At 42.8% G+C, this 116314-nt stretch overlaps 1 protein-coding gene across 5 annotated transcripts; it reads right to left on the bottom strand.

Moving 5' to 3' along the window:
- Positions 1 to 6986: 6986 nt before the first annotated feature.
- Positions 6987 to 107178, bottom strand: CCDC93 (coiled-coil domain containing 93). 5 transcript variants are annotated; one of them, XM_055262421.2, is made up of 24 exons: positions 106951 to 107178; positions 101525 to 101638; positions 99703 to 99797; positions 93778 to 93889; positions 89264 to 89362; positions 88451 to 88507; positions 78697 to 78797; positions 69888 to 69924; positions 67053 to 67145; positions 66715 to 66765; positions 65786 to 65872; positions 49949 to 50065; positions 44026 to 44088; positions 40936 to 41009; positions 39725 to 39806; positions 38440 to 38511; positions 37151 to 37207; positions 35679 to 35741; positions 32693 to 32801; positions 30522 to 30604; positions 28348 to 28385; positions 26921 to 27005; positions 22455 to 22568; positions 6987 to 11829 (listed from the first exon to the last, which is right to left on the bottom strand). In XM_055262421.2, exons 1-24 carry the CDS (start codon positions 106990 to 106992, stop codon positions 11776 to 11778), a joined length of 1899 nt encoding a protein of 632 aa, XP_055118396.1. In that variant the 5' UTR covers positions 106993 to 107178; the 3' UTR covers positions 6987 to 11775. The 5 variants fall into 5 exon arrangements, with proteins under 5 accessions (XP_055118396.1, XP_055118397.1, XP_055118398.1 ...); XM_055262422.2 differs by having other exon boundaries at positions 49949 to 50062; positions 106951 to 107157; XM_055262423.2 differs by having other exon boundaries at positions 66715 to 66762; positions 106951 to 107146.
- Between the last annotated feature and the right edge of the window lie 9136 nt (positions 107179 to 116314).

The following is a 116314-nucleotide window of genomic DNA, read 5'->3' as shown; positions in this document are numbered from 1 at the left end:
TGCTGTATATGTGCCACATTTTCTTAATCCAGTCTATCACTGATGGACATTTGGGTCGGTTCCAAGTCTTTGCTATTGTGAATAGTGCGGCAATAAACATGTGTGCATGTGTCTTTATAGTAGTATGATTTATAATCCTTTGGGTATATACCCAGTAATGGGATGGCTGGGTCAAATGGTATTTCTAGTTCTAGATCCTTGAGGAATTGCCACTCTGTCTTCCACAATGGTTGAACTAGTTTACAGTCCCACCAACAGTGTAAAAGTGTTCCTATTTGTCCACATCCTCTCCAGCACCTGTTGTTTCCTGACTTTTTAATGATCACCATTCTAACTGGTGTGAGATGGTATCTCACTGTGGTTTTGATTTGCATTTCTCTGATGGCCAGTGATGATGAGCATTTTTTCATGTGTCTGTTGGCTGCATAAATGTCTTGAGAAGTGTCTGTTCATATCCTTTGCCCACTTTTAATGGGTTTGTTTTTTTCTTGTAAATTTGTTTGAGTTCATTGTAGATTCTGGATATTAGCCCTTTGTCAGATGAGTAGATTGCAAAATTTTTCTCCCATTCTCTAAGTTGCCTGTTCACTCTGATGGTAGTTTCTTTTGCTGTGCAGAAGCTCTTTAGTTTAATGATATCCCTTTTGTCAATTTTGGCTTTTGTTTCCATTGCTTTTGTTGTTTTAGACATGAAGTCCTTGTCCATGCCTATGTCCTGAATGGTATTGCCTAGGTTTTCTTCTATGGTTTTTATGGTTTTAGGTCTAACATTTAAGTCTTCAGTCCATCTTGAGTTAATTTTTTTTTTTTTTTTGAGATGGAGTCTCACTCTGTTGCCCTGGCTGGAGTGCAGTGGTGCGATCTCGGCTCACTGCAAGCTCCACCTTCCAGGTTCACGCCATTCTCCTGCCTCAGCCTTCTGAGCAGCTGGGACTACAGGCACCTGCCACCATGCCTGGCTAATTTTTTGTATTTTTAGTAGAGACAGGGTTTCACCGTGTTAGCCAGGATGGTCTCTATCTCCTGACTTTGTGATCCGCCTGCCTTGGCCTCCCAAAGTGCTGGGATTACAGGCTCGAGCCACTGTGCCCAGCCCCGAATTAATGGTTTTCCCAGAACCATTTATTAAATAGGGACTCCTTTCCCCATTTCTTGTTTTTGTCAGGTTTGTCAAAGATCAGATGGTTGTAGATGTGTGGTATTATTTCTGAGGGCTCTCTTCTGTTCCATTGGTCTATATCTCTGTTTTGGTACCAGTACCATGCTGTTTTGTTTACTGTAGACTTGTAGTATAGCTTGAAGTCAGGTAGCATGATGCCTCCAGCTTTGTTCTTTTGGCTTAGGATTGACTTGGCGATGCGGGCTCTTTTTTGGTTCCATATGAACTTTAAAGTAGTTTTTTCCAATTCTGTGAAGAAAGTCATTGGTAGCTTGATGGGGATGGCACTGAATCTGTAAATTACCTTGGGCAGTATGGCCATTTTCACGATATTGATTCTTCCTATCCATGAGCATGGAATGTTCTTCCATTTGTTTGTATCCTCTTTTATTTCATTGAGCAGTGGTTTGTAGTTCTCCTTGAGAAGGTCCTTCACATCCGTTGTAAGTTGGATTCCTATGTATTTTATTCTCTTTGAAGCAATTGTGAATGGGAGTTCACTCATGATTTGGCTCTCTGTCTGTGATTGGTGTATAAGAATGCTTGTGATTTTTGCACATTGATTTTGTATCCTGAGACTTTACTGAAGTTGCTTGTCAGCTTAAGGAGATTTTGGGTAGAGACAATGGGGTTTTCTAAATATACAATCATGTCATCTGCAAACGGGACAATTCGACTTCCTCTTTTCCTAATTGAATACCCTTTATTTCTTTCTCCTGCCTGATTGCCCTGGCCAGAACTTCCAACACTATGTTGAATAGGAGTGGTGAGAGAGGGCATCCCCGTCTTGTGCCAGTTTTCAAAGGGAATGCTTCCAGTTTTTGCCCATTCAGTATGATATTGGCTGTGGGTTTGTCATAAGTAGCGCTTATTATTTTGAGATACGTCCCATCAATACCTAATTTATTGAGAGTTTTTAGCATGAAGGGCTGACGAATTTTGTCAAAGGCCTTTTCTTCATCTGTTGAGATAATCATGTGGTTTTTGTCTTTGGTTCTGTTTATATGCTGGATTACGTTAATTGATTTGCATATGTTGAACCAGCCTTGCATCCCAGGGATGAAGCCCACTTGATCATGGTGGATAAGCATATTGATGTGCTGCTAGATTCAGTTTGCCAGTATTTTACTGAGGATTTTTACATCGATGTTCATCAGGGATATTTGTCGAAAATTCTCTGCCAGGCTTTGGTATCAGGATGATGCTGGCCTCATAAAATGAGTTAGGGAGGATTCCTCTTTTTCTATCAATTGGAATAGTTCTTATAAAACTCATCAGTGCATTTCATAAAAGGATGTAGTTAATCATCCTATTACATTCTTTGTGAAGGCATGTTTTCTTTTCATGATAATGAGGATTATTAATTGACTGTGTTTACATTTTCATTTTGATGAAGAAGCACAGAACCAAATTGTTGGCTTAACTCTGGAATTTATATAAAACCCAGTAGCCTGCTTATTTGTGTATGTTTCCAGCCAGTCCATAATTCCAATTTTAGATTTCCCTATCCTAGTGTTTTATGTTCAGTTTATAGTTTACTGTTATTCTGCTTGTTTCCTACAAGCCACTTCAAATCTCGTGAATTAAGGCAGGGAAGAAAGTAATAAGCAGGTGACTGACAACCTGGAGGTGTAACAGGTAGGTATGTAGTTACCAGTCAAATGATATATTCAGTCATCCATCATTGTTGTCTTTTAAGTGTCAGAGCTCAAATCTTGGGTCTACTGAGGATTTTCCCTCGTTGACTGAAAGATAATAGGGGGTATTAATAATCTCCCCACCTCTCCCTTCATAAAATGCACATTTAGGAATAAATTTTAAAAGTACTATTTATTGAGCCCCCATCATGGACAGCTGTTGTACTGGGTTTTATATACAAATGATCACTTACTCCTGCATTCACTCTATAAGGTAAATATAGTCCTCACTTAAGTATAAAGAAGGTGAATAGGTTGCCCATGGTCACATAGTGAGTACATAGCAGACACGTATTTGGACTCAAGTCTGCCTGTTTCCAAACATGAGAAAGATGAACCTAACAGAAACCTGACTAGACTCTATGTTTCAACTTTGGCTTGCATTTTGCAGCATGAGATCTGCATGAACCTTTGCAGACTGCACCTGATATAGTGACTAGACTCTATGTTTCAACTTTGGCTTGCATTTTGCAGCATGAGATCTGCATGAACCTTTGCAGACTGCACCTGATATAGTGAATCCTCTTGCATTGTTCTAGTTGGATTCCAGGAAGAAGGTTTCAAGGAGAGTCTGGGTATGGTTGGGTAGGCACCTATAGAATTTTTTGGTTTACTCTTGCTATTGGATAGTGTGCTTTTATTATTTGGCAGGGGCTTTGACTTAACGTACTCTCATTATGGAAGCATCCCAGGCAGAGGGAATCACATTTATGTTTAGATTTCCTTAAAAGAAAACTATTTGCTTGCTAATTTGGTGGCAACTTCTGCTGGACATTTTAGGCTTCAAACTTTTCTTCAGTTAGTAAAGCCTTCTTCAACTGCTCACAATAATTATAAAATGTTGAATTCCTGAAACGGATCAGTTGATGATTGACTTTATGCAAGGATGCACTTATGATTCCTTTTAATTCAGAGTATACGGAATGGAATTCTGTTGACAAAAACACATCTGATTTCCAATTAACATTCTAGGAACATCCTTGGTAAGTGTAATGTCTCTGTTCTGTTTCCATCTCCTTTGCCTATAGAACATGACTAAGATGGAGTTGGGAGGCTATTAGAGGAATTCATCTCTTCCCTGTGTGGATTTATTTTCTAAGGCATCACTAGGTATCACAATTTAATTTCACAAAGTTCCAGGTCTGTAGAATGGATGTGGCTAATGGAAGAGTTTTATTAATTTGGTCATGTATAATGTATGAAGTATGCTACTTTTCTCCCTTTGAATATGGCCTCCATGTTTCTTCAGGCATGTCTGAGGGAATTTTTTTTTTTAATTTTTAAAACATTTTTTATATAGAGACAGGATCTTCCTATGTTGCCCAGGCTGGTCTTGAACTCCTGGCCTCAAGCAATCCTCCCACTTTAGCTTCCCAAAGCGCTGGGATTATAGGCATGAGCTACCATGACTGGCCTTGTCTGAGGGACTTTGGATTCTTATCATGATGCCTGTGCTCGAGTGTCTATTCCACATGTAGATCCCATCCCCAGAGGCTGCTCTTCTGGCCTCTCACCTGAGTGGTGTTGAGAAGTATCTTTTCAACTCCAGGTCACAACCTATCATGAAACCAATTTGGTAGTTGGCTCACTCAGCGACATTCTCAATAGTGCAATTACTACGAAGTCTCGGTGGTATATAGCAAGTCTTTATTTCTTGCTTATATGCCTGAGTTGGCTGGGATTTCACTGATCTAGGCAGAGCTCATCTAGGCTTGGCTTCAAGCTTCAGGTTGCGTCTAGGCCTGCTCTGTTTGTCCTTCATCCTGTCCTTGGGCCAACAGGGTACGTTCTTCTCAAGAGAGAAGGGCAGAAGGCAAACCCAACCGTGCAAGCATACTTTCAAAACTTGTATCAACTCAGCTATCAACCCATAGGACAAGCAAAAGCCCAAGGTCAAGGGGAAGTACATTCCACCTGCCATGAAAAGGCATCTGCTATGATGGGATGATGGAAAACAGCACTTCAATGTTCAGCATTTTCAAAACAGGAAAAAAAATCAGAGTGTAGTATTGAAAGGGTAAGTATTGTCTTATAAAACTTTCTTTTCAGTTATATTTAAATCTGGACTATTTCAGGGGTCTCTTAACTGGGCTCCCTGCTTCTGCCCTCCCTATAGTCAACACAGCCTCCAGAGGGATCCTTATTTTTTATTTATTTTTATTTTTTGAGACAGTCTCACTCTGTCACCCAGGCTGGAGTGTGGTGGCATGAACATGGATCCCTGCAGCCTCGACTTCCCAGGCTCAACCCATCCTCCCACCTCTGCCTCCCGAGTAGCTGGGACTACAGGTGTGCTCCACCATGCCTGGCTAATTTTTTGTATTTTCAGTAAAGACGGGGTTTGGCCATATTGCCCAGGCTGGTCTTGAACTCCTGGGCTCAAGTGATCTCCCTTCCTCAGCCTCCCAAAGTGCTGGGATTACAGGCATGAGCCACTGCACCAGTGTAGGGATGCCTATTAAAATGAAGCCAGATTGGCCGGGTATGGTGGCTCACGCCTATAATCCCAGCACTTTGGGAAGCTGAGGCGGGTGGATCAGCTGGGCTCAGGAGTTCGAGACCAGCCTGACCAATGTGGAGAAACTCCATCTCTACTAAAAATATAAAATTAGCCAGGTGTGGTGGCACATGCCTGTAATCGCAGTTACTCGGGAGGCTGAGGCAGGAGAATCACTTGAACCTGGGAGGTGGAGGTTGCAGTGAGCCGAGATTGTGCCACTGCACTCCAGCCTGGGCAACAAGAGCGAAACACCATCTCAAAACAAACAAACAAACAAAATGAACCCAGATCACATTGCTTTCCTTCTCAAAAACCCTCCAGTGGCTCCCCACACAGGTCCCCTTCATGTTCCTCAAACTCACCTGCTGGGTATGCTCCTACCTTAGGGCCTTTACACTTGCTATCCCCTGTGCCTGGAATGTTCTTTACACAGGTATCTATATACTCACTCCCTCACTAGTCAGTGAGTGAGGCCTTCCTTCACTTCTCAATATAAAATTGCAGCCGCCACCAAACCAGACACTCCTGATACCCTCCGTGCTTTAATTAGCATGTTGAAGCACCACATGACAATATTTACGTATTTATCTTGTTTGTTTTTTTCCACTGGAGAGTAGCTCCAGGAAGGCAGGTTCTCTGGTCTGCTTTTTTTACTGCTATATTCTCAGGGCCTGACATATAGAAGAAACTCAAGTATTTGTTGGTTGAATACACAAGCTAACAGAGGTTCATTTTTCTCATGGAACAAGAATATGGAAGCAGGTGGGCCTCAGTGTGGTTGAGAGGCTCATCATGCCTTCAGAGAGCCAAGCTCTTTCCACCTTTTCCCTCTGCCAACCTCAGTGTGTTGGGATGTCTCTTTTCATGGTCTCAAGATGGCTGAAGTTGCTCAAACCCTGTCCCTCCTCCACAACTTATCACAGGAAGAAAGGGTGAAGCTCTCCTAGTGCATCTCTCACTGATCAGCAGAAAAGTCTTTCCCAGAAGTTCAGCAGTCTCCCCAAAACTGGCTATAACTGGGTTAGACATCCATCCTCAAACCAGCAGTTGGCCAACAAAAGTGAGATTCCCCTGACTGGAACAGCTGCCATGTTCCTCTCCTGGGGCTGACACACGGCCACCTCGGAGCTGGACAAAATCAGTTGTGTTGGTTTTTAAAAGAAGGCAGGGGTGGGGAAGGCTCACCCACAGCAGGTTTCCGCACAAGATGGGTACGGCTTCTGGAGGATGTTAACAGCCCCCCTTGAATCATGACTCAGAGGTATGCCTATCTTTTCTACCCCAAAAGTCAGAGGACCAGGGTTGCACTGTGATTTTTGTAAGATGGAGGGAACCCTGCGGCAGCCCGTCTGTCCCAGTGATTAGTCACATCACCATCCACTTCCCCATCCCCATCCCTCCTCTGCCGGCCCAACATGCTTCCAGAGTGTGAGCAGAGCCAGCCTCTGCTTCACTGCCCCATTCTGTTCCACCAGAAAAGGACACCCCGCTTTGCATGGCCCATTGCCTCAAGACCCAAGAAAGAGTCTCACTACTTTTGAATCAAAGGCTTTATCTTTAAGAAAGCAGATTTAGTGAATCAGAATTTTCTTCCATTTTGGTTCTATTGTTTTAAGAAAAGTATACCAAATTAAAAAGAACTATTTTTTAATAGATAATACATGTACATGGTACAAAATTCAAAAGGTACAAAAGGTGTACATTGAAAAGTCATTCCCACCCCTCTTCCCAGAGGCAATTCAGGCTGCCGGGCTGCTAGGTATCCTCCCAGAGACATCCTAGGCATATGCAGGTGGACATATGATATACACGTGTGTATGTCTGTGTGAAAACATATGCACACACATACGTCTACACACTTTCTCCATTCCAAACATTAGGATACCATGGGCTTCTTTTTTCCTCACTTAATCATGCATCTTGGGGACCATTCTATGGTAGTACACACACACAGGATCCATTGTTTTAAATTTCTGCAAACTATTCCATTGTTTAAGCTGGCCATAATGTATTTAACCATTCCCCTATATTGGTGGCACTCTCCAACTTTTTGCTATTACGATGTTTCAGCAAAAACTCTTGTACACAGGTACCTTGTACACAGGTACAATTCTTAGGAGTAGCATTGCTAGTTCAAAAAGCTTACACATTTGCACTTTTGACAGACACTGTCCGGCTATCCCCCATGGAGTGCCTACATGTCATACTCCTGCCACCACCGTATCTAGTGCTGCCACCCACAGCCTTGCACTGTGGTCCCACTTCTTGGTTCACATGGCTGAGACATTTCTACTCATTAAGTTACCTTTAGATTCATGACACATTTTGAGCCAAAACATACCTTATCTCTAACATTAGTGTAGTTCTTCCCTCTTTTTCCCTTCTTAGGGAATAAAAAAAAAAATCTGTAAAAGGCAATTCCTTTGAAAGATTCAAAACCTCTGACACCTTGTTTCATCTCAAACTTCAAGGTTACAGTGTAACACACTCTGAGAGACCCTCTAAAGTTGTGAAAACTGTTCTCAAACTAAGCATCAAGTAGAGGAAAGGTTCAATCTAAATTTTGCTAATAGAGATGCAAAGTTGCAATGTGGAAAAGACGTTTTATCCAATCGGAATTTCCCAGTCAGTCATCTACCTTGAGCTAGATGCTGGGGAGAGTGTGGTAAGACAGGCCCTTGCTTTTCTTGCCCAGGGCCACTGGCCATGGACAGGCATGAGCTCGGCACATTTTGGGGACGGATGTAAGGCTGGCGTGGAACATCCACGGTATTCCCTGTGTCGTCAAGTATGCTGCAGATCGGGCACCAAATCCTCCAGGAGTTTTGCACATTTATTGTGAGAGGAGAATACTATTATAGCATTACCTTTTACAATGCATCTTCAGCCTGTCATAGAAGGAATGCTCTGGACGTCATGAAAAGGATCAAGAGAGGGCGTGGGGGATTCTGAAGATGCACGGAACAAGGCACTTTCCTTGGCAATCCCAACCCTGGGGACAGATGATGGCACCCATCCTATGGGGCTCTTTATTGTTCTGTTCTGCATTAAGATGTTCTTTTACTTTGAGGCCAACACCAGCCATGAGTAAATCATAAAGTGCTTCCTTAAAGTGTTCTTCCTCAATGCATGTTTCAATCCAACATCTGCACTTCAGAACAAGGGGTCAGACTCAAAGTAACTGTGCTACTGCTAGATGCCTACCTCCCTTTTAGGGTGATCATCAGTCACCTACAGAGTGGGCGAACAAGACCATCTGAGGCAGCAGAAATATGAGGGCACAGGTTATAGCCAGGGCTCACTGTCCGTAGTGCCCTTTCAGGCAGGTCTGCTTCGGTCACTAGAGACGTGACTGGGGCCTGACAACATCAACAATGTCACAACCCTGAGGTCTAAGGTCCCGGGCATGGCACTTTGTGAGGTAGTAAAAGGACTGTCTGACGGTCTTCTCCAGCCTCTGCTCAAGGTTTCAGGAGGTCCCGAGGGCTCGGTGTTGTCAGAGGAGAATGCTTCCCATGCCTGGACCTTCTGGTTGTGCTGACGGACTCAGCGGACACTGGCAGGACCCAGCTATCCTGAAAATATGTAAGGGCTACAAGCTAGAACCATTAAAACCATGAACTTCAGACTCTAACAGAGATATGCTTGACAAACTGGGAATTTGCCCTCTGTTAAAACACCCCTCAGTGTGACTCTGACGACCGTTTAACATTCTGTACCTCCCTCTAGTGCTGTTAGCTAACCCCAGTCATCCAGCGGAGACGGAGCACATGTCAAAGTCATCAACAAATGTCCTAGCATCTCCCCACGCACCTCGTGATCACCCAGTCTTGTCCTGCTCACAACAGCTCTGATTGCGGCTTAAAGCAGTCCCATGTACTCCATAAGAGGCAAGAAGTGGGAGGGAGCCCCCAACCCAGAGGCTGGCAGAGATTCCATAGCACTGGGCAGCCTGCCTGCTAGCAACTCCCTGTGCTGATTGAGCAGGGAGCCTGTCTCTCCTGGGGAAACCTGGTTCCTCCTGAAGCGCACATTTTGAAAAAGTAACTTAATTAAGTTCTTGCTTCCTTTTAACTCTGGAGAAGCCTGTGGGCTTACAGCACAATGCCACAGTATGTCTAGGCACACAGAGAGCCTTAGCCCTGGGAAGACGACCCCTTCTGGCTCTCCAGATGGCTTCTGAAATGATCAGGGGCCTTGGGGCATCTCCTTAGCCTATATGGCTTCACTATAAAGTCATATAACATCCTAATTACTCAGAAAGGCACTGTCCACACTGAGGATTGTCTGCAGCAGGTGTGAAATTTGAGCTCAAACTGGCTTCTGTAGTCTAATTCAAAGTGTATTCAGGCAACAGAAACTGATTTATCCGTAGTAGGCCTTGTGGATTAAAAAAAAGGGAATAGAGATCTATGGACACCTCTCTATACCAAAACCAAACCAAATGAAACTCTTGTGAAATACAGCTCAAAATAAATGCCTGCACTTTCAAAAAGAATTACTGGTTGCTTTGGATTCATCATGCCATACTTTCCCCATCAGCACAGAGGTGGACTCCAGTAAGCCTAGAATGTCATCTGCCTCCCTACCATCTGTGGACAAATATTCAAATAACTGCCCCAACTGCTCACAAAGTTCAGTTAGCCAGGGGTGGGCCTACAAGCTGCTTAACAAGACAACACAGATGTTTCCCTGACTGAAATAACTTCAAACGCAGTTAAACTTCTGTCTCCTTCCCCTGCCCTCAGAGTGCCACCTGTTCTTTTGCAATTACTTGCTTCAACTTCACCAAGCCCTTCAAAATCCCTACATGACCGTGGCTCAGGGACCAGCTGAGGTGGAGTTGCACATGGCCCAAGAAGCGCCCGTAGGTGGCAGTTTCTATTTGCAAGCTGCTGCTTCCGCCTGGCTCAGGCAGGCCTTGCTGGCCCTGGCACTGAAACCAGTGGCTGTTTTTAATCCAGCATGTGTGTGTTTTTAAATCTGTACACATCAGCCCTGCTTAATCACATTCATTAGGGAACTAAAAATGAACACGTTTCTGTGGCTGCTGAATGCCCCACTTGCTTGACATGTTTAAGCTTTTGTGTTACTGTCCAAACCTGCTGCCTGGTATGTTTGCAAGATTTATGCAAAATGGAGCACAAACCTACTGAACACGATGGAGTTTACCAGACTCCTGAGGACCAGGGCAGCAGGAGCTCCATGTTTGATCTGCACTGGTCATTTCCAAGGATTAAAATCAACCCTCAGCTGCCCTTCAAGGCCCTCCAAAGCCTAGTCTCAGCCCTACTTCCCAGACGGGTCTCTGAAGCTTCCTGCAGAGACTAGCTTATCCCCTCCTTTTCCAACATGCATGCCTTGCACTCCTCTGCACCCTCTTGGGTTTTTAATCATAGTGTATTTTCATTTAAAACAGTCGTCCTATCAACATCCGATTCTCCCTTTAGATAGGGCTCAAATGCTGCCTCCTCCAGGAAGTTTCCCTGGATCTCTGCAAACCCCACTGCTATTCCTCCTGACACCTTACTTGCCTTGAGTGCAGAGAACAGTGTCTGTCTCTCTCCTGGCTGAGACCATGACCCATCTGCAGTGTAGCCTCATCAAATGTGCCTTCAATGAGGGGGATGCACAGCCCCTCTGCATGCTGTGACTCACATGAACATTGGGGCAGGGGAAGGTATAATTTTTATTGAAGTGTCCTCAGCACAAGGTCTGTTTTCAATTTTCTGAGAAATAAACTTGAGTAACGTATAAAAATTAAAACGACACTGAACTTTCATTCCAGTTGCTGTCACCACCAAGCCTGCTGGCTGGCACCTGGAGGAGCTGGGAACAAAAGGTACCATGGCAGGTGAAAGGCCCAAGTGACCGACACTACATGGGCTGATCATTTCAGCTAAACGCCTTCTGTTTACGGAAAAACATCTTGGATAGCCCAGTTCTGTGGTCAAGTGTGCTGTATCCGCCTCCCTGGGCCACCTGCTGGGTACCTGTGCGGTAGGAACTGTGTCTTACACGTCTCTGAATCTTCCTCAGTGCTTATTTCTCAGTGGTTGCTGAATTAATACTTGCTAAACAAATGAATTCTTCTTTATTCAGAGTCCATACAAATACAGGTACCTTCGTAAGCACAATGTTACTGGAGACATAAAAGTTGAATCAACAGAGAACAAGTACTCCCCACATTCTTCATAGGATGATGGGTGTTATCCAAGCCACGTGTTTACTGTCTGATTCCATCAACAGCAGCCAACAGAGATGAATGGAAGCAAAGAGGAGAAAGAAAACATCCAGGTTGTTGAAATCATTACACCTGCATCTCTCTACTGTCGCTTTCAGAACCATTTCATGATCTTGTAGTTGATATACGGTGCTTAAAAGTAAAATCAATGACATACAACCATGGCTGGGGATGTTCAGGAGGCCTTCGCTTTCACCTTGGACAGCAGCATCTCATTCTTGCGGCCCTCCTGGAGGGGAAGCAGAGAGTATAGAGAGAGTGGTGACTACATCAGCACTCATGTGAGGCCAAGATGGTCTCAAAGCCCTTCCCATACCCCTATGGGAGACAGCTCCAGTCTCTTGGCATGCTGCCGCCAGCATGGTGAAGCTTCCTGATGACCTACTGACATCAACACCAAAATAACTATAATGATGTTCCATTTCTGGGCTGTCAGACTGAAAATAGGATGAGAGGATAGGCACTGTCATTCCAAAAGACTTCATGAAGTCTAGGAAACCTCAAGGGGACAGAAGCAGAAAGCACACTTATCTGCCAGTCTTGGCCTACTATGATGAGGGAGTGGGGAAAGGCTTTGGAGACAGCAGCCTAAAACGAGATAAAAGGGAGCCCTAGTTTACACAGCAGGCAAAACACATAGAGTTCTAACAGTGAAGGTTAAAAATACTCTTGTCTTTAAGAAAGAAACTCAGAAAATAGGATAAGAGATATTCATCAAGAGATAATGGGGCCAGGCGCAGTGGCTCACCCCTGTAATCCCAGCACTTTGGGAGGCTGAGGCAGGCGGATCACGAGGTCAGGAGATCGAGACCATCCTGGCTACTACTAAACCCCATCTCTACTAAAAATATAAAATATTAGCCAGGTGTGGTGGCGGGTGCCTGTAGTCCCAGCTACTCGGGAGGCTGAGGCAGGACAATGGCATGGACCCGGGAGGCGGAGCTTGCAGTGAGCCGAGATTGTGCCACTGCACTCCAGCCTGGGTGACAGAGCAAGGCTCTGTCTCAAAAAAAAAAAAAAAAAAAAAAAAAAACACCTGCCCTTCCTTAAAACCAAGCTGTATGAAATCAATGGCACGTGCTACGGGTTATCACTGAGGGAGGTCACTGCCCCATCCTCTGCCTACAGAATCTGACATCCAGTGGCACAAGTCACCTCTGCATCATTTCATGTTCCCTCTGGGGTCATCTTCAAAAGCTTCTAACTGCACCTCCTGCCCTTGTTCCACTGGCCTTAGTAGCTCAAGATACCTCCATCTGCTAGCCAACCTCCAGTAACTCCAACCCCATTCTCTGGGCAGGGTCACAAAGAGTCCTGCTTTTAAACTGGGAGATAAAAGTGGTAGCAGAAAGGGCCCGGACAGGTAGAGCTCCCAGGCTTGGCAGTGGTCAGGCCTCCAGGGGCTGTGTTTTCCTGGAGGTGCATTTATTGTGGGAGAAAAACTTTTACCCTTGAACCTTCTGCACTCAAAACCCGCACGGTCAATTTTTCTATCTTCCTCGGCCAGGGTCAGGTGCTCCCAGCTCCCTGGAGGCCCTGATCTTTTGGCAGTGTGATGGCAGCATGACCACGACGACCTTGGTTTTGCTAAGACTAGTGCTGGCTCATCTACACGATTCAGACGTGTCTTTCACTCAGGGAGCAAGGAAACAGGTGGGTGGTTGCCTTGGTGGTAAGGCTGAGTACTTTGAGGCTGTCAGAAGCAAGGTGCTCTGACACTTTTGAGCATCTTTTTGGGGAGAGAGGGGCAGTTCATGGGCAGGGCGGTGGGGGGACAGAAATAAGGCGATACTGGGTTCCTTTTAAAAATGGCTTGAGATGTACTTGGGGGAAAAAAGACTCCAGCTTAAAACAAATGGAGGGGAAGAGATAGAACAAGAACAGAGAGCTACACTATTATATTGTTATACTACACTCTCTACTTGTGTATTTTTTAAGATTTCCATAACAAAAATATAAAACGGTAAATAAGTTTAAACTGTCACCCACCTCACCATTTAAATGAGGCAGAAACAGCATCAGAACTCTACCGTGGGGAACTGTGTGTGTCACAGCACCCTAGGCGATGCTTGTACTTTTCGGTAGAGACAGCCTGCAACGTCACCTAGTATGTGAGCCTACAGAATCATATTCTCCGTCTCTTCAAAGCAAATACAAAAGAGGCGCTTTGCGTGTTTGTTTCTACAAGAAAAGGGAAAATGTCTCATCTCCTCAGTCTCTTTCCTGCTGAAAACTCTATCCAGGCCCACTAGGTGCCAGACAGAGAGCTAAGTTCACTCAAGGTTATGTACTCAAAGCCAGCTTCACAAAAATGTAGGGTTTGAATTCATCAGTGCTATTGAATTTAAATCTTAGTATCATGACCTGATGGTGCCCACGGCGCATAACTGTTGCCCATTTAACATGGGGTAAACCAAACCCAACAAAGGCAACCGCTAAGGTGGCAAAAAACCATATTGTAGACAGCAATGTTGTGTTTTCCATGAAGAATAATTATTGCACACCACAAGTGCTTGGGCCAAGGATGCAGTGAGAATTCAGAACGCAGAAGTAGAGGGCCAGTGAGGGGATGGTGAGAAGGCAAAATAGAGGGTGCTGGGAGAAGGCTCCACCCTGGATGAAAGTCCAAATTAAACTGTAATATATAAAACAGAAAAGCAGCAGAACTAGTCTGGCTGAAGATATGGTGTAGAGGCTGTGGAGTAGCAAGCAAGTCCCTCTCATCACCTCCTCCTCAACACCTATGGTGGCCCCAAATTACCTCGCAAGAGCTTGTGGGAGAAAGTTTAAGATGCTGGAACACTGACATGTGGGTGCCAGTTTTAAATGTTTGCCAAGTAAAATGTTCAAAAAAAAAAAAAAAAGGACTACCCACCATCACAATTATTTTCTAAGACAATTTTAACACCAAAAAATAAAAGGACATGCTAAATGTGAGGTGAAATATATTTAAATGAAATATGCAAGATTTTCAGGGGGTGGAGCCAAGATGGCTGAATAGGAACAGCTCCAGTCTACAGCTCCCACTGTGAGCGACGCAGAAGACGGGTGATTTCTACATTTCCAATTGAGGTACTGGGTTCATCTCACTGGGCAGTGTCAGAAAGCGGGTACAGGACAGTGGGTGCAGTGCACCGAGCGTGAGCCGAAGCAGGGCGAGGCATCACCTCACCCAGGAAGCACAAGGGGTCAGGGAGTTCCCTTTCCTAGTCAAAGAAAGGGGTGACAGATGGCACCTGGAAAATCGGGTCACTCCCACCCTAATACTGCGCTTTTCCAACAGTCTTAGCAAATGGCACACCAGGAGATTATAGCCCACACCTGGCTCAGAGGGTCCTACGCCCACGGAGCCTCGCTCATTGCTACCACAGCAGTCTGAGATCAAACTGCAAGAAGGCAAGGCTGGGGAAGGGGCACCCGCCATTGCTGAGGCTTGAGTAGGTAAACAAAGCAGCCGAGAAGCTCGAACTGGGTGGAGCTCACCGCAGCACAAGGAGGCCTGCCTGCCTCTGTAGACTCCACCTCTGGGGGCAGAGCATAGCCAAACAAAAGACAGCAGAATCCTCTGCAGACTTAAAAGTCCCTGTCTGACAGCTTTGAAGAGATTAGTGGTTCTCCCAGCACACAGCTGGAGATCTGAGAACGGACAGACTGCTTCTTCAAGTGGGTCCCTGACCTCCAAGTAGCCTAACTGGGAGGCACCCCCCAGTAGGGGCACACTGACACCTCACACGGCCGGGTACTCCTCTGAGACAAAACTTCCAGAGGAATGATCAGGCAACAACATTTGCTGCTCACCAATATCCCCTGTTCTGCAGCCTCCGCTGCTGATACCCAGGCAAACGAGGTTTGGAGTGGACCTCCAGCAAACTCCAACAGACCTGCAGCTGAGGGTCCTGACTGTTAGAAGGAAAACTAACAAACAGAAAGGACATCCATACCAAAACCCATCTGTACGTCACCATCATCAAAGACCAAAGGTAGATAAAACCACAAAGATGGGGAAAAAACAGAGCAGAAAAACTGGAAACTCTAAAAATCAGAGCACCTTTCCTCCTCCAAAGGAATGCAGCTCCTCACCAGCAGCAGAACAAAGCTGGATGGAGAATGACTTTGACGAGTTGAGAGAAGAAGGCTTCAGACGATCAAACTACTCTGAGCTAAAGGAGGAAGTTCGAACCCATGGCAAAGAAGTTAAAAACCTTGAAAAAAAATTAGACGAATGGCTAACTAGAATAACCAATGCAGAGAAGTCCTTAAAGGACCTGATGGAGCTGAAAACCACGGCACAAGAACTACGTGACGAATGCACAAGCCTCAATAGCCAATTCGATCAACTGGAAGAAAGGGTATCAGTGATGGAAGAAATGAATGAAATGAAGTGAGAAAAGTTTAGAGAAAAAAGAATAAAAAGAAATGACCAAAGCCTCCAAGAAATATGGGACTATGTGAAAAGACCAAATCTACGTCTGATTGGTGTACCTGAAAGTGACGGGAGAATGGAACCATGTTGGAAAACACTCTGCAGGATACTATCCCGGAGAACTTCCTCAATCTAGCAAGGCAGGCCAACATTCAAATTTAGGAAATACAGAGAATGCCATAAAGAAACTCCTCGAGAAGAGCAACTCCAAGACACATAATTGTCAGATTCACCAAAGTTGAAATGAAGGAAAAAATGTTAAGGGCAGCCAGAGAGAAAGGTCGGGTTACCCACAAAGGGAAGCTCATCAGACTAACAAACAGCTGATCTCTCTGCAGAAACTCTACAACCCAGAAGAGAGTGGGGGCCAATATTCAACATTCCTAAAGAAAAGAATTTTTCAACCCAGAATTTCATATCCAGCCAAACTAAGCTTCATAAGTAAAGGAGAAATAAACTACAGACAAGCAAATGCTGAAAGCTTTTGTCACCACCAGGCCTGCCCTAAGAGCTCCTGAAGGAAGCACTAAACATGGAAAGGAATAATCAGTACCAGCCACTGCAAAAACATACCGAATTGTAAAGACCATCGAGGCTAGGAAGAAACTGCATCAACTAATGAGCAAAATAACCAGCTAACATCATAATGACAGGATCAAATTCACACATAACAATATTAACCTTAAATGTAAATGGGCTAAATGCTCCAATTAAAAGACACAGACTGGCAAATTGGATAAAGAATCAAGACCCATCAGTGTGCTGTATTCAGGAAACCCATCTCACATGCAGAGACACACATAGGCTCAAAATAAAGGGATGGAGGAAGATCTACCAAGCAAATGCAAAACAAAAAAAGGCAGGGGTTGCAATCCTAGTCTCTGATAAAACAGACTTTAAACCAACAAAGATCAAAAGAGACAAAGAAGGCTATTACATAATGGTAAAGGGATCAATTCAACAAGAAGAGCTAACTATCCTGAATATATATGCACCCAATACAGGAGCACCCAGATTCATAAAGCAAGTCCTTAGAGATCTACAAAGAGACTTAGACTCCCACACAATAATAATGGGAGACTTTAACACCCCACTGTCAACATTAGATCAACAAGACAGAAAGTTAACAAGGATATCCAGGAATTGAACTCAGCTCTGCACCAAGTGGACCTAATAGACATCAGAACTCTCCACCCCAAATCAACAGAATATACATTCTTTTCAGCATCACACGACACCTATTCCAAAATTGACCACATAGTGGGAAGTAAAGCACTCCTCAGCAAATGTAAAAGAACAGAAAGTATAACAAACTGTCTCTCACACCACAGTGCAATCAAACTAGAACTCAGGATTAAGAACCTAACTCAAAACCACTCAACTACATGGAAACTGAACAACCTGCTCCTGAATGACTACTGGGTACATAACGACATGAAGGCAGAGATAAAGATGTTCTTTGAAACCAACGAGAACAAAGACACAACATACCAGAATCTCTGGGACACATTCAAAGCAGTGTGTAGAGGGAAATTTATAGCACTAAATGCCCACAAGAGAAAGCAGGAAAGATCTAAAATTGACACCCTAACATCACAATTAAAAGAACTAGAAAAGCAAGAGCAAACACATTCAAAAGCTAGCAGAAGGCAAGAAATAACTAAGATCAGAGCAGAACTGAAGGAAATAGAGACACAAAAAACCCTTCAAAAAATCAATGAATCCAGGAGCTAGTTTTTTGAAAAGATCAGCAAAATTGATAGACCACTAGCAAGACTAATAGAGAAGAATCAAATAGATGCAAAAAAAAATGATAAACAGGATATCACCACCAATCCCACAGAAATACAAACTACCATCAAAGAATACTATAAACACCTCTACGCCAATAAACTAGAAAATCTAGAAGAAATGGATAAATTCCTGGACACATACACCCTCCCAAGACTAAACCAGGAAGAAGTTGAATTTCTGAATACACCAATAACAGGCTCTGAAATTGAGGCAATAATTAATAGCTTACCAACCAAAAAAAGTCCAGGACCAGATGGATTCACAGCCAAATTCTACCAGAGGTACAAGGAGGAGCTGGTACCATTCCTTCTGAAACTATTCCAATCAACAGAAAAAGAGGGAATCCTCCCTAATTCATTTTATGAGGCCAGCATCATCCTGATACCAAAGCCTGGCAGAGACACAACAAAAAAAGAGAATTTTAGATCAGTATCCCTGATGAACATCGATGCAAAAATCCTCAGTAAAAAACTGGCAAACCGAATCCAGCAGTACATCAAAAAGCTTATCCACCATGATCAAGTGGGCTTCATCCCTGGGATGCAAGGCTGGTTCAACATATGCAAATCAATAAACGTAATCCAGCATATAAACAGAACCAATGACAAAAACCATATGATTATCTCAATAGATGCAGAAAAGGCCTCTGACAAAATTCAACAACACCTCATGCTAAAAACTCTCAAAAAACTAGGTATTGATGGGATGTATCGCAAAATAATAAGAGCTATCTATGACAAACGCACAGTCAATATCATACTGAATGGGCAAAAACTAGAAGCATTCCCTTTGAAAACTGTCACAAGACAGGGATGCCCTCTCTCACCACTCCTATTCAACATAGGAAGTTCTGGTTAGGGCAATCAGGCAGGAGAAGGAGATAAAGGGTATTCAATTAGGAAAAGAAGAAGTCAAATTGTCCCCGTTTGTAGATGACATGATTGTATATCTAGAAAACTGCATTGTCTCAGCCCAAAATCTCCTTAAGCTGATAGATTCAGCAAAGTCTCAGGATACAAAATCAATGTGCAAAAATCACAAGCATTCTTATACACCAATAACAGACAAACACAGAGCCAAATCATGAGTGAACTCACATTCACAATTGCTTCAAAGAGAATAAAATACCTAGGAATCCAACTTACAAGGGACATGAAGGACCTCTTCAAGGAGAACTACAAACCACTGCTCAATGAAATAAAAGAGGATATAAAGAAATGGAAGAACATTCCATGCTCATGGATAGGAAGAATCAATATCGTGAAAATGGCCATACTGCCCAAGGTAATTTATAGATTCAATGCCATCCCCATCAAGCTACCAATGACTTTCTTCGCAGAATTGGAAAAAACTACTTTAAAGTTCATATGGAATCAAAAAAGAGCCCACATTGCCAAGACAATCCTAAGCCAAAAGAACAAAGCTGGAGGCATCATGCTACCTGACTTCAAACTATACTACAAGGCTACAGTAACCAAAACAGCATGGTACTGGTACCAAAACAGAGATATGGACCAATGGAACAGAACAGAGCCCTCAGAAATAATGCCGCATATCTACAACCATCTGATCTTTGACAAACCTGACAAAAACAAGAAATGGGGAAAGGATTCCCTATTTAATAAATGGTGCTGGGAAAACTGGCTAGCCTGTGTAGAAAGCTGAAACTGGATCCCTTCCTTACACCTTATACAAAAATTAATTCAAGATGGATTAAAGACTTAAATGTTAGACCTAAAACCATAAAAACCCTAGAAGAAAACCTAGGCAATACCATTCAGGACATAGGCATGGGCAAGGACTTCATGTCTAACACACCAAAAGCAATGGCAACAAAAGCCAAAATTGACAAATGGGATCTCATTAAACTAAAGAGCTTCTGCACAGTAAAAGAAACTACCATCAGAGTTAACAGGCAACCTACAGAATGGGAGAAAATTTTTGCAATCTACTCATCTGACAAAGGGCTAATATCCAGAATCTACAATGAACTCAAACAAATTCACAAGAAAAAAACAACCCCATCAAAAAGTGGGCAAAGGATATGAATAGACACTTCTCAAAAGAAGACATTTATGCAGCCAAAAGACACATGAAAAAATGCTCATCATCACTGGCCATCAGAGAAATGCAAATCAAAACCACAATGAGATACCATCTCACACCAGTTAGAATGGTGATCATTAAAAAGTCAGGAAACAACAGATGCTGGAGAGGATGTGGAGAATTAGGAACACTTTTACACTGTTGGTGGGACTGTAAACTAGTTCAACCATTGTGGAAGTCAGTGTGGTGATTCCTCAGGGATCTAGAACTAGAAATACCATTTGACCCAGCCATCCCATTACTGGGCACATACCCAAAGGATTATAAATCATGCTGCTATAAAGACACATGCATGCATATGTTTATTGCAGCACTATTCACAATAGCAAAGACTTGGAACCAAGCCAAATGTCCAACAATGATAGACTGGATTAAGAAAATGTGGCACATATACACCATGGAATACTATGCAGCCATAAAAAAGGATGAGTTCATGTCCTTTGTAAGGACATGGATGAAGCTGGAAACCATCATTCTCAGCAAACTATCGCAAGGACAAAAAAACTAAACACCACATGTTCTCACTCATACGTGGGAATTGAACAATGAGAACACATGGACACAGGAAGGGGAACATCACACACCGGGGCCCTTTGTGGGGCGGGGGGAGGGAGGAGGGATAGCATTAGGAGATATACCTAATGTTAAATGACGAGTTAATGGGTGCAGCACACCAACATGGCACATGTATATATAGGTAATTAACCTGCACATTCGTTGTGCACATGTACCCTAAACCTTAAAGTATAATAAAAAAAAGAAATATGCAAGAACATATTTCATCCCCTCCCCCTCTTCTGACTTGCTTCGGACTGAAGGAAAGAGGCCTGGCAAGAATCTGGTCTAGGTGTCTTAGCTGGCTCTGAAGGAACCACCCTCTGTGTCTGTTGTGACAATGACTGCCAGCACAGGTGGGAACCCAGAGCCAAGCCACTTAACACCTCTGAAGGAACTGGTGCCTTGGAGGTCATCCTAAACTCTCGCCTGAGAGTCTGCAGGGCGAAAATGAGCTTTTCCATTTCATTTTCAATTGCTTTGACAGCTTATACTTACCCTCCTCAACTTACTTGCTTTTTGTTTCTACACTGTCAAAAGGGTGTCTCCAAGCAACATTTGAGATGCAGTTCTCCTTTTGTGAGTTTTGATTAAAGGGAAGGAGGAGCTCTGAGTAGGGCAGCAAATTCCTAATTGTTCCCTGCCAGTTCACTCACTGGCCCTTCTGGGACCTCAGCTTCAGCCTGTGCTAGCCTCAAAGGAGTCCCAGACTGAGCTGCAGACCCTCCGCTCCCCATTCCTGCACTGCTGTGCCTGAAGAACTCTTTCTTCCCATGGCTAGCTCCTGCTCACCCTAGAGGGCCCTCCTGGACCACACCACCTAAACCAGTCTCCTCACATGGCAAAGTTTGGAATTGTTACTACTTATTTGTTATGACTTGTTCTTAGCTTGCCATCTGTCTCTCCCACCACAGCGTATGCTCCTTAAGGAGGGGGAGGTCTGTGTTACAACCTGGCATCTGCCCAGGGGTATAGTAGGAGCTGGAACACTGGAAAAGATGAGATTTTGAAATGCCTATGCGATGTGGCTTCTAGAAGTTAAATCACAAAAAAGGAAAGATGTAGAAGCCAAGGGAAAGATAAGGAAGGAAGAAAGAAGTCTTAAAATAAGAACAAAATTATGAGCATGGAAAGACTACATTTTTTATTCTGCAGACCAAACACCAGGATACGACCTACCTTTAACTCTGCTGTATTTTCAGCAGTCTCTAAACTCACTGAAACCACATGGATTTAGGTTAGGGAGAAGGAATTCCTTAAAATAAAGCTGCTGAGACCCTAGCAAGGGACCAAATGAAGTCTTTTTGGAAAATCTCTTAAGGGCAGGCATTTTTCTTTCTGGAACAATGAAGAGTAACTGCCCAAATGCAGGAAGGAAAAACAGGGAAAACCGAAATTCAGTTGAGTTTTGGGTGTTAGGAGGTGCCAGACCTGGTGCTAGATGTTTCAAATTTCTCATCTGACGCAACAGAACCCACCAATGAGGAAACTGAGGCTGGGAGGGATTAGGTCATTGCCAAAGTACACAGCTGGTAAGTGGTAAATGTAGGATTCGAATCCAAGCCTGTGACTCTTCAAAGTTCTCTCTTCCCACACGGCTTCTTGAGGTTCCTCCCCACCCTAAGATTGGCAGGAGAGAAGATTCTAAATCTGAATCCACAACAAATGCTGTTTCCAAGTGGCCCTTGATATGGACTGATGGAGTCATTTTGTGAGTTTAATGTGCTTACTAAGTGTTAGGAAAACTAAAATGATGTAATGTCTTAAAACATTTAAGTAGACCTCAAGATGGGCCACAGAAAAACGCAATCTTCAGCTACATAGACGCCACACTTCACTGCCAGATCACACTCTGTCTTGTTATTTCCCTTCACAGACCAGAGGAAAACCAAAAAACTGCTGTTTTTTAGTGGCTACTTTTGAGGTGAACATGTATCTCACATTAGCCTTAACATGCTGCCCAGCCTTCCTCTTACCTCCTTGAACTCTTTCACAGTCTTAAAGTATAGCCTCTGCTTTTCTAACAGCTCCAAGTACTGGTCGTTCAACTGGTCTCTTCTCATTTTGTTCTCCTGCTTTTTCTTTTCCATCTGTTGAAACATTGTGGGAAATGGTGATGAAAAGACACGTTCTGCCCAAGGGCTACTGGCAACATCCAAAAGGCAACAGTTGTTAACAGTTTCATGGATTTCCTTCCAGTAAAGGAAGCTTCAATATATAATTTTTGAGGTTGGTGAATTTATTTGCATGATATTACATGGAGGCTCTACAATTTATTCAGCAATTTTTCTATCACTGAGTATTAACTGTTTCCATTTTTTTTTTCTCACTACAATTTCACAATGGACAGGTTGGTGATTCTCAACTGGGAGCTACTTTGCCCCTCATTCCCCACCCGGCAGTGTCTGGAGACAGTTTTGATTGTCACAACTGTGAGAAGTGGGTGCTACTGGTATCACTGGGTAGAGGCCAGCAATGCTGCTAAACATCCTACATTGCACAGAACACCCCCACAGCAAAGACTTATCTGGCCCGAAATGTTAACTGTGCTGAGGTTGAGAAACCCTGATTTAAAAACTGTGCTCATATAATGAAACTGTGTATCCTCTCTGATTTAATGTAAGTATTTCCATGTCATTATAAATTTTCTGCAAATTATCATTTTAAAAACAATACAATATTCCTGCTGATTGCTAACTTACCCATCTTTCTGCTGGTAGACAATTTAGGATATTTTCAGGATTTTGATCTCATAAATAGATGCTAGGCTTTGACTTAAAGAGACTTTTCTAAGGTATCCAAAAGCTTATTCATTCAACAAATATTGACTTAGAACCTGCTGAGTAGCTACATGTAGTGGTGAACATGGCAAAGTCACTGCTCCCACAGAGCATACATTCTAGAGATTCACATTAAGCAAGCACCCTGACAAACAGACACACAAAATATTCGCAACACCGATCAGTCCTGTGAGGAAAATGACACAAGGGGAGGTGACGGAGAGGAGGGTGGGTGCATGGCCTCCTCAGCCTGGAAGCTCAGAGAGGCTCTCTGAGGATACTAGAGCAGGGCTGGCAATGCTATGTGCTATATGTCTGGAAGGTAAACCCGGAGCATCAGCCAGGAAATGAGGGCAGAAAGAGTTACGGTACAGACCGGGTGCCTGACTCATGGCCGGTGCTCAAAAGCTTGTTGAATCAAATTCTGAGAGATGCTTTGCTGTGGCTTTGCTGATGCCTGACCATGATTTCTGTGTTACACTTTGGAAGGGACTTGGTAAACACAAGCTACAGGTAAAATTGGCTGCATTTTATTCAGTAGTTCCCTCCACACTATAGGCCTCTGTTGACTACATAGGACAAATGCAACTTGGTGTCCCCAAGGCCTACCCCAATGCTGTTCAGAGAAAGACCCATCACATATGGGGACTGATTTGCCTAGTCAAATCCTGACCTTGCATTCAGTTCCTGAGTCCCAAGACCCTGTGCCCTGCTCTTTCCACAGGTCTGCATACGGATGCCTGGTGCACACCCATGCTAGGTCTCCAGTTTGGTGCCCTCCCTTGTGCCTAGGTCTCCCAGAGTGGGCAGTCCCCTCTGGGGTCCTTGGCTGGTGTCCTACCACACTTGGAGCCCTGGCTCCGCAGCAAGTCCTGATCCCTGTCGATGGAACCCCTAATGCTGCCTGCATGGGTCTCTCACACTCATTCATGATCCTGTCACAGTGACACACCAGCCCACCACAGCTCCCACTACTGTTCCTTCGTGGGCTCCAACTCTCAAAGCAGCAGACACCTTTTCTGCTGCACTGGCTAGGACCTCACAGCTAGGTCTCTCTCTCTTATTAGGACAGCCAGCAGCTCTATCTCAGGCCTTTCCTCTCTGCTCTGTACTTTAGCAAAGCACTTCACCGTGACTGATTATGTCCTAGTGAGGTAGCAATGTGCTTGAATTATGAATTTATCCAGAATCCACTGTGGGAGTTAGTGTGGCAACCTAGAAATAGTATGAGCTTGAGGCCAGAAAGGCTGGGTTCAAATCCTAGCTCTGCCACTCACTGTATATCCTTGGACAGCTAATTTAACTTTTTTGAATGCTACGTCCTTTAACTAAAATAAGAATATCACCTAGATTACCAGTTTTGTTATAAGAAGCTTGTGACACGAAATGTTAAGTGAATGATCCATCATCTGGTCCATAGTAGGTGCTCAATAAAGACCATTTTTCTTCTCAACATTTCACATCCTAGAATGCCAACTCGCTCTGAGAAGGAGTTGACTCTTTGATCTAAGCTTCACTTTCACACTCTTCTCAGTGTCCCCTTACCCAAATGTACCATTGTTATTCCCTACTTATCACCTCTTCACACCCTAGGTCTGTGAAGTGCTTGTGCCAAGCACTTGCTCACAGTACTCCAGAGATCCAGAGACCTTACCTCCTCTGAGTGAGGTCAAAATGCTGACTGATATGTGACCCCCTCTTTACTCAGAAACCCTTAGACAGTGCATAAACACCTATTCAGTCATTGTTACCCAATGCTCGTCTACTATGTAACACTCTGAACCTGCTAGTTCTGAGAAACCTGTGCTTGAGAGGACACAGACTCCCCTGCCACATCTATGAGAGCAGGACCCATTAAGGCACCGTTACAGGGAAAGCTACTTTTCTTTTTTTTTAAACAAACAATAAAACACATCCATCCAAGTGACTGCTGTTCCATTCAGAGTGTCAATCAACACTCAACATTCAAAGCGTATCTGGAACCCTCTTTGAGAACTGCTCTTTGACTCCGTTAAAAGAATTCACTCATTCAACAAACAGTCCTTGAGGCCTAACCATGGGTTAGGTGCTACATCAGCCACTGGGGATGCAGACCACAGAAAGAGAGCCCACTCTGCCCTGGGTGCCATTGACCCATTTGGCACCCACCATGGAGGGGAGAGACAGATACAGCAGCACCTTTCCACACTGGTCAGCACTGAGGGGCCAAGAGCATGAAGCCTCGGGGAGAGCGAAGAGAGTGAAGGGGTGAAGCCCATTTCTTCCCCTGCTCTGGCTCATAGTCAACAACAGGAATTCATGGGGTTTTTTTCCTTTGGCCTCTGCTTCCTGTTTACACTGCTCGCTGTAAACAGGAAGCAGAAGTCAAAGGAAAAAACCCCATGAATTCCTGTTGTTCTTGACTATGAACCAGAGCAGCTTCCTGAGGAGCAATGGCAGGGTGGAAGCGTCTAACACACAGACACCTGGGCTGTCACAGGCTTTTGGTCAGCCAGGTTCTCTGCCCTCCACCTACTCACACCCCAGGTCACTGAGAGGGGACTGCATTCTCTCTCTGCAAGACAGCCTATCCTGGCTTGGGTGAGTGTGCATATATAGGCAAGCGCTGACTTATGTCGTTCTCATTTTTATGGCTGAATAGTCTGAGAAATCATGCTTGTTACTAGTGATAATTTTTTTCTCCTCCTTTGACATCATTTTATTGAAGTCATTCACAGAGAGATTAATGATATTTTTCTACAGGGAAAGGGACATGGAGCACTTCTGCCCTTAGCTCATTTCTTGTGAGATGAGATTACAGGCAACTTGAATGTTTGTCTTCTGTAACAGGGTTTTTTATGAATGCAGGACCTATGGACAATTCTTTCTTTCTCATGTGTTTACATTCTGGCATCACTCACTGGAGCCCTTTGCCCCAAGATCATAAGAGGAGAAACCCAACGTCCCCGAAGATTTTACTGCCATGTCGGGAGAACCACTCTGGTGTGATACATTTTTAAAAACAGGACCATAAGCAAGAGATATTTGGAAGTACTAGTTGGGATTCATCTGAGAATGGTGGTAGGAAACTGCAGCTGTCTCTGTAGGAAAATCCCATGCTGCACCCTAACTGAGTGGGGCCTCTCTGTTCTCTTCAGACTTCTGAGACTCAATTTCTCTCAATTTGGCAGAACTCCGTTCAGCAATGATTTCTCTTTTTTAGAAGGGGGTTTCTGAAAACTAAAATGCTCTCAAGATCCTAAGATTCCTAAGGAATGAATCTCTTGTGGCAGAATGTCAGGTACCACAGATCCACCGAGGCAGTGAATCTAGTCAAGAGCGGAAGCCTGCTGGTGAAAGGTGGTCTCATCTGTAAAATGGGTGATACTGTTCACTTCAGAGGTCTTTTAGGAATGTCAGCACAATGCTTGGTACACAATAGGTGTTCAATACCTGGGAGCTACTGCTAACAGCAACTTTTGAACCCCTGGGTGTAGGCAGCTCATGAGACAGGCCCTGCCCACTACAGAGTAAGACACATGGTGGGAATACCTCTGTAGAAATGTGTCTTTTCAGGATTGAGGGCACACTCCCCAACTACCAGAAGAGGCCTGTTCTTCCCAGGACCTTCCCTGTCACCACTATAAAACCTGGGCTGCATTACAGAAAAGAAGCCATCTGACCTTCATTCTACTTTGCTTAATTCCTTCCACAATCTGTTCCATCTGACGTAAAAACTGGTCCCGGGCAGCAGGGGAGGCCATGGCTCTGAAAGAAAAACCAGCCGAGTTATGACCGGCATACAGGACTTTGAGGCAGGGGGAAATGCCAGGCAGTCAGCTCTGTATCCAGATTATGCCTCTTGGGAGGGCAATCAGGCCTTTGTAATGCACAGTGGAGCCACGGGGGCCCCTGGGATCCCAGGCAATTAAGGATGCTAAACCTCTGAGAAGGCATGGAAATTAGCCTGGTCTTATAATTGCATATTAATCTTTTTTGTCATACTTTCCCTGTAACTTTCATAACTAATATGTATTTTCTTAAAGTAAAATGTGACTAAAATTAACAAAAACATTATTTATTTGAAATACGGCATGTACTGCTTAAGTAATGAATTTCATTTGGTTTAAAAAATTTGAGGACTGGCAGATACTTGAAACTGGTAGACATATTCCGAGATTTCCTAAAACCAGGGGAAGCTGTGAGCTTCTTTTTTTTTTTTTTTTTTTTTTAAGAAAAGAAGCTTAAAATCTAGAACCTGTAACTCAATAAGATGTCAGTCTCAATGTGTCCCCTGTCACCTGCCAGAGGACAGCAGAGATTTGTGCCAGAGAGAAGGGCCTGCCAGAGGACAGCAGAGATCTGTGCCAGAGAGAAGGGAAGCATGCTCTCCAAGGAGCAAGTCCTGGGGCTGCTGGATGGTGGGCAGGCAAATGGACATGCTTGAGGGCTGCTCGATTTGGGAACAGGTGGGCCTTGACATCTAGTTTTTAGAGAACAATGTACAAATTAACCAAAAAAATCTACCATGAGATTTAAAAAATCTAAAAAATTATATAAATTCCATTATATAATTAATGTAATTATATAATGTAATTAATATAATTATATTACATTAATTATACATTATGTAATATAATTTATGCAATATATATTAATTGTATACTATATATTATTATATATAATATATAATATATAAATATATAATATATATTATTTTTATATATAAATTATATATTATGTAACATATTTATATAATGTAATTTAAAGTGGTAATTATGTAAATTTTAAAGCATCTCTATGTGTTCATTAACAAATATTAATTTGATAATATACAGAGATATTTTAGTAGGTAAGCACAGTCAAATTATTTGAAAGTTAACTTTTTTTGTCAGCTCTTCCTTCACTCTACTATCATTATAGTTTTGCAGGTACTCAAGTAGAGTGTAAACAAGATACTTAGCAGAAGGGCTAAAAGAGTAAGAATCACATACCCAGCGTTAAGTCCTGCATGTGCCTTTGTCAAGCACATTATAGCAATGTGAGGTGGGCTGAATTCAAAGCGCAGGCTGGCAGGGTATTAGTGGGAAGGAGGACTGACAGTACTTACTGTGAGAAGTTCTCATGAATTGAGTTCAGCAGACTAATCTGGGGAAGTAAAAAAACAAACGAAATTATAAGACAGGCAAAAAGATTTCCAAACTACTGCAACTGCTGCAAGCTTGCCTGTCTCCACATACTGTTTCTGCAAGGAACACATGCCTTGTTTATGAAGATTAAAGTAACATATGAAAAAAAAAAATGAGCCACATATTGTGTCTCAGTTTTCCTCAGGGAATCTACCTTCTTCTCACAGAAAATTCCCTCTTCCTACAGGGCATTCCCACAGGAATGTAGGGAGAGGGTGCTTTGAAGGGAACTGGATCCCAGCTGAGAGGACACTAAGCTAACACTAAGGGCTCTCTAGGCAAGCTGCCACCACAGCCCTTTCTATCTTGCCAAACACTGCACTTTATTTTTAAGGATAACAGCTTACGGGAGTCAGACAGTGTGGAGAGTGAGAGTTGTTTACACCCTATTCCTTCCCACAGAATCTTCTCGCCAATGCAGCAAGCTAAGCTGCTGGGTGGCTGAGAGCCTCCAAGGGGATGCACTGTTCAAGGTCCCGTGGACACTGCCTTAGCCCCTCAGGAAATCCTCTTATCTGCCCCAATGATACAGTCCTGGGAAGGGCTCTGAGGCAGGAGTAAGGAAACCTGGGTCATCTTTCTGGCCATAAAACTACTCAACTTGGGGGCTCAGAACTAAGTAATTACCACATGTGAACTTCAGGTTCACAGTCTGCAGTGTAGAATATTTCTTGTCCTTATTACTCCACAGGAAGGTTTTAAACTATCACAGGCATAAATCCATTTAAAATAAAATACCAAATTTATTCAAATGTAACATTCTAACTGGTAACATGGCTTGGAATTAGAAAGCCCAGCTCCCCACTCTGCCTCGCAATATTCCTAGTTTTTAAACAGTGGAACAACTTTAAACACTGCTGATGAAGGAAGGTCAATGGGGTTTAAGGCCTTTGGGAAGGGGCTGGCCTATCCCTAAGTCAGGGTTGGCAAATCTTTCCTTTGCCAGGTAGGAGGGCCCCAAGGCCAGGATGTGGGACAGAGCTATTCCCCAGGTCTGATGCAAATCCCATGAAATGCATTCATCTATTCAAACATTTATCAAATGTCTGTTATATGCCTACCACTGTGTAAGGCCCCGGATACAGAAAAAAATAAAACAATTTCCCAAGGACCGCCCTCTAGGATGACAGAGATCTACCTGGTTTGTCTGACAGCAGGCAGTAAAGGTGACAGTAATTACAGATGCCTCAATTTGGGTTCAGGTAAAAGATACATTTGTAATATTATCCTTATTAAAGTGGTAATTAGTGTAGGCTACAAGGTGATAAAATGAAAACACATTCTATCAACCTCAAGGTGAGGGGGAAGGTAGGAACAAGTATGTACTGAGAATCCACCATGTGTAAGGAACTTGACATTTTCTCATTCTGTCCTTATTATAATCATCATCAATGCAATTAGGTGTTATCCCCATTTTACAGGTGAGAAAAAAGAGGCCACACTAAAACCCAAATAAACCCAAATCTGACTGACGCCAAAGCCCATGTTCTCTTCAGGACACTATGCTGCCATGGTGAAGACCAGGACTGTTCTCTTTTTTAAATTAAGACATATCTGCATACTGTGCTTCAACCATTTGTCATCAACTTGGGAAAGCGCTGAGCCATTAATTTAACCTGAGTTTTTAAGTGTTAGAAAGACAAAGGGAGTGACAGTGACCCTTTCACCCCTGCTTTGAATTTTACAAACCTTTTAGTTCACGCCTTTGTTGGCCACTGATGATTAAACAGGTATTTTCTCCCTGTAAACTAAAACAAGCCCACCACCCCCATTTCATTCAGCTGGTTCCTCCCTTCCTTTAAAACTCAAACTAGTCTCACCAACTCCAGAGCTTCAATTGTGTTCCTTTTAACAATGGCATTTCCCCCATAGCACTCTAGAATGGCTGTCCACCAGTCTCACTTCACAGCAGTCAGTCTGGGCTCCCAAGGAATCTTGCACTTTCTGACTGGGTATGCCAGCACTTACCATATAAAATAGGCACTCTTTCTGCTAATGCTGAACATACCTGTCCCAAACATCAAGTTCATTTGACTTCCTGGAGTCAACTGCACTGTTAGCTGCTTAGCCATTTTCTTTTTATAAATGTTCTTACCTCTTTTTCCAAATAAACCTTTTTATCGTCCAGGGTATTATATAAAGTGAAGAACTGCTTGGTTTCTTTGTGCACTGCTGAAACTGTAAAGGTAAAGAAATCAGCACATGAATAAGAACAGGTATCAGAACACCCTACCTGCCCTTCTCCTCCATGAATGCACTGCCAGGACAGCTTTGTCAGGCCTGGGAGCTCACTCTGCAGAAACCCCACAGCGCGCAAACAGAATCGCCTGAGAAGCTTTTAACAAGTCTCAGGACCAATGAAAGGAGAATGTTGAAGGTGGGACCCGGGTGGTAACAGTGAATACCGAAAGTTGAGAATTACTCCCATAAATGAACCAGCTACCCTTACCTCATCCAGCCAAAGAACTGGGTGGGGGTTGTAGATATTTGATAATAATACATTGATACAGGTATTTTGATGTAACTGCTTGAAAATGTCCTTAGTATCTTTATAAACATGTCTTTATCAGATGATTTTAACCTGTGTGAAATTTGTTCTGTGAAATAAACAGATGCAGGTATTATTATTGCTAAAAGCTTTGAAACAAGCAGGAATAGAAAAGTAAAGGGAAGATTTAACTTAAAGCAAAAACTACTTTCTGCTGAAAACTGTCACTGCTGATCCCTGCCTCTGATCATTTGAGTCCAGTGTGAGGACTGGATGAAATCCCAGCCTAGTGGGGCCGGGCACATGAAGGAAGCGTGATCTGAACTCCTCCAATAGAGCCAGTGCTCTACCAGGAAGGATGCTGGAGAGGCCAAGGCCTCAAGGCAATATCTTAGGTGGATTTTGAAATACCAAGTGGGAATTGTAGGATAATGGCACTCTGGACCCAGGTACCAGCTCACAGGCCAAGACGCAGATGTGCAAGAGGGGTGAAGCTGGGTGAAGTGGGCCAAGGCGATGCAGGACTTAGTATAGTGTATTTAGGATTCTAAAGATTATCCAAGAAGTTGCAAGGAGCTATTAAGTATTACAGCTTTTAGAGTAAAATGATCAAATATATGTTGAAAAAGATCTGATTAGACTCTGGGCAGTGAAGGAAGGTAGCTACAGCAGCAGTCCAGAAGAAATAGACTTGAAAATTACTAAGACACAGAATTGGCAAGCAACTTGAGTCAGAGAAGAAAGAGGGGTCCAGTTTGCCTAAAAGGAATATGGGGTTGGGGTGGGGGGGCTGAATTCAATTTTGTACCTGTTGAGTTTGAGGTATCATGGGGACATACAAGAGTAGGAGCCTGGAGAAGAGGTGATCAGTTCTTGCCTGGGGTGGGGGGTCTAGAATAGGTTTACAGGATCTGATTTGGGTATTGAAGAATTTAGCCTGACAGAAGAGAAGAGATCCAGGCACCAGGAATAGGAGGAGTAAAGGCTAAGACGTCAAAGCTCATGGTTTGCTCAGAGGCAGTGTGTGGGCTGGCAAGGCCAGAGTGAAGGTTTAGATTAGGAGAGGGGCCTCCAGGTAGGCCACTCAGACTGGGGAGGAACCCAGGCATGGTAAAGAAAGAGGCTCTATTCAGTAAGGCCTGAGGAGTTCCTGAAGATTTGTTAGCAGAGAGAGAAGTGACAGAATCAGATGTGTGGCTAGGGGACTTGGAGGCACTGCAGCTAATGGTCATTTAGCTGAGATATGATGCAAGAGCAGATGTGGCAGGAGTGTTAGAAGAGAAAGGCAATGGCAGCCTTGAAGGCCATTCTGAGCCTGAGACATGGTCTCTTATTCAGGCTGAGGGGCACATGGTCCTGGGTTACTGGGTGAATATGATGCTGTTAAGGGTTAAGGACCACATCAGCAAGAAAGTCTGTAGAGAAGAACAATGAATGAGGACCGATCTCTAGACACCAGGGTCATGATGTTCCGTGTGAAGTTGGAAAGTGGTGCGAGAGCTCAGGGGAAGGCTGTGTGGCTGACCAGGATGAGGGCTGCTTTGAAACTTTTAGTCTAAGAGCTCAACTGGTTCAACCATCTGTCCACAGAGAGGGCAGTGAAAGCACCACAGTGCTGCTCCCGGGACTGCCAAATGGGCCTGCTGATGAAACGGAGCTTTCTGGTGGTGGCCTTTGTGGACTGCGCTCTGGTGCATGCTCCCCCATGCTGAAGTGGAACAGACCCCTCGCCTGTCCCTTCCCAGCCTCTAGAGCTTGTCTGTGGTCGATGCACCTACTCTGGCGGTAGAGTTCAATAAATCTCTTCTGATACTGTATTAGCTCGGCACGGCTAGGGACTTCATCAATCTTGCGGTGCAAAATTGCTATTTCTCGATTTCTTCGAGCCTAAATGCAAAAGGGAGGCAGAGACAGTACTATTTGGTAAAAGACCTTACATGTTCTCTAGGGAGCCAAAATACTGCCTGCACCCCGACCTGAGCCCAACCATGCGCGCTACAACGCAGGCACAAACTCTTGCCATCGGCTTAAAGGTCCCCATCTCAGATTTGGATTGACTTTCCCACTTTCCTAGGTGTGGGAGGAGGCGTGACTGTGAACTGAATCACAGAAGGCACCAAATGAATGGACCAGGAGGGAAGATACTGAATGGGAAGGGCTTCTATGGACAGAGCCTGCAGCTAGCCCACCAGGCCCCCAAGGAGTCTAGAATAGCCTGCTCCACCCTGCCAGGCGGGGACAGGCAACAACAGGAATGCTTCAGATGATGGGAAGCTATGCCACCTTGCTGCCTCCACACACATCCCAAATTCCTCATCCTGGTTAAAAAGCTCCTACAACCTACTCCTCAAATACTTTCTAGCATTTTCTCCCTTCCACGGACTCAGGAAACTGCCCTACTGACCGGGCTGGGAGGCATGGCACTGCTGTGTGGTGTGACATGGTGCAGGGGCAGCTACAGGGGGAGCAAGCCGCTCACTTGTGCATGGCTCCCACTGAACACGTGTAGACTCCAGACCAAGTGGGCTCTGAGTGCTGCCTTTCTTCTGTGCCTGCATCCCTTTGTCCACCACATCCTCCTACTCTCCTGCCTGCTTAGCCTGCAGCAGCAGATGTGAATCTCTAATTCACTGGGGAAATAGGAGCCTCCTGGTGGGAAACCCACATTCAGCTCTGGTGACCTAATCCAAAACTGGGTCTCTGCAGCTCTAGGGAGAGGGAAGGATGTATTTCTCCCTTAGGCCAAGGCTATGCTCCCCATGGGTGCTCAGGCTCTGACTCCTAGTTTTCTTTCAGGAGTCTTAAGATACAACTCTTCAGTCTTTTACTGCATCTGTAACTTTTCACTGGCTACTGACCCTTCTCATCAGCATTTAAATACATTCATGTCCTCACTCCTTAAAAAGCCCTTCTTTAATCGCCGTCACCTTTCAACTACCAGCCTCTCTCTTCCCTTTTACAGGGAAGAGAAATGTACCGAGAGCCACGCACATGGGAGCCTCTGTCCACGCCAGTCCCTCTTCAACCCACTGCGACTGGGCTCTCCCCAGTGCCCCACTGAACTGCTTTTGCCAAAGTCACTGCACACCTTCTCAGGGACACACCTAATGAACAATTCTCAGCTCCTAGCCTTCTTGATTTCTAGTGGCACTTCCCCTCCTCTCAGCTGAGCTCTCTGCTGGGCTCCCACAAGCCTCATGCATTTGTTTTCCCTTCTGGCTGCTCAGGCGCATCCTCACTGGGAGATCCCTCCTTTTGCTCTGCCTATCCTCACACGTGCTCACCAGGGTGTAGTCTCTGGGCCTCTTCCACATTCCACAGCCCTGGTCCTCATCAACACTGCAGACACCCAAATCTCCAGCCCATACTATTCTGGGAGTCAGAGCTGACAACCAAGCACTCCTTGGACATTTCAATGTGGTTGAGTATCTCAACTTTGAAAAGCCCCAAACAGATCTCATTAACACTCCTATTTATATTCCTCCTCTCGCCCTTAACCCTAGTCCATTCCTTCTCTTTTATGCTTCTTCTCTATGAATAACACAAATATTATTCACCTTTGTGTCAGAAATTCCAGCACCATCCTTGACTCCTCTTTTTATCTCAATTGATAATAAGTTCCATCAGCTACAGCCCTGCAATCTGTCCCATCAGTTCATTTCCATGCATTCTACAGCCACTGCCTAACTCAGGCCCTTACCCTCAGCAAGCCACTGGCTTTACTGAAGCTTTCCCCTAGCCAGTCTGAAGCTGCCCTTAGAAAGCAATTTGCACATAAACTCCCTCGAACTTTGATGTATATATAGACACGTCTTGGTTCTCAAATAGCCAGCATGTACAGGAGATGGGTCATCCTATTTATTAGTTCTGGGACCCGAACCAATGCTGAATACATATAAAGCACTCAGTCAAAAAGTTTCCAAATATGCAGCTGTACTGTCCCGATTTTATTTAGTTCTGTGCCTCTTTAAAGATTAGTAGTCTGTAACAAGGACAAATTTGACTCACCCTAATTTAACCCTCTCAGCTCAGCAAAGTAAGTAGGTGCCAGAGAGAGGGGAAAGGGACTCTCACTGGCCTCTGCAGCCCTTTGGCCATTCCTACCAGAGCCCGGCCTTTCCCTCCCAGAGAACAGAAGGTTGGCTTGAACCAAAGTGCAACACAAGGAATTTCTGGCTTTTAAGCTTCCATAAGCCAGATCCCAGCAATGTAGGGGATTTTAAATGTAATTTTGACTCTGCATGAATTAAATTTTAGAGCTAATTTTGAAACCTATCTCCCCCATATTTGATTTCACTCTCACAAACCACTGGTTATCCAAACAAACAAACAAACAAACAACCAGCTGAAATGGCACTCAATTTCAGAGGAACAGTACTAGAGCACAATTCTTGTTTAGTACTTGATGAGTACTGGGGAACTGGAATCCAGACTCTGGCACCTACCAGCTGCTTGACTCTGGGGAAGTACTCACCTTATTTGAGCCAATTTCTTCATAAAGAAAATGGGATGTAATATCCACTCTCCACCTGGGGTAAGGATTAACTCAAAGGAGTGGTTGTGAAAGTAATATACCAATGTGAGATGTTAATACCAACATCTTAAATCACTGAGTTATACTACAGATAGAAAGAAGACTGGTGAACTGCAGCCTCATTACTTATTTTCTCTAGTTCTTAGATATTGAGACTTTCTAGTTATGTCACAGGACATTTATACCTAGTTAGAAGCATTTATGCATATTTTTGTCCTTCTTTTACTCACCTGTAGTAAACGTATCTTATAAAGTTTCTCTTTCTCCATATTATATCGTCTGTCTAGGTCTTCCTGAAAATTGGAAAAGGCTGTAATTATCTGGGAATAGAAAACTTTCACTCTTTAATGGAGTCTTTGAAAGTCGAATATGTTTTTATCGTATCTCCCCCATCTTAAGGCCATAAATTTCTCTTCTTAAATGCCCAAGTTTACTGTCTGGGTCCTGTCTCATATGAGACCCTTGATACCCTCTCATATCACGTTATAACAACTCTTCCTTCTGGGACCCAGGGCAAATCCAGTATTCTCAAGTGAAGTAACCTCCAAATGTATATGCCCTTCCCCTGCAAAAACCTATGGTGATGTAGAGACAAATCATTAGTTAAAGAATGTGTTGTTCTATGCCTGTGTTTGGAGATTATGCTAGTTTTCTAAGTTTCTACTTAGAGCTGTGTTATCCAATGTGATAGCCACTAGCCACAGTGGACAGTGCAGAACAGAACATTTCCATCACTGCAAAAAGCTCTTTTAGACAGCATTGATATAGAAAATAGAAACTAGTCCCTCATTAAACCCAGCAAGGTAAGAGATGGTTTGTCGCCTCAGAGAAAGTTACAAAAGGGGTCAAAGGAGCCCCTCCTTCCTCAGCATAGGGAATATAAACACACCCCCCAACCCAACCCACCCAAGGGGCTCAGCTGCAGACAAAATCCAACAGACTTCACTGGAAGAGTGCTGAAGCTCATTCTCCTGGGAGATTATGAGGGTACAAAGGGAAGAGGAACCCTTACAGAAGGCAGATGCTTACAGTTTTCCTGCTTTTCCTTTCCTCCACTTCCTTTCCTATCTCTTTCTTCTGGAGGATTTTGGAATGCGGGGAGCACTAGTTTAACTCAGAGGAGGGTGGCAAACTACAGCCTGTGAGCTAAATCCTACAACCTTTGGGCCAAATATGCCTTGTGGCCCATTTTTGTAAATAAAGTTTTATTGGAACACAGCCATGTCCATTCATTTACAGATCAACTATGGTCACTACAGCAGAGCTGGCTCACAAAGCCGGAAAGAGTTACTATGTGCACCTTTATAGAAACAGTTTGCTGAGGCTGGTATATAGTACAACAGAGAGAGAAGGTTTTTCCCTCTGTACCACCCCACCACTCAGAGCCCGAGTGGTGACCAGCATATGCGGCCAACGCAGGCCTCTCCCCTTCCCAGATGAGATGCCAGTATGAAAACAACATGCTTGTACACAGGACTGGAAGAAAACCCATCAGAAGGGTGACCTTCAGGGCCATTCCTGGTGAGACCCTGCCTCCATCTGAGGCCCAGCTGTATCAAACAGGACAATGCCCTGGAAAGCCTAGATGTGGAGTTGGCCATAGAGCACATTAAAGTAGGCGTGAGAAGCCATCACAGGAGAGTGGAAAGCTGGCCGCCTGCCCTCAGGAGACAATGCCAATCCTGAGCAGACAGGTACTTACGTCACGAGTCATTGCAGAGGTCAAGGTACCACCAGGCGGCTCTCCACTGGAGAGGGTCTGAAACAATGAAAACATAATAAACACCTCTCCTGAGCATTTGGGAATAGGACAGAAGCCAAGGATCTAGATGGAGGAAGGGGCCAGGCAGAGGCATAAGGGTGCAGCTGAGAAATGCGTTGATGTCCCCGGAGCATGTCTGAAGAAAGCAGAAAGGGAACTGCCCTTAGATGAGCCCCAGATTTTAAATTGTTCTTAGGTGTCTGTCAGTTACACACTAACACAGTAAACCATATAGCTCTTTTTGAATGTAAGAATCTCGCTAACAAGATGTGCTGAAAAGAGAAATGAGATCTTGAGAGTCTAATTTGTGCAAACTCAGAGGCTCAAAACTCAAACTGATGATTTGAGCTTTAAAGGCTTAATGTTTTAGAAACAACAGGAGAGGTGGACTGTGTGACGATGAGCCTGGGATACCACTGCCTCCTAGGCTCTCCTATTCACCCATGCCAGTCCCCTCACAGATGTGGAGTTGTATGGCTCGGGTGAAATAATGCAACCACTCAGGAGAGTGAAAACTGCTCTGCAAGATCTTCGTCTCCCAGCTGGGCATGGCAGTGTCCTGTACAGCCATGGGCACAGTCCAGTGCAGAGTTCTGGGCCAGGCAGCAGGGCATGCGGTCTGGCACTGGGTGGCTGGACACTCTTGTCCTCCCTAAGCCTCAAGTTCCCTGTTTCTTACAATTTAAGGTTTAATGAAAATTCATGCTAGCTCCTTGGATGATCAAGTCCTCTGTTCAGAGAACCAGCTGTCCAGGTGTGTTCCCTAAACCCAGACTGCTCCTGCAAGCCTAGGGTTCTTCCGTTAAATCCAACACTGCTCTCTCCTTCTTCATGTTTGTTGCTGCCTTTTGGGAGTGGGGCATTATCCCTGATCAGGAAAGGAGGAAGGTGAAATGAGTAAACTGGCAGAAAATTTAAGGAACGGGTGAGCAGGAAATAGAGCTCAGACTTTTCCCAGAAACATCTCCCTAAACAGAGGGAGGCCAGAATCGTGTAATCTGGTAATTCGTGTCTGGGTTGCTGCCTTCCACACCCTCTGCTGCCTTCTACTCCCAGAGGAAAGAGAGAAGAGATGGATGCAAATCTAAGAAGGTCACAGAAGGAAAACAGTTGAGGAATGTGTATTTACAGGATAAGTTAGCACCAGCGGTCTGCTCTTTGGTCCTCTAGAACTATCTTTTTCCTGTAATCGCACCTGACAGTCTCAAGGACTAATTCAGAGCCTTTACCTTTTCATCTCCACATGGTGCTCTCTCAGCTTTCAGGTTTTCAATTTCTTGCTGTAGCCGTGTCATCTCCTCCTTTAAAAGTGACATGAACGTTTACAAAATTCAGACAAGCTAGTAATTAGATGCAATTATTCAACTATTTGGTCCACAAGTCTTATTTTCACATTTCATGAGTTTATTCTGGGACGAAAAGCTAATGAGGTAGCTGCCCTGATCTCCAATTATCAGCCTGGGAAAGTGCTTTTCAGGAGGCTACAGGAAGCTATTCCTCCATCAAAAGAGGTCCTTCTTTCTGAAGGGCTGGTGAGGTATGCAGTAATCACTGGACATTGAAATGAACAAGTGATCTAGAGCCTAGTTCCAATTAGTCTTGTCTGTTTCCGCTCTTCAGCAGGCCTCAACCTTATTCAGCTGTCCATCTTCCGGCCTGGAGCTCTGCCTCATCAAGTACCTCCTCCACTTGCTGTCCTCCCTGGCCCTTAAGTAAGATCTAGCTTTTTGGTGGCTCCTGTACTGAAGTGCCTTTTCCTCCCCTGGAGCTCACACAGAACTTGCCAGGCCTCATTTCCTATCTCACACTAGAGTCGCCTGAACACGCATCACCCCCACGACTAGACTACAAGTTTCCAGAAGGTGGCAGCCAGGACTTATACACAGGATATAGACGTCCCAGGTTTTCAAGACTGCCCTGGTTTTGTGTGATGTTACTCTTTTCACAAAGGCCGTCTGTCAACAAAATATATTTTTCCAAAAACTTCGTAAGACTTTTCTTTCAAATACCAAAGTTAGGTGACATTGTTTGTTTTGGGGTTTGGCACCAAGTTACTAACCATGGTGCTCTATTCGGCTTATACAACTGCCAAATAACTGCTGGATGAATCTGCTTTTTTTTTGAGACAGAGTTTTGCTCTGTCGCCCAGGCTGGAGTGCAGCGGCGCGATCTCGGCTCACTGCAAGCTCTGCCTCCCAGGTTCATGCCATTCTCCTGCCTCAGCCTACCAAGTAGCTGGGACTACAGGCGCCTGCCACCACGCCCGGCGAATTTTTTGTATTTTTAGTAGAAACGGGGTTTCACTGTGTTAGCCAAGATGGTCTCGATCTCCTGACCTCATGATCTGCCTGCCTTGGCCTCCCAAAGTGCTGGGATTACAGCCATGAGCCACCGTGCCCGGCCGAATCTGCTTTTTAAACTGCACTGGATAGGATGCCACAACAGGACAATGGAGCTAAACCAAGAGATTCGGTAAGAGTCCTGGTTTATTTGCTGACACCAAACAACACTTACTCGACAATGTGCTTTAAATTCCTGTTCTTGACTTTTCAGATTTTCATTCATGGCTACAAGTGCTCTCAGGTTCTGTAGGATACTGAAAAGACAAAAAAAATGACATATGGCAGGCCATTATGATTTTATGAATCACAGCTAAAAGCAGGTCCACAGCTAAAAAAGGAGTCTCTTTTTAATTTCCTTTCTCAGCTCTAAAAGTGTCTCATGTATTCTGCACAAATGATAATGACTTCCATTTAACTGACATTATTATTCATTTATAAACCCAAGACCATCATGCCGGATCCAAGAAAACATTACAGATTCCACAATTAAAATGTCAACTATAGAAACATCAATGAGTTTCAATAGTACCAAGTATATTTAATGATACCAATTATTCAACTGTATTCGGGGCATATACAGTATTGAAAACTATTTTTAAAATCCATTCTGAAAAGGAAACAAGTTGCTTAAGGTCATTAAAAGCACTAATTTGACAATAAAAATATCAAATATCTGACAGTGCTTTGATCCATTTCATGAAACAAAGGTTTCTAATTATAGAGTCAAGTTACCTGTGGGTACTTTTTGCTAAAAATGTTCATCAAACAAGAACTGCTCATTCTGCGCCTGCAACTTTTTGATTTCATAGTCTCATTCAAATAAGCAGCTCCCTGGAGACTTTGCCACCCAAATAGTCTGAAGCTAAAAAGGTCAAATGTTAAGTGCTTTCTCTCCTCTAATGCTCTAATGACAATTTATTCTACATGAAAGAACAAACAACTACAGCAGCTGTGTCTTGACAGAAAAGACTGCACCTTTTCTACCAAGGAGGCATGAGCTGTTTAAAAACTTGTAACAACAGTGAACTCCAGGGAAGAGAATTGGGTGGCTAGGGACATGAGTGGGAGGAAGACTTTTCACCATACGCCCTTTTCTGTACTATGAAGGTATGACCATTTTGAAAAATAGAAAAACAAAAAACTATGCTGCTTCTGCACACAAGGGGTATTGGGAGAAAGGTGACTAACCCAGGGCAGCCCAAGCACATTTCAGCATGACAGAGAGTCACCACTTTCTGGGTGAACAGTAAAATGATCTGACCTGCAGGGGCCAGACCAATAGCCTTTGGCTGCTTTGTTCTGTGTTTAAACAAATTAAGCCAACAAGTATCAGCAAAGTCACTTTCATCAAAGCAAAAATAAGCGCATGCTGAAACCTCTTACCTTGGATCAGCTTTAGATTCTATCTTCTCGAGGGCTGCTTGCTCTTTGTCCAGTTTCTCACTGTAAGTCTTCAGCTGCAAGAGAGAATGAAGACATGGTTGCTGGAGCCTTGGTAGCAGAGGTGAACAACTTCACCTTCTTTTTGTGAGGCAGATAATGACATTTTTTAAAGAAGAAACTTAAACTCGGATTTTAATGCGTAAAGTAGGTAATTACATCATACAACAGAATACTAAGCCAATATTTTAAAAAAGAATACAGTGGCTCTTTTACAACGATCTCTAGTATCTACTGTTCGGTGAAGAAAATACCAACTGTTTCTCCAAACCTACACCCTTTGTACTTTTTGAATTTTGTACCATGTGAATGTGTTACTTATTCAAAAATTAAAAAAAAAAGTTTTAAAAAAGTTTCAAGAGTTCTAGTTGAAAATAATAGACTAAGCACAACTTGCAGCCACCCCTTCTTGCCCTAAGACCCCCAAACATCCAGACTATTACATTAGAACACTAGAGTTTAACCTCACAGGCCAAAAAAGATGGTTTACAGACAGGAATGGCCTCAGGAGGAAGCTGTGTGGAGTTAGCAGACGTAGGAAGGACAGGTGGGCAGTGCTGGGGATCTGCATTAGGAATAGCCACACAGGCTAGACAGTGAAATCTGACTCTCTTAAACACAAGAGCTGGTGCTTAAGTCTCAGAGGCAGGGCAGGGTCCCACATAGTTGGTGATACCCAGCAGAAATGGGGAGTTCCCCGACCCAGAACATCAGTTACTACCGGCTGATCCCAGCAAACAGTAGGTAGATCCCTTCCAGAATAAACACAGGAAGTAGGCTGCATAAAATGGATAGATCCACAGAGGTGGTAACCCGAAATTTTAAAATTTAAGATGAGCATATAACCAAGGATCATCAAAGAGCTGAAGACAGACATAACCTTAAAAAAGATGTATAAATTCAACAAGTCAATTCTGATCTTAATAGTTACAGAGCAAGCAAAACTAGGTACAATTAACGTACTTAGACATAAAAGAATAATGCATAAAAACAATCAGCCTCACACACAGGAAATTAAGAGCTGTGACTGCTGAAGTTACAAAATGGAGGGGCCAGCCAATCTCCTGGCCTTTCTGAAGCAGTCATGCAGCCTCCCCTACAGGTGTCAGGCACCACTGGTCTGCGACCTTCCATGCCCAGCTCTACTTTTCCCAGATTTACTGGAAAGACACAAGTCCTCTCTGCTTTTCAGTGCCACTAGGTTATCCTGGAAGGGCAGGTTTTGCTGAAGAGGTAAAATCCAGGAAGCCTGGAGTGAAAGGGTTCAGAGCGCTCATTCTGCTCACTCTTAACCTTGATAGGTACGGAGAACCAGGCCCAGAGGTGAAAAACATTAATTACACACAGGCTGACCAAATCAAGCTTCTTCAGAAGTTGTTCAGTACTAGGTTTTATACAGCTTCCCATTTTTCTAGATGGGAATTAGTCTGATTTTCCTATTAGATAGTAAGCTCCCAGAGAGGGCTCTGATGCCAGGCTGCCTGTATTTGAATCCTGACACCCCGCTGCATGGCCTTTGGCAAGTTATTTAGCCTCTCTGCCTTAGCTTTCCCATCTGCAAAAAGGAATGAAGACTGCAGGAATGATATGCCCAGAGCAATGTTGGCTGCTGTTTTCATTTGAGGATAGTCTTATTACTGACTTAAATCACACCCTCCACCTTTTTATAACATGAAAAGGGCTCAACAAATACTTGATTTAGTATTTAGTATAAAAAGCCCCTTTATAAGTCCCTGATAGTTTATATCCTAAGGCATATAAATGTCTTAGAAAACTGATATCAAGATATTTTGCCTTTAATCTCTTCCAGATTGTTATACAAAGACAGATCCACGAACTGGCAAACTTCATGCCAGGGGCTCTGCAGCACTAAAAGTAATATCACAGAGGGCTCCCAACCCACAGGGCTTGCCATCTAATCCATAAGGAACACAGTCACAGAGCAATGTAAGGGAAGCTAATCTGTCCAAAGGCAAGGCAGGCGTCTTTATGAACAATGAGAAAAAAATTATTCTAATTGCCATTCAGGTGCCTGCCCTTTTGAAACATTCTGACAATAACTGAAGAGGTTAGTCCAGACCAGAATTGAAAAGCTTTGTCAGGTTTACATCAAGGTGGCAAATTAAGTGCTACGTATCGCTACAGAATAAGAATTTTAAATTGGTAAATGTCATGTGAATTCTAGAAAAGTAGGGATACTGGGTTGGTTTCAGAGACATCTTTGAAGATCCTAGCTTCCAAATTGTCCAGGAAGTACGAGGTAGGGACCCTGCAGTGAGGTCCTTCCATAGTACAGCTACAGTCCAAGCACCAAAATCACAAGGAAGACAGCTTTTCAAGTCTGGATGAGGATAGTTCTCTGTGGAAACCAAGGGACAGAAATATCTACACACTGCTCATGACAGAGGTGGCGGCAGAGGTGTCTGTTCAGCAATCACAAGTGGGAAGTGAGCAGCGACAATGCTGATGTGAAGTAGCACACTTGCAACCTGGACTACAGACTGAATCGCAGGGTTCAAATGCACTCCCAGCCCTCCTTCTCCTCCTGCAGCCCTTCCCCCATTCTGCCTAGGAGATAAGTGGAAATTCTGAACAATTATATCACTCTGAGGTTCTCTCATCTTTCAAAAGACATCTCACTCTCAAGGAATTCAGGATCTTAGAGCTACTATATAAGCTGCTGTTTGAGGGGCAGGAGCTATTTACTGTGGGTGACATTGTGAGTTCTTCTTTGTGCCCCACCCAGCCTATCAGGCTCACCTTCCCAGGAAGCCTTTCCTGACCCTCACAGCCCACGGAGACCTCTCCCACCAAGACCGCTAAGGGACTAGAATGTGGCAGTGTGGGCAAACTGATAACATGGGTCACACACTACCATGTAACTGTCCTATGTCCTCAAACTGACTGCAGCCTCTGAGAATAGGATCCTGTCTCCCACACACAGACCGATGAAACACATCATTCCATTAGTGGTGCAGGTCAAAAACAATTCTTGACAAGGGCCCACGGAAGAAGGAGAATCTATCTGCTCACCTCTGTCAGCGTTTTCTTGGCTTCATTATATCTGGCTTGTAGGCTGGTGTGACTTGCTCGCAGCTGTAAATGAAAGATAAAAGACATATGCTCTCATTTGATCCTTATGACAACACAGATGTGAATTTCACACATGAGAAAATGAAAGCACAGATTTAAACTGAGCAAATGTGAAAATTTTAGAAGGGTTGCCAACAACGATGAATAAAAAACCTCATATTTAATTAGCACCAAGTACATGTCAGCTGATGTACTAGGAATTTATACTCAGTGAAAAAAGACACTTTTCTTATTTTACAGATGAGGAAATAAAGACTCAGAGCAGTCAAGTTATTTGACTAAAGTCCTATAGCTGATAACTTATGAGGCCCAGATCCAAATTCAAGTCCCTCTGACTTTTCAGTGGGGCTACAATCAATGCAGTTAACCCACTTGCCTGTTTGCAGAATACAAACAGCATTTCAGCACTTGAGATTCTAGCATAAGACTGGTTGGCAAATGATGACACAAAGAAGACAGGATTCAGGACTTCAACACTAAGAGAATGAAAATAAATTACTTTTACTGTTCCAACTTACATAACTGTAACCTCACATCTTGAAAAAGTCAATTCCCTTTCTCTTGCTAAAACAGTGTATCCTTGTGTCCATCAACTTTTAGAAATTCGAAAACATTCCTTTAAATGCTCAAAAGGATTGTGTATTTTCACTTTTAAGGATACGAGGCAGAAAACCACCTTCAAACTTGTTATTAACTGGGTTCAAGTTAACAATGAGAAATTTTAACCTATATCTCAATGGTTATTTAAAAGTAACATGCCCCATCCTTGGGCCTGTAAGCAGCTTATTAAGAGTTATGTCACCTTCAGAAATCATTACTCCAATCTAGTTACTAGTCTTCATGACTGATAAACAGTTATAATTCCAACAAGGCCTATCAAGAAGCAAATCAAGCTGAGAGCAATGTGACAAAGGAGAGAGAAGTAGGTGGGTTCTGGTGCCTCCCTTTTCAAAGAGAGCCATCTGTGCAATGACAACTTTTATTAACCTGTTTGTGTAACTGGGAGATAAGGGTACTTTGGGAAAAAGTTTAGTTTTCTCTTTAAATCCCAGTGTTTTAACTGTTGATGTTTGCTATGGTCTGAATGTTAGTGTCTGCCCCAAATTTCTATCTTAGAACCTAATACCCAATATGACAGCTGCAAGAGGTGGGGTCTTTGAGAAGTGATTAAGTCATGAGGGCTCCAGCCTTGTGAATGAGATGAGTGCCCTTATAAAAGAGGCTCAGCCTGGGCAACAAAGTGAGACTCTGCTGTCTCAAAAAAAAAAAAAAAAAAAAAAAAAAAATTAGCCAGGCATGGTTGTGTTCCTGTGGTCCCAACTATGTGGGAGGCTGAGGCAGAAGGATTGCTTCATCCCAGGAGGTTCAGGCTGCAGTGAGTTACGAACATGCCACTGGATTCTAGCGTGGACAATGGAGTGAGACCCTGTCTCAAAAAAATGAAAATAAAAGAGGCTTGAGTGGGCTCCCTTGCCTCCTTCCACCATGTGAGGAAGCAGCAACAAGGCATCATCTATGGACATCAGACACCAGATCTGTTGGTGCCTCGATCTTGGACTTCCCAGCCTTCAGAACTGTAAGCAACAAATTACCACGTGTAAGGTATTTTGATAGAGCAGCCCAAATGGACTAAGGCAAGGCTCTAGGAAAGGTCCCTGGGATCTTCCCACCTGCTTCACCCACGTTCTTGTGTAGCCTCTCACCCCTGCACCCACCTACTCATCTGACATTTACCCAATGCTCTGCTCAAATGAGGTGTATGGGAGAAAGAAAAGAACATGACATTGTAACTGTGGGATTAAAATATGAGAAGAGATGGGGCAGAGCCAGGCCCAAGGAAAGAGAGTCAGCTCCCTCAACAGGGGGTTCAGGAACTTCACTAACAAAGACTTACCCCAGATGGATTTTGGCAGGGAAGTAAGAGCTTTCTAAGAAGAAAAGGCTCATCTCTTTTCTTTCCTTTAATTAATTTAACTAACAAGAGCTCTCTTTAATTCTTCATCTGACCATCTTTTCTTAAATAGGAAGTGTCCCAGTAGCTTAGCTTAGTTTTTATCTTGGTGGAGTCCTCCAGGATTCTCTTACCTCTATTTTCTTCTTCATCATTAACCCCTATGCTTACCCTAAAAATTCAGCTGCTGGTTAACACCACCTCTCTGGATTTCTCTTTCTTTCATCACTCTCAGGTTTCCTCTTCGCTACCTACCACCTGCACTCCATTCTATTCCTTTGCATATTCCCTCATTGGACCATGATATGATTTGGCTGAGTCCCCACCCAAATCTCATCTTGAATTGTGGTTCCCATAATCCCCACGTGTCATGGGAGGGATCAGGTGGAAGTAATTGGATGATGGGGGCAGTTTACCCCATGCTGTTCTCGTGATAGTGAGTTCTCATGAGAACTGATGGTAAGCATCTGGCATTTCCCCTGCTTGTACTTCTTCTTCCAGCCATCATGTGAAGAAGGACATGTTTGCTTCCCCTTCCGCCATGATTCTAACTTTCCTGAGGCCTCCCTCCCTACCCATGCAGAACTGTGAGTCAATTAAACCTCTTTCCTTTATAAATTACCCAGTCTCAGGTGTGTCTTTATTAGCAGGGTGAGAATGGACTAATATTTCCTTATTTGTATAATGAGGATAATAATACTACCTTCCCTTCGTAAGGACGTTGTGCGAACTGAGTTAATTTTGCAAAGTGCTTAGTAATTAGTAAGCAATACAAAGCACTTATTAGCCATTACTATTACTGACAGAGAGATGTCTGTGATAGAATACATGAAATAAAAACTCAATTTTGTAACCATACCACTCACTCTCCCCAGGTGAGGGCATATGTGTTTGTAAAACCCTAAAAAAGGATGCATCTCAGATGCCTTCTGCCTGTATGACCTTGTAAAAGAGGTTGTGGGATTTAAAGAGTTTGGAATCCCTCACATACTACAGGTAGAAGTATAAATTGATAAAATAATTGATGAACAACTCAATAGTTTCTAGCAAAATCAAAAATGCATTTTTTGACAAGTTAGGGGATAAGTTAAATAAATTGTGTTACATATATACTATGTCACACTATCCAGTCACTAAAAAGAATGAGGTAGATTTATATGCTCAAATTTTGGTTCAACCACTAACAAGCTATGTGACTACAGACAGCCTGCTTAATTTCTGTATCTCAGTATCTTTATTTGTAAAATGAGGAAAATAACAGTACCTCCCATTCGTAAGGATGCTGTGTGAACTGAATGAGTTCATTTTATAAAGCACATAGTAATTACTAAGCAATAACAAAGCACTTATTAGCAATTACTATTACTGACAGAGAGACATCTGTGATAGAATATGTGAAATAAAAACTCAATTTTGTAACCATACAAGTCACTCTCCCTAGGTGAAGGGGCATACATTTTTGCAAAGGCCTAAAAAAAGCTTTGCCATTCCTGGCAAACACAGCAGACACAAATAGTAGCTTGCTCTATTTATTCTTATCTTTATATACTTCTATACTATTTAATTTATATTCAGCTTATCCCTACAATTTAAAAAAAGCACTTGAACATTTGAAAACTGACAGAAACAAAAGGAAAATGTGTTTAGTATATCTGCACACACACAGAAACATGGAACACAGACTCTGGGCAAGTCTCTCCCCTCCCTACCTCATTTTCCTCATCCAGTTGGCCTAGCTATATGGTCAGGGATTATTGCATGTGCTGGTCATCATCTTTAATTACATTAAACATCGCAATAATTGTTGTCTTTTAATGACAGCATGCTATGTTAAGCAGTATGCTTGAAAAATAACAGACTCTGGGTAAAAGTGTTCTGAACCAACCGCAAAACAGACTCAAGAGTCAGGGAGGATTGCCCTGTCAGCTGGACCAAGAATGAGTCAAGACTGCCATTTGTGTTGAGGCTTAGCATTGCTTCTCCCCAGGTTTAGACAGAAGGTAGAAGCAAATGTCCATTCCTGCTGGGATACTCTGGCTCCTGGAGTCCACAATAATCTCAAAACTATCTTCCCTCAGAGATAAAGACACCATAATAAGGAAGCCTCATCCTTGTCTCCTGCTCCTCCTGATTCTGTGATGAGTTCTTTTTGAACCATTATCACCAGCAGGGGTCAGGAGTAGGGACGATACTGTCTGAGTTGACAACGTCTAAACAAATAACTGAACAGAAACCAAATCACAGGCTATCTTTTCATCCTTCTTTGATCCAGAGCATTTAGCAAACCAACCTATTATTTGTTTAGCTATGGCAGAACAAATTCTAATAGAACAAATTCAAATAAAGAAATGATTGAGCAGGACCATCTGATAGGTTAATATCTTTTAAATATGTGGGACTAACTAAAAACTAACAAGCTCAAAATGCCAATTGGTACCCTTTTTTTTTTTTGAGATGGAGTTTCGCTCTTGTTGCCCAGGCTAGAGTGCAACGGCGTGATCTCGGCTCACCGCAACCTCCACCTCCTGGTTTCAAGCGATTCTCCTGCCTCAGCCTCCTGAGTAGCTGGGATTACAAGCAGGCGCCACCATGCCAAGCTAATTTTGTATTTTTAATAGAGACGGGGATTCTCCAAGTTGGTTAGGCTGGTCTTGATCTCCCAACCTCAAGTGATCTGCCCCTCCTCAGCCTCCCAAAGTGCTGGGATTACAGGCGTGAGCCACTGCACCTGGCCCATATTCATTCTCTTTATCTTCTTCTACGTGTATTCTTCTAATCTAATCTATTGCTAATGCAACTGAAGCACGTAACTTTTTATTGTCCAATGACTGTTGCTGAGTCAAACTTCCCAGCTTCCTCTTAGGTCTACTTTTCAGGGCAAATATATGAAGGTCTTTTCAAAACAGTCTCATATCACCAGGTATTACAGAACACCATCTCCTACAGCTCTTTTAAAAATGATCAAGTTTCCTCCATTTCCCTGCCATCAATAGTAGCAGTCCATGTCTAGACTACTGCATCAGCCTCCTACCTGTTGTCCCTGAATTCCTTCTCACCCAAGTCCAGTTAATTCATGCTCCTGCAGCAAACAGAATGGTCTTTACAATATGCAATTCTGATCATGCCACTCCCCTATTTAAACACGTCAATAGCTTCTGTTGTCCTTAACATGGCTTGGATGGTCCTGTTGATCCGACACTGCCAACCAACTGTCTTCATTCATGACTCTCTGGCCACAAAACAGACTGGCTAAGACCCTTCCTCCTCTGGTCTTTGTTCATGTTGTTCTGTAAGTCCATATAGCCCATACAGACTTCCTGCCTGGAAATACCCACTCATCTTTCCAGTCTCAGAACTCTGTGACCTGAGGCTAGGCCAGGTCTCCCTATTAGTCACTCACTCTCCCAGCTTCCTAGACTTCTCCTTCAAGCACTTAACACACCTGTAATTAAATGACAATGAGTGTGATGACTTCTCATTAGACCTTAAGATCCTTGACAGCAAGGATCATAACTTGTTCTTCATTCATCCCAATAGCTAGTTCAGTGCCTAGCACACAGTAGTGCTTGGTAAATATTTGTGAACTAATGCTATTTATTCTTGCCCTGTGATCTTTTCCTATGATCGAAGTTAGCAATTTTTTTCCACAAAGGGCTGGATAGTAAATATTTTAGGCTTTGTAGGTCTTATGGTCTTCTGCAACTACTCAACTCTGCCACTGTAGCCTGAAAGCAGCCACAGAAAATATGTAAACAAATGGATGTGTATATGTTGTAATAAAACTTTATTTACAAAAACAAGTGGCAACTGGACTGGCCCAAGCACCATAGTATGCCAACCCCTGTTCTGGAATCTCCTTTAACCAATCTACCATGAAGATCTTGAATAAACTTACGAAAAGAAAACACTGACCTCTTCAAGATGTTTGGTCTTTTGCACAATCTGTTTGTTCAAGGAAATGACTTTCCGGCGATGTAGCTGGGAGGTTCCTAATTTTTCTGGACTTTCTTCAGCTGATAGCTCAGACTGCTGTGGAAAAAAAGGATGGCAAATCCAAAGGATTTAATTAGTTGACCTTGGTTCATGTAATCAAGCCCTGTTCAATATGGGCAAAGCACTACTGGGCAGCCAGTCACACCAAGCCAGGGCATTTACAGGGGCCTGTTCAAAACCTGGCGTACAGAAGAGATTCTGACACAATGACCAAAATCCCTATCAACAGAACCTGCATTCTGGGCTGAGGAAACAGCATGTGTAAAAAAGTACAGGGACATAACTGTGGTTATGTCAATATCATATAAGCAACAGGTATCATCAAAAGGTCTTAAATAGGGGAATAACATGGCCATAATAATATCTTCACAGGACCGTTCTGGAGTTATCAAGAATAATGAATTGATTCACTGTGATCGAAGTATTACAAGCAAATGGTTAAAAAGTCTAGCCATTCAGCAGCACTTATAATGAAGAGTCTCCCAACACATTTTCCATCCCTTGGCCCACTCCAATTTAATCATTTCCTATTTCTGATGTTCTGGAGTTAACAGGGGATTGATTGGAAAGGGATTAAAGGTGCTGAGAGAGGTCATGTAGGAAAAGTTCTGCAACTGTATAAGGGAGGAGGGGGTGGAGAAGGATCCTCAGGACCAGGAGTGAGTGTGAGAGAGATCTCTGAACAAGATGATGAGGTGAATGTGGTAACATTTTCCAGGAGGGCAAATGGCCATTCCTGAAAAACCACACAAAGAAGTAAGCAGCTTAGTGTAGATACTGAATACAAACACCTGCCTCAAGACTCCTGTGAGAAGCCCAAGGAAAAAGAAATTAAAAGGTAGACCTTTTTGCAATAAGTACAATTATAATACTCCTTGGATGATTATAGTTTTATTAAACAGTCAAACACCAACAATAAAACATCTCCTTTCTTATAGTAAGTACCCCAATTCCAAGCTAATCATTGATTCTAAACTCATATGCAACAAAAACCATTTGGATATTCAACTTTCCCTGAATGTTTTAACAGTGATCCTAGGCTTGAAAGTCTAAGATATTTACCCACAGGAAAAAGAAATGGGAAAGTGAGAAGGAGGAGAAATTGGATGGCCATAACCATTTATTCTGGTTAAGGATTTCTCTGAATAATTCAGCAGTATTATTAATGGATGATGAGTTCTTCTGCTACTTAACAACTTTGGAGTTACAAAACAACCAGCAGGATACAGCTGCATAAAATGGTAAGAAACATCATTTTCTATCTCATGGGCTGGTAGGCCATAAAGGAAACAGAAAAACTAAGCATTTAGTATTACAACACATTTAGCCTTGAAACCTGGGACTGTGTAAAATGTCAACATTATTTTAGCTTTTAGGATTTCTGGGAATAGGAATTGAAATTGACTTTTTAAAACTAATTTTGGACACACCAAGATATTCACAACTTGTAGTATGGAGAAGGACAAACTATTTCTGAAAATTATTTGAGAGTATTAAAAAAGGGCGGCGGAAGAGGAAAGATGAGCCCCACTCTAAATCACTTACAAAAACAGAATTACAATTAACTACATCTCCTCTACTTTGATTGGATTGACCTGAACTATGCTATGAATTTGGCCACTTTTGTATGTTATGTATTTAATAGCTTTTTTATAGTTAATTTTAGCTTTGAGTTTTAATATTCAGCTTAGATTCCTTGACTTTGATTTCCAAAGTGTCATAAGCATATTCTCAGAGCATTGTGCTTTACTAGCCGAATTACATAAGCCTTCTATTTGTGCTTTTCTGATACCTGAAACAGAACTAATTTCCCATACAGTATGTCTCTATGTTTGGTGTCAGGATTATGCTTGAGTATCCTGACCTCCTCCAGATGCCCATCAGGCTTGGAGACTGAGACGTGGGCAGGCAGGCTCCAGTGGATCCACGTATCACTCACCTTCCAGACTTCCTCCAGTGTGTGGGGGCTGAGTAAACTCATTCAATTCTGTTCTGCAGCTTTGGCATGGATTGGGTGATGTCTCTGACTGTTAGCAAGCTTTCTTGCTCACAAACTGCTTTTATGGCCAAAGTCCTAAGGAAATAAAAACTGCATACCCCCACTCAGCTTCCATGCTCTCGTATTACTGTATGTGGCACACATACAGCTTTGTTTTAAAATTATGACCTTCAAACTTCACTTACAAGAATTCTTCTTGCAGGAAAACCAGCAGCTATCTTGATATGTGTCAAGATTATTTCCGTTGACAGCTATCTATTTAAGTCTGAATTTTGAGCCACATGCTCCCTCAAAACCCTGTCAGAAGGTCTCAGAGGCCAAATACCTTTTCATAATAATAGTATGTTATTTGCCTTTTCACTCTTCTTCTCATGATTATACAGTGACATCTTCCAGATGTTATACGACATGTGATATCATTGCTCTGATGTTAATATTAATGTGCTCATTATTATTTGTAAGTAAATACATAAGCTATTGGGTATGAATTAATTAATATGTTATTGTCAATGAATACATAAGCTACTGTAAGTGAATTAAAATATATAAGCTATTGAGTCCTCAGTTACTTTTAACAGTCTGGGTCCTCAAAGTATTATAAAATGTTGAGAACTGCTACTTTAATCTAAGGAGCCTGGTTCACTTGGTAATCCACCCATGGACTGGGACAGTCAATGGAGTGGGCTCATCAAGTGGCCAGCCATTATTTATATAACACTGAGAGGGAAAAGTTCTTTCTGATTCTACTCTTTTACTAGACCCGTGATTCAGACAACTATACAAACAGAGAGAAAATGCTCGCAATGCACAGAAAAAAAATCTTGAAATCTCTATAGGTACCTCTATCATATCTGTTATAATAGTATATGTTCCAAGGAAACATGGGCTTTCAAAATGCTCTCTTTTATTGGTAGGTAATAATTCTTAGTGCTGTGTGGAGTCCTGTAAATGTACATTTACTGGTGCACAGTACATATAAACTTGTAAGTTCCTCTGTTTGCCTTTGAGTTTAGAGACAGTGCTATGGGAAGCTGCTTTGTTTAATGGGAAGTTATTTTTAGTCAGATAAAACAGTTTATTATTGAGCTGAAATGAGAGTTCCTAATCTAGTAAACAGAAAGCTGACTGCTCTGTTTTTCAAACACACTTTTTATTAAGCAATCTAAATTTTTTGTTTCTCAAAGCCAAGAGAACTCAGACTGATGAAGACAGGAACAGGTCCATAAACCAGCAGGTCTCATCTAATGGTTCATTCACTGAGAGATACGATGAGAAAGAAAACTAGATGACCAATGTGGATTTTGAATGATGAGACAAAGTCAGACAGAAGGAGAAGAGGAAAAGGGGCTTTATACTAAATCCTTGACAGAAAAAATTTAAATCCTAGAGCATCTTAACAGATTTCTGCTTCCAAAATGCAACATCTGTCAAAGAACATCAACCATCTACAAATATTCCATTTGTGTTTACATTGCAGTGAGGGCTAAAGTGCCAATCTAATTTGTTCAACATTTTCAGATTAAGAACGTGCTTTCAAAACCACATTGTGGATTAAGATGACTTCTAGTGTAAATTCAGTGTTTTCTAATAACTGACAGATATTCACAACTTCTATTTTTAGAGGAAACAGATTTAAATGTCACCAAATAATATTAGTCTAGTTCAAAATGGTAAATTCCCAAGAGAAGCAAAAAATGATTACTTTAGCTAAAACTATATACTTTTATAATTGAAAGAGACCCAAAAGGTTATTTACACAACAACCTTCTAATACAGGGTTCTCTCCTATATCATCTCCCTACCCCACCAAAATATGGTCACTAAGCTGACAATAATAAAGAATTCCTATCTTACAAGGTGCCAGGAGTTCTCTACATTAAATAGATGGACTTCAATTTTTGGCACCCTGACTGACCAATTAAGGACAAGTAGGCTGGGCGCAGTGGCTCACTCCTGTAATCCCAGCACCTCCAGAGGCCAAGGTGAGTGGTTCACTTGAGGTCAGGAGTTCAAGACCAGCCTAGCCAACACGGTGAAACCCTATCTCTACTAAAAATACAAAAATTATCCAGTCATAGTGGCATACGCTTGTAATCCCAGCTACTTGGAAGGCTGAGGCATGACAATTGTTTGAACCCAGGAGGTGGAGGTTGCAATGAGCCAAGGTCACATCACTACACTCCAGCCTGGCGGCAGAGTGGGACTCTGTCTCAAATAAATAAATAAAGAAAAGTAAACAGACTATGTGAAATATTTCTTTAAAAATGTTTTTAAATCTAAGAACTAGCAAGAATGTTAAATTTCACAAGGCCAAAAAGTAACTGAAAGTGGGAATTCAGGAATGTATGTGTACCCACTGAAGTTGACTTTTTTTCCTGAGAGTATTTGCCAAAACCTGATGATCACAAACTTTGATTTTTACAATTCAGTAACAACTTTTTACCACATAAATCTTGATACAGCTGTAAGAGGGAAAAAATCCACAATGAGATTTTATAACAACAGATTGGACCTCATGCAGTTCTGCAATCCTAATTCACACACTACTTTGGTCCAAAAAACCCATGAGTAAGGACTATGTATAAAATGCACTTGGGCTGAAGTAAACCAAGGTGCTTGGCAGAAGCAAAAGCAGATCTTCCCTGAAAGAACAGAGCTTCAATCCTAGGCCTCAAATAGTTCCTACAGATAAATTTCCAAGGAATATGGGACTCACACTCAAAAATCAAAGGCAAACAAGAAGTCAGACTACCATAAACGAAAGCCAGCAAAAACAGACAGCAGAACTGTATCTGTAAAGACTTATCCAAATATACCCCCTCCCAATGCACACACCATATGCACACACGCATGCCCATTCCCCACTAAAGCAACAGATTAAATCTAATCACTCTTTCAGATAACAGTTCAACTAAGTGTCCACAGCTCTTCCACCTGTCCTTTCTATAACAAGATGCTGACACCTTTCACCACCTTGGCTGTTATCGTAGTTTGTAAGTGAACTTCTAAAGCACTCCTGATGATGTGTGACCACTGCAGATAGGAGGGAATCATCCACTTTCCCTGATCTATATTCTGCTTCCAAAAATGAAACTCAATACATGAATGCTCTTTTCAATATTTTTAAAACCCACTAATAAAATTCCATGAATTTCAAAAACCCATAGTTATGTAACCTTGTTGAGTCTAAGGCTTTGCTTTGGGCCCCACAGTGAGTAATGCGGTGTGCCTGCTCAGAATGCACTTAACATTTAGGAGGTATGAACAAAATCTAAAACCTCCCCTTTAATCCCCATACACTACTGTCAGGTCAGATGGCATTCTCACCAAATCATGAATTGGTACAACTCACTTTTCTGAAATTCAACAGTTTTTACATTTTTCTTAAGTGATGTTCCAATTATCTTTGCAAGTGATGCTTTAAGTGATGCTCAAATCTGGCAAGGCTAAAGTCCAAGTCTTTATGCAAATTGATAAGGACTCTGAAATGTATAAGTTGTGCTGTGTGGCTTGAGACCATTTTACCAGGCTGACAATTCATTAGTTGATACCATTATCTTTGCAGTTAGGTATTGTATCCTAACTACGTAAGAGTCTCTCCGAATTCAGGAAATCTTAGAGCCGTTTGTAAACAGAAACATATTTACATTGTTCTCTCCAGATTTACAGGGTTCCTTACTCTCTTTTTTTTTTTTTTTTTTTTTTTTTGAGATGGAGTCTCGCTCTGTCGCCCAGGCTGGAGTGCAGTGGCGCAATCTCGGCTCACTGCAAGCTCCCCCTCCCGGGTTCACGCCATTCTCCTGCCTCAGCCTCTCCGAGTAGCTGGGACTACAGGCGCCCGCCACCACGCCCGGCTAATTTTTTTGTATTTTTAGTAGAGACGGGGTTTCACCGTGGTCTCGATCTCCTGACCTCGTGATCCGCCCGCCTCGGCCTCCCAAAGTGCTGGGATTACAAGCGTGAGCCACCGCGCCCGGCCCTCTCTTAACTCTGATTAAAATTTTGAATCTCTCTCCCCACCTTCCTTGGCTTATTTCAGCTAATCTTTACTCAGATCTTATTGTGTGGGGGCACGGTGGTATGCACTGGGGAAGTGGGAAAAGACAAAGACCGTACCTCTGGCCCTTCATAATCTAGCCAGACAAAACCAGCTAATTCCTAAGTAAAGGTGTTGCATCCTCTGCATTCTCCTCAATGCCTAAATTGTGTCACAGAGGAAAACAGTTTTGAAAGCTGCTGTTGTTCCTTCCTCTCCCTCTCTTCCTTTCTTCTTTCCTTCAGCAAATATCTGTGAAAACCCAATTGTGTTGGGCACTGAGAGTATACTATAATCCTAGCCCTCCTGGAAAGCAAACATTCTAGTCCTGGGAGACAGGCAAAGAGACAAATGAAACAGTGCTTGAGGGAAGTGCTACAAAGGAGATAAAGAGTTGATCTCTACAACATCACTGAAGAGCCACTTCTAAGAAGTAGAATTTTCTTTTTTTTTTTTTTTTAAGAGACAGGGTCTCACTCTGTTGCCCAGGCTGGAATGCAGTGGCATGATCATAGCTCACTGCAACCTCAAACTCCTGAGCTCAAGCAATCCCCCTCCTCTGCCTCCCAAGGAGCTGGGACTGGAGGTACATGCCACTATACCCAGGTCATTTTTAAAAAATATTTTGTAGAGATAGGGGCCTCACCATGTTGCCCAGGCTGGTCTCAAACTCCTGGCCTCAAGCGATCCTCTCACCTCAGGCTCCCAAAATGCTTGGATTACAGGCGTGAGCCTCTGTGCCTGGCCCAGAATCATTGCTAATGGCTCTCAGGTGAGTCTCCACAAAGTCTTCAAGTGATTCGTTATCTTCTCCTGAGTATTTATTATGAATGAAGCAACAGGAATACAAAGATAAAAAATGAAATACTGGCCCTCTAAAACTTTAGAGGTTAGGAATATGATTTATGCAACACCTATTATGTTATGTGAAGACACAGTATCTAGAATAAAGGGGTTTAAAAATCTCCCTAGGCCCCCACCCCTCCTGGTTCCAACCTGGGTTTTTCTATCTGTGGCCACAATAGGAGGTTTCCAAGAGACAAACACGCCCACCCCTTTCCTGCCCCATACTACACTTCTCCCCAACTCCACAAACCGATGCTGCTAGCAAGTGGTAACATTTTTGAGTTGGGGCAGGATGATAGGATTGGAAACACTCATATCTAAGCTTATTAGAAATCACACAGGTGGCAGATCAGGCTGATTTTCTAACAAAGCAGTCAGGGTGCCCGGGCTGCTAAGCTTCCTGTTATTTTCTGGCCCAGGCAATGTCCCTGGGGTGTGGTATCTTCACTCAGTCCTAAGCCCTTCCCTTTTCCATTTCTCACCCCATGGTATGATTTTAAAAGTCACCCATTCTGCCTGGTTATTATCAGGCAAAAATATTTTAATATCAATTATGCCAACAACTTTTCTTTGGGCAGAGACTGTCACTTCAAATGATAACACAAACCTAGTAGCACCTGGCAGCCACTTTATAGGCACACAAATTGTATTATTCTGTAATTTATGTCTTCACAAGTTGACTGACTCCTTACTGGAAGCCCCTCAGGGCTGCAACCCTGACTCACGCGTAACGCAATCCTTGTCCCCTACACTTGACGCTGTCTGGATGCAGGATCTACTCAATAGGTGTTTGCTGAAAGAAGAAATATATCTAATCACTCTTTCACATGACAGTGATTATGAGGCCAATTCCATCAGTTCTCTGGCAGAAAAAAAAAAAAACAAGCTGAAGACTTAAAATATAAAAAGATTGTACTAATTTAAAATTATATTTTCAGAAGACTTCATACATTTGGAAAAAGTGTAAGAGTTACAAACCCAGGATGGAGAAATAACAACGTGAAGGCAACTACTAAGAGGACAAAGGATATATTAACAATTGATTCTTTTGGGTCAATTCCCTCCACCTTTGTTAAATAAATTTCCTGAAGGCCTAGTAGAAACGAAGCCCTTATGGGGGTGCTAGCCACTGTGTGTGCGCCATAACTGTTGGTAGAAAAGCAATCCCTGTCTCTTACTCTTTCTAGTTCAGAGGGGCTGCCAATCACACCCAACTCCTGGCAACAATGGGCCTAGGGAGAAATCTGTGACCTAAGCCATGACAAACAGAGGACAGTCCTTCCTTAGGATTTTATATACTGACGGAGGAAGGGGGCAGTAAGACAGAAACTGTCTACAGTCAGGCCTCCAAGGTGATGAGGCTGAGACAGAGACAAAGTGAAGCAAGGGTAAAGGGATATGGCAGGGCCATTTGAGTCCCCCCTAAGGAATTCCAGTTCTGAGAGCTGATAAAGGCTCCCTTTTGCTTATAGCAACATGCTGGGTAGAATTCCTATTACTTGCACCCAAAAGGCTTAAAACGCAAAAGGTCCAAGTTAGTGAGTGACAGAACTGAAGAGGCAGTCTTCTCTGCTGATTGCATCATAAAGTGGAATAAAAATCATCATGATAGATGGGGACAAGATCTGCTCTAATCAAATGTGACTGTCTGCTTTTTCTAGAAGAGACCCTTTCCTTTGTGTTTTTTCATAAGTACATCCTTGACCATACCCAAGCTCTAATTATCTGGTGAGATTCCCCAGGTGCTCTGGAAAGATATGACTTCAAGATAGAGCAAAGGCTTCTAACTGCCAGAGAATGATTCTCAGAATCAAAACGTCAGAGGCAATGGTGCCAGAATTTCTTAATTGCTGGACAGGAAAATTTCCAAAACCCATTAAGGAAAAATTCCTTCCACAAATAAGTCCCTTGATGATCTAAAATACACCTTGCTATGGAAATGAGATCAAGATGTTGACATTCTTTGGGCTAGGATATTACCCTCCCACTGCCTTTTTTTTTCTGAAACAGTCTCTATCGCCCAGGCTGGAGTGCAGTGGTGCGATCTCAGCTCACTGCAACCTCCACCTCCCAGGTTCAAGCTACCAATCCCACCTCAGCCTCCCAAGTAGCTGGGATTACAAGCACGTGCCACCACATCCAGCTAATTTTTGTATTTTAGTAGAGACAGGGTTTCACCATGTTGGCCAGGCTGGTCTCAAACTCCTGACCTCAAGTGATCTGCCTGCCTCAGCCTTCCAAAGTTCTGGGATTATAGGCGTGAGCCACCATGCCTAGCCAGATATTACCCTTTAAAGAACTGCATGAGAACATATTAATGTGGTATTCTCCAGAAACATGAAGAGTCACTTAGATACTCCAAATAGAAACTTCCACGGCTTTCAGCAGCTTAGGTTTATGGTGTGTAAGTGCCTGGGCTGAGCTGCACCATTTTCACTTTTTCTTGTTTCTGTGGTTAGTTCCCAGTATGCCCTAGCTACCAATAGCCCAAGGTAGTGGGACAGTCTAAGGAGGCACAGCCACAGCCAAGCCTGGAAGGCAGACACTAAGGATGGTAAAGGAGGCTGTCCCTGCTTCTCCCTAAGGAAGCTCCACCTAGCCAAGGAGAAAGGTTGCAAAGTCAAACAGTCCTGTACTCAAACCTGGAACTTATTAGCTGTATGGCACTGGACAAGTCACAATCTCGTTTCTCTGCCTGCAAAATGGATATAATGTCATGTACTCATTTATAGAGCACCAACACTGGCGGGCCCTTGGCAAGACTCTCAGATTACAGACAAGAGTAAAGGTGGTCCACAGCCACATAAACAGATAGTTTCAACTGCATGTAAGTATAATGATGGAGGAAGGCAGAGGATTATAAGCAGGAAGGCAGCCTATATGAATTAAATGAGATAATTTTTTAGAATTAAAAAATAAGAACTAAATGAGATAATGGTACACAAAGAATCTGCATGGAGGGGCACTCAGGGTAGATTCTGATTCACCAAGACAGATCGGTGCCTCTAGAGCTATAAAATATTCAGATCCTTTAGAGCTACAAAATGTTCCAATATCTTGTCTTAGGGAGAAGTCGACCAATGAATGATTTAGTTGGCAGACTAAGTATTAAAGCGGTCAAAATGGTGTATGGCTAGTTAGCATGCAGCATTAGCGAAAGTGCCTTCCTGCCCTCCCAGGGACCTTGCAACTTCCCTGGCCCAGCTTCCTTTTCTTTCTTCTGGCTCCTATCAGGCTTAGGGGATTGTAGGGTGGAAGTATTTTTTGGACAGTCAGACATTTCAGTTTTCTGTAAGTCAGAGTAATAGATTCTTCTTCCCTGTAAAAATAAATGCTATGATGCAGTAAGAATATTAGACATGAACACCAAAAGCACAGTGGTACTTCTTCTAGCACATTCAGGGAAGGGTGTTACCCTTTGGAAACAATGGCAGATGGAGCTACTCAGCCTAGAGTCTATGGACACTCACGAATTATGTATCTGGAAGCTTCTTCACATTCCTCTTTCTGCTGCTCTACAAGAATCATATTGAGTTACATATCTCAGGAACTTTGAGATACATGTTATGTTACACTCTTATAAGAAACTTGTGAACTTTACCAGTAAAAGAGAATTCTGCACGTTTTTTACCTTGTTTTTATATCCCAGTGCCTGTCAAGTTTCCAAACACTCACATCAGGCAGGCTATTCAATTTATTCCTTGGTCACAAAATCATTTTTACACTTGATCCTCTCCGCAAATTATCCTTTCCCCTCTCTTCATAAAGAAAAAAAAAATCTTGATCTCAGCCTAAGTGAGTTTTTCTCAGATAGTACCAACACCTTCCCTCCTGGGCATTCCTCAATCCCATCTCTATTTTCAAGGTGTATTACTGAGACCCTGAAGGTGGCAGCATTGCCAGTGTCCAGTTTCAGCCCAATCTGTGGCAGTATGATTAAAAGACCAATAAGCAAACCATGGTGGACAACTCTACAATGGCCCCATGATTCTCACCTGCTGATATTCACACCTGCCTTTGTGTAACCCCTTTCCTTTGGGTGTGGATGGAAGCTGTGCCTTGCTTCTAACCAACAGAATACACCACAGAGAAGAGGCAGTCTTTTGATTACATATATGTAATTACGTTATATAAGTCTATAATGCCTGCCGTGCAGGGAGAAGCCCTCCCTTGCTAGCTTTGATGAAATAAGTGGCAATGTAGGGGAGGCTCATGTGACAAGGAACTGAGGGTAGCCTCCAGCTAACGGCCAGCAAAAACTGGTGACCTCAGTGAGCAGGTTGCAAGGTACTGAATGCTGCCAACAACCATGTAAGCTTGGAAGCAAATCCTTCCCCAGTAGAGCCTCAGATGAGACTGTAGCCTTGTAAGAGTCACAGAGGGTGCTGCTAAGCTGTGCCCAACTGCTGCCCCACAGAAACAGTGAGATAATAAATGTGTGTTATTTTAAGTGACTACATTTGTGGCAGTACTGCCACACAATAGCAGATAACCACACAAACAATGTGAGAATGAGAAAAGCAGCCCCTGACATCTGAAAGCTAGCCTGGTACTATTAGCAAGGCATTGATGTTGGTGGGAGGCTGACTTGCACTCATAACCAGGCCTTGTTGCAAAACATAAACAATTTCAAAGAACACCAATACCAGACAACGCCACCCTATGACTATGAGTATGTCCGAACATGGACGAAAACATAAACATTGTCTGAATCACAAAAATGACCAAATATCTCCTATATGGGCTATTACGCATACATAGCTTTAACCTTGATTCATTTTCCCCATGTCTTAGAGATAAGATTTATTAAGATATTCATTGACAGACTCACCCCTCCTTACAGCATCGAACCCAAAGCAAAGCCCCACTTCCTTGAACCCTCCTTCAAGTCACCTTACATAAGTCCAAATCCTATACTAAGTCCTTTCTGACACTCTCTTACTGAAAGGCCCCATGATTCCCATTGGTATGTGTTCTCCCTCACTACAAGCAGCAATACGCCCAACTTGTTCAACCACAGATATGTTCCTAGTTGAACAAAACTAGGTCTTTGACTGGAGAACGCTGACAAAACAAAAACAAATCAAGCAAATAACAAAAACACCATGCATGACTTTACCACAGAACTTGCATAAAATAGAAGTATAAACCAATAAAACAAGAAAGAGGCCATACTCAGTTGAGCTATAAGACATAAAAACAGAATCAACTATCTCCAAATGAGTAGAAAGAAATTATCTGACAAACAGTAGTAGGATAAGTGGATATGAATAGGAAAACTAGGACAGGTCCCCACTTTAGGCTAAAGAAGAATAAATTCTACATAGGTTAAAGAATTAAACATAATTAATAAAAGACCAGCTGAAATGCATTAACTATTTTACCAGATCCATGGAGAAACAATGAACCTCTCATTTGGAAATAAGAACAAAAAAAAAGACTGACCAACTTGAGTACAAATTCCTTGTATATAATGAAAAACAATACAAAAGTAAAATAAAGTGCCTGAGAAATACTTGCATCACAGTGACAATATATTTAAATCTGACGTATATACTTTATTCAAATTCACAAGGAAAACATTACTAGAGTATAGTCTATAACAGACAATTCAGAGAAGAACACAGAGTAAACAGTCCTGTATTCAAACCTGGAACTTATTAGTTATATGGTACTGGATGAGTTCTCTGTAACCTGTACTTACACAGAACCATCTTCAATCCTCTCAGTGGTCTACAGAGCTGCCATTTTATAGTTACTACAGTAACAAGTTACACAAACAAAAAAATCAAAGCTGCAAATATTGGCGGCATATGCTGGGAAGTCCCTTCACAACTGATAGTATTTTATGTAGTTGTAACACACAGAGGGAGTCATAACCAATCATCCAACACCTAGAAAACCTCTCAGCAGAAACTATCTGATCATATTTCACAATATTATCCACAATGGCAAACAGAAACAACTTAAAATTGTGTCTAACAAAAAAAAGTTTAATGAATTGTGCTGTATTAACACATAAATTATGTAGTTATTAAAATAAACGGGAACGGCCAGCCACAGTGGCTGAGACCTGTAATCCCGGCAGTTTGGGAGGCTGAGGTGGGAGGATGGCTTGAGCCCAGGAGTTCAACACCAGCCTGGGCAACATGACAAAACCCCATCTCTACAAAAAATACAAAACTTTGCCAGGCATGGTGGTATGCGCCTGTAGTCCCAGCTACTTGGGAGGCTGAGACGGGAGGATCACCTGAGCCTGGGAGGCCAAGGCTAAAGTGAGCTGAGATTGTACTACTGCACTCTTTGCCTGGGCAACAGAGTGAGATCCTATCTCAGGAAACACACACACCCACCCATACACACAAACACACACTTAGAAAAATAAAAATAAATAAACGGGAAGGCTAGAAAATATTTAGGATGTGATGTGACAAAACAAAAAAGAATGAAGACTACAAAAATGAAAATAAAGCTATCGACAGCTGAAGAGTTATAATGTGCCAGGCACCGTTTGAGGCATTTTGGTCACATTTCATTTAATCTTCCCAACACCTGTCAGAAAAGTAATATTATTCTCATTTTATAAAGCAGATACTAGGGCAAAGAGAGGTTAAATATATGGCCAAGGTCACACAGCTGGGAAATGGAAAAGGCAGAAATGAACCAAGATATGGTTTCAAATGGTGTGTTTTTAATCACTGTACTCACTCACTGTCCTACCTCTTTTAGACATATATGATGATTGCAACTATACACCAACTATGAAGATCTGGGAACAAACACTGTAAAATAATATGCAAATGTCAAATAACTGCAATATGGGAATAGGATTAAAGGCAATTTAATTTTGAAAAACCATCAGCTTTAATGCTATATTACCTACCCAATGAAAACAACACAATTAAGTAATGAATGTTTGACACCTCCGCTTCTCCACCAGAAGTTTAACTACAGTCATCTCTTAGTATATGTGGGGGACTGGTTCAAAAACCACCTGCATATGCCAAAATCTGTGCACACTCCATAGTCGGCTGTACAGAACCCATATATATGAAAAGCTGGCCCTCCATATACACTGGTTTTGCATCCCATGAATACTGTAGTTTCCATACACATCTGGTTGGGAAAAAATCCACATGTAAGTGGACCCACACAGTCCAAACCTGTTGATCAAGAATCAACAGCATATATGTCCTTAGAAAAAATCTTGGCACTGCTTCCTGTCCAAATTACTCCTAATTTCACTCTTTTCTAGAAGAATGGAATGGAGGTAGAGAATGGTCCAAGACAGATAAAACAGAATGTATCCATCAGAGTTGGATAGAGATCACTGGTCAAGGGTGAGGAAGAAAAACCTTATTAGGAGATAAAAACACAGAGAGATCCAGAAGGAGACGTGCAAAATGCAGAATAACTGGGGAAGTCAGGTGAGCTTCAGGAGTCCTAGGCAGGGGAAAGTGTGCAAAGAGAGACGCACTGCCAACCACAGGGGGCTCTACCTGCCTGCTTTTCCTCTTACAATCATCAGAGCTCCTATGTGCTCCCTGTAGAAACAGCAGTGGGTGCTCTATCCAGTTGTCTTTTTTTTTTTTCCTGAAAAACTGGGTTCAGCAATGCTATGTGGCAACATAAGGGCGGGTATAAACTCACACTCTTGCCATTCAGATGTGTGTGCTGACAGGAAACGAAGACACTTTCTTCTCAGACAGTGAATTAATACTCTTTCCACAATTACATCTTCATTTGTACTTTTAGGATAACAAACATCCTTTTCTGGTCAAATTTCAGACTTTGAGCAGTGTCATCTTTCTTAGGTGGTAATGGAAAGACAGGACACTCTGGATTCTATGAGATTGGACTAGAAAGCCCATGTTAAGAAACACTTACTTGGGGGAGTGGGGAAAACAAAGGAATCTCACCCCGAGACATTCCAAGCTGTTTTACTCACTCATATTCGCTTGCACAAGTGTCCTTCAAGTCTCCCTCCCAGAGGTTGCCACGGATGGCAGCACTAGGCATTTTAAACAGTTTTCCAAAAGTCTTGGGGGTGTTATAGCCGATAACACCTCCAGATTACTGGGGACAATTTTTCCCTAACTATATCACCTGTGCAATCACTTCAGAAGAACATGTCACAGAGAGTCAGGGCAGAGCTAATTTGTAGTAAAAGATTCTGAGAAAAGGAAAGCAAAGCTGGATGCTTTAACAGACATCAACATTTTAGGGGGACAGGGCTGGGGAAGGAGGGATGTGCAACAATGTCCTATAAATCTGATTTTACTGATACTACATCTCAGCCAGACCAGAATCAGTTATGTGCAAAATGATTAATCACCATCTCCCTGAAATATTCAAGGTCCTCCTGTCTTTTCTTAGGATGGAAAAAAAAAAAAAAAAGCAAACTCTGAAATATGATTTCAGGCTTTTCTTCATTCTATAATCTTTTAATAAAGTAGAACAAAAAATTTTGCCTTGGGTTTGGCTGAGTTATGGGGTTTATCTCCTAAGTGGCAAAGCTTCATTCCTTAGCCTAATCATCAAACTGAGCCCACGTTATAAGAGGCCTGATAGAGAAGAAAAAATGCTCATCCCATACCCTCAGGCATGAATTTATCAAATGTGATAACTGCTCTGTGAGACAGGTTTTCTCTTTATATTTACAGAAAAGTGGGCACTGCAGGACAAAATTAATTTAACTAACGGGCAAGTGCTGATAGCTGGTTGTGCATGGTAAAGCCCGGTGTGTTTCTGACAAACGTGGCTGGTGAGTTACAAGAGAACACAGGGCACTGCTGGGGTAGTGGGGTAGGGAAGTGGGAGAACAAAGCCATGGAGCACTATCTGGGGCACAGACTCCAGCTGGGCCCCCACCTACCTTCTCCGCATACTCGGACACAATCTGCTTGATCTCGGCAGAGCAGAGTCCCACGATCTGGCCCACGGAGCTTGCGGTGAGACGGCTCTGCAAGCATATGGAGGGAATGTTCTCAAGGCCAAGCCTTGTCTTCCACAGCACTGGAAGATCTGAACACTCTATTATGGTAAAACAGATAATATTCCCAGGGGAAAAAATAATTTGGCTTTGCCACATATTACCAACAAGAAGGGAGAAAAGAAGCCTCAGGACAAACACGCAGCTACCTCCCGAGTCACTGAGCAGACGGTGCTAGATCCTCCTCGGACCTAGGCACCCCTGGAAAATGGTTCTTCCCTTCTATGTCCCACCCCAAGGTCTCACCTCCTGAGGGTCACCAAACAGAGCCTGCAGGGGATTTGGCAGGCCTAGGACACAGGGAATAGAGAAGAGCATGGGAAAGGTCAAAGAACCTCAGAACTCTAAAATATCTCTTTACTACCACAGGTCTTCCCAGGCCTCAAAAAGAATGATCCTTTCACACTTGGCTATACCTTCTGGACAGGCTTTGAGCTCTGGAAAGACCAACTATAATCTCAAAATTCCACTTCCTACCTAGATAGTGTAGGAAGAAAGCAGAAGACAAGAGCTGCCTCAGCATGAGGCATAACTCGCAGGCCAGCTCCAGCTCTTCTGCAGAGGTCCTGTGAACCTCCCAGCAGGAATATTCTGCTTTCGCAAGGGTCCTTCAAGTCTCCCTCCTAGAGGTTCCCATGGGTGGCAGCACTAGGCATTAAAAACAGATTACCAAAAGGAACTCCTTGGGGAAGAGGAGGTACTGTGTGTTGGTGAGAGGGGGCTCTGGAGAAGGTGGGCTCTCTAGGAGAAGACCCCAGCAGAGCAGGGTGGTGCCAAGTCCCCATCCCCACACCTCTCTGACTCCCACTCACCTCCTCATTTGCCATAGCGGTCATCTTGGTCATCAGCGACTGAATACGCTGCTGAAAGAGGAATGGATGGGAGCAGCAGTGAGTCGTTCTGAACACGTACGACAGAAGCAACATGCCTACAAGGATCTTTGCGGTGATATCCAAGGGTGTCTTCCTTGATCTCGTCTTACGTGAGCCTCAAAGGCAGGTGATAAAACGAAACTGGAGGGTGTGAAAGGCCTGCTCACAGCAGCTGGCTGTGGGAGGTGGTGGCCATTTGGGAATGCTAGGGATAAGAGTACAATTTCTCCCAAAATGACTTACACAGAAACCTCAGAGGGCCTACATGGACCACACACCTCTTCAGCTGCTCGAAGCTCATCTTCCTCGTGCGCATCAGCTTTTTCTGTAGCTGACAGCCCTGCTGGAAGTGCTGTTTTCTTGTCCTCAGCCTGCAAGGGAAGATGTGAAAACAGCTGAGCACAGGAGATGGAGACTCAGCAGAGAAAGGACAATACTGCCAAGAGGCATGAGTCTGTGAAAAAAACACAGACCTGCACAGCAGCAGCACCCTGAGAGAGTGGATACTCCAAAGGCCTGAACCTCCACTCGAGTACAGGGTGGGCAGGTTAAGCTTCAGGAACTGGCAAATGCCTGTTTCCACGTCCCAGCTGCTCACCAATTAAATTCAGGCCACACACATTTGCCTGACTTACCCTTGCACTTTGACTGGGCCTTCCCCCTACTTTAACACTTTCAAGAGCAGATCACTACTAAAGGAGTGTTTCTTCAAACTGCCCGTTAAGACCAATTAGTGGGACATAAAAGTAATATGGCAGGTACAACTAGCACCTGTATAAATTAACACAATAGAACATGCCAGAGTGCTTTGTAGTGAGGGGTTAAGTATTGCTTAGTGAAACTTTTGTTTTGGGGGTATTAGTGTGTGTCTACTGAATCATGATGAAAAATTACACGTTTACTGCTCAGAGTAATCAAAACAGTTTGAATACCACTGGTCTGAAGAAGGAAAACTGCCTTATCTAATGATCAAGCAGCATGCTCTGGACTCAGCCCCAGGCTCTAAATGAACCACGTCAAACTCAAGGCACCCTGGATTAACTGCTGCCTCCTCAATCATGGGCTGTAGGTTTTAAGTCTATCTCTGCCATCCACCAGCTGGGTGACCTCAGGCTTACCTCTGATCCCTGCACGTTAAGGACTTCTAGGGTCAAAAGAGAGGTTTGGTCTCAAATGCCCTTCTTGGACCATCCCAACTCTAGGTTCCTTTTCTGTAACGAGTCTATCACTGCCCATGGGAACACTCTGAGCTGCTAACTGCTTGGACACATCTACAGGGGATGAGACTGCTAATTCAAATGTGCCGTCTGACATAAAAATGACAGGACAAGCACAATTTGAATACTATTTCAGGGACATCTCATGATTTTTCCAATCATAACCAAATTGCCCAGTCATATATAAAGACAATCTTTTCAGACTTAAATTACATATCAAATTAAATATACATATCAAACCCTTATTATATACCAGATAAAACATGATACACTCAAATCCAGAAAACACCTTGCTCTGTAGGAAATCGTTATTCAGTTGACTAAAAAAACACAAATGGGGAAAAAATAATGAGAAAACTAAAAAAGAAGATATCATAATCAGTACATGACTAAGTACTAATAACTAATACTGATATTAATAATGTTTATTAAATGTTTACTATGTGTTGGATCATTCTAAGTCCTTTACATTTCAATCTTCACAATAATGCTGTGAGATAGGTACCATGACTGCCCCCATTTTACAGATGCTGTCAACTAATGTACAAAGATTCAGTAAATTATCCAGAGTCACTCAGTGAACAGAGGAGCTGGAATCCTAAACCTGCCAGTCTGGCTTTAGAACAGTGCTCCTAGTCACTGCTGGTGCCTGCAGTGACTGAGACAACAGTCACCACAGGAAGCAGAGGGGGAGTCTGGGGAGTGGGTACAATGGAGTGGGTGGCAGGGGAACAGCAGGGGGAGTGTGTCCTGTTCAAGAAATCTGGGGATCAGGTGGAGAATGAAAAGAGGTTAATAACCAATCTTTTTTTTTTTTTTTTTGACAGAGTCTCGCACTGTCGCCCAGGCTGGAGTGCAGTGACGCGATGTTGGCTGACTGCAAGCTCCGCCTCCCAGGTTCACACCATTCTCCTGACTCAGCCTCCCGAGTAGCTGGGACTACAGGCGCCCACCACCGTGCCCGGAGAATGTTTTTTTGTATTTTTAGTAGAGACGGGGTTTCACCGTGTTAGCCAGGATGGTCTCGATCTTCTGACAATAACTGATCTTTTTAAGAGGCCACTGAGAAGGCAGTGGCTATGAGCACAGGTTTGATATCAGACCTCTAGGTTCAGATTCTTATTAAGTTCACTTTAGAGCTATGTGACCTTGGACAAATCACTGAGCCTCTCTGAGCATTAGCTCTCTGACCTAAAAAGCAGAAATAAGTATCCTCCTCATAGAGTTGTTCAAGGGAGTAAGTGAAAACATACAGAGCCCTTAACATAGAGCCTGGAACAGAGAAAGAGTTTAGCACCATAACATTTATGTACCTGTCCTACTGCTGACAATGAAGCATCATTAATAAACACATAAATTAACAGAAATCTTTGGGTATCCTTTGTGAAGTTAGAAAAGCCATCCTGATTTACCTGGCTCTTCCATGACTGGCTGTTTCAGCAGAGGGCAGGCCTGTAATTCACAACTGTGCTCTACCTAACATCCTGTTCACATCTGTCTGGAGTGTCTCACCTCAGATGAGGAGTATTCTGGGAGCCCTGGCAGTGGACTTCATCTTCATACTGTAGAGCTACTAGACCCCAAGTGACTGACCCTGGACCGCAACTTTCAATCACCCCTCATTTCCAGCCCCAGGAGGAGACTGCTGCTTTGCTCCCCAATCTGTAGAGGTGGCAAGCTAGAAAAGCCAGGACGGAGATGCAGGGGCCAAAGGCAGCTCACACATCCCTGCCATCCCAGCCTGTCCAGGGACCAGGGTCTGGGCAAAAGCAGCCCTGCCACATCCCCTTCCTGGGTTTCCCAGGAAGCTGCTGCCCAGCCTGTGAGTGTTAGTCACAGGTGAAGGGAGTCACTTCCATCTCTCAAGTATTATTTTATTATCAATGTTTTTCTTACCTTCTCCATTTTGCTCTGGCGGCTAAATCCATATCTCCTGCAGGCCACAAAAAAGGAGTTTAATTACTACTTAAAAAATTACAATAAATTCAGTGAAATACATTTTGGTTGACTTTTTACATGAAAAACATCAAGAGAATTTATGCCATTTGGTGACTTGAGAAAATGTTACAAGTGCCTAAATTACAAACATATTCCACTGTCTTTTTAATAAAGGGCCAGCCACCCTACTTGCTATGCAAATACTATAATGTAAATTGGAACTCTCAGACAGTATAAAGTGCAACATTTTCCTTAAGTGCAATTATGACTTTTTGAATCAGCAACTGCATTTCAGAGCCACAGTTTAAGCTAAAAGCCTTAAAAATATCTATACAAACAACTGTAAATGTGTTTCCTTAAGCCAAACATGCGCTTTAATGGCTACTTCCATAACTTAGAGTCTAGCACACTTTTTATTCCCAAACATAATCCAAGCATGATGCCAATAATGTGTACTCACTTCACACAACCTTAAATTAAAAAAAAAAAACACAAAAACACAATTCAGTTTCAAGTAGTTTATTTTCTGGCCCTAATTAATCTTTTTTTTTTATTATTATACTTTAGGTTTTAGGGTACATGTGCACAATGTGCAGGTTTGTTACATATGTATCCATGTGCCGTGTTGGTTTGCTGCACCCATTAACTTGTCATTTCTCAAAAGAAGACATTGATGCAGCCAAAAAACACATGAAAAAATGCTCATCATCACTGGCCATCAGAGAAATGCAAATCAAAACCACAATGAGATACCATCTCACACCAGTTAGAATGGCCATCATTAAAAAGTCAGGAAACAACAGGTGCTGGAGAGGATGTGGAGAAACAGGAACACTTTTACACTGTTGGTGGGACTGTAAACTAGTTCAACCATTGTGGAAGTCAGTGTGGCAATTCCTCAGGGATCTAGAACTAGAAATACCATTTGACCCAGCCATCCCATTTCTGGGTATATACCCAGAGGACTATAAATCATGCTGCTATAAAGACACATGCACACGTATGTTTATTGTGGCACTATTCACAATAGCAAAGACTTGGAACCAACCCAAATGTCCAACAACGATAGACTGGATTAAGAAAATGTGGCACATATACACCATGGAATACTATGCAGCCATACAAAATGATGAGTTCATGTCCTTTGTAGGGACATGGATGAAACTGGAAAACATCATTCTCAGTAAACTATCGCAAGGACACAAAACCAAACACCGCATGTTCTCAGTCATAGGTGGGAATTGAACAATGAGAACTCATGGACACAGGAAGGGGAACATCACACACCGGGGCCTGTTGTGGGTTGGGGGAAGGGGGGAGGGACAGCATTAGGAGATATACCTAATGCTAAATGACGAGTTAATGGGTGCAGCAAATCTATGTATTTTTAAAAAGCAAGTATAACAATGCAAAATCCATTCAACCCCCAACACAAAGCAAAATGCAAACCACCCAGCCTCATACACCTTTAAGTGATTTGTAAGAAAATAAAGTTAATGCAAACATTTAAGAAGAACAAATTGAGCCGGGCGTGGTGGCTCACGCCTGCAAAGTGCTGTAATCCCAGCACTTTGGGAGGCTGAGGCGGGCCTATCACCTGACGTCAGGAATTCGAGACTAGCCTGGCTAACATGGTAAAACCCTGTCTCTACTAAAAATACAAAAAGTAACTGGGCATAGTGGCACACGCCTGTAGTCCCAGCTACTTGGGAGGCTGAAGCACCAGAATCACTTGAACCCAGGAGGCAGAGGTTGCAGTGAGCCGAGATCATAGCATTGGACTCCAGCCTGGGTGACAGAGCAAGACTCTCTCTCAAAAATAAATAAATAAAAATAAAGAACAAGTTTAAGGCTACTCTCTGCCTCACTTCTTGGCTGTGTGCTCACCTGGTCTTGGTCCTCTAGCTTCACTCCCCACACTCTTCCTGCCCATTCCTTGTCCAATTTCTGCATTGGCCTGATGCACATTTATCAATGGCAGGCCTCTTCCCTCAGGAGAAAACAGAACCTCCTCAGGAGCCTCATAAAGCCTCTCTTCCATGGCTCAGCCTAACAAGTGTTTCACCTCACCACCAGCAGCACCTTCTGTGTTCCTATTACACTTAGTACCTGAACAGAGAGCTCTGAACAAACTAAGCTGTTCCCTTCTCTCCCCTGCTTCCCTACTCACCCTCCACTCCTCAGCTCTAAAGCCTCCTCCCCTGTGAAGCATCCCCCATGCACACGTGCTCAGCCTGGCCTATCCATCCCTGCATCTGTTCATGCTCCTCTCACTTCCCAGATGGTGATTACATGTAACTGTTACTTATCTGTATCATTCTCCTGAGGGCAAAGATTCTACCTTTATATCTGGTTTTTCCAATATTCACTGAACAAACAAACTAAACATCAGTGAAAAAATGCAAAAATCAAGAAGCCAAAAGTATCATCTGACCTTGCAACAGATTGTCATATAACTGGGGAGACCAAAAAGTCACTGCTGGGCAGTGTGCCCACCCTTTAGAAATAAACCTGTAGGTCCAAAGTGTAGTCCAAGGTTAAATTTTGGCTATCCACACGAATTCTGTAAAGGACCTTATGGCAGAGTCCGTGGACTGGCTTAATATCTATTGCATCTTCTAGTACTGCAGAGGCTGGAAAAGAGACTATTTTCCATAGTCCCTTGCACCTAGGGTTCTGAATACTATTAAGGTTCCACCAATCAGATGCATTTGCTAGAGTTTTCAATATGGAACAGTTAAAAGGAGGAAAGCGGGACGCATAAAGGATCCATTGTGTTGGTGTGGATCACAGCAGAAACAGCCAGGTTCTGGGGCTAGCAGCTATCACAGTGGCTTCTTGGTTTTTCAGCGCTCCCTAATTTGACAGAAGCAGCGTGGTTTCCTTCCTTGTCAAGCCACTATAGCACTAGCTTCCCAATCCTACAGGCTGCTAGCTAGCTTCCTGATTTTGGAGGCAGAAGCAGCATTCTGGAGCTCCAGTTCTAATGTGAAGCTTGAGAGCTGACCCTGGCTCAGCCTAGTTCTCATCCAGTCCTGTAACCAATCCCTTCTGCTGAAACTAGTGGGAGGGTACTGTTTTCTCAACCAGGGAACCCTGAACAATACAAGGTCTTGCCCAAGTTTCCCACTCCTATAGAAGTGTCCTTGCATCTTGAGTATTCATCTTTCCTTTTTTATGCCGTTAGTCTGTGGAGACTTTTAGGGGAGAAGACATAAGGCCTTATGTCCCTTATCTAAGGCCCAGGGACTTCACGGATTTTCCAGATAAGGAAGTAAACAACCAAATCTGAGTGACTTGATTCCTAGGACGAATCTACTCCTCCTTAAAGACAGAGGCTCTGGGAAGACTCTTTTAAGTAAGCCCTCCAGATGTGAGCTTCTGTGAGAGCCAACGCACTCATTGTGTGGTGAACATAATTATCCGTCATGAGTAATCCTCTAAGCCTTTCTGTTGAGCCTCTGGAGAGGAAGAAATTTGCTTCATTCACTTTTAAAAAAATATTTTAAAAACTGACTTATAATTCATATAATATAAAATTCACCATTTTAAAGTGTATTGCTCACTGGATTTTAGTGTATTCACTATGTTGTGCAACCACTGCTATTATCAAAATCAAGAAAAGTTCCATCACCTCAAAAAGAAACTCTGTTACTATTAGCAGTTAATCCCAATTCTTCCCTCTTCCCAGCCCTTGGCTACCACTGATCTACCTTCTGTCTCTATGGATTTGCTAATTCTGGAGATTTCATAGAAATGAAATCACTCAATATGTGGCCTTTTGTGTCTGGCTTCTTTGACTCATGAGAATATTTTCAAAGTTCATCCAGGTTGAAGCATGAATCACTACTTAATTCCATTTTATGGCTGAATAATATCCCATTATATGAGTAAGACACATTTTGTTTCATTAGCTGACAGACATCCGGGTTGTTTCTACTTTTTAGCAATTATGAATTGCTAAATTCATAATTGTGCAATATATTATGCAATATATTTACAGTGCTACTATAAATATTCATGTACGGCTTCATTCACTTCAATATCCCCATTGCCTGGCAGTTCAGTGCCTAGCACATAGTAGGTGCTCAATTAATGGTTGCTGCATGAATGAAGAGTCCACATGATTTTCCTAAAGGCCTCATCCATGTCACAAAGCAGTGAGGTTTCCATGACAAAGCACTGTCCTCAACTGCCTATTAACTACTGCCTCCCTCTCCTCTTTTCCTGTTGGCCCTGCCCGTTTCCCCCAACTGCCAGCTCTGATCTGCAGTGCCGCATGCTTCCATTTGCTCCTGCATTCCTCTTCTTTAGCTCTGATTCTTGCTACCTACGCTGTTAGCAGCAGAGAGCTCCTCCCATCATCCAGTTCACTTCTTCATACCCGAGTCATAGGACCCAGTCTTTAAATCAAGGATGTACATTTAGAACAGCACAGTACAAAAGAAATATAAAAGGAGGACACACACACAATTTTTTAATTAGTAGGTTAGTAGGTTCATATGCCCAAGTTATTCCAAAGATAAGCATTTTCCATTAACTAAATCAAGCACGAATCTTAAAATTTAAATTTAACTTAATTAAAACCAAAATTCTGTTCCTGAGCCACACTAGTCGCATTTCAATTGCTCAACAGCCACATATGGATAGTGGCTACCATACTGGACACCACAATTCTAGAAAACAAACTAGCTTTCAAGAACAATTACCTCAGGCCAAACTAAGATGGTTATCTATTTGGAATACAAAACAAAAGAGGGACATAAAAAGCCCTAAATACCAAGGACTGTGAACTTCATTCTTTATTCATTTGACAAGAACTTACTAAATACCTTTTATGAGCATGTCATAGGCCTTATCACCATAGGAGACACAAACAGGTTGGGAGAGATATGTCGTATTTTATTTACTAACTACAGAATGCTGGCGTTAGCCTATTCCTTAGTATTCAAGGCCTAACTTTGAGTTGCCTAGAATGACTTCAAGAACTCAAAATTAGGCTTTGAATACTGAGGAATAGGCTAACTCCAGCATTCCGGTGGCTGTGCTCCAAACTTCCTCTTGCAAGTCAAATATATGGCACATAAAATGCATTTCCCCAGAGTAGCAGTTTCATAGCACGGTTAGGTGCTTAAGTTAGCCTCTCAAAATTGACTGAACCCATAATATAACTGAAATATTACAGGTGTACAATTTTGTTTACATCCAAAATCAAAACTATGAGTCTTGTTTTCCTAACACCATTAACACTTAGAAAAATATATCCAAACCATGTTTTTAACAGACAAACAGTCCTTAAGGCCTTCAGCATAGTTGACAAGGTTCATAATTCACCTTTATTTAAGCAACTGAGAGTCAAAATAGGGGGAAGGAGATGGAATGCGGACCTAAAAGCCAAAGGGCACTGTGGGTGTAACGCTGATGAGTGACCTTCAACCCCAGGGAAGAAACACTGATTTCAGACCTTCTTGCTCTAGAAGTCAAAATACTTTCCCCCTGACAAGTGGTAAGATAAGGTAGAAAACAGAAACACTGGCAGAGAAATCTGGACTCCTAAAGCTGTGATGCCATACTGTAGTGGGGGGTGAGTGAGGAAGTCAGGAATGCCGCAATGTTAAAGTGAAAGGGAAGATGGAGCAAAGTGGGTCCCAGGGCCAGCAGCGGGCCAGCCTTGTTTGACAGGGGTCGGGGGGAAAAGGCCAGAGGGTGAGACTTCCCATACACATGCTAAAGGGAGGGCTAGTGTGAAGGGTAATAAGGGAAGGAGTCCATGGGCTGTTGCCCCCAAATATGGCACCCTAATATGCTGAATAACTTGAATTAAAGGCACTTGAAGGTCACGTTAGAACAGGGTTTTTTCTCTTATCTGTATAAAGACTGGACCCATTAAAGAAAACACAAGTGTCTTCCAACCACTCCCTGAAATCTCATTATCTACCACAGAGCAAGAGACTGAAAATTAAATACCATACCTAGAACCCAAACCATGGTCTGTTTCCCATCCCATTCAATTTCCAGAAAGTCATCTATTAACCATGGTCTGATTAATTTCCCCTAAACTTCATTTACTACCCCTCCAACTGGCGTATTTCCCCATCTGCCTTCCCCTGTGAAGAAGGATATATACACATCTGGACATCACCGTGCTACTGGGTAGTCACATTTCTGTGGTTTTCCCCCCACACAATAATAAATTATGTATGCCATTTTCTCCTGTTAATCTGCCTTTTGTCAGTACATTTTCAGTGAACCTTCAGAGGGCCAAGGGGAAGCCTCCCCTCTTTACTCATACATAAACACACAAGGACAAGGAGAACTGTAAGGGGAAAAGGTCATACCTGAGGGCATTTGAAAACTGAACTGTTGCTGCTAATAATGATGATTATAATAAGGAGAATGATGACAGCAGCCAGTGGTTAACATTTACTGTTTTCTACATTGAACGAACTGCTCAAAATTATATATATATATATATAGTCATATAATCCTCACTTAATGGGAAAGATCTCCATGCAGTGGAGAGTGCTGAACAGAACCTAGAGGAAACAGACCGCCAGAAAGGAAGGGAGAAGCCTTCCTAGGGAGGTGGAATAGAACACGCACTTGTTGGGGCTGTACATTTTATCTGATTTGCTCTGTCGGTTTTAATAACCATTCTCTTCTTACTTAGTTTCAGACCAAAGAATAGATATGGCCAGTCTTCCTAAAACTCAGAGCCTAAAAATATACTCTCACTGAAGGCTCAAACAGTATTTGCAGACAATGATAATGACATGCTTTTGAAGTTCAAGGCACCTTAGCTGAAGTGCCAATCTGAGCCTCTTAATAGTTTATGACCTTAAGCAAGTCATTTTTTAACCTTTCTGAATGTTGTCATTATTAGTCTCAAAGAGGAGAATGAGCTAAATATACTATCAGAATGTCCTAAGTACCCACTACTCCACCTGCCACAAACTTACCCTCTCCTTGCCAAAAAAGCTAAAAAAACAAGATAAAATCTCTCTCCCACCCCAAAAAACCCCAAAAACCTAAAACCTTCAGGAAATGCCCACCCTAGCCTTAGAAATTAGCAGAAGGCAGCATGACCATACCAATAGGAACCAGGATTGATATCAAGACACTGCTCTTTCTCACTTTCAGAGTTTGAGAAGAGTCAAGCAAAATCTGTCTTGCTTCCTTTCCTAAAGAGGCCAAGCCAGATTCTCACCTCAAACTGCATCAATCACTCCTGATGACAGGCAGGAAGGTTCTGAACTTTCCCAGCCTTCAGATGGTGATACTAGCTACTATCTACAACATATATGCAAAAGATCCCATTTGAACCTGAGAATTTCAGAACAAGAATATTGTTCTAGAATTTTGTCAACATGGTCTCAGCGAGGTGGACAATTTACTGAATTTCTAACTCCTTTTCACCCTCAGGAAAATCCTATTTTCCATGATGATGGAAAAATGGATGCATAAATAATACAAACTCACAAAATCCACTACATTCTCCCAAGAACTTCTTCATTCTGGGACACGGGACACCCACAGAGATTGTCTTTCCAGCTCTGGCTCTCCCAGAGCTATGCAGCCCCACCTGCTCACTTACAGCTGGGCATGGCTAGAGAGACTCTCTCATGATTCCCAGGACTGGCTTCCTGAGCACACAACCCATCCACTAGCACAGGGCCCCATGCTTAGGAGAGTCCTCACTTGGCTGTGGTTGTCGTCTTTAAATTTTTAATAATTAATCATCATTAATAATTGCTAACAAGTTACTTGGCATTTTCACTACATAGCTAGTCCTGGTGATGCCTGACTTGGAGGAGGCATTCAATTCACAGTAGCAACTAGTGAACTGTGGGGGCAGCCATCACACGCAGCCTAGGGCCAGAACTACTTCAATTTCCTTTGAAACAGACTAGTTTTTATTCTTAGGAAGAAAAAACAAAACAAAACAAAACAAAACAAAAACACAAGCAATTGCATGCACTTCCATTTGGAAACTAGAATAATTAAATCTAATTTCCTGCTGGTTCTCTCTGGTACCCTAGAGGGCAGGCAAAGCCATCAGATGCTCGCTTAGGGAAACACCAGTGGCAGTGCAGTTAGTTCCAGCCACCCCACAAGGGTTGGGCTGTGAGGCAGAGCAGCACACAGGAGCCTCTCCCAACACAAAGGAAACACAAGGAGACTTACATCAAGGAATCAGTTACCCTAAGAAGAGAATGCGTGACATAAAAGAAGGTTAATACCCAGTGACAACCAAAAAATTCAATAGGGAGACGCATGTCCTTGCACTTTTTTTTTAAGTAAAAACTAAGGATATAAAATAACATATATATTTTTTTAACTAGAGATGGTTTTAAGAAGTGAAAAAACTACTTCTAAGTTCTTCATTTTCCTAGTTAGGACAATATTCACAGGAAATTGAAATTATTATTCTAACACTTAAAGTGAAATCACTGAAACTGCTTTCATTTACCTGAAGATTTTAACAAACAGGGGCATGCAGGACAGAGTACCTCAGCCTCTGTAAATGCCTGGAACACCCCAACTCCCAAAGGAAGGCAGAGCCAGGTGCACATTTCCAGAGAGGAATTACAAAGGATGCCCACAGAAACAGGTAATTCATTACCAGAGAAAAGTCCCTGATGTTGGAAATCTCATGGCTGAAGGCAGAAACTCAATCAGGTAGAAGCTAGTCAAGTTAATCCAAATGAAGCAACTTAAATTAGCTTTTCTTTTAAAAGAGACACCTAGACTGGGTCCCACTCATTACCTGCCGTATTCCAAAAGCGTAGCATGGATTCGAGATTCTTCATCAAGCAGCTCCTCTGCTCCCTGGTGGCGTTTGTATTTCCGACGGGGCTTGTATACTTCCTAAGTGGATGAGACAGCCAAGTTACTGAGTGTGAGAAGGCTCTCCTCCTGAATTGGCTGCTGGATGCCTCCAGCCATGGGGTATATTCCTTCTGTTTGCTTGTTTGTTTTTGTTTTTAAGACAGTCTCACTCTGTCGCTCAGGCTGGAGTGCAGTGGCGCGATCTCAGCTCACTGCAACAGCTCTGCCTCTACCATGGGGTATATTCTAAACTTATATACATGCACATATATATATCCTAAACAAAATACGTGGCATGTAGTAAGTAATCAATAAATGCAGGTCTTCAGCCCCGATGAAGTGGTTTACCATGCTACCCCAAATGAATGTCCTTCTTGACTGCTAAGCTGGCTGTCAAATAATACTCTAGTAACATCTGCTCAGGGCTCTGGGTGCAGGTAGGCAGCTGCTATGCCAGCAAGGTATTCAGGCTGCTCATCCCCACATCTCTCTTTTTCCCTACTACCCGGGTTTACTGCATCTAATCATTACCTGGATATCACCACAAAAAGCATTACTATCAGGTTTTTCCAGATACTGGCATTTTATTTTAATTGGAATTGTTCCCCATGGATAATTCTGGTTAACTTTATTATTTTACTTTAGTATACAGTTTCGAGCATACAGAAAAACATTCTGTAACGCATACGATATAATCTCAAACAATTTTGTGGAAAAGGAAATGGATCCGGGCCTGAGATGATGCTAAAGGTTGTTCTTAAAAATTCCTGCCACAAATATTCCCCAGTTTACTGCTGGTGTCTACACGAATAGGAAGCTATAAATAACATAAAACAGACTTACAGGGAGATGCAAAATATAATCAACCTACATGGTGTCAGTTACTGTGCCTGGTTTAGCTTCCACTGAGCTCTACTATTACAGCTTGAGCTTAACTGCTATTGTACTTAGTTACAACTGAAAAAGTCAGTAACCCAAAGCAAGAAATTGGATTCTTCTAAAAACAAAAAAAGGACTGACTCCAAAACAAGAGCATACTGACACCAACAGCTTAAAAGGACCTTTTATTCTGCCAAACAATGACAATGTTGGCTTTTGTGAATTATTCCTTACACGTTAAAGTATAAAACTTCATATATATCTCACCTTTCTTTTACACTTTATAAACCATACCATGAAGTAGAGACAGGGCACATACCATTAACCTCACTTTACTATTGAGGAAGCAGACATTGAATAATTTGTCCAAGATCCCTGGGACACTATGCGGCCTGGCCCTAGGTAACCTGGTTTCTCATTTCAAGGCTTGTCCCTGACACTAACTTGCCCCAGGCTGCCACTCTAGCCACCCACCAGCCATTTCAGCTAGCCCTCTCACAAGACTCATTCTATAATCTGAAGCTAAGTAATGCAACCTAAATATCAGGGGTTTACAGGCCAACTATAAAGAGCTATTGCTAAGTCACCCTTTAAAGCAACAGGGTCAGGAATGCTGATGTCTAGTCCTATCTCTGCGACTAATCAGCTGCATGACCTTGAGAAAGGCAGTTCCCCTCAATGGGCCTCAGTTTGTGTATCTGTAAAATGAAGTTGTACTAACAGATCTTGAAGGATGCTCCCAGGGTCTCTTCCTTTGTATTATTTTAATCCTGTAAAGATAGTGACTTGGTAACATAATTCCTTAAAAAATGTAGTCTGAGATTAATAAAAAATCTACCATGCTTTACATGATGTGCTCTTAAAAAGGAATATAAAATCAATTTATCCTTCTGTCATTAACAGTGGTAGCAATTGTAATAGTTATCACTTATTGAATAGTAGATATGTGCCAGGCACATTCTGCTATATCTGTGCTGTCCATTTGATCCCCACATCTAAGTGTAGTTATCCTTGTTATCTTTCTATAGACGAACTTAGGCACACAGAGGTTAAAAAACTTGCTGATGGTGAAAAAGGCAGTAAGTGATAAAAACAGGATGACTTCAGAACTGAGACACTTAAGCACTTTGCAAAATGTCTCACACCTCTACTTTCATCACCCTTTATCTAGGTTCTGATATATATATATATATATATCAGATATGTATATATATATGTATTTTTTTATTTTTTTTTTTGCAGATGCTAAAAGGCACAAACACAGGGTTAAATATTAAGGTGACCCTTTTGTAAAGCAGAGAACTCTTATACTGTGAGAGTCAGAACTCTACTTTGCACGTCTGGGTTACAAGTCAGGTTCACCTGTCAGAGTAATTACGCTAAGTTCACATTCCTCAATGCGGGGAAGGGAGGTAGAACAGCACAGCACCATGGCAGTGTCTGCAGCAAATCCCTGATCGCTTCCCTCACAATTACCATAGACAACTTTTTTATTGAAATAATGGAGCAGGCAGTGAAATAGCCACCGCCAATCCAGCATTCTACACTCAAAAGCTCCAGTGGGCCAGCCCACGCCCAACTCAACAGGAAGCGATACTTTCCATTGACCTTAACAGTTCATCTTTGCAGCCCAAACCCAACTCCAACAGATCCATTTTACTTAGCCTATGTGTCCTGTCAGTAATTCTGCCTTTCACCTAAAGGGACCCCATAGATGTTTTCACCACCAAGTGCAATGTCCTGAAAGATCTCATAAGAAAAAGTTACTATAAATGGGAAAATAAGTGCTTCTTAAAAATTCTCACATTAATAAAATAACAAAAATGAAGTGCCTGGGTATTGACTGAAAGAAATGATGAAAGATGGATGGATGGCAATCATTTCTGTAGAATTTCCTCCAGTGGCACCCCTCAGCCCTGTTCTTCCATTCTCTTTTACATGAGCTCTGCTATGTAAGTATATATCTTCTGCTCTTTGAGGTACGGCACAAGCCCCACGTCAGGTCTCCTTGAATCTGCACTAAACAGCATGACTTGGTGGGTAAGAATAAGATCACTGTGTTATATAAATGAGCTAAACATGGCTCCTGGGTTGTTTACTTCTTCGAAGAAGACTGACATCCATTGGCTCAAAAGTTGACCAGCACAAACTCAAATTTTTACATATCAAAATGTTTTATACATAGCCTAAATAATCAGACTTTTTGTCATTTAGAGCCTGCCTACTTTGCAAACCCTTCAAAACTGCTGGCATTTTCTAACCATAGATAGGATAAACCCTGTGGCTAGGTAGACCTCAAGCCACTGGGGCTCTTCATGGGTCTCTGACCACAGACTCCCACTGTGTGATGCTGAGCAACATCACCAAGACAATGAGCCTCCTCTACGATCTTGGGGAGTTCCTTTCCTCTCCTCCCACTCTGGATGTGGCCCTTGCATCCAAGCTTCTGGATGGTCTCATGGTGTAAGGGACTCCTCTACCCTGCAAGCAAACCTGTCAAAGCATCACCCAAAGAAAGCTTATATATGCTACTGCCACCTTGCAGTCAGGTCGTTCTTCTTGATCAGCCCTCAAACTCCTCACTAGCCGGAATGTCACTACTGTTGCCTCAGCTCCTAGAACATGGTCTGGCATATAGTAAGTGTTCAATTAATATTACTGAATGAATACATGGAGTCAAACAAGCTAGAGTTTTAATGCTTGCTCCATTGCTCACTATACCTCTCTGACTTGAGGCAAGTTACTTTAACCTCTGTGGTTTTCCATCTGTATATTAGGTATAAGAAAAGCTGTTATGAAAATAAACTAATCAGTATATTTAATAGTACCTGACATACAGTAAGGGCTAAGATGTATACATATTTACATGCATATGGATGTGTATTATTAACATTGCTTTACTTAGGTCACTACATTTATATTTTACAAGCTGAATGAAAAGGACTTCCTCACAGCATTCCCTATGGAAGAACACACTGGGCTGGTAACTTTAAATGGCAGTCTCTTAGATGATCCAGTAAGTTCCACAGTGCACTTCCTTCCAACCAGTCTGGAAGCTCTAAGAAGTCTTTTCTCTGTCCCCTCTATTCTCATACAAAAGTCTAAACTACCAAAAAGATGCTCACAAATAGTAAATGAATATATCTTTTGGGTCTGGGTAAAACTGTGTGGGTACCCGTTATTCAAGGTTAAGAGGGAGTAAAAGACCTCACTGTACAGGACAGATACTTCATGGCTATGGAGGGCTGACAGCTCAGAGGAGGAAGCTGTGTCACAGCACACTACATGAGACAGAGGAGCTGATTATGATTATGATGTGAAAGTGGAAGGTGGTATTTTCCATTCCTTATGTCCTTTGAAAATACCACCTCCTATTGGGCAGGCCTTCTACAAAGCAGCCAGCTATTCTGTACAAAGAAGATAGGGAGAAGAAAGTAATGTACTCCAAAGAAGAAAGCAGGTACTGGGAATAATCTCCTGAAGGAAGAAAAATGAAGCCAAGACAAAAAGAGAACACGCCCATCATAAGCTCGGATGATAAAGTTCACAGCAGCCTTTCTGCCTGGCAATCTGGCAAGAAGTATTAAAAGCCTTAGGTATAATCTTGACCAATTCCACTTCATGGAATAAATCCTAAGTAAATAATTAGAAATAAAAGAATAAATTTAGCTATGAGGATGTCCTACATAATGGCCAAGTGGAAAAAAAAAAAAAAAAAGAGATACAAACTATAGTTGAACTAGTGCCACACAATTAATAATCTACAGCCATTAAAAATGCTATGGAGGTATCTTTATTGGCATGGAAAGATATCCTCAATATACTACTGAGCAAAAGGAGCAAGCAACAAAATAGAATATATAGTACAATGCCATTTTTTTTTTTTTGCAATCTCTAATTCTCCATACTGATATTCACAACTCTTTATTTCCTGCTTGCAATATCAGTGGTTATCCCTGGCTGGTGGTATCACGGGTGATTTAGTTTTTGTTTTTCTCCATTTCCTAATTTTTCATTCTTATTACAACAGCATTAGTGCAAAAGAAAAAAAAACTTTGAGAACAAAAAATCATGCACCAAAAAAATGAATGGGCTACATAACCAACGATGAATGCAAAAAATTCAAACAGTCTTCTAAGGATGGCTAAAGACAATAAGCTAAAGATTTAATATTTAAATACTTTTAGGTTATGTCTAAACAAGAATAAGTAAAAGCCTGTTGGTTGAGACACAAAGGCATCATGCTGATCAAAAAGATAACAACAGGACAGCTTCCACCTGGCATCCATTCTTTGGCTGGGCAATGGGTCTTCGGATGAGAAATCAGTCAATGTTCTCGTAAGGAACTGAAGAGGTGGTGGGAGAGGACCCAACCACTCTGTAGGCATTTGAGTCTCTGGGACCCAGAGAAGCAATATCCCAGAGCCCTGAAGTAAGTCAGCAATAGTACTGCAAAACTGGTGCTAGGAATATGTGGGAAAGCAGAGATGAGGTGAAAAGCCAGAAAAGAGGAGGAGTGCCGACACCTGTTGCGTTAGAGTCAGGTGTAGTATCAAAATCTGGCTCCCTCTTCCTAGCTCTGCAGCTACACAGGGAATTTATTAACCTTTCTAAGCTTCAATTTCCTGATTTGTAAAATGGAAATAATAATATATAACTCCTTGAGTGTTAACGAGGGATAAAGGAGCTAATGCTTGTTAAACGCCTATTGAGATGCCAAGCACGTGGTAAGCACTTAATACATACACAGCAGCTCCACACCTATTTTTATAAAACGCTGGGTCTAAAAACTAGGCATCTATATGTCTGACCTTATTTTATTCCTTAATTTTCCATTCACAACTTAAAATTAAGGATTTCCTTTCCTTTATTAAAGGAGGGATTTTCCTTGAGGAGCATGACAATAAATAAAGTTTTAAGCTGTTTAATATTTTGTACTGACTCACAAGAATAGGTCAGGGATATGCACCACAGCCCTAGAGTTTCTGAGAGCTTTTGGGACTCTCATTTCAAGTCAGCTAAAGAAGGGCTTGCAGAAGTGGCAGAAGGGAGGGAGGAAAGTTAATGGTGATAGATCTCAGCTAAGAAACCTATGCAGACAGCTCCTGGAAGTGAGGGGTGTTTCAGTAGATGAGGAAAAGAAAAACCCAAAGGCAACCTTTAGCCATCCATGAAGATTCTTTATCATTCCTGCTGAAAATGTATTGCCAATCGGCTGGGTGCGGTGGCTCACGCCTGTAATCCCAGCACTTTGGGAGGCCGAGGCGGGCGGATCACGAGGTCAGGAGATCGAGACCATCCTGGCTAACACAGTGAAACCCCGTCTCTACTAAAAATACAAAAAATCAGCCAGGCGAGGTGGCAGGCGCCTGTAGTCCCAGCTACTCGGGAGGCTGAGGCAGGAGAATGGCTTGAACCCTGGGGGGCGGAGCCTGCAGTGAGCTGAGATCGTGCCATTGCACTCCAGCCTGGGCGACAGCGAGACAGTCTCAAAAAAGAAAAAAAAAAAAGAAAATGTATTGCCAATCAACTGAGGATTAAGTTCACTCATAAAAAAGGAAATAAACTAAACAATACAAATTATAACCAGGGACTCACAATTTTTTTCCATTTCCCTTTTTATTTATTTTTTTGAGACAAGGTCTCACTCTGCCACCCAGGGTGGAGTACAGTGGCACAATCACAACTCACTGCAGCCTCAACCTCCCCAGGCTCAGGTGATCCTCCCACCTCAGCCTCCTGAGGAGCTGAGACTACAGGTACATGCCACCATGCCTGGCTAATTTTACTATTTTTTGTAGAGATGGGGTTTCACCATATTGGCCAGGCTGGTCTCGAACTCCTGGGCTCAAGCGATCTGCCCACCTCAGCCTCCCAAAGTGCTAGGATTACAGGCATGAGCCACCAGGCCGGACACATTTTCCTTTATTCTGATACTATTTTCTCATCAGCTGCAAACAGCATTTTATCTATAGGCTCACAGCAGCACAGTCACAAGACTGGGTTTGAGTCCTGCCTCTACCATCACCATTGTGACATTGGGCAACTTATATATAACCTACCTGTGTTTCAGTTTCCTGATTTATTAAAAAGCAACAACAACAAAAAACTACTACTTCATGGGATTGTTGTGAGGACTAGATGAGTTAGAGATGAACACCCAGAACAATGCTGGGGCACTATGTAAATATCTGTCATTATCACATATTCCTTAATTCTCTGCAATCACATTACCAAGCAGAAGTGGATTAAAAAAAAAACCTCCATTAAAACTGAGAAGAAAAAATAATGTGCCTCTAGAGGCTTTAACTAATCCATAGGCATAGAGATGCCAGACTCAGTTTCATTACCAGGATGATTGACAGTTGTGCTGGCTTTTGCTCTATGGCAGAAAACTGTACCATTTTCTCATTCTCTACCCAGGGCTCAGAGTAAGATTTACACATGAAGATATTCGATTAAGCATTAAAAATTTTTAATGTTTGGGCCGGGCACGGTGGCTCACACCTGTAATCCCAGCACTTTGGGAGGCCAAGGTGGGTGGACCACGAGGTCAGGAGATCGAGACCATCCTGGCTAACACGGTGAAACCCCGTCTCTACTAAAAATCAAAAAGTTAGCAGGGTCTGGTGGTGGGTGCCTGTAGTCCCAGCTACTCGGGAGGCTGAGGCAGGAGAATGGTGTGAACCCAGGAGGCAGAGGTTGCAGTGAGCCGAGACAGCGCCACTGCACTTCAGCCTGGGAGACAGCGAGACTCCATATCAAAAAAAAAAAAAAAATTTTAATGTTTGAATGTGGCTTTTGTTACCAAAAAAAAAAAAAACAAAAAAACACCTTAATGTGTACTTACTGTTTTGAATAGGTAATGCACAGACTAGAATAAAATTCAAATAGTACAGAGATTATAGGAAAAATACAATTTCCCCTTCTCTCCTGCTGCTGGCCTAGCAATTTCCTGCCTCAGAGGCAACATGATTATCACCTGGTTTTCATATCGTTCCAGAGATGAAGTAACATTTAAAACAGGGGAAAGCAATGATCATATCCAACTAATTGGTTACTATTTGTCATGAGAAATGTAGTTAGCAGGAATCTTTGTTTGTTTTTGTTTTTGTTTTTGTTTTGAGATGGAGTCTTGCTCTGTCGCCCAGTCTGGAGTGCAATGGCACGGTCTTGGCTCACTGCTACCTCTGCCTTCTGGGTTCAAGCAATTCTCCTGCCTCAGCCTCCCAAGTAGCTAGGATTACAGGGGTGTACCACCACACCCAGCTAAATTTTGAATTTTTAGTAGAGATGGGGTTTCACCATGCTGGCCAAGCTGGTCTTGAACTCCTGACCTCGTGATCCACCCATCTCAGCCTTCTAGTGTGCTGGGATTACAGGTGTGAACCACTGTGCCAAGCCAGCAGGAATCTTTAACAGCATACAAAAGGCCCTACATTGGTAAGTGAAAAAACCACAAAATTATCTTTAAAGTATGATTCCAATTCAGTTTACAAATGCACAATAAAAACATGGAAGAAATATGTCCAAAAATTAAAAGTGGTTGCTTCTGTGTTGTGAAATTAAGGTGAAAAATCAACCTTAATTTAATTCCCCTACATCTATCAGTCTTTTTAAAAACTTGAGGATGCTCTAAACTGAACACCTATTTCACAACCAGGAAAGAAAATTACTCTGAGGTCATATCATTTTTTCTTATTATTGTTTAGTACTGCCACCAAATCTGAAAACAGTGTATGGCTTTTGAGTGTCACCTTCTTAAAGGTTTTCCACCTCTAACATTTCCAAAATGGAATTGAGAAAAAAAAGAAATTACAATCATAAAGTGATCAAGATTTTTTTTTTCATAGGAGATTTTCATGTCTTTCATTACCAAATGATTGTTCTTTTCAGAGTAATCACCTTGGTAGACCACATATTTATTTTTAATATAAGCCAGTTTGGAATCCTTTTTCTGGAAAGACTGTAGGCAGTTCACAAAGCCACAAACACCAGACAATGTCAATCTTTACAATGACACAAGGTATGTAACCCATGCCATCTGTATAAGAAGTACATCTGATATTTCATTTGGGTGGCATATTAATACAAGAAACTATGCAACTATGAAAACCAACTAGATGTATGACATAATTTAGATGAAGTTAAAAGCATGCAAAACAACACAATACATTATTTTCAGGAGACAGAGACTGCACACAGGCACCTAGGCTTCGCTCCCTTCAGCTCAGGTAGGAAGGCTGGGGGTGGAGGGTACAGCTAACAAGGTTCCACAGCTCTGGCCTAGAGTGTTTTGTAAAGGGTCAAGGGTTCCACTAACCCTCGTGCTGGGGAAGTGGGGACACATGTACAGACTCACTGTGATTAAGATGTACTGTGAATGGGGACAAAGGCCATCCCAGAGCTTCCCGCACACAGCTCACTGGCTACTCTGTCTATGCAAAGCCATCAAGGGGGTGGGGGACAGAAACCTCAAGTTATCATTCCCATTCATCATCTGCTCTTCAGAGCTATTCAAAGTTTATACCTGCCATTGGGATAAACTAGGAAGGGCTCTGTGTTTGGTTATTTCTCCCTTAAAACTGGAAGTGAGGAGACAGAGCAGTAGTGTGGCAGGTTCTACCTGTGCATACTTGTGTCCTGGCCCTGAGTAGTGAAGCAGGCAGGGCTTCCCTCACACAGCCATCTCAGTCTAGCTCCTAAGCGATCCCTGTAGACAGAAGCCTCAGGAACAGCACTTTTGTGATTTAACAAAGGGCTATCTGAGGCTACGCAGGGCTCTGACAGAAGAACATGGCCAGGGGACTTACTGAGAGGTCCACAACTGTCTTGATGGCCTTTTCTTTTCTCTTTATGAAGTCATCATCCTACAAGACAAAACAGAGCGATTAAACAAATCCCAAGGGAAAATTAAAACTCAAGTGGACCACTCAGAAATCTGTCTTATAAATTGACTTCTCATCTCATCACTACTTTGCCTGAAGAAGTCTCAATTTTCAAACAAATTGGAATATATTCTCCATGGGAAAAGGCTACACACCCTGCAGATGGCTCCAGCATAGATCCCTATACAGCCAGTAAGAAAAAGGGGGTCATGAGGAGTAGTGCCTAAGACAAGAGTTCTCATTTCAAATCCTCTCAAGCACTGAAACCTCAGGTAAGTTACTTAACCTCTAAGCCTCAGTTTCTCTGTCTATAAAACAGGGATAAAAACGCCTATCTCAGAGGGCAGTAAGGATTAAAGAATAAAAGCCACAAGATGTGCTGAGACTAGCATGTAGTAAATACATGATGGCTATTAGCTATTATTGTTGTAATTATTATTATTATTATTAAATTGTTACTATAGGATGTTCTGGGCAAGTAGCCTCTCAAAAAACTTAATACAAAAATCAACTACTATTCTTGTAAGTTAATAAAAGCCCTAGATCAAACACTAAAATTCAGAGAAAATGACAAAATTATAGAGCTTTGCACTCAGTGGCTATGTAAAGGAGCACTAATGATGCCAAGTGGGGGTGAGAATGCAGGGGAGCCTGAGCTTACTCTGCTCCTTGCTAGGGAGTCTCTAAGTATGCACTCTGTTTCTCAGTGGGACAAGAAAATAAAATCACAATACTGACCTCAGGGAGACTGTAAGTCTTCTGGAACTGGGATACAGAGTAGGAGCGGATATAGTCACCCATCTCTTCTTTTGTTTCTATAGCTCGTTTCACCAGCCACTGGGGAAGAAAGTGAAAAGACAAGAGTTGCTAAGGACAACATCCCACTGCAGTGAAGGCCAGTTCAGACATGGCACAACTCATGAACTCAAATCAGCATAGCTGAACTGACCAGGTGATAAGAAGCTATCAACACACGCTGTCCTATAGGAAAAGCAACCAGCTGGGCATCCGAGATGTTAAGATCCAATGGGACCTAGTGCTGAGTAGCCGTGCAGGAGCTTTAAAGCCTTACTTCATATCCTTGAGCCTCAGTTTTCCTTTCTGTAAAAGTATTTCAGTTCTCTTCACCTCACAGAGCTAACATGGGAGTAAATGAAATCATAAGTAGTAGAGTGATTTGTAAACACCTGAAGTACAAAACAAACAGAGCTATCTCCCAACTTCCTGGTCCTACGGGCAGATCTTCATGTAAATCTCTTTTTCTTGTGGTCCTTACACCACAGACCAGGGAAAAGGGAGAGAACCACAGAGAATGCTAGCGTAACTCCCCATTTGACAAGTGAAAAAATGTCCAAAATACTCAGATTTGACAACGGTGCATACTGAGCACACAGTTGAAGGCACTGGTTTATCCTGACATTCACAACATTCTCTCTTAATCCTCACAACGTCGGATGGTACTGGCTGAGTTTTACTGAACCTGAAGTGCCAGGAGACTATATAACTTATTCATGGATCCATAGCCAGCAAGCTGCAAAGCTGGGAGTCACAACTCAAGAGACTATTCTACACCAAAGACTGGACAAATGGTTTCATGAAATGTTTCCCAGCTTTGTTAGGCTGATACCCAGAAACAGCTGCTCTTCACTTCTCCCAACTGAAAACTCCAGTTATTATCATTAAATCACCACCCCACTAAAACCTGCAGAAGATCCAGCCGCTCTGAGGGTAAGGGTGTAAAGTGTAAAAAAGACCTTTGCTTCTCCTCCCCAGCTCTTCATTCATTCCCTTTATTACTGAAGAACATCACAGAAGGGGTGACACTCCCTCTCAGAGAAAGCTACTACATCTCAAAAGCAGTTTTGGGATAGTAGCTGTGTTTCGCCAACAGCATATCACACGTGGTGAGGGTTAGCCACCTAGGAAAGCAGGCACATGGCACATTAACACGGTGCTGCACGGTGTTCCCGCAGATGTTTGTTCACAAAGCGCAGCCAGCTCAAGTAAAGCACATGTTTAGGAAATAGCTGCTCAGAATAGAGCAAATAACTCTATGAGGAATATTCTTTGCTGTTAGTATCTTCTATATATTTCTACCACTTCACCCCCAAATAGTGACCTCAGGCAAAGACTAAAATCCAGAAGCAGAGACAGAAGATCAGAGAGTATTTAGAACGACTGTAGCCCCTCACCTGTACTCCATCCCAGTACAACTAAGTGGTCCAGGACAACTAAGGGCCAACTAAGGCAGTTGGCTCATTGCTCAACTCAATTCAGCCCTGCTTTCTTTTGAATTGGGAGACCCAGTTTCTGGCTTTTCACATCTGCTTCCCTTTCAGAGCTGCTTCCGTTAATCCCAGATCTACCCTGAGTTACCACCTGGCTGGATCCTGGAGAGCATGATCCCATTATGAAGGGAAAGCTTGTTGAGTCCTAACAGATGTTTTGGAGTTTCCAGCATGAAAGGCTATAGAGGGAAACTCTTGGACACCCTGGCTCTGCCACAGGTTCCCTAGCACTCAAGAAAAATATTGACCTTCACAGGAGTCACATGTCCAACCCAGGAGAAAAAGATATGATCTAGAACCACCAGGGGCCAGAAATTAGATCTGCTTTTTTCTTGGCTGCATCCAGAGAAAGTTACTACAGCTTTGCTAAAATGATGTGAACACGGATGATGGGCTTCTAGAATCACATAAGAGAAGTAGGTCAATGGCTTACAACTGCTGGCCAGTGATTATTCTTTCACGAGTGCCCAGGGGGAAAACAAAACAAAAACAGGCAAAAGCTATAGGCACATGGTGAGTTTCATCATAGTTAAATGTATTTAACTTCAAGGACTGCTTTTTTTCTGAGTTTGAGAATTAAATGGCCATTATTTTATGAAATGATAAAGCAAGATTGTAGTTATTTTTTAAAGTGTCCTTGCCTGGCAAACTACAGGTGGCAACCCTAGGCCAACCTCCATTTTTGCTTTAAAATTTTACAGGTCCATGAAATTAAGAAATTGTAACCACTAGCCGGGCCCTCCCATCCAGACAGACCCTCTAGCATTGCACTGACAATGGAGAACATTCAGACCTTCAAAACACCCAACTGACTGCAGAAGATCACTTCCAGTTCATCTCACAACCTGACTAGATTTTTTTGCCTCCAAAGTCCTAGTGTAGGGTTAAAAAAGGTCTAATCTCTAGAGATCCATGTTTTGGGGGAAAGGTAACAACTTCACAGTTTGATGATATTGGAGGTTTCAATAATAATCAACACAGGGCCCCAATTTCCTATTTTCGTAGAAACTATCAGGTAGTGTCCTCTTGTATAAGAAAGACAGAAAGGCTAACAAACATACAAATAAATTTTAAGGTAAAGTCTTGGCCTCAAATTTACAAATTTCATGGAATTCGACTTCAAGTCTAGCGGAGGGGAAGATTCAACACTTAACAGTAACAAACTATATAACACTTAGCACTTACTAAAATGGTCAGTCTTTTAACTAAGTGCTTTAGACATACAACTAACTTAATTCTCATCCTATCAGGTAGGTGCTATTATTTATTTCTATTTAACAGACAGAAAGTTATTTACCCAAGGTCACACAGCTAGAAAGTGACCGACTTGAACTCAGGAGGTCTCCAGGGTCCATACTCTTGACCCCTATATTTCATAATCTTAACACAGAACTAGAAAACTTCTAGCTTCTAGGGCTGTGTAGCTTCCTTCTCAGCAGCTGCGTAAATGGTGGAGTGGAAAAAGCACAGGCTTGTAGACAGAATTTAGACTGGAAACTTTGCTTGTCCACTCTCTGCCCTTAAGCAATCAATTACCTTCTCTCAGTCTCATTTTTCCCAAATGTAAGGAAATTACATTTCTCACTTTCCTCAAATGTAAGGGATTATAATAAATGCTTCAAAGAACTCTATTAGAGTCAGATGGGAAGTAGTGTTCGCACAGCAGGCAACACACCTGAGTCCCTTTGCGCCTCCTCTTTCTAAGATGCCTAGAGGGGAAGAGAAGAACTGCACAGAATGCAGTTGTCCCAAGGAATCCGTGGTGGATGGGTTCCAGGACCCTCTAGATATTAATCCACAGATGCTCAAGTCCCTGATATAAAATGGCACAGTATTTGCATACAACCTAAACACAACCTCCTCTATATTTTAAATCATCTCTAAGGTTATAATACCTAATACAATGAGAATGCTATGTAAATAGTTATGTTATACTGTATTTTTAAATTTGTATTACTTTCTTTTTCCAGCTTGCTAAATTTATATTACTTTTTATTGTTGTATTGTTATTTTTTATTGTGTTTCCCCCCACCCACCCCCAAACATTTTTGATGCATGGTTTGTTGAATTTATGGATGTGGAGCTGTGAATATGGAGGGCCAGCTGTTTGGGAGCTGTATAGCATAAGCCACTTAATCATAGAGGTTTGGGAAACAGCTAGAGGCAAAGAGAAATCTCTCCCTTAGGCATTTAGCCATACGGACTGAATATCTACAAATTGTTAAGACATTGTGGTAGGTACTGGAAACAAAACAATAAGCAAGACAGCCATGCAGACTTGCTCTCATGCAGCTTAGAGTCTAACGAGAGAAGCAGATAAACAATCACACACACATGGATCACATGATTACGAACTGCTGTAAGATTCTGGTGAAGAAAGGGAATGTGGCCATAGGAGTGCATACCATAAAGGAACATGCTGTGGATTAGGGGATGAGGGAAGGCTTTCCTGAAGAGGTTTGGTGGAACTGAGATCTGAAGGGTTGAAGTAAGCCATATGAATTAAACAGGTAAGGAGAGAATGGAAGAGCATTCCAACCCAAGGAACCAGCAACGCAAAAGCACTGTGACAGGCGGAAGAATAAACCTGGGGAAATCTGAATGAATGCCAGAGAGTGCTAGAACAAAAAGAACAAAGAAAAGCAAGGAATGAAATCAAGCTGGATAGGTCAAAACGGAACAGAGCATACCAGGCTACAGAGTTCTGTCTTTACCAAAAAGGCAATGAAAAGTCAGATGAGAACATTCAAAGATCTTATCAGGTGACAGCATGAAACTAGGGTATACGCAGGACTGGCAATCTTCTGAAGATGACAACGAACACCACCATGTTCTGCTGTACCAAATCTAAACCACACCCATTACATTCAGGATCCAGGACAGACGGACCCATTACAGGACAAGCCAGGCCCATCACAGGAATTCTGATGTTAAGAGGACAAGAAACCACACAGAGACTCTCACCTGAACAACAGGAAATATGTGAATAAAATCCATCCCCTGGATCTGGTGGGGCTCCAACTGGTGTGGGCATTTCATCCTTGGCAGGACCGAGACAATTTTTTCTGATAGAGCTCTGTTCAGAAAAAGTAACAAGCAAAGAGTGAGGTATACTAAGTAGCCTTTATGGCATCTCTAAAGTCTGGGCAGCATCACAGACGGATCTGGGACTTTTCCATGCCAGGCTAGTCCAGACCATGACACGTTTCTCCTAGACGACTGCAAAAAGAGAAAAATAAGCACAATTTAGTGGTGTGTGGGTGTGTGGTCACAAAACTGCCTTCACTCTTTGTAATGTTTTTCTTCCTACTTTTTTTGATGCAAAATATTTTATGAAATGATGGTGACATTAGAGGTAGTTGTTACTATTTTTTAACATCCTTATGTAGTAAGATAAAAAGTTATTAGTGCCCCGTATTCTTTTTACATTTCGTTTTACTGATCTACTCTTTCTGAAAGTTTGAAAAAAGTATCCTAAATATCATTCAGGCAACAAATAATTATCAGACCTTACACCAGGTACCCAGAATATTAACATGAAACATGGAGCCCCATTTCCAAAAGAGATTTGGAGTTCTCTACTCTGGCACAAGAATATTTTTAAAATAAATAGTAGCCTTTAATTTCTTGATACTCTAAAATAAATTCTAGAGTTGAGGGAACTGTATATTCTCACTCTTATTTCCATACAGAAGAGATATTTTCTGCTTCTCATAAGGGACACTGACCTTTCTCTAACACCTCGCCTCAGTCTTCCTCCTATAGAAGACCACAAAGTGGGACTGAGAAGGGAGGAACCAGGCTTCCTGGGGCCTCAGAGTTTTCTTCTCTGTAGGTCAGGAGGAAAGCATCCTCTCCTGCTAGGGAGGTTTCTCAGCTCACCCTGAGCTGGGGCAGGACAGTTTATGGCAACAGTGGTGGAGGGCTTTGTATGCAAGTCTGTTTTATTGCAGCCTGAAACCTCCTTCTCGAATCAGTTGGCATTTCATCTCTAGCTATGTGATTCCTGTTTCTTATACTACCTTAATTGGATCAGACTCAAGGGGAGAGAAAAGATACTATTCAGTGGTGTGCCTGACCCCAAAGCCATGGTATGTAGCCTGGGAACATTGAGAAGCAGTCACCAGGCATGGCCTTGTGGACATTTGGAGAAATAGGAGCTTCTGGCTCAGCCTACATGAATAGGTTACATTGCTACACAAGACCCTTTAAAAAATCTTAGCCAGTCACAGCAGCTACTGTGGCCTTATAAACAAGTATAGTACTATGTTCTAATAGACAAAGGTCCAGGTAAACAAGGGTCACTTAGAACTTACTAGGTGCTTCAAATTCCACAAGTTTTGGGTCTCCCAAAAGTGTTTCTTGTTCAAAGAAGTCTTGTCCACCTTTATCTTTCTGCAGTTCAATAATCCCTCCAAGGAGACAGATACCCTCAAGATGAACATCTGACTCAGGGCTGGGTGAGAGTTATTACTGTCTTATCTATGATTCACTTAGTAGGTTTCACCCCTCAGTCGTAGTATTAACAGTAACTAGGTGACCTAGGAGCTAAAGTTAAGCAGCCCCCCAGGGAATGGTCACTAGAGAACACATTAAGAAACAGTGTCTTGGTATCTGGAAAATAGCTTCACAAGTTGGGACCAAGGTTAAACTGCTGAGGACAACAGTAACACCCCACTGATCATAAGATCAAATGTCAGATCCAATGTGTTAATAGAAAAAAATATGGAAGGGGGGAGATTAATCCCTCACTGCACACATTCATAGAAGAGAGGCAGTATCTTCCTCCTAGGAGGGAAGCATATAGGAGAATATTTGCTGCCTCTTCCCCCTCACCCTTCCTCCCCAACAGAAGAAGGGGTGAAGAGTGATTTATCCAGAAGTCCTGAGAGTGGCCAGGCATGGTAGCTCATGCATGTAATCCTAGTGCTTTGGAAGGCCAAGGAGGGAGGTCACTTGAGGCCAGGAGTTTGAGACCAGCCTGGGCAACACAGTAAGACTTTGTCTGCTTAAAAAAATTTAAAAATTAGCCAGGCATAATGGTGCATTCCTACAGCCCCAGCTACTCAAAAGGCTGAGGCAGGAAGATCACTTAAGCCTAGGAGTTTGAGGCTGCACAGAGCTAAGATCATGCCACAGCACTCTAGACTAGGCAACAGAGTGAAACTCTGTCTCTTAAAACAAAACAAAAGTCCTGAGAGGAAGAAGAAAATTGTCATGCAGCTCTCAGCCACTCCTGGTGCCCTTCCTTTCTGGGCAGCCTGTCTTTGGGACACATGCATCTTTTCTGCCATAAAATGTGTTGCCTGCCCTACAAGGGAAGCCTGTGGTTGTCCAGGTCTGCTTGGGACTCACATGGGATAGCTTGGTAGTGAAGCACTAACAAACCCATTTGGCAACATATCTGAGGTTCTCTGTCTGATAAGCTTTTTTTTAAATTTTTATCTCCACCAGACTCTCATAGCTTATTTAATTTCCTTGAAACTTGTAAGAAGAGATGAGTGTTCAACTGGTACTGCTGCCTAAACTCCAAGCTTAGCAAATGAAAATGAGTATCAGTCCTGGTTTTGCTTAATGCAGGTCTTAACTAACTATACAGGGGCACGTGATCAATACAGACTTTCCTTAGTTACATTTCGGTTCAGCAGGAGGAGAGCTCCCTCTTGTGTTACATATATATTGGTTTGCATAGAGTTACCAATTGCCTAGAACCATACATATTAGCTTAAAAACAAGAAGCTGGGACCCACAACACCATCCAGCCTAACCCCCTGCCTTCAGACATGGCATTTCCCTGGCCACTCTTCAGAGCCAGCCTACTCACCCAGTTCATAAAGTCCCAGAGAGAAGGCTATCACAGGTCATCCTAGGATTTACAACTCTCTTAAACCCACCTCTCAGAAATTACTGCCAAGTCTGGACAGTCTTGGCAGCCAACGTGAGGACATGGAGAAAATGCAGGCAGGCTGGGGGTAGGGAAATGAAAGTGAGAAAGACTTCTTCCAGAAATCTAACAATCCCCTTTCAGCTTCTCTTTGCGGCTCAAGGTGGATCCTTCAGATTTCCTAAAAATCACGGAAATTAACAATTGCAGAGGTCACCAGGCAGGTTTCCTAGACTAAGATTTTAACATGCCCAGCTGTGATTAGTTTGACTCCTTTAGTTTTTAAGAGCGTTCAGTGCACTGTTTTCTTCTCCACTGCAAACAGTTTGAAAGACAGTGAATTAAACCTGGGTCTAAATTCAAGTCCCACCACCAACTCTGAAACTTTTGGCAAGTAACTTGGTCCAGGTCCAATACTTCTATCATAAAACTAGGGACAATCCCTACTCAAAGGCGGTAGTGAAGGTAAAATAATAAAATACACATGCAAGTGCTTGGAACACAGATGCCCAATAAAATGTTTGTTGTTGAAATGAACTCAGTTATAAATGTAAAATCTCATTTATGGGCCTCTGGCCATAGGACCCTCTGTTAACTGGGGCTTCAGAAGAGGATAGAAGTAGAGGATAGAAGCTTATGGAACTCTCAGCAAAGAAAGATGACAGGGAACAAGGCCTCAATTGGGCACACAAAGAAGACAGCTTGAGAGACAACCATGCCCTCAACAGGCAAGTGTGCTCCTTGGACATACGTCCAGCCCACTCATTAAATTGACTAGATATACTGGAAAACTGCAAACATAAGGCAGTTTTAGTCTAAACTGCACCTAACCAGAAACTCTATGGTCGGGGGGAACACCAAACAGAACACATTCCAAAACCAAACAGAAAAGATTTTTAGATGACTCAGTACCCTGTGGCTATAACATGTCTTCTACAGATAATAAAGAATGAGCTACCTGATGCACTGCTGAGTCTGGTGGGTCCTTAGTCACGTAAACCCGTCTCCAGCTTTGCCCACAGTTACAGTTCATGGCTCTGCACTTAAGAGACACACATCAAGCACTTAACCAGAGAATATAACACATCCTCAATCCCTTATCCAAACCCTTTGGGTCAGATGTGTTTCAGAATTCTGAATTTTTTAGATTTAATTCCTTAGAATACCTAAGGGGTACATATTATATATTATGTAAGAACCCAGGAAAATCTAGAGTCACACTCTAGAGTCACACTCTATAATAAAAAAAAAATTATTCAGCAAAACTTATGAATAGTCACATAAGTGGGATCAATAAAGCTATAAATTCAGTCAATTCAGGTTATGTTTTGCTCCCAAATAAGCTTTGTATCTAAACCTAAAAGAAGAAAAAAGTTTTCAGTGTCTTTTAGATTTCAGAAATACAGACAAGGAATTGAGAAGACATAGAAAAATACTGTGTTCCCATATCTATTAAAAGTATAATGGAATGCTGCCACTGATGGGAATCTATCATATTCCCTAAGGATATCGAAATGAAAATGGGGCCTAACAACCACTGGAAAACTCAAGGGGAATTTAGGAAGAAAGCACGTGTGGAATCCAAGAAATGGTAAAACTAGCACAGAAAAAATCCAATGAAAAGAAATACCAGCACATCAGGGGTGCCACAGGTATAGGAAGCAATCAGCTCAAAGACAGAAGCTTCCAAGAAAAGCATCCTCAAGAAGACAAAGAATTCATGCTAGTGAACAGCCTGATTAAGAAGCATAGGCCAGGTGCGGTGGCTCACACCTCTAATCCCAGGAGGCCAAGGCGAGAGGATCGCCTGAGCCCAGGAGTTTTAAAACCAGCCTGGACAAAACCAGCCTGGACAAACCCCATCCCTACAAAAAATTTAAAAATTAGCTGGGTGTGGTGGTGTATGCCTGTGGCTCTAGCTACACAGGAGGCTGAGGTAAGAGGATCACTTAAGGAAGTCAAGGCTGCAGTGAATGGTGTTGGCACCACTGCACTCCAGCATGGGTGATAAGAGTGAGACTCTGTCTCAAAAAAAAAAAAAAAAAAGCTGGCTGATCTGAGCTACAGCTAAAGGCATATGCTTCTTTTGTCAACAAGAAAAAAACAAAGGCAATTAGAAACTTAAGGGGAAAATGCTATATAAATATAAAGTAAATTGCAACATTCCTGATGCTCAGTTACTCACAGATACCACCCCCACTTGGCTGCCAGAAATACAGGGGCAAATCTTTGGCCAATCGTAGGAAAACAAAGCATTTTGTGATCCATCACTGTGGTAGTCTTATCCCAACTCTGCCTTTTGTCCCCACTTTTTTTTCCCCCTTTGCTTCATTTTCCCACCATTATTGCTTCCTGTTATTTATAAAACACCTTTGTTTCTTTTGGAAGTGTTTTCTCTTGGAAGAGGGTAATAATTCAGAAAAATGAATAAACAGACTGTCACAGAATCATACATATCTGAGGTCAGGAATCTCTCCTCTGACAGATAAAAGAACTGAGGCCCACAGAAGGAGTGGCTGTACCAAGGCCACACAGAGACCCACTGGAAGGCTGGGAGAAGAACCAGGTATCCCAAATGGTCTAACGAAATGGCCAAGCCCCTGGTGAGCTGCTGTGCTACAAAAGACTGGGCAGGGTATGCTCAGGTGAGATCTCTAGCAAGGAGACCATGCTGCTTTCTCTTGAAGACAGTCAAAGTGAGGCTCTGCTTTACACAGAGGCAATGGGGAAGGAAAGCATCTCCTTTCCTCCTCCTAATCAACTTCCACCAATATTAGCTGTCTTTGGAAAGATAAACTAAGTAGTCACTACAAACTTCGATCTAGCTGTGTGACCTTGGCTTCTTAAAGTCTCAGTTTCATTTGTAAGGCAGGGATAATACCTCTTGTAATAAAAGTTAAAATAAACTATGTAAAGTGTCCAACCAACTTCTGGCACACAGTAGACACTCAAAAGTTAGTTAGTTCCCTTCTCCCCACCTTTAGGTTTTCCATAGAAAAACTTACATTTTTTGACCTATCGTAGAGTTTTCTTGAAAGAGCAAATCAACATCTACATCAAAGTTGCAAGTGGTGATACACCAAGTCATTCCTCCTACTACCTGCAAGACATAAAGAAAATATTTGTTTTCTCTTTTTAGTTTGGGGAGAATGGAAGAAGTGGAAGGTAGGTGAATTATAAATAGCTCTAACAGACTCAGTAAACATACAAAATTATATATCTTGAGAGAGAGAGAGTGTGTCCTCCTTACCCCATCAAGTATAATTAATCTAAAATGGCACAGTTACAGAAAACTTTCTGCAGTGACAGAAATATTCCGTTATCTGCAAGGACAAGTACAGTAGCTACTAGCCACATGTGGCTACTGAGCAGTTGAAATGTGGCTGGCATGACTGAGGAGCTGACTTTTATTATTAAATGAGCATACTGTACATAGATCCTCTTTATAGTCAAAAGGACAGACATTAATTCTGTGTTTTATAGACCAGATACATGGGCAGCAAGGCTGACATTTTGTTTCCATACATCTTATTTTTCTTATCTACCTGAGAATCCCTGACTCTACTTTTCCCTCAGGAATTCTCTGAGATACAAATGAGAGTAAGACTAAAAACCCATTTTGAAACAAAATCCTTTACAGACACAGCTTGATGTTAGAAAAAAATAACAGTAAGGCCGGGTGCGGTGGCTCACACCTGTAATCCCAGCACTTTGGGAGGCTGAGGCAGGTGGATCACGAGCTCAGGAGTTCGAGACCAGCCTGGCCAACATAGTGAAACCCCTCTCTACTAAAAATACAAAAATTAGCTGGGCGTGGTGGCAGGCGCCTGTAATCCCAGCTACTCCGGAGGCTGAGGCAGGAGAATCACTTGAATCCGGGAGGCAGAGGTTGCAGGGAGCCTAGATTGCGCCATTGCACTCCAGCCTGGGTGGCAGAGAGACTCCATCTTAAACAAACAAACAACAACAACAACAACAAAACAGTAAATCTTACCCCTGGCTGTTTTAGACTCTTATGAGTTGCCCAATAAAAATGCAGATTCCAGGGCCCAAGCCCAGACCTAGCTAACCAAAATTTCAATGAGTGAATCCTGGGTTCTGTATTATAAAATAACCCAGAGTGATTCTGTTAGGCACAGCCAGGACTGTGACCCCGTGGAGCACTCAGAACTGTCTTCCACAGCCTGCCCTGTCTGATTTGAATGCGTCCTTTCTGTGCACAGTCCACGGTGGCACTTTCTGCACCATGCCATTTATTCTGTGCCTGTTAATTCACTTGTCTCTCATCCCCACTCTACAGAAACTGGGCTCTTTGAGAACTGTGCCTCTGCTTTTCCTGTGTCCTCAACACCTATTACTATGATTTGTGCATCATCATTCAAGGTTCTGCTGAATTAAAAGATTTCATTGCATAGCGATCTCTCACTCATCCTCAATCAGAGCATTTACTATCCGCAGAATATCTGGCAACTGTCTGTGAGCACGCTGACTTGGGATGGCTCATTATTAACTCTGATTATGTTATTTTCCATAAGTTTTATAATCCCCACCCAAACTGTAAATTCCTTGAAAGAAGGAACTATTTATTTTGCTTCTTTGCATTTCCTAAAGCTTTGTGCACAGAAAAGGAACTGACGTATTCACTGATACATCATTTTTGTCTTTGAAAAGAAGTTTGAACACTTCCATAATGAATCTGAATTAGGAAGAAATGGAAACACAGACACGGAGGAAATTAAAACATCATGTCTTCCTCCTTTCTTTGCCAAGATTAACCATGTCATTCCGACAAAAGATAGTGTAATGGTTAGAAAGATTTCCCCTTACCTTGTCAAAGGGTGACAAGCCTTTAATTCTTGCCCTGAAATACCCAGCTGCAACCAAGAGCTCCAGAATTTCAGTCAACTTGACATTTTGTTCTTCATCTTCTCTTGTTTCCACCTAAAACAAAAGGTAAAAGTTTGGCTGGTAAAAGATATGCTGAATAAAAGAACACCAGGTATATCCCCTGATGCCACAATCTCATTGCCAAGGAGTAGATGACATTGGCTACAACATCACAATAGATTCTCTGAAAATTCAGCAAGTGTCACACAGAAGCATGTGGACAGTGTTGCTGGAGTCACAAATGGGTCCGCGGTCCTCAACGGGCTGTTAATCTTCATAGGTGAGGGAGACACATGCCCAAGTAGTATACACTACTCATCACATGCTGAAGGAATCCAGGGAAAAGGAAGGTTAGAGCACAATACTTCCTTTTTCTCTAACCCATGGTTTACTTTGACAGTCTTCTCAAATGGATTATGACTCCTTACAAACAGGAACAAGGTTTTATGGTGTTTTCTAAAAAAAACTTTACACTTAGGACTTAGGGCCGGCGTGGGGGCTCACACCTGTAATCCCGGCATTTTGGGAGGCTGAGGCGGGCAGATCACTTGAGGTCAGGAGGAGTTCAAGACCAGCCTGGCCAACATGGTGAAACGCTCTCTCTACTAAAAATACAAAACTTAGCCAGGTTTGGTGGCCCATGCCTGCAGTCCCAGATACTCAGGAGACTGAGGCACAAGAATCGCTTGAACCCAGGAGACAGAAGTTGCAGTGAGCCAAGATCGTACCACCGTACTCCAGCCTGGACGACAGAGCAAGACTCTGTCTCAAAAACTTTATACTTGGCTGGGCACAATGGCTCAGGCTTCTAATCCTACCGATTTAGGAGGCCAAGGGGGGCTGCCGATCACTTGAGGTCAGGAGTCTGAGACCAGCCTGGCCAACATGGCAAAACCCCACCTCTACCAAAAATACAAAAAATTAGCTGAGCATGGTGGGGCACACCTGTAACTCCAGCTACTTGGGAGGCTGAGGCACGAGAATCACTTGAACCCAGGAGGCAGGGGTTGCAGTGAGGCGAGACTGTGCCATTGCACTCCAGCCTTGGTAACAGAGCAAGACTCTATCTCCAAAAAACAAACAAACAAAAAAAGTTATACTCATCCAGAAGTTACTGACAACAGGCATAGAAATGAAGAAGGGAATTCAAACGTGTATCCTTCATTGTACTTCCCTTTTTGATCTCGAAAACAAATATATGAAAGGCTTCCAACCCAGATATATTAAAGGGTGATTACTGCCACATAATAGGATTGCCTTAAAAATAATAAATTCATCTAATACATGTATATCAGTATTTTGCTTTGTTGTTTTGTTTTTTATTGTTGTTTTTGTTTTAGAGACAGAGTCTCGCTCTGTCACCCTGGCTGGAGCGTGGTGGTGCAATCTCGGCTCACTGCACTCAGATCCCAGAGGGAACCTCCGCCTCCCGGGTTCAAGTGATTCTCCTGCCTCAGCCTCCCCATGAGCTGGGACTACAGGCACGTGCCACCACACCCGGCTTTTTTTTTTTTTTTGTATTTTTAGTAGAGAAGGGGTTTCACCGTGTTAGCCAGGATGGTCTCGATCTCCTGACCTCATGATCCACACGCCTCGGCCTCCCAAAGTGCTGGGATTATAGGCATGAGCCATCCCGCCCGGCCGTATCTCAGCATTTTGATTTAAAATTTTTAATTTATATCCTCCTTTTACCCCAATCTTTATCTAATACTTATACCCATCTAAATATTCTAATACTCCTTCATCTATTTACTATCATGAACTACCTTTCCTCTCTTCCTTTGCTACAGAAAATAAAAAACCATCTCTTTATATAAAACACCAATAAGATACCCTGGTTCACATGCTCATACTCATCTCTGAGTCCTCCCTTACCCAACAATGCCTGTTAAGTCTTCCTTTACTATGCATCTCACGTTTATCTTCCCTTCCCTTTTATTCATACTTCATTCCAGGACTCTTGCAAATGTTTCTTCATCTTTCTTCCTTTAATTTGTTTTGCTCATCCCTTCCTAAATCACAGCTTTCATGTTATCCCTCTTTAGCTCACCCTCCTAGCCCTTATCAAAAATGCACCACACACACTGCCTGTAAGATAAACTCCAGATGTCTGGTTTCACATTCAGATCTTTGGCCACCAAACTATCTTTTCAGGTTCATCCTTTAACTACCCCAAAAACAATCAAGACATGGATGGCCATGGCTATATTCTCTAACCATTGAGAAATCATTTTCAAATTCCATCTCCCATTCAACACCATCCCTCACAAGTCTATCCTGAAATAGCCACTCTCCCCTGCATTTCTATTTTATTTATAGTCTATCCTGTACATATAACTATCAACCTCTTCTAAGTGAGATATCTAGTGTTATGTACATGCTTGTCTTTCCAACTGGACTACTGGTTGATTAAGGAGAGGACTATATATTATATATAGTGCTGTGTTTACTCCTCTGAATCCAAACAGCATTAAGCTCCAAGGACACACTTATTAAATAAAGAATGATCTACTAATGCTTACCTAAAGTAAATGAACCTAAACCAGTCATGTATTAATAAAATGTTTCAGTGGTCACATCCCTGACAATGAAAAGAAGTTTATTTTGATGTATAAACTGCTAGGAAAGGGAATATACATATTAAAATACAGTTAATACAGAATTATTAAAGTGACTGATAATCCCCTGCAATAGAGTAGGAGTGGCTTGGGGGAAGTGACAGCACTGAGCTACATCCGTCTCTGAAATGACCCCGGTCCAGTCCATTAAGGATCCTGAAGATTAGCATTCACTAGTTCCTAGTGGACATAAAAATTTTCTTAAGTAATATAAATTATTCACACCTTCTCTCCCTTCTGCAAAAAATCTGGGATGGTTGAGAAGCATCTACAAGTGAAAACACTCTAAGAAAAGAGAAGCTAAAGAGTAGTTGTGGTTCAAGTCAGCAGAAAAAGAAAATGAGATAATATAAGTACTTTCTTAAAACTTCTGGGCTGTAAAACAGGAACACTTCATTTGTTCAATCATTTATTGTGAAAACACAAGAAGAAGAAAAAAAAAACAAAAAACAGAAAACAAAAAATAGGATCATCACTGCCTCAACACCTATCTAATGGGCACCCACTGGCCACCCCACTACAGATGCAGGGCCCAGGCTTCCATCCACTCACCCCTAGAATGGAGAAGTTTACTTTTGCAATATAATTGGTGAAGTAATTTTGGCACAAGACACTAAATGGGAATGTATGACTCCAAATTCACTTAGCGGATTAACACTGAAATCAAATGGAAAAGAGCCACTGCCTGATCTGCCAGGAATGAAAGACCCTCTCTTGAAGCGATAAAAATCCACCAGGCTGGTTAATACATCCAGTTGTTAAAACTAAATTTCTGACAAAGACGAACAACAATGAGCACTTACATAAAGCCCAATACACTTTCAATTTCCGTCCACTATAGTTGTTGTAAGCTGGAAGGCAGGCCAAGTCTAGCTACCTTTGTAAAGGGTTAAAAAGAATGAATTCGGGCAGGGCAGTGGCTCACATCTGCAATCCCAGCTACTGGGGAGGCTGAGGCACAAGAATTGCTTGAACCTGGGAGGCAGAGGTTGCAATGAACCGAGCTCACGCCATTGCACTCCAGCCTTGGTGACAGAGTGAGACTCTGTCTCAAAAAAAAAAAAAAAAAAAAGAATGAATTTAATGAATTAACTGGTCTAGTGACAGCCTAATAACACAGACTATCCATATTTATATTTACTAGCTTCTGAACTAAATGATAATTTAGTTATTGCTTGACCTGCTGAGTGTGGCCTCTTAGCAGTCAGTGAAAGTTTAAACGAAGGACACACAGCAGCAGGTTACTTTTCATTAATTAATTTATTTTCCCCCCAGAAAGACCTCCACTGATAGTACTGTGGAATATTGGGCTGGAGGGATTTAAAGTAGAACGTGGGAGACCAGACAGAAGTCTACAGCAAAAGGCCAGGCAAAAACTTGATGAGAGCCTAGAATACAGAAGAGGCAAAAAAGAAAACTTCAAATGTCACAGTACAAATCCTATTGTTCACTATCCTGGGTCCCATCCCAAGCAACGTGCATGTAAGGTTTTACCTAATACAGGGGTTCTGACAACATTACGCTTGTTGGGTTTTCTTAAGACAACAAAATGGACTTGCATTCTGGGAGCACACACTGACAGACAAATCTGTCCTTTCATGACTATATATATTCCCAGCTTCTGGACACAGAACACAGTGATCCCTCAATTAGTGGATACTTGTGATATGAAAGAACTGAGGATTTGGGAGGAGTGCAGAGGAGTAACATTGCTCACTGGCAGGTAAGTGTGAAGGGACGACTCACCACATCAAGCAGGCAGTCACCCTGCCCAATGCCTGCTCCAGAACCTTAGGAAAAAGGCAGAGGTGCGGCGTGGATTCCATTTCTCTCCAGAATCCAGTAAACTAGACTATCCTTTGAGTAAAATCAACTGAAAGGGACGACAGATGCAAACTACCTATGAGATGCTAAGTGGTATTTGCAGCCAAAAGAAAACGAATACACTTTCCCTGTATTCCCAGCAAACGTGGAAATCCGGAAACCACTCATGACCCTCTCCCTAGCACTAAGTGAGTACTAAACAAACACCTTTGGAAAAGAACCCCGCCCTCTTCTGGAGAAGCTGCAACCTTTCCGCCCAGAGCTGGGTCCCCCGCCACACAGCACCCCTGGAGTGCGTCCCATCCTGAACGCCCCGGCGCGCTGACCCAGCGGGACACTTCCCTGGTGCGCGCAAGTCTCCCAAACTTCCTCCCGCCGCCCCGACCCGGGTCAACGCAAGGAGGGTGGCATTCGCTCCCGACAGCAAGGCGGGTGGGGCGAGCCGCCGGGACCCTGCGGGGTGGCGGTAGGCGTCCCAAGGTCACCGCCCTTCGCACCACCCGAGCCCGAACCGCCTCGGAGAGCGGTCTCGTGACTCCAGCGCCCAGCACCCTCGGCCCTCGGGGCTAGCCCTGCGGCGCGGGGTGGGGCAGCCCGTCCCGGACAAGGAGTAAGGTGGGAGCCCAGGACCCCGCGGCGCGTGAGGCTACGTCAGGGCAGGTGTCGGGCTAGGAAGGCCACCTCCGCCCCAAGGGACCCGGGAGCGGCTTAAGTTTGTCCTCAACCGCCCGCTGCCCCTTACCCATGCAGGGGCACCTGCTCCCCGCCTCCGAGAAGAGGGTCGGCTCTTCCCTGAGGTGGATACACCTGAGGAAGGGGGCGGGGCGCCCCTAACGCACCCAGGGCCGGCTCAGCCCGCCGCCCCGCGGCTCGGCCCTCTCTTCAGGAACCCGGACGTGTCAGGGAAGGAGGAGACGTTCTTACCTCCGGGAGACCCTGGCCCTCCGGCCCCTTGGGCAACCCCATGATCCGACCGGGCTGTCGTAAGGCGAGAGCGAAGCCCGCCAAGCGTCCGGAGGAAGCTGTCTCTGCCGCGGAGCTGCTACCGGGGTGGAGTGCAAAGCGGAAACTTCCCCTGCCGCCGCGGCTGCCGCCAGCTAAGCGCCGCAGCCGGGCAGAGCATGCGCGCTGGGGCCGGAGCGCGGCGCCACTGCGCCTGCGCCACAGCAGCCCGGGGAGAGGTGGGCTGGGCTGCGTGTCCTGGCGTTGTGCTGGATCATCGCGCTGGTGCTCTGAAGTTTTCTCCGTGGCGCTCCTTGAGAGGGGTTCCTCCTGCATCTTGAGAATATTTTGCATTCCGGCTCCCTCCTCTTCTCACTGCCATCGGATGCCCCAAATAAGTCCTGTCCCCTCGGTGAATCAGACTTCGGAAACCCTCTGGCTTCAGGGTCAGAGTCCAAGTACAGATGAGCTTGAGGATTCTGAATGCACGCCCGGCTCTAGACCTTACAGACACACGCTTGGATAGACTTCTCCATATACGGCCCAGGAACGGACTCCTTGAGAAGGGGTTCTTCACGCCCGCTGCCCTCTCCAGCGTCCTGGCCAGTGGCATCGCGTTCCCAGGAAACCTCGCTTTAGATATTGCCCACCACCCCGCCCTATTCACGGTTTCTGGGTCTTCCTGGAGGAATGACATCTCAGAGAATGCGGACTCCTATGTTCACGTCATTTTAGCCGCCGCGTCCCTTATTTGGTGTACCCCTTGTCGGTCCCGGGGGATGGCAACTAGACAAAAGGTCACAGGCCCCCACACCCGCTCCATAACGGCTTCTTGGCTTTTTGTTTCTTTTAAGCGATGAGGAAAGAGATGACTTCCGTGAAAACTTTTGCTGGAGAAGAGATTCTTCCCTCTGTATATGTGTGTGGGATGGGAAGTGTCAGACTCAGACCCTTAGCTCCTTGAGATCAAAAAGGTTTTGTGTTTGCTTTCCTCTCTTCTTTGCATCCCTAGCATCTTTAAAAGAGTAGGCAGGCGCCGTGGCACATGCCTGTAATCCCAGCACTTTGGGGGTCGAGGCGGGAGGATCACTTGAACCCAGGAGTTGGAGACCAACCTGGGCAACATAGTGAGACCTCCATCTCTACAAAAAATAAGAAAATTAGCCCGGTGCCAGTGGTCCCAGCTAGCCGGCAGGCTGAGGTGGAAGAACTGCTTGAGCCAGGAAGGTTGAGGTTGCAGTGAGCTATGATAACACCACTGCACTCCAGCTTGGGTGACAGAGCAAGACTCTGTCTAAAAATTATATATATATATATATGTGTGTGTGTGTGTGTATATATGTGTGTATATATGTATGTATGTATATGCAGTGATGTTCTCTACTTTATTTTTGCACCTTTGGTACTCCTCCTGGAGTTCATCCTGACAGACAGAGGTTTGTCTGGAGCCAGAGCTCCAGAAGTGCCCTAACGACGCCATTTTGTTCTTAAATATAACTAGCAAATATTACTCAAAGCTGTGCACCATCCCCAACCCCTGGTCCCCAATAATTTGAATAATCTGAATATGCAAGTTAAGGTATTGAGATGGGAACCCTTCTGTGTGGTATATCTTGCTCTTTTCCTTTGTGAAGCCAATAAACTTCAATTTCTACTCTCATAACTTCCCAAATGTGTTGTTTTTGTAGTTTTAAAACTGTCATTCACTGAAATGGTATAGCTTGATGGGGAATGGAGAGTGATAATAACTTGTGGCCACTGTTGAGTGACCCGACAGGTACTGATGCCTAGGAACAGGTAGTAAGATCTCACATAGCAGGCAAGCCTAAACAGCTGTATATAATAGCAGCCTGGAGACTAGGGCCTGGAGAATAACAGGACTCAGGCCACACCCTGAGTTCCCTGTTATAATGGTTTTGCAATGTTTTAAATAAGCATGAGTAGCTAACTTCCTCAGTAAGAAACTGTCCTTCCTGAGCGCGGTGGCTCATGCCTGTAATCCCAGCACTTTGAGAGGCCGAGGCGGGCGGATCACCTGAGACTGGGAGTTCGAGACCAGCCTGACCAACATGGAGAAATGCCGTCTTTACTAAAAATACAAAATTAGCCAGGCGTGGCGGCGCATGCCTGTAATCCCAGCTACTCGGTAGGCTGAGGCAGGAGAATCACTTGAACTGGGGAGGCGGAGGTTGTGGTGAGCTGAGATTGTGCCACTGCACTCCAGCCTGGGCAACAAGAGTGAAACTCCGTCTAAAAAAAAAAAAGAAAAAGAAAAGTAAAGAAACTGTCCTATGTTACAACAGGTGTAGGGTGACAGTAACAGAGTTGAGGGGCATGGGGCATGCTTAAAAAAAAAAAAAGATCTAAGCAAAACAGCCATGATATCTGTCAAGAAAGTTTGAACAGGGCTAGGTGGCACCCGCTTACAGTCCCAGCAACTCGGGAGGCTGAGGCAGGAAAATCTCTTGAGCCCAGGAGTCCTGGGCTTTAGTAAGCTATGCCAATCAGAGATCTGCACTAAGTTTGGCATCAATACAGTGACCTCCAGGGAGCAAGGTTGCCTAAGGAGTGGTGAACTGGCCCAGGTCAGAAACAGAGCAGGTTAAAACTTCTGTGCTGATCAGTAGTGGGATCATGACCATGAATAGCCACTGCGCTTCAGCCTGGGTGATATAGCAAGACGCTGTCTCTTAAAAAAGAAAAAGAAAGTTTGAGTAGCCCATATTTAAGAGCAGAAACCCTTCACAGTCTTGAAAAAGACCTTTAACAGCCAATGCAGAGAACGAGGCTTGTGAGGAATCTCTCAGATCAATCCATCTCTCTCCCTTTCCCTTCCCTCCAGGTACCCTCACAAATTGTCTCCCAAGTGTGATATCTGAGGACTAGAAGTCAGTCATTCTGTCTCTCTTCTGTACACTGAGTACAGAGTTGTGTGATGTTCTTCTAATTGCAAGATTCTTTGGATCCTCACAAATACTTTCCAGTTCATGGGTAAAGAGGTACCATAGTGATATAGTTTGGATATTTGTCCCACCCAGATCTCATGTCAAAATGTAATCGCCAGTGTTGGAGGTGGGGCCTGGTGGGGGGTGATTGGATCATTGGGGTGGATTTCTCATGAATGGTTTAGCACCATCCGCTTGGTGCTGTCTTCGTGATACTGAGTCACTCATCACGAGATCTGGCTGTTTTAAAGTGTGGCACTTATCCTATCTAGCTCCTGCTTTCACCATGTGACATGCCTGCTCTCCTTTCACCTTCCACCATGATTGTAAGCTTGCTAAAGCCTCCCCAGAAGCCAAGCAGATGCTGGCGCCATGCTTTCTGTAAAGCCTGTAGAACTGTGAGTTAATTAAGCCTCTTCTTGATAAATTACCCAGTCTCAGGTATTTCTTTACAGCAATGTGAGCATGGCCTAATACACACAGTAAAGAGCTTCCTGTTAGGCTTAGCTTTGTTCTAGAGGAAGTTTTCTTTCTTTTTTTTTATTTTTTATTTTTTTGGGACAGAGTCTCGCCCTGTCACCCAGGCTGGAGTACAGTGGCGCGATCTCGGCTCACTGCAAGCTCCGCCTCCCGGGTTCACGCCATTCTCCTGCCTCAGCCTCCTGAGTAGCTAGGACTACAGGCGCCCGCCACAATGCCCGGCTAATTTTTTGTATTTTTACTAGAGGCGGGGTTTCACCGTGTTAGCCAGGATAGTCTCAATCTCCTGAACTCGTGATCCTCCTGCCTCAGCCTCCCAAAGTGTTGGGATTACAGGCGTGAGCCACCGCGCCCGGCCGGAAGTTTTCTATAAAGCTTCAATTATTCTGTCTCCAGGCTTCTCTCATTCCTTCTACATGTAGTGCAACAATGGGTGTTCAGTAAAGTGGAGTGACACAGCGAGGTCACACAGCACATTAGAGGGAGTGCTAGAACCAGAGCCCAAAATGTCTCATTCCCCATGTTCTTTTGCTCACCCATCCAACCAACCATGCATCCATCCATCCATCCATCCATCCATGCATCCATCCATCCATCCAACAAATGTTGCTGAGTTTCTTCTATGTCAGTAGCTCTCAAACTTGGCTGCGCATTGGAATCACCTGGATTCCACCCTTAGCAATTCTGATTTAATTGGGCTAGGGAGAGGCATGAATATTGAATTTTTTGCCTTGGAACATATTGTTTTATATACAACACAGTAGTGAATAGTGACTTCATTATGGGTTTATTTCTTTATAGACCACAGTGGCATACAAAATTCAAAATCCATAAACAAAGAGCTCTTAGGTTAAATGAGTTCTTCCTAAAAATTCTTAATGGCATGCTGGTCTATTCTCAAGTGGTACAATTTTATAATGCACCATCCTATATTTAGCATGTCACATTTCTACAGTAACATAATGGAGGCACAGGCAGTGCAAGCAGATTTAAACCCCTTCTACTTCTGGACTGAAGGTTAGAAAAACACAGCGTGTACACACACACACTTGGATGAGTTCTTCCAATACGTTTTTCCCCACAAGATGATACTTTTATCAAAGAATTTCAATAACTTTCATAGTTTGTACAACCACACTCTATTAGCTACATTAAAAAGGATTCAACAAGGGCCCAACTACATAGTAGTAAATAAACATGCTTGAGAATATCTGCTACATTCTCTATCTCCTGGAGAAAATAATATTTACATTTTTTGGTAAAGTGATTTAATAACTAAACAATTCTTTCTTTTGGTCAGGGGTAGGTAATGGGATTTTCAAACCTTCACAGGTAATTCCAATGAGCAGTCAATTTGAGAAGAGTTTCTCTATGCCAGAAACTGTTCTCGATGCTGCAGATACTGCAGTCAACACGCCAAACAAGACAATTACTGACAGAAATTAAACATGTAATTAATAAGATAATATCAGGTAGAAATAAGTGCTATTAAAGGGGGGAAAAAACAGTGTAGTTTGGGTGTGGTGGCTCACACCTGTAATCCCAGCACTTTGGGAGGCTGAGGCAGGCAGATTGCTTGAGCCCAGGAGTGCAAGACGAGCCTAGGAAACATGGCAAAAAACCTGTCTCTACAATTAAAAAAAAAAAAAAACAAGCAATGGAAACTACAACAACAATAATAATAAAAAAAAAAAAAACCAGTGTAATGCAATAAAAAATAGCTAGAGTCAGAGTCACTTTTAGATGAAGGGGCCAGGATTAGGCTTTGCAGTGCCATTTGAGAGAGACCTAAATCCCAAAAGGGCACCATAGCAGGGCCTCAGGGGAAAGCATTGCTGGCAGAAGGAGCATCTGAGGTGTTCTGGACAGTTTCCCATTACCCTTCCAGTCCTGCTCTCAGTTCTCTCCTTGCTTGTTTCAGCACAAGGCTGACCAGTAAGGACTTCAGCAGCAGGGCCTGGGGTATGAGGATCTGGGATGTGGGTCTTGGGATGAAGGGGTGTCTGGGATGTGAGTCCTGGGGTTTAGGGGAACTGAGTTATAGGGCCTAGGAAGTAAGATTTCAATAGTAATTTGACAAAATACATTAAGAACTTAAAAATTTTCTTTGATATGATACTTCCACTTTCAGGGCTTATATCAGATCTTCATCACAATGTTACTGATGAGAAAATAAAAACCTATAAACCATGTAAATAGCCCATAATAAGAGACTGATTACGTACATTATAGTCTGTCCATTTGATGCAGTGAAAATGTGTGCTTCAGCAGGCCATGAACAAAAACAGTGAGAGATGAGGCTGTATAAATGTTAACAATGTCTGCCTGTCAAAAAATTATTACAATATTTAAAAGGCAAACTGGAAAAATATTTGTTACCTGTGACAAGAATTCTTCCAAATGAGGAAGAAAAATTTAATAGAAAAATGAGCATAAGACTTGAATAGAGAATTTCTGAAAGAAATTGTCACTAAATGTCTGAAAAAAAAACTCAGCCTTATTCTAAAAGGTTAAAGTGTGGTATCTTTTTGCACGGAAAAAATAATGCTTAAAAGACATTAAACAAATGCCAGTAGCATTCCCTAGTCAGTAAGGTTTTACAACAGTTCTTGGAGGGCAGTTTGGCAAAGTTAATTTTTCACCAAATATTCATTCTGTGCCTCTTCTGTGCCAGGTACAGAGAAGGGCTCTCAATGTGGGTGAGGGTAGAGATTCAGGACCAAGGAGCAGTTTGGAGTTTTCACGGAGCATGCGAGATTGTCTTAGTCTCTTCAGGCTGCTATAACAAAATACTATAGAGCACCTTACAAACTACAAAAAATTTATTTTCCTCACTTCTGGAGGCTGGGAAGTCCAAGGTCAAGGCACTGCCAAATATAATGTCTGGCGAGGTCCCATTTCTTATGCATGTACAGCTTCTCATTGTCACCTTACATGGTAGAAGGGTGAGAAGCCTCTGTAAGGCCTCTTTTATAAGGGCACAATCCCGTTCATTATGGTAGAGCCCTAATCACCTCCCATCTTCTAATACTATCACCTTGTGGGAGTCAGGATTTCAACATATAGATTTTGGGGTAACCCAAACATTCCCACCCCAGCAGAGGCATTACCAACATTTAGCACCCAGTTGTTAAAGACATCAAACTTCTCGCATTGATTTTAGGTCATAAAAATTTCTTTGACCAGAGAAATGTAAGCAGATAGGAGATTGTGCCAGTTCTGGGTGAGGTGTTAAGAACCATTCTGTGTTCCCTCACTCTCCTATGCTCATGCCATTCACCAGGAGAACGCATACTCAGGCAACCATACCTCCTCCACCTGGGCCCTCAAGCAAGAAACACCAGTGAGAGAGCAGAGCTGACCTGAGCCCCAAGCCCAGCCGAGCACCAAGCCCAGGAGTGAGATATCAGTGTTTGCTGTGACCAATGAGGTTTGGGGGTTATTTGTTAAGCATCATTATCATGCATAACCTTATAAACTGTACAAAGAATTGTTCCCCCAGATGCCATAAGTACGCCAAGCCCTCTGTCTGAAAAACGCTGGATACAGAAAAGAAAGAAAACAGAGCTCTGGGATGAGCATGCACAGTCAACTAATCATCACAGCACAGATGACATGACACATGTTGAAATAAGTGCCTTTAATAATGAGTTGAAAAGTGGGATGAAAAAGAGGAACAGGAGGAACAGTTTTGAGTGGGAATTAATAAAAGTTTCTCCAGCGATACAACATGTAAGACTTGAGATGAAAGAGGGTTAGACCCGGAGTGGGATAAAGGTTTCCAACAGAGAGGGGGCCATGAATAGGGAGGAGCTTGCATCTGAGGGGTTGGAGCAGGAGCACTAGGTGCCAACTGGATGGCCTGGCCCCATCAGGACCTTGGGGACCACCAGGAGGGGATTGGATTTTACCTAGGTGCAATGAGAGCCATCAAAGGGAATTTTGTTGGTTTTTTTAAATCAAAATTTGTTTTGTAAACATATTAGTTTTACCACTAGTGTGATTTAGCCTTTGATCTATAGAAATGGAATTTGAGTTTCAAATGTCTCCAGTGGCAGGACCGCCCACAAAGAATCCCTATTACCATTCATGTTTTGGGGAGGGGGTTAATAGCACCCACTCAAGTACTATCCTTATACCGTCTAGAAATGAAAGGAAACAATTGACTCAGGAATTTCACTTCTAAATAGACTGCGTTTACATAACATTATCCTTGGAATTGTAGTTCTATCAAGCTTTCATTTGAAAACTAAATGAGAGAAAATGAAAATTACTTTAGAAGAGAGACCAAAAAATACTGTTTTCTGGATTAATCAGAGACTTCCTGTTAATAAATAGCAATAAGAATACAACTTTCATTATCTTGAAATCAAATAAGATGAAAAGAATTATACTAAGATTCACACATATATTTGTGTGGATATATATATATATATGGGAAAAACCTAAGTATGTTTCCCTACTCTCTACTCACAATCACAGAGTTCTTCTGACACCAGATGTGTGGGGGGTTTTCTCCACATGCCAACCAAGCAACTCTGCAGCAAACACCAGCTGGGTGTCCTGCTATTCTGATCCTACTTACTTGGAGACAGCAAGGTAAAGCTGGGTTGAGAGCTCAGCATAGGTGAGGGCTCAGTCCTAGGAGCCTGACCCCATTTCACATGCCAATTACAAACTCAGATTTTGACCTCAGCTTCTGGCCCACTGACTATAAACCAGGGTTCCCATGATTCCCTCCTTGGGTTGTGGCATTGGGCATTCTGGTGAGCTCTCCATGTGATCTACACATCAGGCATGAGACTTTATCCCTGAAACTTATGTCAAATTGTCCAGCTTAGCAGTTTTTGTTCTTGGTTGGAGAGTTGTAGCCAGATATTGAAGTAAACTTGACGAATTTAAGATCCAATCCTAAATAAATAATAAAAACTTGAAAACAATGAACAGGGCTATGATCTAACAACAAATGTACTATGGTTTTCTTCTGAAACCTAATTTTTCTCTCTATTGTCATCCCCACTTCTACTAAAAATAATCACAATAACACCAATTTGTTTCTAAAATAAGTTTAGTCTCAAACTTGGCCTAATTATTTGTGTAAGTACAACAAGAATAACCATATAGGCTCCTTTTAAATTTGCTTTGCTGATAATTTTGACAAACAAATCTTAGACTGGACTTTTTTTTTTTTTTTTGAGACGAAGCCTGGCTCTGTACCCCAGGCTGGAGGGCAGTGGCGCCATCTCGGCTCACTGCAAGCTCCGCCTCCCGGGTTCACGCCATTCTCTTGCCTCAGCTTCCAGAGTAGCTGGGACTACAGGAGGCCGCCACCACGCCCGGCTAATTTTTTTTTTCATTTTTAGTAGAGACGGGATTTCACCGTGTTAGCCAGGATGGTCTCGATCTCCTGACCTCGTGATCCGCCTGCCTCGGCCTCCCAAAGTGCTGGAATTACAGGCGTGAGCCACTGCTCCCGGCCTAGACTGGACTTTTTAAAACCTCTCGAGGCCGGGCGCGGTGTCTCACGCCTGTAATCCCAGCACTTTGGGAGGCCGAGGCGGGCGGATCACGAGGTCAGGAGATCGAGACCATCCTGGCTAACACGGTGAAATCCCGTCTCTACTAAAAATGAAAAAAACAATTAGCCGGGCGTGGTGGCGGCCTCCTGTAGTCCCAGCTACTCGGGAGGCTGAGGCAGGAGAATGGCGTGAACCCCAGGGGGTGGAGCCTGCAATGAGCTGAGATCGCGCCACTGCACTCCAGCCTGGGTGAAAGAGCAAGACTTTGTCTCAAAAAAATAAATAAATAAATAAATAAAACCTCTCGATGCTAGGAAGTCAAACCAATGCAGACATCAGACTTTGCCCTTAAAGCCAGACTCTCTATGCATGTTTTCAAATATGACATTCCAGTCAAAGCTT

The sequence above is a fragment of the Symphalangus syndactylus genome, chromosome 22, assembly GCF_028878055.3.
Source record: "Symphalangus syndactylus isolate Jambi chromosome 22, NHGRI_mSymSyn1-v2.1_pri, whole genome shotgun sequence".
Taxonomy (NCBI): Eukaryota; Metazoa; Chordata; class Mammalia; order Primates; family Hylobatidae; genus Symphalangus; species Symphalangus syndactylus.
This window is presented reverse-complemented; position numbering and strand designations above follow the sequence as displayed.

Excerpts from the sequence above, each read along its gene's own strand:
- CCDC93 (XM_055262421.2), bottom strand. The coding sequence starts at position 106,992 with ATGGGGTTGCCCAAGGGGCCGGAGGGCCAGGGTCTCCCGGAG. Across the intron at positions 93,890-99,702 it reads TCTACGATAGGTCAAAAAAT|AGCTCTATCAGAAAAAATTG; the intron begins GTAAGTTTTTCT and ends TTTTCTGAACAG. Across the intron at positions 22,569-26,920 it reads TTAAGCAAAGTAGAATGAAG|ATGGAAAAGAAAAAGCAGGA; the intron begins GTCAGATGGCTT and ends ATGTTTCAACAG.